The sequence below is a fragment of the Lytechinus pictus genome, chromosome 2, assembly GCF_037042905.1.
Source record: "Lytechinus pictus isolate F3 Inbred chromosome 2, Lp3.0, whole genome shotgun sequence".
NCBI lineage: Eukaryota > Metazoa > Echinodermata > Echinoidea > Temnopleuroida > Toxopneustidae > Lytechinus > Lytechinus pictus.
The window spans coordinates 29,451,561-29,595,739 of record NC_087246.1 but is presented as its reverse complement, the minus strand read 5'-3'; the positions used below and the strand labels follow the sequence as shown (position 1 = coordinate 29,595,739).

The window sequence follows — 144,179 nt, the reverse complement described above, 5'->3', positions numbered from 1 at the left end:
GCTGGGGGAAGCTGGATGCCTGTAAGTTGGATGAAGCGGCAATTATTGATAGGACAGGTGCAGTACTGCATTGGAAAATATATATGGAGATGCACATGTAATCCGTTAATGAAGTCCAATGATTAAAAAAATTGTATTAAAAGGATATGCAGTGACTTATTCGTTGTGGAACTTTAGAACATCACAGTCTGGCTTTTAAAACACGGAAAACGGTCTAATTGATAGGCAAAATGAGAAATTAGATGGATTATGTGGGTTCAGTTCTGATAATTTTTGTTCAATATTATTTGACGAGCGTAATGGAGTAAAACACAGGACATCTCATTTTCAGCAGACGGTTTTCACTTCATTTTGCTGAAGAAAAACACACTAAATATATATACATATATTTATATATATATGTATGTGTGATCAGATTCTGCTGGTCGGGAACATAACTACTCCAAAGGATATTAAATGCAACTGATTGACTATTAGGAGTTGAGAATTACAGTACTGTTATGATTCAAATTTAATAATTCATCATCTAAAATTGTAAATATGAATGAATTGATTGATATCATAATTCAAGATACCATTTTATAATAAAAATATAAGCAATTAATAGTGACATTCGCTTGAATACAGATCGATAGGTTCATGAAATTCGTTGGATCTCCACCAGTGTGCTTTTAAATGGGAAGGCCCTCGATCCGTGCAGGAGTTTACCTTTGTATGCAGATGTGGGTGTGGGAGTGGGTGCATCTGTTTATGCCCATGGATATATGCGAATAAAAAAGTGATCACATAATTAAATCATTGAAGCTAATTATTTTCTGCCATTGATAATCAATAATTTGACAGATCCCATAACAAAACATGTACAAAACAAAAGGTACAAAATACAAAGAAATTCAAAAACAATAAAATACATTATTATTCACTGTGATATTATATTCTAAGGGCCGTACAATTATTTATAATGATGTAAATGCTATTTGTACCAAAAATATAAACATTTGAGCTGAAATTATCAAATTATAGCATAATGATCCAAAATATGCATAAATTTGCATAATTAATTAGCCGCAAACAAAAATAACAAGTTTTCCCGAAAGGTACACGTATGTATGCAGGATTTTGCAGTATTCATGTCTGTGAAAGCGAATATAATTAAAGAACATTGTCGAAATAATATTCTGAATTGTTAATTTGGCAGCCATTTTGTCTATGCAAATTAGGTGGTCAAAACATGAGAAATTAGCTTGGGAACCGATCTTATCAGATTCAGCATATTTGAATTGTGTGAAATAGTCCGGTTTCCAACTTTTACCCCAAAATGCTTCTTAAAGTTTATATAGGCCTCTTTTTCCAGAATGGGTCTAGTCTATAAAGTCGACCTTACTTTTTGTTCTCGATTTGGCCAATTGAGTGGACATTGACACGCTGATAGTATGGAGATTATAGCTGGGTACCATGTGGTCGAGTTAATATGGCCACCTTGGCCGTTTGCGCGCGAATAGTAATCTTGTAAATACAGACGATAGGGTGAATGAATGAGGTTAATCAGTTTGATTTCCTCGGAAATAAGCATGCGTTCTTCCCTTTCTTCACACTCCATTATTCCATAGGCGGATCCAGGGGGCCCGAGAGCCCCCCCCCCCCTATTGGCGGAGCAAAAAGAAAAAAGAAAAAAGGTAGAAAGAAAGAAAGAAAGAAAAAACGAAAGAAAGAAAAAAAGAAAGAAAGGAAAAAGAATGGGACGGAGAGGAAGAAAAAAAAACACGAAATTAAGAGGAGGAAAATGAGTGAATAAAACAAGGTGATGGGAAGACTTGGAAAATAAAGAAATCTTACATGTAGCTATGCAAACATTTTGATCGCGCTTCGCGCTCGCATTGTCTGTTCGATGAGATACATATCTTGCTCAATAGGCTGATACGGAGCTTAATATATCAAGTTTTTAAATCAATACACAAGCATATTTTAGCTCGGACATCGACATTTCATTATATCTTTATTTACAAATAGATATTTTTTAAAGCGCTCTATAAAAATGTCCGTTTTATGGACTGAATATCAACATTTTCAGCTCACGTTACGCGCTCGCATTATTTGATTTGCCAAGTACATATTGTCTTCCTGTATTCCATAAAGTTATCAAAATATCCCTTTTCAGGTCTGATTGTCAAAACGTATGAGCTAGCGCTAAGCGCTCCATTTTGATAGGTGGATTATGTATATTTCTATCTCAATTCTATAACAAACTAGATCTACTTATAATCATAAAGTTCATGACAGTTTCATGGCTAACTGCAAACATTCCTTAACATGTCCCTTTTCTATAAGCAGGCCAGAACGTATAATAAAAATTTCTGCTCGCGCTTCGCACTCGCAGTAATTATCTAGTTACATACGCATCTTTTTCAGGATCTCAAACATTGCCCAGAATGTTCAATTTTCAGGACTAAACACATGAAATTAAAAAAAAAATTAGCTCACGCTCGCACTATTTAAATATGGCTTTTGAGACTATTACATTATTGTTTTATAAGAATAAAGCTAAGACGTTGTTATAGGATTACCCCTTCAAAGAAACAAACAAAAGTCAACTTCAAACAATGATGCTGAGATTATATTCTAAAAACGGTCAATTATTCAAAAAGTTAATTACGAAATAACATACTAAACTGCTCCGATAGGTAGACTCAGATAAACTATTATCCGAATGTATATGATTGGTCTATACCAACCCCCATCCACTCCCCCCCCCCCCCTCCTTCCCTTCCGACCTTGCAAACATAGATCATATACTCCACCGCAAAAGAGGCCTTTATCACGACATATCATGCAACAGTCAATCAAAATCGAACGATAGTACGCTATTTGATACACAGTAAAAACGCTGTTTAAGATTTTATACAACGCTGTTTACTATATGAACCTTGCAGTATTTGTTTAACCGTTTAAACAATCATGTTTAATTTATTGAAAATTAGACATTGAAAATTAAACTTTGTTGTTTAAGATTTAAACACTTGTTTAAACTGTTTAAACATTAACTGTAAGGTTCATATAGTAAACAGCTATGTATAATTTGTTTTTTACTGTGTATAACCGTAACAGCTTTATCGAGTCTAGAGTCGGTTTCGCTGGTGTGACTCTCGCAGTAGATTTTTTTTAGATCCAAACATTGGTTTTGAACCGGTGAGATACATCCAAATATTGGCTTTGACATAGAAAATTAACATCACCAACGAAGCGACTAAATGAGAATGAATACGACACAGTGGGATCCATCGATCCATAGGCGCCCTTGTGATTTCATTAACCTTTTAGAAAGCTATTACATCGAATCAGAACGTAAAAACCATACCAGGATATGCGCATCACATGAATGATAAAGTAACTGTTATCCGCAGTGATACGAGCAGAGAAATTTATTTGCCAATTTTGATTTGCAAATTGGTGATAATTCATGAAAGTGTCATTCCAAGTTCGCTGCTGCGCGTGACTGATGATGTTACCCAACTGTTATGAAAACGGAGTATATAGTATCGCGAGTGGGAAAATCAAATGGTCACAAAAGCATTTTTCTTGAGCTGGGTTCACTTTGTCAAAAATTATTGGTTCTTGTCGACAAAATGGTTGACGATGCAATGGCTCGACGTTTGTCTTCTCGGGAATAAAAGTTTATCAACTCCAAAAAGGGTCGAAATTTTCCTCCTCGAGAATTTTACAAGCAAAATAAAAAAAATCCTTTTCTTTTGTATTATACATTTTGAAAGGTAGGCGGGTCTGTTAGTTTGTATGGCCTGGTTTCTGATTTGCTTCGATTAACTTTAGGGGCAGCGTCACCGCGAGGAGGAGGGGTGATCTCCCCTTCCTTGAACGAATTTTTAAGTAGTGAAAGAATGGGGGAGAGGAGAAAGGGAAATAAGAGGGAAGGAAGGTTAGGAAAAAAGAATATGACATAAAGAGTTATGTATACTTATTCAAATGAGAAAATAAATGACGTTACATTTGGGTCCACCCTGCCCCCCCCACCAATCAAAATACCATGGTGCATGCTCCTGTAGCATTCTCATTGTCATAACCTGCAAATGTAAATGATCGCGAGGGATATCCCAACTAGTTAAAAAAATCATGAAGATTATAATGCCATAATTTTTCTCAGAAAATTCAATGTGAAGAAATATGGATAAAAACTCAATTACAAATAGCTGCCTGTTCATTCTATCCTACAATTCTTTTCAACTGAATCAATAAACTCATGAATAACTATTTGCTCGACTGCTCCAAATTCGAAGAAAAAATACTGTGCCTTCTTTAGTATAGTTCAAACACAAAATTCAGGTGATTTTTACTCCGATGAGTGCCGGTCGAAAAGCTTCAGTATGTCCGTTTTTAAAGCTATTTTACGATTTTGCTGTACCAAACACTTACTTAAACACAAAATTGTTGATCATTTTTTTCTTCAAAATATAGGCATACACTTTGAAAAGGACAAAAAGTGAATTTATCTCCTAGCAAGTCACTCCTTATTTCAGATTGAGAAATATGTCCGGAGAAAAGATCTCGAGTCCTTCAGCTGGTGTAATGCATTTCAAGGCAACCTAGTCATTTAGATGGATATAGACGGGTGCCTATCTATCTATTTCCTCAGGCCCCACAACCATCTTTTCTTATAAATCATCCATAATTAGATCTTAACCAGATCAAGGGCTTAAAGGCGCAAACTACTTCACGGTTCTATGGTGAAGCTGAGTTGATGCTATAGTCCATCATCCATGCTTTACTTGTAGTAGAGTGTGAAAAGAAAGTTTGTAGAAAAAAAAGAGAGATACTCTATACATAATTACACAGAAATAATAATTGCTCGTTTTTTTATTTAATTAAAGTGTCATTTATTCCTTGTTCTGGTGGTCTACTTAGTTATTTAATCATATATTTTACCTAAGTAATTCTTTCCTTTTCTTATCACTTACATTTTTATCAATGATTCTTATTAAAACATTATTTTGAGGAAAAAAAATGACCACATTTTAGAATTATTGATTAATCATTCAATACTTAATTCGGTATGTAAAAATGTCTTGTCGGCCAATGAAAAGTATAATGTTAAAATAAAGGCACATCATTCTTTTTCAAATAACAATGTTGAGACTATGGGGGGGGGGGACCAGCAACCAATCGGACCCCCAACACACACACCCTCACCCACCCCCAGTAGAGTATGTCCTTATGTAGATTTACAAATTATGTTCAACAAGCATAACAAGTATTTCCGACGAAGAGTCGGTCAGTTTTAATGATAATATTATTAGTTCGCAAAATGATATTTCAAGTTTGAATGAGAATTTGCCACCCCGTCACCCCCAAAAAGCATACACATCGGCCATGATGCATCGCGTAGATTCAAAACTTAATTTTTCCCTTTACTGCTTAATAAGATTGATTGATTTTCATCATTCTTCGATTTTTTTCTGGTCGAAGGCTCTGAGAAAACAGTTTTAGAGTAGAAGATTTTATATCATTTCTTTTGTATTCTATAGATTACGATGAATAAAAAATGACCCTATTAAACTCAACAAAATGAATGAAAATTTTTATTTATCCTGTTTGAGAGAAGCTTATATTGGAACCAAAATTGATGGTTAGATTCAAATAATAATGTATCAGTTTAATCCCGCAAGACAGCAAACCTGATTTAATTTCAATATTTTTCCTGATGTCAAAATAAGAGATCATGGTAGACAGTCATAATCGAATTTCCTGGATGTTCCCCTTGTACAATAAATTGTGCTACAAAGTACCGTATGACATGATATAATTTCATATCCTGAATATCTTGATAGCGAAATTTGGAGATAGTATCTCAAAAACTAAGGATATAATATTTGAAGATAATAAAAACTGAATCAGTTCAAAAGTAAAAATAATAATAATAATACTAAAGAATGAAAACATCTACGTCATACTGCGATATGAAGTAATTAGTTTTGTTTCATTAATGTCAAAACCCAAGTTTGAATTAGTTACACTTATCATGCTCATGTAGAAATGATAACGGAACTTTCACAACATATTTTGGTTGTGCCAATTCAAAGTGTGATGCGATAATAAGATATGATATTCATATCTTTTACCTTAGATATATAATTCAGGAAAGTCTTATATTTAATAATATTGCGGAAATGATTTTCGCTGGAAGATACGTCAGTGTACCACTGATTCCGAAAGATGTAACGATTATGTGGCTTGTTGTAATCATTTGTAATATGTCTTTTTCCCCAAGTGGAAGTTGGATATTTTCCGAGATATTTTCTTTAACTTTTCTACCGTAGAATAGACGCAATTGATTCGGACAAGCCCAAATTTATAGAAAAAGAATGGACATGAAACTTGCATTAGGAGAAGTTGAGAGGCTATAATGGGTATAGTAAACTCCCCCATATAGCTCTATAGTTGACCGTTAAAGAGAAATCAGACAGATAAAATACTGTTGACGTTTCACGGTGCCTCTCCGACCGCATGATGTAAATCTCTCTTCAGCTGAAATATTAGCTTCCCAACTTCTTGCGTGTCTATTCTTCGTAGTCTTTATTTTTCCCTCACAACTTTAAAAAGCTTGAGAAGATTTCTTTCCTTGTATTTATCTATGATTTTTTCTTTCATAAATTTTACAAATCTATTATTGGTAGAATATGTTTCTTTTTTCATAAACGATGTTGGCAAACCATAAGATTAAATGTAATTTTATTGAAAAGAAGTTAACTGTTAGCTGAAGCCTATATTGATTCAAGTTTCTGTTTTCGTTTTCAATCAATCGTGTCTTTAAAGATATTCAGTTTCATGAAATAAACATGGATGCCATCGAATCAATATAATTGTCTCCAAATAAATGGAATTCAAATCCTAAATTGTATTCGTGGGCCTTTCACAAAGAGCATCGTAAGCATTTTTAAAAGAGAACGGATGCCGCTTGGCCGCAATGGGGTTTGGGGCACTGAACCCCAAAGGTGCACGACCAAGAAAAGAAAAAAAAAGAAGGCGAAAGGGTTATGAAAGGGGTTAAATATGATGTTATATTTTAATGTGTCAAAGTCAATCCCAAAATCAGATTTTCATTTCAAGACAAAAGTTTCTCTCATTTGCAACTTTTTAGAAATTTACCCCATACACCCTCAAATTTGTTTGCCTCATGACGCCATCATAGTACCAGCAGCCATCCGGAGGCTTTTGATAATCAGAGCGATGAGGATTTGGATTTTTGTCTCGCCTGCATTGCAAAGCAGAGCGAAACTATATAGGCGCTGCTTTTCCGACGGCGGCGGCGTCAATATTGAAATCCTAACCGAAGTTTAACTTTTTGAAATGTCATCATAACTCAGAAAGTATATAGACCTAGTTTATGAAACTTAGACACAAGAATAATCAAGTATTACTAAACTTCCTGCCTGACTTTCAGGTCACATGACGGGGCGCGGATCTTTTGAAATTGAAGACTTTTTTTTTTTTTGCTTGTCAAATTTTTTCGGGTACGAAATTTTTGGTTGAAAATCCTTTTTTATTTTGACGTGTCAAAATTTTCCTCCGGAAAATTTGCTCCCCCCCCCCCTTTGGAAAATCCTGGATCCGCCCCTGCACATGACTAAGGTCAAAAGTCATTTAGAAACAATGAGCTTAGACCATGCATGTTGGGGGAATCAACATCGAAATCTTAACAAGACGTTAAGTTTTTGAAATGTCATCATAACTTCGGAAGTATATGAACCTATATAGTTCATGAAACTTGGACATAAGGGTAATCGAGTATTCCTGCACATTCTACTTGAGTTTCAGGTCACATGACCAAAGTCAAAAGTTATTTAAGATCAATGAACTTAGACCAATTTGGGGGTATCTTTTGAATTACCATCGTAATTTTATAAGTTTATGGATGGATACAGCTCATGAAATATGTAAAATGGTAATTAAGCATCACTGATCATCTGGCACAAGTCTTAGGTCACGTAATCAAAGTCAAATGTCATTAAGGGTCAATGAACAGTATTTCATCATCATATGAATGGTGTTTATTGTGAATGATTATTCTATAGTCGTTTTCAAAGTCAGCACTACTCCTATATTAAATCGCGTAAGGCAGGCGAGACTGCCAGAGGCGCTCCACTTATGTTGTCTTACATCTCGTAAGCCGAAACCATAAAAGCTTACTGTGATCTTTCTATGAGCATGAATGATGTGAATGATGATGATCTATTGCACTTGTATTGAAGCTGATCCTGGCATTTTTAGACTGAATTCCCAAGCTCCCATGGATGATTTTCATAATTATCTGATTGGGTTCTCAATCACACCCTCAAGATACATGCCCTCACCGACTCCAATCAGAGAGGGTGATTTGGTAGGGAGGGGGCTCTTTTAAGGAGTCGCACGTCCAGCTCCATCAATACTTTAATATAAGACATTCATTTTGTAGTGTAGAAGTTATCCTATCGGCAAAGGGTCAATGAACTAAAATGTATCTGAGTATCATTCTTACATTCCAATCTTACAAAAGTGTTCAGGCAGTTTAATGTTTTTTCAACCGTTAATACTTTGTGAAAATATCAATTTGTTTTGTTATTCATCTACAGCAACCTCTCTTTGTGGTATTTTGTTCATTTTAATTTTCTTTTAAAAAGGACATTGAGAACATCTCCCAGCAATTTAGTGATTAGATTCCAGAAAATCCCAAACAGAGATTATATCCTCAAATGTTCAATCCATTCTATGCGTGAGAAGTTGGTTGATTTATGTCAAATTTGCAGTGAAAGAAAAAATCATTAACATGTCCTCAAGATTTCATAAAGAAGGCCGGGTTTAATATTTCACAACTTATTTTTATTTTCATTCTATATACGAAATGAAATTAAGATTTAATTATCGTCTTCATACTCTTTCTCAGAACTGTAACATAATGCCGTTACATCGGTTCCCTTTTTAGGTGCTCTCACGCAGAATGGATCCCTCAGTGCCCCCATCCGAAATCCTAATGATGTCACTGTATGAAGGGGGTGTCCCGAACGTTTCCCTTGTGATGTTAAGTGAGGTTAATGGTGTCCCTGCCTTCTACTCCTCAGTGAGCGTGATAAGATTTCTTCGCGCTCATTAGCAATCATTATACGGTATCTGATAATACCCATGTCTGATCTGAATAATGAGCCAGGCCAGACTCGGGGCGGCGCAAAAAAGGGGGTATGAAGTGCTACGGGTATAACATAATTTTTTTTTCTCTCTCTCTATTATTGAAAATATTTGGGGTATTTTAGAGCCAAAAGACCCAGACCGGTCCCCTACCTTCTTTTCCCCTTTTTTTTTCACTGTTTGAAAAATTATAGGGAGTGTGGTTGCCCGAGTCCTCCCTGTAGCACTGCCTTGCTTGACATTGTATTTCGTAGTATTGTTGCCCGATTTTATTACACTCTTTCTGAAGTAGAGTGGCCACAATGAAAAACGAATGAATGCAAGGTATGGGAAGTAGTTGCTAAAGAAAATAAAAGGACGTCACCGTTAGGTCACCCCCTCCCCCGGGAATACTGTTGATAATCCTTATAGTTCAAGTATTGGTTGTCATCTCGTTATAACCCGTTCTATATTGTTACCAAGACGACCAAGAATAGTTGGAGAATCAATAAACTACTTTCAATGGACATTTTGTAGGGTTTACATAACAAGGAGGACAATGGAATGAAAATATTGCTATAGTAACTGTTCTATTGGGTCAAGAGAAACAAGGAACATTCATCAAATTAAGAACGAGTCTTTGGGGGGGGGGGCGTCTTAGGGTGCGTGAGTGTATGAGTGCATACTTATTGGGTCCGAATATTCTACCTCCAAGCCTATCTTAAGTAGATGTTAACGTACCAGAATAGCCTCGAAAACTAGGTGTTTTAAGTTGATATATTCTTGTTAAGGATATTCCCCGACATATATTCAGGCTTTTCCTTCGTCTGTGCTCTTTATTCTAGAATAGGTTATTATAATATAGTAATACTCAGGATAAGGATATTACTTGTCACGTCTTTTCTCTACCGCATTTGCTTACTATATCTCATTCGAATTTTTAACTTGAATATTTACCTATACTATGGTCCACTACCAGAGTACCAGCCCCCGACCCGTCCCATGCACAAACAGGGAATACACGAAGAAGAAATAAAAGGTGCTCCGAATGATCTTGAATGAAGTATCGCCATATCTCGGAACACAAGCCACGGCAGCATCTTTCAAAGAAACGACAAGGGGGATGTTTCATAACGCCGTTCATGGCTTTACAAACGACTGATGATCTGATCGTGTGCTTACGAGGGACCCTGATATTTACCTTATTTTTCAACAAAGTGTGACTGGATGTTTTCTTACCCCCATCAACCTGACACTTATTCATTGATGAATTCGCATTGAGATGTTTGCATCGGTAAAAATGATATCAACAAACAGAGATGAAAATCGAGATGATTAAGAGTCTGATTTAGCACCTGTGAACAGATCACAGGTCGTGCGTATAAAGTCAAGCGTAACTTACGAACAGTTTTGTGAGACACCACCATTGCAGAATTCGGTAAATCGGGACAGCGATAGATACGATGAAGAAATTTTACCACAGTTCTTCATATTACATGCCCGTACAGGTGCAATTTCGAGCTGATGTATGGTGATGCTCCTCATTGCCAATATTTGCTCTCGTGACATGGAATACCACGAGCCCGTTCCGTCCAGCTTCTCCTTGACAGGGAAGACATTTAAAGCGTATACCCACTCCTTCGAGTAATACTCAGATCCAAGTGAAATGACCGTGTGTATATTGAAGAAATATTTGATATTTGCTTTAGTGGTATTAATGGCATAACAGTTCATGGAATATTAACAGGTTGTTTTTTTAATTCTTACTAGTATTTGGTTTCATCCAAATATACATGTATATCCCTCTTGAAGCTTTGGCCAAGGGTCAAATGTGAATCATAACATGCCATTTATCATTTAACATGCCATTTATTTGTGTATTTCAAGTGTCAATTCTTTGTGAAAATTTAAATATTGATTGCTTAGATAACCAGCACCCTCTTTTGGCAATGCTTTTCCTAAAAGACATTTTGACAAACTGGCGTAAAAAGAAACATAAATATATGTTGTCTGTATATATCCACATCATAAGCATGTGGGATTCATGGATTAACAATAAATTGTATCAATGTAATTATATTTGTATTTCTTTTTCTCTCGTTCAAATTCCAGATGCGAAGAATTGAGCCTGTGACACTTCCGAACCTGAGCAAACCTACCACCAGCAGCGGGGCAACGAGAAATGGAGCCAACGGAAAGGCAGCAAGGGAATCAGACGACACGAAAACCCGCGCGAGCGATCGAGAAGCAGAAGCAGCCGACACCGCTCGAAGGCGCCAGAAGCGATTCCAAGCCTACAAGAAAGACCTGCAGGCGGTCAAATCGGTGGCTGTCATTGTCCTGGTGTTCATGATGTGTTGGTTGCCTCTGAGCCTAAGCAATTCTGTATCAGCCCTCTTTGGATCGACCGTCTCACAACCCTACAAAGTGATCCAGACTTGCATCATCCTGTCCCACATGAACTCGGCGATCAACCCGTTCCTGTACGCGTACGGGAAGGAATTTCGCATGGGATACAAGCGCGCCTTCGCCAAGATGTTCCCTTGCATGTGCGCGTTGAAACCGCAGGATTCGGCGACAGGCACGAAGGCCGTGGTAAATGCCGTGTCGGGAGTTGCCAATGGGCTGAACTACTCCACGAATGACTCGTGAGATCGATGAACTATTTCACAGATGATTAATTGGCACTATTTAGACAAACTTTTTATACACATGGAACTGAAATTGCCTTATGTCCGGGCATCAAATTATTTTTGGACTAGCACGTACAGTTATCATGAATGTTCAGTGTTTTGTGAATGGTGTTTAACAATAATGTGTTCAACTTTTAGTAATCATAAAAAATAAGAATGAATCATATGCTTTAAATTGTATTTTGAAAATATGAAAAGAATTCGATAACACAATCCGTTCAATGAACCGTTCGGACGGCTCCACACTTTATTAAGAGATAGGCCTAAATGTAATTATGATTCTGTTCACTTCAACAATATCATTGGCGTGATTTGAAATACTAATTTTGTTAGTTTGGAGTAGGACCTATTTAGCGGCGATACTGCACTATGTTTATTGTCATATACTAATAATTTTATGCCAAAGTTTTTGAGAAAATCCGAAGAAGTTTGTTTTAATCAAAAGAAATCATGGAATGTGCAGAACAGATTCTCCTGGGCGAATTCATGTGATTCTGTGTGGAATGAATGATAATGATAAAATGTTAATATTTGGTGCTAAATACTTATTATGGGAGATAAGGTGGTGAGTGTCTGTCTATCGTTATACTGAGTAATGATCTGCCCCATAAAAATTTATCGTCAAAATGACTCTGACTGCTACTTATGCTGCAGCTGCTGCAGTTTACTCTACCTTCTTCTACAAAATACTTTCAGGACAACCTCCAGGTGGTTGTTTCATAAAGCTGTTCGTAAGTTAAGAACGACTGGTGAGCCTTTCTTATGCGCTAAACCATTGCCAATGAACATTTAATGGTGTATACCATTTACCGCAAGAAAGCTAGATCACCAGTCGTTCTTAAATTCACTTTTAAATTACGAACAGCTTTATGAAACGGTCCCCCGGTTCTGATTAATGTAGGTTACCTTTGATATTACTACCACAGTACTACGACTACTACTACTACTACTACTACTAATAATAATAATACTGCTACGACTACTACTACTACTAATAATAATAATAATACTGCTACTACTACTACTACTACTACTACTACTACTACTAGTAATAATAATAATAATAATAATAATAATAATAATGATACTACTACTACTACAGTACTATTACTACTACTACGACAACGACGACGACTACGACTATGACTACAACGACTACTAATACTAATACCCTTACTACTACTATACTTCTTCTTATACTACCTCTTCTTCTATTACTACTTTTACTAATATTACTACTACTACTAATACTACTACTGCTACTACAACTACAACTACTACTACGACCACTGCTACTGCTGCTGCTACTACTACTACTACTACTACTACTACTACTACTACTACTACTACTACTACTAGAAACGAAAAAGTTTTTCACTCCCGAATGAAGGAGATTTTGGTCAAATCCCTCCAAAAAAGTTTAACAAAGATTAAGATAAACATTCGAGCTTATCAACTACAATTCCAGGGGTTCTGAGAGGGGGGCTTCTGCACTCCAACATCCCGGCTTTTCAGGGCCATGTACTACTACTACTTCTACTACTACTACTACTACCACCACCACCACCACCACCACCACTACTACTACTAATACTACTACCAATGTTATACTAGTTTGACTTTTGTGAAACTTCAAAATGTCATAACTTTCCTTTTTTCTGTCAGATTTGGACGAGATTGTCATTATCACGCTTGTTTGATTTCGCTCTTTCTAATAAAATCATTTTTTGTGTATGGACTTGGCCTTTGTGATGAAATTGCTACTGACGGCAAGCGAATTACCGATAGATGGCGTTAAAATAAAAATGACTTCGGCGAGCTTAATGTATATAAGGGGATTTCACACCTGGATCTGCGTAAAGTCGCTTAGAGACTACGCAACACTACGCCACAATTCTGCCTACGCAAGTCTACGCAACTCTACACAAAATGGGTACGCGGGAGGAACGCAAAAAATAAACATGTATAATTTTTGCGATCTGTTGGCGTAGAGCAAGGTCTACGCAAGCCTATGCAACACTACGAAACTGTACGTCACTCCTACGCAACTGTACGCCGCTCCTACGCAACTGTACGCCGCTCCTGCGCAACACTACGCCAAAATGATGTTTCTCAAAACATTTTTTAAACTTGCTGATGAAATGTCCCCACTTTCTCTTTTCTTATCTCATTACATGACATCATAATTAGTTCATATTTTCTTACGTGTGTGTACGATACGTCTCTCTTATGATTAAGTAAGTTGCAGTAATGAACATCCAATGCATTCAATCGGTTACTAATCCTTTCTTTCTAAATTTTCGAAGGACAAAATTTGAATAAACATAATTTAAAAGAATATAATACAAAAGAACAAGTAGGGATACAATACCATCATTTCTCTGTTTTACCGTAATAACATAATGCAAATATTTGAAATGTCATGGCTTTGTTATTCCTTGGAAGATTTTATCAAAGTTTCTGTGTTTTGATTGATTTTTTAAAATCTTTTTATAATATTGTCACCCTGGAGTACCCCTTTAAATTTGGCGTACTCATGTTGGATCCTACTGTTTCTTATCAGTTTTTGTCTCGCCTGCATAGCAGAGCGCCACTTTTCCGACGGTGACGATGGTGGTCGCAGCGTCGTAAACATAGAAATCTGAAACAAGATTAAGTTTTGCGAAACGTCATCATAACTTAAAAAGAATATGGACATAGTTCATGGAACTTGGGCATAAGGGTAATCAAATATTACTAAATATATTGCCTGAGTTCCAGGTTACATGACAAGGGTCAAAGGTCACTGAACTTTGGCTCTTTTGGGGGAATCGACCTCGAAATGTTAACCAAGGTTAAGATTTTGAAATGTCATCATAACTTTGACAGTATCTGGACATAGTTTATGGAATTTGACCAAAAGGGTAATCAAATATTACTAAACATATTGCCTGAGTTTCAGGTTATATGACCAGGGTCAAAGTTCATTGAACTTTGGCCATGTTTAGGGAATCGATCTTGAAATCTTAACCAAGGTAAAGTTTTTGAAGTGTCATCATAACTTTGACAGTATATAAATCTAGTTCATAAAACTTAGACATAAGAGTAATCAAGTATTAGTCATTATCCTGTATGAGTTTTATGTCACATGATTAAGGTCAAAGGTCATTTAAGTTCAATGAATTCTGGTCATGTTGGGAGAATTTGTTGAATTGCCATCATAAATTTGACACTTCGAAACTTTATGGATATAGTTCATGAAATGTGGACATAAGGTAATCAGAACTGATCGTGTTGCACGAGTCATGGGTCACATGATCAAGGTCAAATGTCATTTAGGGTCAATGAACATAGTATTTCATTATCATATGAATTTTGTTTTGTGAATGATTATTGAGTATAGCTGTTTTCAAAGTCAGGAATGCTGCGATATTGAATCCATACGGACCGCTACGCAGACTTAAGGCATGATCTACGTTAGTGTACGTAGATCGAAGTTACGCAACCCTACGCAGGGACTACGCCGATCGGTTTGTTTTTTGCCATGAGTATGCAGCAAATTTTTCGCGCACTCCTTACGCAACTCTACGCATATTCCGGTGTGAATCCACATTAAGCTCTTTAAAATGACTATAGGCCTACTAATATTTCTTTTGAGCAGGACGATTTGCATCAATCGTCCTACCTTTTTAAAATTGTGCATGGTTTTTCAACAAAAACAATGTCAAGAAAAAATAGCATGATAATTAACTCCAATGTGATGAGCAATGATGTTTATCGAATGCACTATATTTGTCTTTATTTACTATGTTTGCATTTTAAAAGCACTATACATTAACTAGACGGCACTTAACATGAATTGAATTATGGTCGATTTCGTTTTGTATTTTACATGAAATCAATACAGAAATGTCACGTGAATTCCGCACACCATTTACGCCTGTCCTGTGGTCAGAAATGACGGTCTAGCATACAAATAAATTTCTTGCATGGTTACAAATTCAATTTATATCTATAGTAAGCACTAGCGTACCTATGGGGGGCAGGGGGGCAGACTGTCCCCCCTGACGAGTCACAACCCATGCAAGGGACGTATCCCTGCCCCCCCTGACGAGTCACAACTGATCCCTAACGAGCCATCAGCGGCCCCCTGAAGACCTTTGGCGGACGATTTTGCCCCCCCCCCCCCCTGTGGAAAATCCTAGGTACGCTACTGATAGTAAGCTTTATTAGATGAACAATTAGATATCACACATAACTGCACGAGTAATTTCCCAAAGTCATCCACGAGTTATAGCACTGATGTTTTGTTTGGTTTGTAGGCGGGTTTTGTGGAGGAGTTTTTTTTTATCTTTCTTCGATTTTGTTGCAGAAGTGTACGAAAATTCTTTCTTCTCTTTCACTTTTAATCCGTAAAATTCTCTTGATGCCGAAACGGGGTAAAAGTGGATTGAGATTATATTTTAAGAGATTTCATGAAAGAAATATTGATTCGATTTTAGAGCTGTTTGTAAAATTTGTTTCAGATACTTATTATTGAACTCTATAGGCCCGTATTCTGAAGTCAGGCTTAACTTAGGCCACGGTCTAACACCGTGCTAAAGTTATGGGAAGCCAAAAGTGTCAAAATTTTCATTACATTGTATATTTCTTATGTTTATTGTGCTTTTTCCTGATTCCTCAATGGTGGAGGCAATCATCTTATTCATACTTCCTAGAAAATTGAGAATGATTTAAGAGTCAAATGAGCTGAAATATGATATCTCTACTGTTAGTGATTTATGTAACAATTGGCTATCCATACTTAAACCACAACTTTAAACCTGAGTTTATGTTAAACCCGACTTCAGAATACGGGCCAATATGTTTTGGGGTTGTTGCAATCAAATGCATTTGTGTGAATCCATCACAGATTGAGTATAGGCATATTGTAGAATAAAATGTTTTTGAAATTGATTAATAACCATGTCCAGTTCAATTTTTTGTTTTGTAATGAATGTAGAATGGCAAGACTTTAAGATGTTTTTCAGCAATACATCAGACAGTAATCGAATTACCGTTTTGTCTTTCTCAAAATGCCATGGTAAGGGGGAAATTGTCCACTGTACCCTTTAAATGAAGGGGCGACGGCAAAGAATGGGTGCAGAGGTGACATCCCCTATCAACATCGAAATCTTAACCTAAGATTAAGTTTTTGAACTGTCATCAAAACTTAGAAAGTATATCGACCTAGCTCATGAAGCCTTTACGGAACATCCTTCGTGAGTTTAAGGTCACATGACAAAAGTCAATGGTCATTTAGGGTCAATGAACTTTGGCCATGTTGGGGGCTATTTGCTGAATTGCCATCATTACTTTGAAAGTTTATGGATCTAGTTCATAAAACTTGAACACAAGAGTAATCAAGTATCTCTAAAGATCCCGTGCGAGTTTCAGGTCACATGGCTAAGGTCGAAGATCAATGAACTTTGTCCGGAGGTATGAATTGCCATCACAACTTTAAAAGTTTATAGATCGAGTTCATGAAATGTGGACAGTATTAGGTCACATGATGATCAAGGTCAAATGCCATTTAGGGTCAATGAACGTAGTATTGTTATTATTATATGAATGGTGTTTTTTTTAATAATAAGTCAGCATTGCTGCTATGTTGAATCGTGTAGGCCTAATGCAGGCGAGACTGCCAGAGGTGTTCCACTTGTTCAATTAGGCCTTACAAAATGAAAGGAAGAAAATGGAAAAATGGTAGAAGGGAAAATATTTATTTTAAAAGAGGTATGGAATGTGTAACACTTTTAATATATACTATGGTGAGACTACCACATATCGACCACCTCTTTTGAAACCGACCACCTTGCGCGCGTTAAAATTATTGCGTATTACAAACGATACGCGCGGGAGAGTAGGCGCAGTGTCCATAGAAACGGTATGAATCGATTTTACGAGAAAAAAAAGAAGCAACAAAAAGTAAAAATTTAGTAGAATTAATCAAAATTGTATTGACCAAACCCAAACCCCGCTGAAAAAACAAGAAATCCGATAGGAAACGGCTTTAGAACAAATACCCGTCGTCAATCGTCGAATCATGTGCCGGAGCATGTTGACATCATAGAAATGATTTGGAAGAGTAAAAATATTTCGCCACCGCGACAAGAATCGGTCGTACACTTAGTGTATCGCGGGTGGTCGGTTTCAAAAGACGGGTGCAAATGAGCAAATGTAAAATCGTCGTATTCGTTTTTCGTCGATATATACGCGGATTGAATCGGAGTCGCCGAGCGAAACATGGGAATCTGATCTGCTCAATTTTCTGCACAAATGAGACGAAAACTGAGTAAAATTGATGAATATTTTCGCAGATACGATGCTTAGAAGATTAGGTGGTCGATAAGGGGTAGTTCCAACCATACCCCTTTTATCCATTTGAGGAAAAAAATGACGCCATAATTAGATCTCATGTGACGTCAAGATTATGAGACCAGACCCAGACAGTCCGGAACCTTACGTCATAAGGACAAGCGCGATTGCTTTTATTGCGCGCGTTGTTGCTGCGCGTGCAATAATCAAAACAAATGCACGTGACGTTGACATTGCATTGTTGTGTTACATTATTTACAAAATGCCGGGGACAATATGGATCCTGTGATTTCACAAATTCAATTTGAATTTTGCATATATTTCTGCCTGTTTTGTATCTTCGTCTTAGCTATTTCATTGCGCTCATTCTTTTTAGAGGGGGAAAAGTCACAGCCTACTCCAAATAAAAATCGTAGACAGCGGAACTTTCGGCAACATCGTCTTTAAAGAAGACATCAATCTTCAAAGTTCAACGAGTTTGCACTATACTATTCTTGAGTTCGACAACTTGCTTTTTTTCATGCAGCTGGTTCGGCATCCATGGCTGTTGATTAACTTGAAGCAGAAATGTCATTGTAGATAGGAGCCTACCACCCGGAAATCTCACTTTCCTAGAATCAGTCGGGTGAGTCCAAATTCAAGGGCAAATCACTCAATTCTTTCTAACAAGTAGAATGGGGGTCGGGTGTCCGGACCACTAGCGTACCTACGGGGGGGGGGGGGGCAGGGGGGGCACTCTGCCCCCCCTGACGAGTCACAACCCATGCAAAAACGTATCTTTGCCCCCCCTGACTGGCTTGAAAAACCTTTTTTGCCCCCCCTGACGAGCTTTAAAACCTCTAATGCCCCCCTGACGAGCCTGAAGACCTTTTTTTTTTGCTTGTCAATTTTTTTCTGGAACGAAATCCTTTATTTGTGATGGAAGACCTTTTTTTTTTTTTTTTTTTTTTTGCTTGTCAAATTTTTGGGCGGACGGTTTTGCCCCCCCTGTGGAAAATCTTAGGTACGCCACTGGTCCGGACACTTTATATTTTTGAAGCCTTCTTTTTTGCCTTTGGATTACACTATAAATATGAATTCAATACTTGTAATCATCTTCTATTTTGTTCTTTATAATATTTCCTAACATTTTGTACTAAAAATTTATGAAACTTCGCTTTCAAATTTTTCCAAATGGCTTTCTAAAATTGATCGTCCGGACACACAACCTGTCCGGACACACAACAACAGTACCGGTACACTACACTAGGGCCTAGGCCTACAGTTGGATCTCAAATAACGGTTAGTATTCGCCTTCAGTCGCCCCTTTTGATCGAAGATTTTAAATAATGGATCCGACATTAATATTATGAATCTGACTATGATAACCTATAGGCCTAGAGGGGCAGAATATATGGCACACGCGAGATAAACTCTGAAAATGCGAGCAAACAAGTGAAGTGAACGAGCCAAAAAATCCTTTTGTTTTATTTTTTCATAATCACCAGATCATAATTATGTCGTAAGGAGAAATTGTGTCCGACTAGTTGTCAGATTTGATTTGCTTTGATTACCTGAAAAGCACAATTAATTCCTATGGTAGACTAGGACCTATCGGATAAAACACAAGTCTTTTGAATTCCATGAAACAATCCTAGAGTTCCCATGATTTCTCAATATCGTTTCATACAATTTGATTGTAGGATGGGCGTCGGATGTCCGAACACTTTGAAAGTTAATAATTTTGAAGCCTTCTTTTTTGTCTTTGGATTACACTAAATAATTCTAGTTCTATATACCGGTAAATTCAATCAATAGTTGTAATCATCTGCTAGTCCTATTTTGTTCTTTATAAAATTGCCTAACACTTTGTGCTAAAAATTGATGAAACATCGCTTGTTATTTTGTTTTCCAAATGGCTGTTTGAAAATGATTGTCAGCACATACAACGTATAACTAGATCTACCATGGAAACCGTGATTTTTATCGCGATGGCTGCTAAGCACTGTTAAATTTGCTACCATAATGCAATACTGAATATGTCATTAATTATCTTTATTGTATCAATGTTTATCTCACTACCTCTTAATATGAAACGATGACCACAACTTGCGCACATTTCAAAAAATATCATGAAGTTGTTATTCAATGTAAAAATGCTCACAGTTCACACAAAACTTTATTGAAATCATAAAAACCAAACGGAAGACAAGACCCCAGAGTAAAAATCACTTGAGGGAATTATCAAGTAGATCAAGGGTTTCGCTGGTATCACGATCTCAAAAATCCATGGCGATAGACTGAAATGCACGCTCGGCTGAAAAAAAGTCAGAAAAAAAGTGTAACCTTAATTTGCGCACAATCGTTTTGCCAAGCTTTAGAAAAGAAATCAAGCAGACAAAAGTAAGAAAATTGTATCAGATGGAGGTTAAAATGCCATAATATTGGTTGGTACCGCATTTTACTTTTGTTTGGGGACCTCTAATCGAAAATTGCGTTTTCTGGATGCTTTTCGACAAGTTCGGATTTTCTCGGAACGGACGCTTAAAATTAACGAATTATTCAAACACCCCGTCAAACACCCTAACCCCCCTCTCGAGTTAAGGCTTAGTCCCACTGCACTAACGGATGCAGAGAGTATGTAAAACGGAAAAGAATCTTCCATCCGTTGGAAAACGTTATGTATCCGTTGTGTACCCTTTGCATACGTTTTCATTCGCTCTTTATCCATCGAGCATCCGTCCACTGATTTAATTGTTCGCCCATTTTGTCTATTGTCTGGAGCGGATGAAAACGGATGGAGCAACCCCGAAATTTTGCTTGTCCGCTGTATCCGTTATGAGTAGGATGGGGGGTCGGGTGACCGGACACTTTATATTTTTGAAGCCTTCTTTTTTGTCTTTGGATTACACTTAAAATATGAATTCAATACTTGTAATCATCTTCTATTTTGTTTTTTATAATATTTCCTAACATTTAGTACTAAAAATTTATGAAACTTCGCTTTCAGATTTTTCCAAATGACTTTCTAAAATTGATCGTCCGGACACACAACCTGTCCGGACACACAACAACTGGGTATACGTTTTGTGTCAATCGGCCAGTGGGACCTGGGCTTTGAAAAAATGCCAGGCTAATATTCAATTGTGTTTGAAATACTGTGACTGTGAATTTGTAATAAGTATTTTTCTCTCGCTTCATATTTGAGAACTTTTATGTAGACTATACAGTTTTTGTGTATTTCATGTCGTGTATGAATATCCTTTGATTGTTTTTAGGCATAGGGCCACTACTCATAGTAATGCCAGCATATTTATGAAAGGGTACCATCATAGAATAGTGTTCAGATAAAAATAAAGATATATTCACCATGTTCATGAGGTAATTTTATTGATGAAACCTTATTTTGTCAATATATACCAAAATACTAAAACCACTTAGAAATGAAAAAAAAATCTCAAATTTTCACCCCAAAAAAGGGGGTGACGGGAATAAACAAATTGCAATATTGGGTCTAGGAAAATATATGTATGTAGTACACCTATAAGAGCCCGTTGCATAAAACTTTTTACCTGAGAAAACTCAGGTTGTTTTTACCTGAGTTTTTGCCCTTTGTTAAAGTCAATGGCAGAAATCAGACTAACCTTAGTTTTCAGTTTTTACCAGAGTTTTCTTTACATCCTATCGATGCACCAACCCCACACCCTAGCTCCTTCTCGTGGTGCTTAATAAGTACTCAAGTGACGACCCCATTCTTTTCTATCTAAAGATTCTCCTTCACTCAATGCAGGTAATGGCAGAGTGTAGGCCTATGACATTTTGATTGAACATTCGATTACACGTACATAGTCTATAAATTGGAAATGGGCTGTGTGAACTCGACTCCAGTTCAGGAGCGGAACGTTGAGGATAAAGAACAGCTTTCCATAGCGCCCTCACAGCCTTTCAGCCTGTCAGGAATGACAGAAAGTGCTTCCTGGACGCCTGGGGAGAAGAACCGAGCCAAGATGCCTCCAATGCCAACACTGCCAGATTACAACCAGAAAGCCCCAATCATCAAGGACAACCCTACGCATCTTCCTCCTCACCCAAAGAAAGTTGATGTATCCAAGTTGGATGTGCCCGCTTTGTCGAAGCTCCTCAGTGATAACCGGAAGAACACTGAACAGGGTACAGCATCCGTTGCACCTCAGGTACCTTTCATGGCTCCTTCTTCTGAAGGGGACAAGCCCAACGACCCAAACATTTCCAGGAAGTCTAAGCACGCGAAGGTTATCATCACATCCCCTTTCGATTCGTCCGTGAGGTACTCCGTTGTAGACCCTTCTGACGTGGTTTTTGGCGCTGATGCATTTCCCCGAGGTGAAGAGAATCTCTCTGCAGATGACACAATTTGGTCTAAAAAGAGAGAGTTCATGCCAAGCTATAAATATGTGAAGTCCCTGGATAAGCGTGCTCTCAAGGTATCTTTTCCACTATCAATTTTGGTAACCAAGATGTTAATCATTATTATTATTTTTGTTTGTTTAATCAATTAGCCTATCTCGAATAAGTTTAACGCCATGAAGCTATTGACTTTAACCTTAAGGCCACCGCACACCTTACGACTGGTCCACGATCCGAATTTTTGAACAAATCGCATGTTACATAAGGTTCAGTTCTGGACGCAGGATCTTCTGTTCCTCTAAGTCCAGCTCCTGGTGATAAACAGTGACGTCTGAAGAATTGGCGCGGTCCGGGGGAGGAACCTTATAATCAAATTTAAATTCTGCATTACGCCACCAAAAATCAATCCTCTATTCAAATTGTAATACATCCTTAGACTCTACTACTTATTTTCTGAAAATGTGAATGAAAAGCATCATTTTATTTGAGGTTAAATTAACTTAAAGAATACTAATATAACAATTTTGGATGATTGCAAGCCATTATTTTGGAGTAAAGAGCAAATTAGTTTGAAATCGTACGATTGCTTTGACGTCATTACGACTAGATATTAAATTCGATTTTATTCTAATCAAAATGATAGAATAGTCACAGATTTGAACATAGGTATTAGTACGATGATTAAAAACATTACACAGTAAGATGTTCCGTGTCTTAATAATAGCGTCAAATTCTATTACGTTTTATTCCGAAATCGGGTCGCAGACCAATCATAAGGTGTGCGATGGCCTTTAGTAATAATAGCTTGGATCCCCTTAATATGTGAACAGAGTAGATGACAGGACTAATCTATGAGCATTGAAGACAAATTTGTCAAAGAAAAATATATCCCATCCCCTTCCAATGATGCTTAAATTTGTGCAACTGGGTCGAAATATTCACTTACTATGTCCTGTGAGTAATTTTTTTTTTAAGGGGGGAGGTGGACCTTGAAAATTGAGGGTGCTTCCATTACCCATTCTCAGTTTCTGTTTATAGTAACTCCCGTAGGAACTCGGCAGGACAGCATTTTGCTGGTAAACGCCAAGCTGGTATTTAACCAATTACCTAGGAAACATTTTACGTCTAGGTTAATCAGTCATAGTGGATGACGTTATAGACGACAGATATCACTCTCGGGCCTTTTTATCAAAGTGGAGACAATGGCAGAGTTGGGATTCGAACTCACAACCTTGCGATTATGAGTCCAATGCTCTAACCACTGGACCACACGACCTGTTCAGCAGAATATGATACTTCAAATGACGTTTATTAAATTTTATCACTCTATTTATCTCATGGTAGGCCCCTGAAGAGCTGAGGAGAGGTAAACCAGAAAAGATCGTCAGCTACCTAACCAAAGGAGCTAAGAACGACTTCCAGAGGTTCAGGGTGTTATTCCGCTGGGTGGCTCACGCTATATCTTACGAGGTCCACATTGGTCCCGAACATGAAGATCATGGTATTTCACCGCTGGATGTTCTTCAATCTGGGAAAGCAGATTCATGTGGCTACTCCAATCTTTTGCAGTACCTGTGCAGGTGAGTTGTTCCGGGGCCATGGCGTTGAGACTCTCATTGGTAAGACTAAATATGGCCTATATGTAATTAAATTGTGGAGTCAATCTCCGGGGTCAGTCTCGAATGTGCAAAGGCATATTTCATAGTTTAGTTGGAAAAAGGATGGAAGCTCGCATAGGCGTATAATTATTCAGAGTCGAGTCTTCGAGTCAACACATTGATGAAAGGACGTGTTAGAATTTGGTTTGAATTGTGGTCGTATTAGTCGGAATTGACTTGACTTGACTTGACGAAATCGAAAGACGATCTCGACAGTTGAAAACGGTGTCGACGGATTTATCCAGGGGCCGCGGAGGTGGAAGGGGTCCAAAACAATGTACAAACACTTAAGAATTACCATCTGATTGTGATTTGGGGCATAATCAGCCCCCCCCCCCCTCCACTTTCAAGACCATTCACATCAGCCAAAATGAACGTGACTTTTTTCCAATACAGATAAACTTTATCACACTCTACCTCGAAAGATGGCATATACTGGCATACGCCGTGTTTATTACAAATGATAAATCGAGATGTCCATACCTATCCTTTCGAATCCGTCAGAATGATCTCAAATTTGGGTTTTCCATATTATATAAACACGAAGTATGTCCCTTTTTATTTTCGAAGGTGCATATAAAAGCGTATTGACTTCTACTCTTTTTTTAAATCGCAAAATCATTTTCCTTCTGCAGTTTGGCAAGTCTCACATGTGAAGTGGTTGTGGGATACAGCAAAAACCTTCTACCTGGCAAGACACCCTTTGCGCATGCCTGGAATAGAATACGTCTCAATGGTCGCTGGTATCTTTCAGATTGCACGGCTGCATCTTACCCCTCAGGTAAAAGAAACATGTCGCTATTGACTCTTTAGCACGGAACGTACGAGTATTCTGAAGGTTGTTGTGCAAACAGTTAGGGGGATTCGAGGTATTTTTCAGGAAATATTATGTAAAGTTACTCATACGTATTTTCACGTTCCTAAAATATACGCTGATATAGTAAAGTTGCATCTCTTATGAGACAGATTATACAGATTTTTTAATGCACAGAATGTCTCTTTTTTTTTACCCACCAAATTATTTTTAATCATTATTTCCATCAGATTCGTCTTGCTGTCCAGACAAGTTCAGAGAGTACGAGTTTTTAGCTGATCCGCAATACTTCCACTCTCGACATCTACCTGCGCCACTGGACAGATACGGTGAGCCCGTCCCTTACACTTCACTGCAACATTTCAATATCCAACCCACGTTTGGAGCGTTGGCATCTCTCTGTAACTTGAAGGTCCAAAGTCATAACCTTGGAGTGATACGCGCAGATGACCAAAACCATGTCCGCATCACTATGACGAGTTCTGTTCCTATGATAACGTGGACGTCGTTGACGGCGTCGACAGACTTCATCGACCACCGGGATCATGCGGTACAGTGGTGGGATGGAAACGTTTTACATAGCGACCTCGATCTGCCACACAATGGCATCTGGGACTTCAAGGTCTTCGGGCAGTTGGTTTGTGACATTAGTAGGGATCGCGATCCAAATGCAGTGTTGCCTCCAACGGTTATAGACACGGGACATTGTCACTTGGTAGCCTTCACAATCATCGCCAAAGGAGGAGTTACGAATCCTCCTCTCATTTGCCCTGACTCAGGAATGTGCGGGTCGATGATTACCTGTGCTCAAGTTCGTCCCTTGACGCATGTTTCGCCGTTTTTGGATGCCGAGTACGGCAAGGCTGTTGTCGGGTTTATCACCGATGATTACAGAGTAAAACTAGTGTACAGGTTCTTCAATGTAGACAACTTCCATCGCTTCATTTCCAATCATGTGTATATGGAGAGGGTTGGAGATAGGGTGATGGTACACGTCTTTTGCCCCGCTCCGGGACGGTATGTCCTGCGTATGCTGATCAACACATCTGGCAAGGATTACAGTCGACAAGGGGAGTACCTGATCAAGGATACTGGAGAAAAAGAGACCCTATACTCCATGACTTTCTCGCAAACAATGGGATTCAATGTTTGGGGTCCGAACGAGAACTTTGCGGACTACGGTATGAAGGTGACGTCGGGGCACTCATCCTCCACGATCATAGCCACTGAAGGAGAAGTCCAATTGAAGATGAGCTGGCCGACGAGCAAGGACTTAGTTTTGTCTTGCTGTCTGCAGGACGTCAAGCAGGATGATCGCCTTCAAAGTCGCCGTGTCATCATCCACACTACTAGCGATTCATCGAAATCGATATCTGTCACGACATTCCACATCCGGATGAGAGAGACTGGCTACTTTGTCCTACAGGTGTACGCACGTCCGAAAGAATGTACCCAGAATAAACGTGTTGGCGGGTGGCTTCTCGTAGTGCGTACGATGTCTAACAAACCAAGATTCCCTGTGGAAGGTCTCATATGCGGACCCAATGATATCTTCTACAGACTTGGCATGAGGACCTCCGTTTCCAAGCTGGAAACGAGCGATGGGAAGGGCCACATCGATATCTCCTATGATTCTGATGTCGGACGGACATTCAGATATAATGTAACGTCAGCAACGCGTGACGGCTACGACGTCATCGCCGTGCAAACCAAGGCTATCAAACAGCATTCCGTCTTCTTAACTTTATTCCACTTCGTTTTCCCAGAGCCTAATGTATATGCCATTCGTATCATGACATTAGGAGAGGGGTATGAATGGAATACGATTGGGTCGTGGATCATTATCTATGATCCGTCAATCTCGTCTACATCGGATAGGCAACTTCGATGATCTTCATTTTCTTGAAACCCTGCCTAGATTGAGTAGCAGAAAGTTTGGAAAGGACATGCACATGAAGAAAGATCCTTGCTGGAAATATATCAGTGACCCATAGTGCATTAATGTGTGAAAATGTGATTCACGATGTGTACCACACTATGAATTAACATTTTCACAGTGTGTCCACTAGGAACACTCACACTGTGGGAGGTGTCCACTGTATGAATGTATCTTAACATTGTCAAGTTTGAACAGTGTGAAACACGTCTACACAAAGTCGAGTATGTGAATGAAAACAGTGTGTGACACTGTGTTCTTTGCAAAAGGGATGTTCATTTTCTTGAATCGATGATGACGGACGCCACAACTAAAAAGGTTACGATTAGACTGCCATGTATTTGGTAACTTGAAAATCATGTATTGATGACTATTTCCTGCTGTATTGATTCAGATTTGAAATATGTATTCCAATATTGACAGCGGAAAACTTACAACAGCTTCAACACCATTCATCGAAAGGCCAGAGGGTCAGACCGATGCCTATGACGGTCGGTCTCGGGTTGCGATTGATCAGCCTAAATGGCCCAATCCATCTCGGAGACCACAGGCCAGTATTCTGAAGTTTGTTTTAACTTAAACTATGGCCTAAATCTGTGCTAAAATTATGGGCGCTAAAAGTGTCAAAACTTTGTTTACAGTGTTTATTTATGATTTTAGACTCTTTTCCCCATGCTTTTTTGGTGAGAGAAGGGAAGAGATTTGTTAATCATCATTCCCAGAAAGCTATTAGTATTTTGCGTTACAGACACGTACATGTATGTTCCAAAGTTAGTGGACTTCTGCAATTATGCTTCACATTTGGCAACCATATTTAAAACACAACTTTGGATTATATATTAAAGGAGAGGTCGACTGGGCTTGAAAGATCTGATGTGGATTAAAAACAAACTTAAACAAGCATTACACACAAATTTTCATCAAAATTTGATGTAAAATAAGTATGTCTTGACATTTCAAAGGTTCGCTTATTCTCACAAAATATATAGTTATGTCGACGACACGGACGATAATGCGAATGAGAGAGCAGATGTCACAGTTTCACTGTTCTTTTGTATATTAAACTGAAATGAATTGACTTAATTGAACTTTATTGATACACAGTCAATATTATGTTTACATAATATACATGAAAATAGTTACGATAGCAAAAAAACCCCGATAATTTGTAAACAAAACAGAAAAGAATAAGGAATCACATACACCTAAATGATGTCACAGTTTAATATAAAGGGAAATGTGCCATAAGTGAATATTCATGGAATATTTCATTTCTAACGATTTAACAATAAGGACTCTCTTGATTGAATCAGGATAGCTTACAATAAAAATGACAATCACGGGCGCATAGATGGGGGCTTGGGAGCACTGGACCCCAAACTTTCCTGTCTTAGAAATAAAATAAAGAAAGAGAGATGGAAAGGGAGAAAGTGAGTGTCGTATTATTTTTTTTTTGTCATATACTACGTCAGACTCACAAACATATATTTTCATTTTAAAAATAAACAAAATGCTCGTTCGCTTCGCTCGCTCGCTAATTTTGAGAAAGTTTGCCCCATACGCCATCCTGCGCCCTCGATATGTCCAGAAAGAGAGAGAGAGAGAATTCAAACCTTGTTCGACAATCTGATATGGATACAATGAAAATATTCCAGATTTCATATAGTAAAATACATAAGAGTGTGAAACTGTGATGTTGCCGGCTTCCTTATACGTGCTGCGCATATTGGTTTACTGCTTTGTGAAAAAAATAAGCGAAACTTAAATTTCATAACTTTCTTACTTTACGTCGGATTTTTATTGTATTTTCAGCATTATGCTTACTTGAGTTTTCTCTTTTTATCCAAATTAACTTTGTTTTAAAGTTTCAAGTAAATTTTAGTTCGGAAAAATTATGGTTGGGGTCGAGAGGACAGGTAGCCATTATAATTACGTTTAATTACGTTTAATATGCTCGAATTCGGTCATCCATGTATGTATATACGGTACACAGTATGAAATGTAGAAAAAGGAAATGCAACCATCAATTTTGGAGTACAGGCTGGGATATTTAGCCCGAAATTTAAACATGTCTTATCATTATGATTTACCCGAGCACATTTCTTTTTCGTCTGGGTTTCCTAGTGACATTTGACAGAAAAGTGTTATCGGTGGCACTTTCAATATCTCTCGAATACTTTATTTATTCACATGTGATTGTGAGCATCCCCCCCCCCCCCCCAGAATATTTGATTGATTCATAATTCCATTGATTCTGTTTAAAAGTGGGAATAGCCAAATGTACTGCAGTCATTTTAATGAATGTATGTCATGAATGAATCTCTTGAATTTAGTTCATTGTACCACAAACTGACATTTTTTATCTGTATATATCAGCATATTTATGATGTTCATTGCAATGATATTTGAAGGTGATTGTATAATTAAATACAGGTTACGATGATGATCATAACCATGATGACGAAAGATTGGTATGATGATAAAAGGTTTACTGTATGTTAACTGTTACTTCGATGATGATGATAATGATGATGATGATTATTATGATGATGATGATGATTATGATGATGATGATGACGACGACGATGATGATGACGACGACGACGACGACTATTATGATGAAAATGATGATGAGGAATATGGTGATGATTATGATGATGACGACGATGACGACGACGATGATGATGATAATGATGATGATGTTGATGGTGGTGGTGGTGGTGATGATTTACAGAGATGATGACGATGAAGACAATCATGATGGTAGGAAAAAGCTGCCGCTACTGACGATAGTGGCAACCGATTTTTTTTTTCCTCTTGTTTTGTTGTTATTGCAATAAAAATTGTGAAATTTTGATGATTCCATGAAGATGAAGACAATTATGATACTGATGATCATTCAAAAAAGTGGATAGAGGTAGAAGTGAAATAGATAGGAAATTAGAAAGTTGAAAAGTGGAGCATTCATTTCTGAGTGTCGAAAAGTTGAGAGGCTAGAGTAGTTGGAGAGATGAAAGAAGGCTCGCTTGAGTAGGCGAGTGGAGTTGTAGACATGAGAGAAGACTTGACATTTCGACAGGTTGACTGTCCCTCATTAGGAGGGAAGACTGACAACCTTCCACTTCTTCGGCTCTCCATTTCACTTCTACCTCTATCCGCTATTCTTAGTCCTTCCAGGACTCACCAAATGGTGCGCCGTAAACCTCTCCCACGATTATCCGGGGGGATCCATGCAGCTTTCGCCAATGGGGGCGGAAAAAATAGTTTCACCCACATTCTCTCCGATCGGCCGCTAAAGGCTAATTTTTGTCGTTTCTTCTTTTTCAAGGGAATAGTCATAGTAGACAGGACAGAAGACTTTGTTTCGACAGGTTGACTGTCCCTCATTAAGGGGGAAGACTAACAACCTTCCACTTCTTCGGCTCTCCATTTCACTTCTACCTCTATCCACTTTTCTTAGTCCTTCTAGGACTCACCATATGGTGCACCGTAAACCTCTCCCACGATATATCCAGGGGGTCCATGCAGCTTTCGCCAATGGGGGGGGGGGGGCGGAAAAAATAGTTTCACCCACATTCCCTCTGATCGGCCGCTAAAGGCTAATTTTTGACGTTTCTTCTTTTTTTCAAGGGAATAGTCATAGCAGACAAGAAAGAAGACTTGACGTTTCGACAGGTTGACTGTCCCTCATCAGGAGGGAAGACTAACAACCTTCCACTTCTTCGGCTCTCCATTTCACGTCCACCTCTATCCGCTATTCTTAGTCCTTCCAGGACTCACCAAATGGTGCGCCGTAAACCTCTCCCACGATTATCCGAGGGGATCCATGCAGCTTTCGCCAATGGGGGGCGGAAAAAAAATAGTTTCACCCACATTCTCTCTGATCGGCCGCTAAAGGCAAATTTTTTACGTTTCTTCTTTTTTAAGGGAATAGTCATAACATAACATGATGAATGTTGTTTTATGTTTTGTTATATGTTATCTTGAATTGTATATTTTTTATCTGCACGGCCCTGCGGAAGAACAGTTTGCTGGCTGAGGTAGGCATCGTGCTTAAATAAATGAAATGAAAAGAAATAACAAAAGACTGAAGTTTTAAGTACATCTTAACTTTATTCTTAAAACAAGATAAAGCCTGTGAAGCGAGCGTGAAGTGCAAGCTCAAATTTTAGGAATATTTCATGGATTCAAACCTGAAAATTGATCGTTCCACGAAAATTTATAGTCATAATCAATATGCGAATATAACTTAACGATCAATGTGAGCGCGAAGCGCAAGCTGAAAGTTTTTATATATTGACCTAGAAAGGGATCTGTTTATGATTGTTTGCAGTGACTCATGAAGAGGATACATATCTCACCAGTCGAATAATATGCGCGCGAATCGCGATCTGAAAATTTTAGACATTCCGACTTTAAGTTCTACGTACCTTTTGTATCCATGAACAGGACGGGTATGTAACTAAACAATATTATTAATGTGAGCCCGAAGTGCGGGCTGAAATTTTTTGATATTCCGGAAACTAAAATTTACAGCACTATGTTAAATAAAAAAATGAGTAAAAGAGCGCAAAGCGCAAGCTGAATTGTTTTCTGGCGATTTAGACCTAAAACGGGACATTGTAAGCACATTTTATTATCTTAAATAGGATGTAAAACAATCGATGCCAGCGCGAAGCGCGAGCTGAAATTATTTTATATTCTGACCTGAAAACAGTTTAAGCTCGTATTTAGATCAAGATATGTTTTTCAATAAGCAATTATTAAGAGCACAAAACGCGGGCTGAATTTTATTTGGGACCTAGACCAAAAACGGGACATTCTTTACACTTTTCTTAATTATAAAAATAATGAGTATATCCCACATAAATGATGCGAGTGCGAAGCGAGAGCTGAAATTTTTGCGATTTAGACCCCCAACAGGACATTCTAGTCACCTTTTGTAATGACCAGTATGAAATTATTTTTTTGCGCCGCCAATAGTGGGGGCCGCGGCCCCTTCGGTCCCACTGGATCCGCCTATGATTATCCATACCACCTGGCAAATTCAAACATCATCCGAATACTGATGATGATTATGATGATGATGATGTTAATTGTGATGATGATGATGATGATGATGATGGAATTCAATTTAACTAATTTTGAACTATTTTGCCGTATACTTTTTTAGTGAGTAATGAAGTGTGGAAGAGGAGAAAAGGGGGCGAAAGTGCATGAATAAAAACGACAGAAGAGTATAAAACAGAGCGGTCTGGTTGTATTTTGTTTAATCTCCCAATTATTTAATTGGGAAGAATTAATTAACATTGAGGTCGTTATGCCCCCATCAAAATATCCTGACGATGCCCCTGTTCTTACTTATATAAATAAGTGATGACGAGCAAAAAAAACTACTGAGTTTGAAGAATTTCGTTTTTTCGATGCAAGGCTTAACAAGTCAAGTGTACCCCGTGAGTTAAATAAACAAGAAAATTCAAGCAAGCATAACAGTGAACATTTCATTAAAACCTGGTATTAAAGTTATGACATTTTCAATTATCACTTACTATAGGCCTCTTTAGAAAGGCAATCAATATTTTTTAACTGTTTGTATAACTTTGTGGGGGCGTAGCTTGTTACGACCCTCGTCTTTCAATCAGAGGATCGTGGGTTCGAATCCAAGCCATGGCGTGTTTTTCTTCAGCAAGAAATTCACCCACAATGACCTGCACTCAACCCAAGTGAGGTAAATGGGTACCTGGCAGGATTAATTCCTTCCACCAAGCACCTTTAACAGCTGGAGCTAATGCTGGGTTGATATAGTGCTCCATTATTAGGCAACTAGACAATCGGCGCCTCATAAATGCTATAATTATGTTATTTATTATCATTAACTTTAAGACTACTTAATAATTGCACACAGTTTAATTCATTGTGAGCGCTTTGGCCTCAATGCTTTGGGGGAAAAAATAGTGATATATTTTCACAAAACATTGGTATGCAGAACATCGCGGGACTGGCGTAAATGGGGGCTTGGGGCAGGGGCGGCGATCGGGGGGCGGGGGCACAGTGCCCCCCCCCCCCCACTTTTTGAAGTACTGAAAAGTGCCCTTTTTACGCAAGAAAAATGCCCCCTCACGAACGTGTACATCGGAAGAGGACCCGTTTTAGATGTTTTCAAGTGCCCTTTCTCGTTTAAGTGCCATTTCCCCCAAAAAATAACCCCTCATGGACGTGTTCTGTGCCCTTTTTAACTGAGAAGGACCCGTTGTATGTGTTAGCATATGCCATATCTCGTATCAGTGCCAAATTTTACCAAAAAATTCCCCTCGCGGCCGTGTTCTGTGCCCCTTTCACCTGAGAAGGACCAGTTTTATGTCTGAGCAAGTGCCCTTTTGCCATCTTATAGGTGCCCTTTCTCGTATCCGTGTCCCTTTCTCGTATCCGTGTCCCTTTTTACCCAAGAAAAGTGCTCCTCACGAACATGTCCTGTGCCCCTTTCACCTGAAAAGGATCCGTTTTATGCCATTAGCAAGTGCCCCTTTGCCTTCTTATAGGTGCCCTTTCTCGTATCAGTAACCCTTTTAACCTAAGAAAAGTGCCCCCGCGAACGTGTTCTGTGCCCCTTTCACCTGAGAATGACCTTTTTTATGTGTTAACGAGTGCCCCTTTGCCTTGTCGTAGGGGCATTTTCTTCATATAAATTAAGTTGTCATGAAAAAACACTATTTTCGTGCCCGATGAGCGCCCGACTTCTATATTTAGCGCCGTTCTTCTTCCTTCTGCAAGTGCATAATGACAATGAAAATTTAAAATAATCCTACGTGCCTTAAGTGAGTGGGGTAGAGAAGTCTTTTTTTTTCTTTGTTTTAAGATCATAGCCGTACGCTTCGGAGGGGGGGCATTTTAAAAACTCGCATTTTCTTACTGCAGATTTTCACAAAATTCACCAAAAATATGCACAAAATCCAACAATATCACTTTAAAAAATGCAAAAGCGCCTCAATGACAAGCTCGGTCGCTTCGCTCCCTCGTTTTTCGATTTTTTTTCCCAAAAAGTTTACGCTTGCCGCCCTCCCCCCCCCCAGCGAAAAATGTCCCCAAACGGCCATGCTTAAGATAGTGCCCTTTTCGAAAGAAAATGTGCCTTTTTTCCCTGTGCCCCCCCCCCCCCACTTTCAACTTCGCTCAGCCGCCCCCTGGCTTGGGGACACTGAACCCCATGGACCTGGCCACGCAGGATTATCTATTGTTACTGGGGGTGCTGTGACAATGCTCAGCACCCCCAGTAACAATAGACTAATCCTCCGTGGATAGTTCCCTGCTGAACTCCCAATGTTAAACGTCCAACAAGATATTTGCTTTAAAAAAATGCTTGCTATCGACGGACATAACTAATTTTTGCTAACTTTGTGGGTATTCAAGAATCGATAGGTCTACATTCGCATGGGCTTATCAGACTTTGGGAAATCACAAGACTGGTCCGATTCCTGGAATATGTACTCCTATATAACAAGCAGACGAAGCGTCAGGTTTCATTTGTATTTTACAAACATGGCAAAATGCCAAACAAACAGCATTACTGACAAGATACATGTATGAATAACAAATTTGTATTAATGCTTGCTTTCCTTATCTATTTGTTTTGTTTTTATATTTTAAAAAATATTTGTATACACATATATTGTTTGCCGAGGGTGGAAGTGACCTCCAAGTCCTCTATCTATACGCCGGTGTGTAAACTATAAAGATATTTATTATGACAACGATAATGACAATAATGATACATGTAATTATGATAACTAGTTTACATCATATAAAGAATTTCAGTCAAATCCCCCCCCCCCTTGAAACCTGGGGATATGATTATACACAACATCCCCCAACGTGCAAAGTTATCTATGCCTATGGGTGTTCAAGGAAATTGTTATCAGTCTTTTCAAGTTTGATTTTACTTCTGATTTTGTAAGTTCCTGATAAATATGAGAATAATTACCCGAAAACCACAACTAGAATTATCATGGAAATAAAAAGGACAGAAAATGACGTAAGCTTTATAATTAGATGAATTTCTTGACCTATACTGTTCGAGAATTATCTATTGACTTTGGCTATTGTGGAGAGTGGACTTGACTATCCAACCGTGTATTTGATTGAGGATGAGGAACAACCCCACCCTCGCCAAAGTATTGATGCTCGGGCCAATATCCGCACGGGATTATCGAGAAACAAAGGTAAATGTATCGAGTTTTCCGTGAAGTAAGCCCTTACTAATTCCAACAGTAATGCCGTATTAGACAACCATTGTTGTTGTTGTTGTTGTTGTTATTGTTATTGTTGTTTTGACTTTTTACGGCGCGTATCATTCAGCAGTGAATAATTGCTTAAAGAAGATTCAGATAGCTGTAGAAGAAAATAATAAAGCAGTCGCCCAGAAATCACGGGTAAGAACATTTACCACTTTTATTCGGACAATGATATGTATAGTCGTGAAATTGATTACTTGTAATCTGCTTGTTGTTGTTTTTGTTTTGGAGAGGTCGCTTAATTTGCTCAGGTTTCACTGCAAATGTACTGATAAATAGAACCAGAGACGGCGGATAACGCTGTACGATACAAGGAAATAAAAACGAGTCCATGGATTGGCGATAATGCTTGGCCAAACGCTGGGGCGAAAGATAATTGCGACTGGACTGGGGAGCGAATGAACGGTATTCATATATAATTGGGAATTAATGAAAAGGATTTCCTCCAGCCCATTTCTCCGTGAGTGAGTTATCGATCTCGATGCATTTACTAAACTGATGAAGCTAAGTATATGACACAGGGTGGTGTCCGATCGTTGGGGATCATCTATGACGTCATCAGAAGTCATTTAGTCAATGCTGAAATACGTAAATTGATATGTTGTGGATATCAACCGTGCAAGGATTATTGCTGCAATTTACAGAATTTTATTATAAAATGACTGAGTTTAATCGTCTCCTCTATTCGCTCCACAGAAACTTCTGAATGCGCATGACGTGGACTGCATGATGTACGTTGTCGACATTTACCCGTCTTATTCTTCATTGTGATATACAGGCAAATACACCTATAGACCGTTGTTATTGAAGTTATATATCCCGAAATGAAGTGGCTGAGAAATAAGAACTCTCTATGAACCAGCTTTAAAGAAAATTCAGATAGCTTAGAAGAAATGAAGCAGTCGCCGAGGAAACCGGATATCGAAATGTATTAAGTCACGGGTAAGAACATTTACCATTATAATCAGACAATATTATGGATGGTCGTGATAATTATTACTTGTTGGTAAACCGATTACAGCCCTAGATATAATTCTGTCATAGATTGTTATTTTTTCTATTTTGAATTGTACTAATGTTTTTCTGTTTTAACTTTTTCCATTTTCTAAATGATTTTTTTTTCTCTCTCTCTTTCTCTCTTTCGACTCCATGTGCCTTTCCGGCTTTCCCCTTTTCAATTCATTGCTCTCAAATTCGTCATACTAATATCTTTGCTCGATATGTTTCATATCTGGTGGGTGTTTCATAAAGCGGTTCGTAAGTTACGAATGACTTTCGCACGACTGGTGATCCTTTCTTGTGCTATGTGATATCCCTATGCAATTGATTTATGACCTAAGAACATGTTCCAGTCGTGCGTGAAGTATAACTTCAAGAACAGCTTTATGAAACACCCACCTGAAATGAATGGATTTATTTTCCTGGTACATATAATATTGTATAGAGTAATACCCGTCGTATTTGATAAGGGATATACCGAACAATAATGGAATATAACATTCAAGTTGGATTGCTGAGTAATATTCTTAAGTGATCTTAAACGTGCATCAGTGGTCATTATTCACTGTTAATGTCATAAAATGCACTAGCCCACCCCCCCCCCCCAAAAAAAAAGAGAGAGGGGGAGAGAAAAGAAACAAATTAAGGAATATTGAATAAATCGACGAGGACTTTTGCGGGAATTTTCATATTCATTTTCATTTACTTAATTTTGAATATATAAATTTCTGTTTTCAACTGATTTTTTTTCTGAATTCAGTGATACCGTCACGTGATCAACTGAGGAAGGAGCGGTCTTACCTTTCTTGTTATGTGAAAATATGGTTAATTTCACTCTACCTGGTTAACTTAAATGATAAATTGTATGTCACTCTATGATGTGGTAAAGGAGACAGGGGATTAAAGAGAAAGGAAAAGAGACAGGAATGTTTCTGGAAAAAAAAAGATACAATTGTTTTGGATCATATCTTATGTCATGAAGGGCCGGGCAAATTTTTACAATAATTAATTGCCAATCCATTAAAATTAAACGAAGCGCCATGATGGTTCACCGCTTGATAACTTCCTCATCAGCACTTTGGTGCGATGTTATTCAGTTCAAGCTTTTAACCAGACTTTGACAACGCTGCTTATCCTATTCTCTTGAAATTATTAATAGATGCTGTTGTTGGTCAAGAACTTCCCCTATAAAAATACTGTAACAAGTAATGTAGGCCTAGTTAAAAAAAATCATCATGCTATGGTCGCCATTATAATTGAAGCGTTGTCCACATTCGAAAGAGGAAGTAAAACCTTAAAAATAACATCGAGAATAATTTCATATACGGAGGCTTTTGATAATGACGTCAGCGGAGTGGAAAATATTGCATGTCCCTATTGAAAATGAAAACCTTGGCATCGCGGGAGACCTCCACAACTGTTAAAAGATATCGAAATACAATCATAAAAGTTTTTCTCCATTGTGCACATTTCTAAGTATAATTCAGAGGGGGTACTACAAAATGTGCTATTTTCATACGTCACTATTCTGGCACACAAACTAGTGGGATGCAAGCTTCATTTCCGAATAATTATTTGCGATTTCGAAATCAGTGGATAGTATGAATTTCATTGCTGGGCGAAGAATAATTGACTATATACCTCTTCAATCGGAAAAGTGTCTTCTCACATACACCTATGCTGTTCTCTTTCCTAAAAGAAAACAAAAGTTTGGTAAAAATCGTCCAGTATTCGATAAAATAATGTCCATGTTTTGGGGGTAGCATGTAAGGTAAAGGTATGTATGATTATAAAGCCCTCTTTTTTACATAAAAAATGATTGCCTTAAATTTCGTACCCAGTATTTGATTTTTTTTTAATTATTAAATAGAGCTGCATGTTAACGTCATCTTTAAACAATATATAACATGTTTCAGAATGTGTAAGCCGTTGACATCGAATATTCTTTAAATTGTGTTTGATATTTAATTTCTTATTCCTGTTATTGTTTTAACAGGTCAATATTCAGATGATCTACAGTATGAAGAACTCGCGAGAGAGGAGTGGTTTTACTCATAGCGTTCTTGAATAACCTCACTTCGTGAACTTTAAACTACAGATCCGATGCTTCGTATTTCGACAACTACGAACATGATGTCGACGTCAAATCTAGCGGAGAATGAGACACTTGCAACGACGACAGCGACGGTTGTTCCCAATCCTGCAGATCATGGCGTAGTTCTCAGTTGTTCCTGGGCGGAAAATGGACCAAACAGAACCCGGGTAGAAGAAACACTCAGTCTCTGGTTCGACGCCCATGTCTACATGTTCGCATCAAGCAACGTGATCATAATTGTCTATGCAATTTACGCCATCATTCAAGTCTTCAGGCAACATCGTACTCGCAAGCGTCTCTCGGTAGCATTGCATGCTATGATTGCAATGACATCATTAACGAGATCGTGTTCGCTGTTGATTGACCCGTATAGCTTACGAGGGGTCATACCGTGTCCTTTGAACGTCATCATCTGGTCGTTGGGTTGGCCGGGAGTCGTGTCTTCGTACAGCATCTTTTTCCTCGTTGCGCTTGAAACGACGAATTTGGCGCCAGCATCGCGACGATTTCAACGATTCTTAGTTCTCCTCGTCATCATCACTGTCAGCATCGGGTACGTTCTGTTTGCGGATCTCCTTGTCTCTTTTATACCGAGCTCCAGCGTCGCCTTTATCGTCTGCGAGATCATTTTCATTGTCTGGGGTTTTGTCCTCACCATCGGGTTTGTCTACGTCTGGTGGAAAATACGGAAGAACCTCTCGGCGTCGTGTCCGAGGAACACCCGTGAACGACGTCGATCATCACTCAATGGTTCATTGGTCGCCGTCGCTAAAAACGAAGCTCGTCGACTTACATGTCTCGTCACTATTCTCATCACCAGTGCTGTGATTTGTCTTATTTTAACACTGTCCCACGTTGGACTACTCATCGGTACATTGTATAGAAGCTTCTTGGATTTTGAAGCAAACACATTTCAATGGATTTTATTTCAAACAGGTCAGAGGATACTCGAGATTGTTTTGTGTGTTCTTATAGCAATAGCCATGTTAAATTCATCACACAATCATCAACAAAACAAGAATAATCTTAACAGAGACACAAATTTTAGAACATCCGTTGCAAATGGATTGGATAACAGGGCGATTGATTGTTGATGACCAAATAAGATTCAGCGATGACGAAATGGAATATTGTTATTCGCCAAACTTTTCTTGGACGATACAGTGTAGCTTCTGTAGGTGCTTGGTATCATGAAGCATATACCCGGGGCTGTGATTTTATGTTATGAATGGGGAGTGTTGGGGCACTAGTACAGCCCCTAAAGGCCATCGCACATCTTACGATTGGTCTGCGACCCGACTTTGGTGGAATAAAACATCTTAGAATTTGACGCTATCATTGAGCCATGGAATATCTTACTGTGTAAAGCCCCTTTCACAATTGACGTACGACCACTTGCGACCTTTTGGTCGTGCGACAGGCTGCAACAGGCATCAATCGCCAGTCATCTCATAATATCGCACAGAGGCTTTCACAGTTGCAACAGCTGTCGTACAACAAAAACAACCAGTAAAACCCGTTGCACGAGTAAGTCGCTTATGATCCTATTGTGCTCGTGCGATCACATGCGAGTGTTGCACGAGGGATTGCGAGGGGAACGGTCGCACACAACGGTAGTGCAATGTTGTAAGCCGTTGCGATCGGTCTTGCAACAGTCTTATGGCACATCGTATTATCGCACCCAGTCGCAAGACAGGTCTCTGTACATGTAGGTCGCTAGCACATGTGCAAGTGTTGTACGACCTCCAGTCGAGTAAATGCGACTACTTAGTTGTGCCACCTCTCGCACCAAGTCGTGCAACGTTGAACAACACTCCCACGATGATCGCCCGACCGATGGTACGACCCCGGATACGAGCTGATGCGAGTGAATCGGTCGTATTTGATCGCGTTCGGATTTTGAACATGTTCAAAGTTCAGATGTGACCAGTCACGACCACCTCGAGTTCGTGCGACCGTCTACAACGACTGCGAGTGCTCGCAAGTCACCAAGAGATCGATCGTGCAACAGCAGAAAAAAACTGTTGCAGGCGGTCGTAAACTGGTCGGATGTCAATTGTGAAAGGGGCTGTACGGTCGCATACATGCGAATGCAACGGTAGTGGAATGTTGTAAGCCGTAATTTCGATCGGTCTTGCAACAGTCTTATATTATCGCAACCAGTCGCAAGACTGGTCTCTGTAGGTATCTAGCGCATGTGCAAGTGTTGTACGACCTCCAGTCGACTAAATGCGACTATACGTAGTTGTGTCACCTCTCGCACCAAGTCGTACAACGTTGAACAACACTCACACGATGATCGCCCGACCGATGGTACGACCTGATGCGAGTAAATCAATCGTATTTGATCGCGTTTGGATTTTGAACATGTTCAGATTCAGATGCGACCAGTCACGACCACCTCCGACCACCTCAAATTCGTGCGTTCGTCTACAACCACTGCGAGTGCTCGCAAGACACCAAGAGATCGATCGTGCAACAACAAGAAAAAACTGTTGCAGGCGGTCGTAAACAGGTCGTACGTCAATTGTGAAAGGGGCTTTAATAATGTTTTAAATCATCGTACGAATACCTAAGTTCAAATCTGTGACTTTTCTATCATTCTGATTATAAAAAAAGCGAATTTTATATCAAGTCGTTTTGACGTCATAGCAATCGTACGATTGGCTACGATTTGAAACTAATTTGCTCTTTACTCCAAAATGATGGCTTGCAATCATCCCAAATTTTTGTATTTGTATTCTTTTAGTTAATCTAACCTCAAATAAGATGATACTTTTCATTCACATTTTCAGAAAAATAAGCAAAATGCGATTTGTTCCAAAAATCGGATCGTGGACCAGTCGATCGTAATGTGTGCGATGGCCTTAAAGTGCTTCCAAAGGCCAAAGACGAGTAATTACAAAAATTGCGGGGGTTTAAAAAAGTTCCATTTTGCTATCGAAACACGCTCTTGCTTTATATGTATATAATTATTTGCATATGTTGGTTTCATTTGGTCATTCAAATTTTAGAACAAAACCTTGAAATTAAAGGGCGATACCCCAGGAAACTAAATTCGAGGGACGTGCCCCCATTCCTAGGGAATGCAGACTATATATGGTATCTGTAACCCATATAAAATGATAATGTTGATGTAATCCTAGCTTATGCTGAATTATGTCAGGCCACATCCGTTGCCTCATCGATTACAATATATCTAAATCCAATAGTATAATTAATGAGCATACGAAGTACAAAATCTGAAAAATATTGAATTGGAAAGATCCTCGTAACATAATTTTATTGGTATGATAGAAAGGAACTTTAGTGACTTATCAAAAGTAGTTTAATGAATGCATGTTAAACACGGATGTTTTCAGTCTTACATTCGACGTTTTCGTTTTTTGTTTGTTTCTTATGAAGTGTTGTTAATATACAATCTAACTTTCGATTAAAAAGAAATAGAAATGAAAAATTATCCATCCTTCGATATTTTTTTGGACATTTCCCATTGCCATTTGATAAACGATGATACTGTTGCTATATGGTCGTGCTGATGACAGTGACCATGGTGATGTTTCTTTAGTAAATGATGGTGATGACGATGGTGGTGGTGGTGGTGGTGGTATGATGATGATGTCAAGGCCAACGCACACGTAACGATTGGTATGCAACCCGATTTTGGAATAAAACGTTGTAGAATTTGATGCGAATATCGAGACATGGAATATCTTACAGTGTAATGTTATAAATCATCGTGCGAATAACTTGTTCAATCTGTGACCTTGCTATCATTCTGAGATAATAGCGAATTTAATATCTAGTCGTAATGGCGTCATACCAATCGTATGATCGGCAACGATTTGAAACTAATTTGGACTTTACTCCAAAATAAAGAATTATTCTTTCAGTTGATTTAAACCTAGATAAAAAGATACTTATCATTAACATGTTCAGAAAATGAGCAAAATGCGATTTGTTCCAAAAGCGGATCGTGGACCAGTCGTACAGAGGCCTTTAATAATAAAGATAGTCATAGGCGGCGGAAGCGGGGGGGGGGGACGGGGGGACGTGTCCCCCCTAAATTTGAGGTGGGGAACGATCCCCCCCCCCTAAATTTTTTGTTGATGACCTTTTCTTTTTTTCTTTTTTTTTGCTTGTCAAAATATTTTGGTAGTCCCTCCCTGAAATTTTTGTTGATAACCTTTTTTTTTTTTTTTTTTTGCTTGTCAATTTTGTTTACTTCGTCCCCGCTAAAATTGTTGGCTTCCGCCGCCAATGAAGATAGTGCATGGTGGGATGATAGGTTGATGACGGTGATGATGGGGATTGTTGTGGTGATGAAGATAGTGTGATAATGAGCGTGATGGTGACATGACAGTAATGATGACGGCGAGACAATGTAAGGGGCAAGTGATCATGACTCTCGTCTTTCAATCTGAGGGACGTGGGTTCGATTTCCAGCCATGGCTTTTTTTCTTAAGCAAGAAATTTACCCACATTGTGCTGCACTCACTCCAGGTTAGGTAAATGGTACCCGGTAGGAAGAAATTACTTGAATGTTTCAGCGCCTACATGACAGCACCGTTAAAGCCGGGGTAGCGGCGCTTTGTATCCTATGGCAAAAAGTGCTTGATAAATCCAGCTATTGTTTTTATTATCATGTTATGCTGCTGTCGATGATGATGATGACGACGATGATGATGGTAATGACAATGGTGATGGTGGTGATAACTGATAATGACAAGCATTGGTCATGATGATGGGATGCTGTTGCTGATTGAGATGCTGATACTGGAGATTATGAATATGTGATCAGTTGAAGAAAAAGAGTGTCGTGGAAATTGGAGAAAGGGGTGGATAGGAATAATAATAATAACACTTATTTACCCAGGGTAGCCACTCTCAGCTGTTCTTCCAGCGGGCCCTGCATAACATAATATGTTACCCTTCTCCATTCTCATACGTCGAGCGCCTGACAAGAAGGCAGAAGGTCCCATTTTAAAAGTCTTTGGTATGACTCGGCCGGGGATCAAACCCACGACCTCCCGTCCACGAGGCGGACGCTCTACCACAGAGCCACCATGTCCGGAATGAATTGGAGTGGACCGGGAAAGTGGGGGGGGGGGGGGGGGACCTCCGGGGAGATAAAGACAGAGAGAGGGGGAGAGAGAGGGGGGGGAGATAGGGATTATACAAATGGTATTCAAATGGTATGCATGGACCAGTATTTACAGGAAAATATTATGTAAGGTAATATCTATATACAGTTTCCCACAAAAAAATCTAAACCTAGAATAAGTAATCTTTGACATAATCACACATATTACGATAGACAAAAAGACTTATTTCTGTAAAGCATGGAGTCTCTTGCATCTGATATTACTAAAGTGATATTTTTTCCCGCATGAGTGAGTAAAAACATTTTAAAAATAAAGGATTCCAAAAAGTCACTTGGCTGGGGGTAATTGAATTTCAAAAAGAAAATCACCCGTTTAAAACGTCCACAGTTATGTTTGTGCGCATTATGATCTGCGCATATTTAACACTCTGCACGCTGACGTCACAATGGATGAACAGGTGATTAATTAGCTGTGGGTATGAGCTGATTTTTCTCATCATCTGCACCCTAACTGCAGATCCGATGCGTTATTTTATGAAGCTAAAAAACTGGAATTATTCCACGGATCATTAAAAAAAATATATCTACAATTTCAAAATACTTTACTCTGCAGTACTGCCAAGAATCACAAATATGACCCCGAGTTTGAATAAATGGTAGAGTGGTTTGGATTTTTCTTCACATAGATAAAAAGCATTTGGCGCATTTTTGGTGTTTTAAAAAGCACATTTGCTCTAATAAAAATGCTGATAGTTTGAAAACAAGCACATGAACCCCTATTTTTTAATGTTTGTACCTCTTAGGTATAGCTTCCTCTACAACCTTGCAAATTTTGGTGAAAATGACATGGATTTTGAATAAAGTGCTGCATTTATTGTACTTTTGTAGTCTGTTATTGAAATTTCACATTTTTGAGATTGGGTTTTTGTTATCTTTTACGCCATTTTTAAGAACTGACAGTGCTGTTAGACTTAAAGTTGCAAACATATAGCACCATAAATAGATTCTCCATTCTAACGATACAATTATTAACTCTCTTGTGAAATTTCATGACTTTTTCATGTATTTTGACTAAGTAATAGAGGTTTAAACTCATTGTAGTATTCTTGCGAGGTCTAAAAATGCCAAAATTCTTTTGAAAGCGCAATTCTTAAGAACATCAATTTGGGTGAACTTTGAAGCTCTACAGCAAAAAATCAAGCACATGGACCTATGTTAATTTTTGCATATTTCGAATATTAAGGTTCTAAAGTATCTATGTGCAAAGTTTGGTGAAAATGACATGGATTTCACTTTAACTTTGGAACGTCCTTAAAATGGTCTAGAAAAATGTCAGTATCTTTGAAATAATGCTTGCATTTCAAGAAATGATCATTAAACAAATGTGTTTTCATGGAATCACGGATTCCCTACCCACGAGGTTAAAAGACTTTATGACAATACAACGTGTTAAGAAACTAACAACTCACGAAAACTAGCCTGTAACATGCCATTTGTAGTCAATCACTGTTCTAAATAAACAGAACTTTGTTATTTCGTGACCACTTTCACCGATTGAGGTATTAAGAGCTGACGATCAACTTTTAAAGAATAAGTGGGATAAGTGGACTCTGATGCAATCGAGGCAGATCTAATGTAATTTTAACAGCGCCACCTTGTGATTTCATGATCAGACTTTCGGGGAATGACATATGGCGATTAGAAGCTTCATGCGATTCTATTTTTTGAAATTCATATACCGCCCACCAAGTGACTTTTTGGTTCTTCAAATTCACTCCCTCATACGTAAATAACGAAACTTCCGAATAATACAAGTGAAAAGGGAGTAAGCTTTAAACTGATAGGTCATTTTTCTATTGTATTCGTGAAAGGTTGTATGATAAATCATCCCTAATTTACGGTCTGGTTTGTGGTTGGACACACTGTATACTCTTATATCTTCAAGATTTAAGCAATCAAATCAACTTTCTTATCTTCCCTCGATCTGCCTCTCACTTCCCCCTTCCTCCCCCCCCCCCCCCTCCTCTCTCTCTACCACTTTCTCATTAATCTAATACACATTCACTCTCACTCTCATCTTCATTTTCACTTGGTCCTCTTTCGGGAATAGATTATTCAATTTGGCCCATGTAAGGTACTCCAGGCTGAAAATACGATTTGAAAATATTAAAAAAAAAAAAAAAAAAAAAATTTGATAAAAATCGGACAAGGGATAACGAAGTTACGGCATTTTATAGATATGCATTATTCCGGTGAAACATTTCTAGGCATGAATATCGAATGAGGAAACTGATGTCATATCCCCACTTGTACTTTTCAATTTTATTACCGGGGTATATGAAATTAGGTTTATTCAATTTTTTTCCTCCAAGAAATAGAAATAATTGGATTGACAACTGATTTAGTGCATGATATATTCATTGCCGTAACTTATTTCATTATACGGCAGGCATATCATTCTCATATGTATGAAAAAATGAAAAAATTATGATTTCATGTAATAACATAAGAAAATGGAAAGTGGGGATGTATCATCATCAGCCCATCTAATAAATATGCATTATGACGTTCATATGACTGTTTTCACAATATATTGCTAAACTGTAAAATTTAATAACTTCGCTATTTGTTATCCAATTCTGATGAAATTTTCAGCATTTCAGTCTGTGAGTTTTACTCTATTTATTAAGCTATTAATATTTTCAGCACGGAACACCCCTTTAGGTACTGCAAAGCAACATCAACACTCTTGCAGCTTATTGCAAAAAGGGTTGTGTTTATACGACACAAGTCCACATTACAGAAATTCAAAATTTGCACTTCCCAGTGGTAGAAAATCTAATTGCTTTCTTCTTTTTTTTTGTAATCGACTCTTTCTGCAAAAGACCCAAATTAATAAATTGCAATTCATTTCATTTCAATGGCTGTCTGTAATCCAATGCTATATTTTGCAGACTGAAAATTCAAATATTCACATATTTTACAATTTATACAGCAAAAAGAAAATACAGATAAAATATACAAGCAAGTAACATGGGGGGTTAAACTATATTTTCCCCCTTTTTATATGACCTATCTACCCAATTGCAGATTGTATCTTCAAACCGGCTTATCAATGCATTTCTACAAATTGGGCGTACACTAGATTTTCATAGAAAAAAGTGTTGATACCAATCACAATATTTTGTTAATTCATTCCTGTTCGATAACTGCTCAACACAGCAAGAGTGACAGAACATAATACTGTTATAATGTTACTGATTTTAAGCAAATCTGTCTGAAACATAGCTGTCCTCATTGAATTGGCATGATACACAGTGCAAAAAGCAGAATCAACAATAATCAGATGCATGGTGAGCACACATATTGCATTATTCACCTCAACAGAATCACATTAGATGTCACGTACTGCTAATAAATCTAATGTTGTTTGAGCCACTGGTAAAATCATGAGTTTGTGCGAGACATATTGTTTCTTCTAAGGCTAAACTCATCAGAAAGTAATAATATTCATGCTACCTAAACATCTAGCACGGTAAATAGTACGGTACTATCTGGCCCTGCAAAAAAGCAGGGTTAGCCAGCTTATTGTGGTGCTAGCACCACAATTGCGGTGCTAAGAGATGCAGTGTAAAACGAAACTGGGCTAAGGAAAAGTGGGGCTAAGCTATAGCCAATCACAGAAGTCGAAATTGCATGTTAATCACGCTCTGTATGGTAAAATCATTAATATTCATGAGCTGTGGGAAAGTCCGGGGTTAAGGCGTTAACCCCGGCTAAGCAGATAGTATGGGGTTAAGAAAGACAGTGTGAATCCAAAAAAAAGATAGTATGGGGTTAAGGATAGTCCGGGATTAAGGATAGTATGGGGTTAAGGAAATGCAATGTGAAAAGCATATAAGTGTTTCATTATTACACTATTCGAAGGTACGTTTTCTCTTTTCCTGTGAGACACAAAAAAATGTATTGCGTGGTAAGAACTGTGAATTATTATGATAGCTATATCTGTTGCAAAAAGATCATGATTATACTAATCCGCTTTGGAATAGTACTTATCACATCAGAAACGTCTCTAAGCAGTTTACAGAAATAATATTACCCCGGTCATTGCATTATGGCTTGCCCACAAATGATGTATGCACAATCTCCACTCCCTGGGGAGCAATGAACAATAAATATGCTTCTAACTGCTAAGCCAACAACACTGCAAAAACTCCGGTGTTGATTTAACACTAGCCCGGAATCTATATATGTCCACACCAGATAAGTGTTAAAAAACACCAGTTTCGTTTGGTCTAACACCACAAAGGTGTTTATACAACACCAATTAGTATTAAAACAGCATCGGTTTGATTCCAAACTGTTGTTGTTTCAACCCTTCTCTGGTGTGGACATATATAGATTCTGGGCTGGTGTTAAATCAACACCGGAGTTTTTGCAGAGAACAATGGCAATAGCATCCTACCAGGTAACCATTTAACACCTGGGGAAAATGGCAAAGTGGTAATTGATGCCTTGCCAGAGGACGCTTGTGCCACAGTAGGATTCAAACACACGACCTTCTGATCATTACAAGGTGATACAGTCAAAACCTTAACACAAGAAAAACAAAATCAAATGCAAGTTGCAACTACTTCTGATTGGTTCTAATTAAATTGTGCTTGATTTTTGGAGATGTGTCTAACTACTTATTCTGCATGAGCTCTTAGAAGCATTTCAAACCATTGATATTTAAATACACAACTGCATACCACAATGTATCTAAAGGGGAATCCAACCCAAATAAAAACTTGTTTTTAGAGGAAAAATCAGACAAGTTGATAAGTGAAAGTTTGAACATCGGACAAACAATAAGAAAGTCATGAATTTATAAAAGCTGTAAATATTGGTTATCACTCTACTCGAGACTTCAAATTGGCCGCATATGTGATGTCATAGTAATGTTAGGCAAGTTCTGCTCTTACATGTACTCTAATACAAGAAATGGCTAAAATGTAATTTTTCCGAAAGTTTTACTTCAAATTATATTTTTCTTTCATGAGGACATTCAAAAATATACTACCCAAGTTATATGTAGATTACTGCCCCGGGGGAATGGGTACTTAGGAGACAACCACAAATCCCTGATAAGTACATGGCCTATGGGAAAGATGTCCTTGCCCCTTGTCATGATTTACCTACCCAGTTGCCAATTTGAAATCTACATAGTCTAATAGGGATATCAATTTTAAAGCAGCCATAACTTTCTTATTACTTGTCTGATTTATAAAATACTTTCACCATTCTGTCTTATTTATTTTCTCCTTTCCAAAACCACATTTTATGACCAAGGCTTGATTCCCCTTTAATTATTTAAGTTTAACGTAATGAGGGGGTACTTGCTGGATCTATCTTTTAATTGGAAATGTCTTTGCAAATGACTGGAACGTGTTCTTGGGTGTTGAAAAGGAAACTAGTTCCAACAAATTTTGTAAATTGCCAATTCGTCCACTCACATGGTCTACCTTCATTTAGTCTAATGCCATTTGATCCATCAACGTTTCGACTAATAACCATTTGGTCCAATAACCATTTGGTCCAATCATCACTTCGTCTAATCACCAGTCCGTCTATTACCATTTCGTCTAATAACCAGTTGGTATAATACTCATTTTCTTTTCCTTCATTTTGCACAATTAACACTAGTTTAAGTAGACCAAATGGTATATGGACTAAATGGCTATTGGACCAACTGGATATTATATGGAATGGCATCAGATTGGACAATTGTAATTTAAGTCCTAAGATTGAAAACCATGTAAAAGAAATATAACTAATTTTGCATTGTACCTTGCTACTCTACAGGGTCAATTAAATTAAATTTGTTTAAAAATCTGTTACACTGTATGATCCTTGTGTTCTTTTTCTCATGCTTCACTGGTGAAGAATATTATTGAACATGTAGAACATTACAAGACAGTTGTTAATGATTTCAGACAGTGCCAAAGGAGATACCAATTTGATCTACAGATAAATGTGCCTTTAGACTTCTGAAGTGTGACATCACGATGTCATGACAATGAACCGACTGGTTCTTAACCGAGTCGCAGCTGCACGATCATCTATACACGTTTGTATTTACAAAAATGGTGATGTGTTTTGTCCCTGGTTGTTACCATCACTTCTGAGAGTCATAACAGGGCACCGTTTCATAAAGCTGTTTGTAAGTTAAGAGCAACTTTAAGAATGACCGGTGATCCTTTCTTGTGGTAAATGGTATAATAAATTGGTATAGCACGGAAGAAAGGATCACCAGTCGTTCTTAAAGTTGCTCCTAACCTATGAGCAGCTTTATGAAACGGCCCCCTGGTTCATTTGTTTAGAACCAGGCTGCCATGACACCATAGCAACTGACGTCATCGCTTCGGTACTCTATAGTGGCTACTCAAGTGAAACACAAGATGTGGCCTTTATAGACAGGTGACTGCTATAGACAGGCTCCTATACACACAATCTGCCTTCATGGGAAGCAGTTTTAGTGGTCACTATACTATAGGCAGGTGGCCGCTAACACAGGTTTGACTGTATAGAGATTTGTGTCACATTTGTCTACCTATAGTTAACCAAGTTAACCGTGAGTTCAGATTACAGGTCATCATGTTTATAACAATAACAATCACAACAGCATACCGTAGATAGTGTCAACATAATCACCCTGACTTTAGAAGAGCAGGGTCCCATTGTACAAAGAGATGCAATCAAACGTAACTCTAAAAATCATGCGCAACTTGATATTCAGCCAATCAAAAACATGCAATCGAGACTTGCGCTTGATAACTTGAGTTGTTTAACTCTTTCTGCAACGGGGCCCCAGATGGGTGCAATGTGTTTTAAGAAATAAATTCTTGTCAGGTCCCAATTTGCCTCACCAGGGGGGGGGGGGCGTTTCATAAAGTTGTTTGTAAGTTAAAAGCAACTTTAAGAACGACTGGTGAAACTTTCTTACGCATTGAATAATCACCAATGAACATTTAATGGTGAATATCCTTTACCACAAGTCGTTCTTAAAGTCATTCTTAACTTACGAACAGCTTTATGAAATGGCGCCCTGGAATGGGATTTGAACCCATGACCCTCTGATCAAGAGACTGGAGCCAGAGCCACTTCACCATGGTGCTCTAGTGATTGACAGTAACTTATACTCATTACTAAGTACTGTAAAATTGACCCATCATTCAACATTTCTACAGTAATATGCTCTAATGATTGAAAGTAAATCATGCTCAGTGTGGCATGGACCCATCCAGCATTTATAGAGTGATGAGCTCTAGTGATTGAAAGTAACTCATGCTCAGTGTGACATGGACCCATCATTCAACATTTCTACAGTAATATGCTCTAATGATTGAAAGTAAATCATGCTCAGTGTGGCATGGACCCATCCAACATTTATAGAGTGATGAGCTCTAGTGATTGAAAGTAACTCATGCTCAGTGTGACATGGACCCATCATTCAACATTTATAGAGTGATAACCTCTAGAGATTGAAACTCATGATCAGTGTGACATGGACCCATCATTCAACATTTATAGTGACAAGCTCTAGTGATTGAAAGTAACTCATGCTCAGTGTGACATAAACCCATCATTCAACAATTATAGAGTGATAAGCTCTAGTGATTGAAAGTACATGTAACTCATGCTTAGTTTGACATGGACCCATCATTCAACATTTATAGAGTGATAAGCTCTAGTGATTGAAAGTAACTCATGCTTAGTTTGACATGGACCCATCATCCAACATTTATAGAGTGATAACCTCTAGAGATTGAAACTCATGCTCAGTGTGACATGACCCATCATCCAACATTTATAGAGTGATAACCTCTAGAGATTGAAACTCATGCTCAGTGTGGCATGGACCCATCCAACATTTATAGAGTGATAAGTTCTAGTGATTGAAAGTAACTCATGCTTAGTTTGACATGGACCCATCATTCAACATTTATAGTGACAAGCTCTAGTGATTGAAAGTAACTCATGCTCAGTGTGGCATGGACCCATCCAACATTTATAGAGTGATAAGTTCTAGTGATTGAAAGTAACTCATGCTTAGTTTGACATGGACCCATCATTCAACATTTATAGAGTGATAACCTCTAGAGATTGAAACTCATGCTCAGTGTGACATGACCCATCATTCAACATTTATAGTGACAAGCTCTAGTGATTGAAAGTAACTCATGCTCAGTGTGACATAAACCCATCATTCAACATTTGAAGAGTTTAGTTGCAAAAGGGGTTAGGTCCACTTTGGACCATTCCGAGAATTCTGACTTACTGCAATATTCTTATGAGAAAATAAATTGTCATGATGTACTACCCTATCATGTGAACATAAAATTGGGTATAAGAGAAATCTACCTGTCTTCAGTTTTTTTCTATGTATTCTTTTAAAAATTATCATTGTGGACCTAACCCCTTTTGCAAATAAACTGAAATGAATCCAATCTATTTTGATTAAAAAGGGAATTTTCTTTGCCACTTTTATTCACATTTTCATGTGAATTTTTCTTTGTTTTCATCAGAACGACCAAAAATCTAGAGGTTTTGAGACAGAAAACAATAAAATTTATGAACAATGGACCTAACCCCTTTTGACAAATGAGCTCTTCAGAAGAGTTTCTTTGCAAAAGGGGTTAGGTCCACTCCAAGAAAATCATTTTTTTAAATTCTCCCATATTGCAATATTCTTATGCGAAACTAAATTTTCATGATACCCTACCATGAGAATATAAAATTGGGTATAAAAGAAATCTACCTGTCTTCATATTTTTTTAAATATTCTTTTCCAAAAAAAATTATGTGTGGACCTAACCCCTTTTGCAACAAATCTGAAATGGACCTAACCTCTTTTGAAAAAAAAAAGTGATTTTTCTTTGCCATTTTAGATAACATTTTAATGGGAATTTCAACTTTTCTTTGGTATCATCTTATAGAGCTACTAAAAATCTATACATTGAGACAAAAAATCAAATTTAACGAAAAATGGACCTAACCCCTTTTGCAAGTGAGCCCTTCATTTATACAGTGACAAGCTCCAGTGATTGAAAGTAACTCATGCTCAATGTGACATTTCATTTAACATTTATAGAGTGATAAGCTCTAGTGACTGAAAGTAACTCATGCTCAGTGCGACATTTCATTTAACATTTATAGAGTGACAAGCTCTAGTGATTGAAAGTAACTCATGCTCAGTGTGACATTTCATTTAACATTTATAGAGTAATAAGCTCTAGTGATTGAAAGTCACCTATGCTCTGTGTAACAGGAACTGTGACTTGATTTGACTGATCTGTAACTTGAATCATTACAGGAATGATAGCTGCATCGGATGAGGCTTCAGTAGTTGACACAACATTGGTAACATGGGAAGGCACAACACTGTTCTCTCCTTGCTGGTGTATTGGAATTTGTCCATCATTAGCCTTAGCATCAATCACCAAATCTCCACTTCCCATAGGAACTTGTACAGCGTTACTCATATCGGCGAGCTGTTGAGAAATTTCAATCAATGCGTCTGTTGCAATGGTATATGCTTGGGTCTCCTCTGCATCTGCACTTAAACCCCCTGGGAGCGGGACCAGTGGGTCGTCCTGCTTTTTCTTCCGTCGGGTAGATGGAAGATCTCCATCAGGGCGTCCAGGACCTTTAGTGAGTATCCTGTCAACTTGGATCTGGTGAGCCTGTGACATGTGCTTCTTGAGCTGGGAGGAGTCAACACAACCTCGGCCACACTTCTGACAGACGTACGGACGCTCTCCAGTGTGGACGCGCATGTGTTTGGTGAGGTTGCCTTTTACAAGGAAGGTCTTTCCACAGACGTCACAAGCAAATGGGTGGATACCCAAATGCCAGTTGACATGCACTCTGAGTTTAAACTTGTCTCGGAAACCTTTACCACAGTACTCACATGGATAGGGATTCAGCCCTGAATGGACCTTCTCGTGCTGGTTGCGCAGGGATGAGCGGGAAAATGGCTTACCGCACTGTCTGCAAGGGAATTTCTTGATGTCTGTATGAACGGTTAGATGATGCTGTTTTAAGATTCCCTTGGCTTTGAAGCTAGACCCACATAGGTCACAGAGGTATGGCTTCCCTTCTACATGGACTGTTTTCTTGTGTATCTTCAGTTGGCCAGGTAGGAAGAACTTCAAATCACACATATCACAAGCGATGTCCTTCTTACCAGAATGTGTCACCATGTGGTCTTTGAGTCGATTTTTCGTAAAGAAAACCCTGTCACAAAGTGTACATGGGTAGGACACCTCTTTGGTGTGAACATTGTTTTTATGCCTCTTGTAATGGTACATCTCTGAAAATACCTTGTCACAGAATTCACAGGGAAAAGTTCTTTTCTGATGTGATTTTCTGTCTGCCTTGGGCAATACATCGCTCTCAAACTTGGAGTTTGCGGCTTTGTTGCGATGCATGATAAGATGCGCTCTAAAGGAAGCAACTTGCCTGAAGCTTTTGCCACACGTCCTGCATGAAAATATCTTCTCTACACTTTTATCTGAATCATCGTCGTCTCCATGCATTTCCTGTACGTCATCGTCATTCATATGTTCCTTCAAATTACCAGAAGGAACATTTTGGACTTCAGATTCCATTTCATTCTCTTCTGAAGGATGACCAGCTTCCTCTTCACCTAGCCCTTCCTTGATTTCTTGATCATCGTTCAAAACATCACCTTTTACTGGGTCATCATCCCTTGCTGGGGCATCATTCTTTGCTTGGTCTTCCTCTCCTTGACCATCCTTCTTTTGGCCATCTTTGATGTCATCTACCTTCTTTTCATCTTCCTCGACTGGGTCCTCCCCTGATTCCTCATCCTTCTCAGGAGCATATTCTTCTGGACTAACATCTTCGGTGCCAGTCTCTTCTGGATCAGCCACTTCTAGATCAGCATCATCAGGTTCTACAACTGATCTAACTTCCTTCTCTGGCATTTCCTCTTCCCCAAGTACCTCCCTAAGCTTCTGAGGCAGTCTCCTTTTTCGCTTGCTTCTGGTTTCTTGCAGCTTATTCAGGCGTAGGTGAAGGGTATGCAACTTAGGCTTTGGCAGTTGGATGGTGTGTGGTTTTTCTAGTTTCGACAGACTCTCCTCATGATGTTTGTTTGCTAATACATCTTTTTTACTGGATTCCTGTTTTTGATCTATGGAGTCCTTCTTGGATGGCCGTCCTCTCCTCTTTTTCACCACGCTTTCTTCCTCTGTGACAAAAGTGTCGCTTTTTCTAGGACGGCCCCTCTTTCTCTTGGCACTTCCTTGTACATCCTGTGGAGGTATAACTTCAGCAGTGGGGGAAACGACATTCTTTCGAGGTCTTCCGCGTTTCTTTTTTTCTGGCACAGGAGATTTCGCCGGAGATTTCAAATCAGGATCTTGCTCATCAGAAGACACACTGGTTATTTCAGGCTCCTTCTGTTTCTTTGCAGGTCTTCCAGGAGGAGGAGTTTCACTGCTGCATCGGTTCAGTTCATGTAGGTCAAGTTCCCATAAGCTGGTCAGAACAGCATGGCAAATGCTGCACTCATGCTCCTCTGGTGGTGGTGGTGGTGGTGGTACCAAGGGTTCCTCTTCATTTTCCACAGGTGGAGGATCTCCATCCCACAAGGCCAGGTTGTCTTTCTCTTTCTCTCCTATATCAGGACATTCCTTGTCTTTGTTATGATTGGGATCTTCTGCCGTGTCCTGTGTATCAACCTTTTCCTCTGCCTTGCCCTCATTGGTGTCTGGTTTTTGAAGAATGACTGGACAGGGGTAAAACAAAGAAATCCCTAGCTATTAATTACCTTTCGATGACATAAAGAAACATGTTCCCATTCATTATTAATACATTAAAGGGGTACTCCAGGCAAAAAATACTAATATAAAAAAATGAATTAAAATTCAATGAGTAAAATGGTGAAAATTTCATCAAAATCTGATTTAAAAAAAAACGATTCATTGAATTTCAAAGTTTGGCAATATTTTGTGAAATCAATTATATGCATGATGGCATGAACATGCAATAGGGGCTGATGTCATGCACCCACTTTCCTTTTTTCTTATTATGTTATTAGTGAGATGAAATCATAATTGTTTCATATTTTTAAACATGCATGTATATGAATTTGAGTAAAATCATAACTTCACCTTACTCAGTGATTCAGCATCAATTCTTATTCTCGGAAATCAAAATTTGAATAAACACAATTTGATATTATAAAAAAACAAAAGAATAAGTGGAGACATGACATAATCAACTCACTCAATGCATATTCATCAGAACACACATCGAGCTGTTTCACTGAAATAATGCAATAGATTTGTTATTCCATGTTAAATTTTGAGATTTTAGTTTTTTCTTGTCTTGTATTATTGATCTGTTCAAATCACATAATTTGCAGTCTGGAGTACCCCTACAAGATTTCTTTTTCAAACACAAAACTCAACAACATCCGAGAGACAGACGCCACTGCTAAAATGTTCAAAATCTGTTTAAATCTTCTAGCTACGTAAAGGTTCAACTGTGGGAAATATCATTCTCATATTCGCAGCTTATGAAGTATTGAGGGCTGCTCTCTCTCTCTCTTGTTGTTTTTTCCCCCTCTGAATAAAGACCCTTCTTCAGCATTTTTTCTGATTGGAAATCACCCCATAAAGCTACGGTGTCCAAAGGACTATAATATCTAGTTTTGCCAACCCATTGGCCCGTATTCTCAAAAGAGATTTTGATTGTACCGTGGTACAAAACAATGGACTATGCAGATTTTTAAACATTAATTTAGCATTAATGCACTTATTTCATCACGTACACAAAGTTAAATCCAATTAAATGCGTGCTTTTAGCAAAGTGTGCTTAAAATGAAGCGTGTTAATGAAATAAATCTGCATAGTCCATGGTTTTGTACCATGGTAAAATTGAAACCTCTTTTGAGAATACGGACCATTTAGTCTAACCCAACTCTGAGTACAGTAATTTTCACTTTGACAATGAAGACAAAATGGTAATTGGTGAAAGTGATAATTAGACCAAGTGATATTTAGCCCAAGTGACAGTTAGCCAAATTGCTCACAATAGACCTTCTGTCAATTAGAGTTTTTAAAAATGAAACATGGACCAGAGTGAAAAAATATTTAGCCTACATTATGATGGTCCATCTCAACCAGGGGGAATTACACAGGGGCTCAGGGCAATTTCATGCCCAAGATGCTCCAAAAAAATTAATAAAAAAAGAGCCTTGAAAACTCCCTATCCACTGCAAGAATAATGCACTTAAATACAATGTTGCAGAATTAATTCAATTAGGCAGCAGGTTGTCAAAAGTAGCCCCCAACCCCTACATGTTTTTTGGGGGGGGTGCCTGGCAGGCAGTTTTTATGGATTATTTAAGGGAAATGAAACTTGAGGTCTGAATAGACAGACCTGTGGTCCGTCTATTACAGGCAGTCACTGAAGCAGGTTTGACCTTATTATACTTACTGATGGTCTGCAATTCATTCTCATCTTCTGGATTCTTCTGAACACGGAACTGGAGTGCCCCAATCTGCAACAAGAAATTGGCCACTGCAAATTGCTCTGTAGGTATAAGAGAGGCAGAACAAATTAAGCAATATGAAAATTACATGTAGCTCTTGGTCCCGTTGGAGAAAAAGTTGCATTGCCACTCAATAATTCAAGCGCAAGTCTTTAATACATGGTCTGATTGGCTCACACACAATCACGTTGTGTTCGATTTTTGGAGTTGCGTTTGACTGCATCTCTTTCAGAAATAATTGATTCTCTCAAATTTGCAAAGATACATATATGATAAGAAAAAGATATGTCATCAATATCATAAACCACATCAATCCCAAAGTCAACCTGAACGTTAAAATGATTTAAATTCATTAGTGTCAAAGGTGATTTTAATTTACCTTTAATTATTCTAACATTTGGGGAAAAAAATTAGGATGTTCAAATAAAGCAATTCAAGGAAATAGAAACATAAATGAAAAAGCTTGTAACAAATTTTTTCCCCAATTGGATTCTGTAGATCTATAAAGGAATCCATAAAATACATTTTCTGCGTGAGCATACAAAGAAGAAAAGACTGAACTTGAAGTCACCCATCGTGATTAACAAGTTGGATTCAGACTTACCTCCCACGGAAGCAGACTGTTGATAGAGCTTCTCAATCACCTGCTTACTCTCAGATTCAAAGGTGGTACAGACATCACTGATGCGGTCTCCAGTTGACACATGCTCCCAAAAATCATGGATATCTGTTCAAAACAAAACAAACTTTCTAAAATAAAATGTAATAACTAAATTCACAAAAGAAATCATCCATCATGATAAACAAGTTGGATTCAGATGAGAAGAGATGCAGAAGTTATGCATCTGGCCCGTATTCTGAAGTCAGGTTTAACTTTATAGACCATGTTTTAACTCTGTGCTAAAAAAAAATTATGGGAAGCCAAAAGTGTCAAAATTGTTATTACGTTGTATGTTTCTTATGTTTACCGTGGCAACAGTGCTCTTTCCTGATTCATTGATGGTGAAGACAATCATCTATTTATACTTCCTAGACAATTATGAATGATTTGAGAGCCAAATGAGCCAACATATGGTATCTCTACTGTTACTGATTTATGTAACCACAACTTTAAACCCAAGTTTAAGTTAAACCCGACTTCAGAATACGGGAAAATATGTCAAAAGTTATTGCCTAGAAAAAGTAGAGAGCAAAGTCATGGATCTAGAATCTAGGCTCCAGTCTATATGCATTAGATACATGTATTAATGTGTAATTCCCTTCTTCTTTTTCTTCAAAATGAATGTGGTAAATGTGGATTTTCAAGAGAAATCCATCACTGTTTACCACATTCCATACACGAGTCTACAGTGCATCTCAAAAGAAAACTATACACTTTTGACATGGCTGCCAAATAAAAAATTAATCAATTTGGGGGTTAAGAATTACAATTATAAAGTCAACTTTCAAATGACACCAAACGCTGGATAACTATTCATGCTTGAGTGAGCACTGCCCACTTAAATAAAGGATATGGAAATTAGACTGGGCAGGAAAAAGCCTTCCAATTTCTCTCAGCTTTTTAGAGGCGAGTCCTTTGAGCAAATGTTATTAATTATTTAATTGAACATGAATAGCAATTTTTAGTGCAGCATTTTAACTCTATCTTGTGGATCTCAGCAGTGTGTTCATGAGTCAGGAGAATAGGGGGTGAGATAGGACTTAGGTAGGTGAAGTAGGTTGATGGGATAAGGGTCACAGAACATTTAGCCACCCCCCCCCCTGTCTTCCCTCTTGTTGAGGGACTGATTGTTATTACACAAACACATGAAGTCCAAGAGAACGGACTTTTAATTTAATAATGAATTCTGAAAATTAGAGCATCATCTTTAATCTTATCAGTCATTTAATCAACAATCAATCTGATCAATCAAGCATTCACTCATCTGTCAGCTTTTTCAATAAATTATTGGATAAATCATCATAATCCATAAATTTCTTAGTAATCATTCAATAAAAATAACTGACCCACCAACCATCGGTCACTTAGCAGTTTAGTTTTGAATACCAGCCAGGAAGTGAGACAGAGAGAAAGAGAGAGAGGAGTACCGTACATATACGACTTGTAATTTGTAAAAGAACACGAAAAAGAATGTCCTTTTCAAATTCCTATCTCTCCCCCCCCCCCCCTTTATGCAACAAGTACGGTACCATCACACTAACCCGACTCTCACCAACACACTGTTGAAATCCACATGATAAAGTTAAAATCCTACACTAAAATTGCATGTCATGTTCACTCCTGAATTAAATTTCAATTCAATAATTCACGAAATTTGCTAAGGAAACCAAAATTGATTTCAAAATTTGCTAAGGAAGCCAAAACTGATCTCAAAATTTGCTAAGGAAACCAAAACTGATCTCAATAATTTATCACAACTCCCTTAGCTTTGAAACTTTCAATTAAAGGACTCGCCTCTCAAAAACTAAAAGAAATTGGAAGGCTAATTCCTGCCCAGCCTAATTTTCACACCCTTTATTTAAGTGGGCAGTGCTCACTCAGGTATGAAAAGTTTTCCAACTTTCTGGTGTCACTTGAAAGCCAACTTTATTGGCTTTCCATATACATATAGAACCCCCCCCCCCCCCCGAGTGATATATTTTTAATTAGGCAGCCATTTCAAAGGTGTATAGTTTTTTTTATTTTTTAGATACACTGTAAAGGCCCCGTGTCTAGGCTCTGTGATAACAAGACAAAGACAAATATGATCAAAAATATTATCACGGAGTCCTCTAGGGCTAGCAATGTCAAGCCTAGGCCTACTGTATGAAGGGGGGCCCCATGCATGTTTGCGCACCTACATAACTATTTAAACAAGTCAAGATTTGACATGAATTTATTTTCATTTCACAAAATTTTTCAGTTGATGTTTCTTATAAGTTATATTCTTATGAGTAAGGTGTGGCAAAAATCTCATATTTAAAAGACATACTAGTAGGTCTATTATTTTCTTGGAAAAAACCTTGGCCAATCATTTACAAATTGAACAAAAAAAAATCAAATTAAAAATATTTTGATGGGGGTGTGCCTCACAAACCATGAAATGGGGGTCTAAGAAACTGACCAAAAGGGTAAAATACAGGGTCTTGGGAACTAAATATATACCCAGAGGTTTGAAAAACAGGGTCTACGGAACGGGATCACAGTACAGTAGGTACGGTGCACGCTAGCGCTGTGCATGTAAATGTGGGCGCATGGAGCTGCTAGCGGAGGGAGTTGTGAAGCCGTCTGTGCAGCTCTTTTTGGCAGGGATAGGGAACTGAGATGTTTCTCAACAGGGGTCAGCTACTTAATAATGGACATGATGGAACTTAATGTCATTCGTATTATCTAGAGAATTGAAAATCAGGTCTGAAAAAGGGCGTCATCAAAGCAGCACATCCTGTACCACCAATATACATGTGAGTGCCCCCCCCCCACCCCCCGTGGCCATGTCTGCGCACCCATTCACTTTAAACAGTCACAATTCAGGGATTTTTTTTAACTAAAGGCTGCATTGAGGCCGTCACATGAACATGATGAAATACACAAAAATTCATATATTTCTACCATTTCGAGTCAGATTTTTTAAATGAATATCTGCATGTGTAAAGTTTGTGGTTGTGGCATATCTTCTTTTTTTTAATACTAAGTTAGAGTGGCACAGAGAAAGGGGGAATGCGTAGACTTGTTGAGGGACCTGGCTTGATTTTGAAATTGAATCATCAAATTTTGCTGGGATTTTTTTTTCTGCATAATTATGTCATGATATTGTAACACCAACAGTTAGACTTTTTGCTTGCATCATGCATTACTCATTACTGCATATCCTGCGCTTTGATTTATTACGGATTTAGAGTTTTATTACATGTAAGTTAATCATGTTTATTATGGAATACTGTAGTTTAAACTGCATTAAAATTTCTGCAGGCAGTGCACTGCGCGCCTGGCCACCCATACATTCATCACACACGTTTTACATAGAAAACTATGCCACGCCAGTTGTTGAATTCGTCTAGCCGTTTATAGGCCTACAATTTGATTAGTTACCCTTCTGGCTAACGATATGCACTTGCGAAGCATCCACCGACTCATTCCCTAGGTCTCCTGGAATATTTTCAACATCTTCCATGCTGTTTGAGCTCCTCCAAAACCTTAAATAATTTGGCGCTTTTTTCACGTAGAACCGATACAAACTGCACACTGTGAACTGACGATTCCGACATTGTCCACAATTTTTATTATGTCGAGCGCCACCTCGCGTGTTAGCGCAGTACAGTGGATCTATCAAATTAGAAATATTTTTTTTAGGCGTACGTGTATATTTTGTTTTCAATCTCTTTATAATAATGGGTTATTTTCAGAGTTACTTTAATATCTCAGTTTAAAATAATACAGCGACTAGGCAGAACATTCAACATTCAAATAAAATACAGAAAATCATAGCCTTACCACCATTCTATTGGAAAGTGCTAGGGCCTAATATAATCCTAAATAAAAAATAAAAAATTTAAAAAACTGTCAGATGATCCTTTTTTTTCTAAATAGAATATTGATAAATAAATGATATTCTTCCATTCTGTTCATCATTTATGACTATAAAGGGACTCAGTATTACATAAGGGGTGTTTTTTATGATGGGGGAGGGGCACAATATTTCATATTGTTTTTTTTTTCTCTTTAACATATTCCTTTTTTCCTCAGTGGCATTTCTTAAAGTCATTTTCATGATAACTTGAAAACAGAAGGGAGAGGGGAAACTGCCCACTTTCCATAAAAAAATCACTACACTCCTACGATGCATTATTCCCTACACAAGTCAATTATCTCAAATAGCACATGCATATATTCAATTTTTGTTTATATTGAATAATATGCATGATTGGAACTTTAAACTTATAGCACATATTGTCAAAATATTCATCTAAATGATTTCTATGTTGGCTGTATTATATACAACCTGTATTTGTGTTTTATGTAAGGTATTCATGTTTCTGTGTAATATTGAATCGTGATTTACAATATTTTCTTTTCATCTATTTTCTTCGTATCTCTCTCTTCATCCTCCTTCGCCATTCTCTCTCTCTCTCTCACTTACACAATATCTATTTATATCTGTCTCCTTCTCCCCTGCATGCTTATCATTCTTTTCTATTATTCATGCCATGAGATATTTACTAAAAGTAGACATAAGTTTTGATGAAATACTGTTATTGTATTTGTTTATTTGCTTATGTTCCTCCAATTGTATATTTGTTTTGTACTACTCTGTATTTTTTATTCAAACAAGTATATTGGCAGATGCCATTGATGTTCTAGTAAATAAATTCAATAAATCCAAATAAAAACATTATTGCAACTAATGCAACATGAAAAATTCTTTGAATACAGACTTTATTCACAAAAGAAACATTACCTTTTTTTTTACAATGAAATATAAGGCAGATTGGTATTTTAATACTGGTGAAATATACAACCTATTATGAATTCAGATATAACTTATCCCATGTAACTTTTAGCAATGAGTTTCAGAGTTTAATAGGATATGAGATTGCAACTATAAGACACATTGAATTTGAACCTTGTAAACAATGTTGAAGTGAACATGATATGTTGATGAAATCTTATCAATTGAATAAAAGTTATAAAAATACGGAGGATCCTTACTGCAGATTTAAAATTTAAACAATATAAGAACTGAAACACAATCTAGTTTTATATATTTTTTACTGATCCTAAATGATCCCATGTGGATGAATTAATTGTCCAAAAAGAATAGAAACTCAATTGCCAGCTAATGTACATGTATATATGTCGGGATATATGTAAACTTATTGAATTATTCCATATCTAATTTTTTTAATATTTAGAAGAAAAAATATCACATACATTTTCACACCTATCTTATTATGTTTATGAAATATCATTAATTTGTATAAAAGTTATGAAAAGCGTAACATATGTACAATAAAAGGAACCTTAGTGAAGATTTATAAAACACAGAGTTTATATGATGCACTACATAATATTAGTCATCAGTCCCCAATATACAAACTTGGTGATTAAAATCAAATATTCCCTTTTTTCACCTTAGCACCATATGCTGTTCAATTGACCACAATTTTTGTTTCTTTGATTGAAACAAAAGATAACAATCATTTTCATACAAAATCAAAACGTTTAACATGATAAATATCTTAGTATGTTCTATGAAATCTTTTTAATTTGTATAAACAGTTTCAAAAACGAGTCATATATGTACAATGGAGGGAGCTTTATTGCAGATTTATAATAAACACGAAATGCATGACATAGAATGAGTCTCTAATTAAAATACAAAACCAGTGATTGATTTCATATATTCCATTTCTTTACCTTCTCACCATACGCTGTTTAATTGAATGCGATCAAGCTAAGCTACATAAGAAACATTTTTACTTTATAGATGAATATACTTCTACCATTCTATAATAAACGCTCTGACACATAGGCTTTGCACTAATATAATACATTGTTTGTTTTTAAGTGCACTAATTTTATTCTTTTTTTATGCACGTACATTGTCAACAAAGTGTTCCCGGTGTAGTGACTTTTTACAAGTCTCTGGTATGTTATTTAACAAAATGGAAATTAAATAATAATTAAAAAAAAAATTTACTCTTTGTGTGTATCGTTTCGCATCAATGCACACCCGTAGACGTGTTTTGCAAAACCACATATATCCCTATTGATGCCCTTCGATTTTGTTTAGGAGACATTCTCTTTCAAAACCACTTAAATGGAGTAAAATGTACCTTCTTTACAGGTAAAAAAAAACATTAATACATCCTCCATGAAATCCAGGAAGCTCATTGAAAAAAAGAGAGGAGAAAATCAATAAATCACTCTTCACAAATGACACCATGGTCAAGTTCATTGTTAGGGGGTTATGACTCATGACACCTATGTCAAAGAGTTGCTTTTGCGACAGCCTTGTGTAATGAACTGTCCAAGTGAATACAAACAAATTGTGCCACTGATATGAGAAGCAAATCCTTGCACATCCTAAACGGTATGCAAATGAGGGGACTGATATCATCCACTCACTATTTCTTTTGTATTATATTGTATGAAATATTCAAATTTTCTCCACCCTGTCATGTGAAATCGAGTTTTTTTCCTCCCTGAACATTTGGAATTAACCTTGTTTAACATTTTATGGTTCAGTCAAGTTGCTCCTTACTGTCAAATCTGTAAAAATTGAAATATTGTATATAATTTAAACAATAAAAAACAAAGGAAATAGTGACTGATGGACATCATCAACCCACTCATTTGCATATCACTGAGTTGTGCATATAACTTTTTTGAGAAAATAAGTTAAACTTTAAAATGTCATAACTTTCTTATTTCATTCTTATTCTTTCTTATCTGATTTTGATTTTTTTTATTCAAAGCAACATTTTTTCTGGGGTGGAATTGACCTTAAGTAAAAAAAAAAAAAATTAATAAGAACAGATGTCAAAATCCAGTCTGCAAGTCTTGCATCAATATACTCTAAGATACAGAGAATTTTATTACAACAAGAAATAAAATTTTTAATTTACTATGCATACACCATTAAATATGATATGTACCGTAAGGGCACTAGTATTCAACCCGTTTGGAGAGTTTCCTCAAATATATAGAAATATAAAATTTACCTGAATTTCAGACCCGTCTTATTTTCAAGAGCAAATGCTGGTTATTCTTTTTCCGTTATTTTTTTCTTCAACCCGTCGACTGTGTGCGCGGGCGATCGAATTATACGGCGATGGTTTTTGGCACTAGTATTCAACCCGTCGGCACTAGTATTCAACCTAGCAATGAAAGATGGCTCTGTCTCTCAATCTGCCCTTGTCCCATCCGACATGGACTAGACCATTTGAGATGAGACCAAACAGGGAATTAATCAAAGCCAGAGACTTACATAGATCTAGATCTAATTTAGCGATCTAAACCATTTTAAGATTCGCTATCTATCCTCACTAGGTTGAATACTAGTGCCATTCAGTGCAAAAGGCCATCGCAACATAATTCGATCCTCCGCGCGCTGAGTCGACAGATTGATAAAGAAAGTACCGACAACAGGTTACCCTGGAAATAACAAAGGTATGAAATTAAGATAAATTCCCTATTTCTAAATATTTGGGGGAATATGTCAAAATCTTTGAATTATGCTAGGTTGAATACTGGTGCCCATACGGTATGTCATGTAACATGTAAAGCAAATATTTTTTTTAATGAGAAACTACACAATTATTAGCAGCAAATACTGTAACCTACAAAAAGAAAGAAATACTATTGCTTGATATGCTGATAAAAAACTGCTCAAAAGCACTAAAAATGAACATTCATAAATTTTTGTTTGGAAGAAACAAAAAACACCAACCTAATCATCATCACCATTATCACCATCATCACCATCATCAACACCATCATCATCATCACCATCACCAACATCATCAATATCATCATTATCAAAATCATTAATATCACGATCATCATCATCAACATCATCATCATCATTACCATCATCATCATTACCATCATTACCATCATTACCATCATCATCATTATCATCATCTTCATCATCATCATCACTCACCATCAACATCATCATCATCATCAAGAACATCAAGAACATCATCATCGTCATCATCATCATCAACACCATCATCAACATCATCATCACCATTACCACCACCTTCACAATCATCACCATTACCAACACCATCATCAATATCATCACCACTAACACCACCATCACCATAATCATCATCATCATTCCCATCAACATAATCGTAAAATAATGAGTGACAAAAAGAATGCATCAGCAACAAGATGAATGGTAGAAAGAAGAAATTAAATACCGGTATATGAACACCTAGTACAATAATGCATTATCTATAGACATTCCCATTACCAATAGGCAGTATCTACAAGGGTTCAATTAAACTTGACAAGAGACAACTTTTTAATCAAAATCTTGACTTAGCCTTCCAGTGAGCACTCTGAATAGACTTCCAGGGAGGTCAACCTTGAACATGATATTGCAGTAATCTGAGTGTTAAATGGACATTTGGGGGTAGTATAATGAGTGCATTACCAAAACAGCAGGGAGCAATATGATTAAAAATAGTTTGAAAGTCAAAAAGGGGCCTAAGCTTTCGATCCTAACAGAATCTTCGTCGGAGGCAAAATGACAAACATATAAAGTGGAACAACCATAATATAGACCACAAACAAGCTGTAAAATAGTTTGAGAGATAAATTTTTGGGCTCACCAGGCAAAATCTGCTACATTGTATTACAATTTATATTGGACCCTATGGGAATTACCAGGGTTCTATTTTAGTTTTTGAGGGCTTTGGGGGGGGGGGGGCATTTTAGGCTCCCCATGTACTAGTAATTGTTTTCCCTGCTTAACTGCTCTATATATATACCTTCTGTGATATGGGAAAAGCTGTACCATGTAAGCTGCAATATTTTTGACTAAAAGGTTCCCAATACCTCTCAAAGGTAGCTGTTGAAATCTCTGGATTTTAGAGAGGTCTGCTTATGACAACAAAGTTCATAAAGAATTGTTGTCCTAGGAAGCATTTAATAAATGGTCTTCTCCATGATTTTCACTGATCAATTTACTCTCGACCAATCAGATCAAAGGATTTAGGTAGCTTATGATAGTTATAAGTGAAACGCAACGATGAAGATCGCTTTGTGAAACACCTCTAGTGAGCTGCTGCCCATCATGGGGTGAAATCGGATGGACTCCCAAACCCGCTGCTGGACAGACTGTTGGGACTTCCATAACGGCTTGGACTGTGAGCGTTCTTGAATTTCTCGAGGATCTTCTGGTTGAAGGAGTCAATAGTGATATCTCCCATCTTGCCCATCCTGGATGGCTTAGCAGGGGCTTTGTTCTTTGGGATACGTCCTGGTGACCTTGACAGAGAGGGCAAGAAGAGAAGAACTGATGTCATTGCCCGGTTGCGAGAAAAAGCCTTTTGATAGAAAAAGCTCCATGGCAGAAGTACAAGTCTCCAAATACCGCAATAATACAAGCTTTATCAACCTACAATGATGTATGTTTTACCAGTCACCTGTCTAGGCCTGGGATGAATACCCTTTTTGCCATTCGATTTTTCGCTACGGTAAACGATAAAATAGTTTGAACAATCAAGATTCCTGGATTATAGAAAATCACAAATTTATTGACCTAGTTACATGACCTAACAGTGGTTACACATGAGTGAACACAAAAGGTACCATTTCCAAAATGTTACACAGGTAAAGAGGGGTGCAATCATAGCTGATATCGTCAACAGGACAATGATCTCAGCGAACAATTTATTCCTTTATTTTCTGTAGGTATCAGAGCATTTACCATGGAAGTTTTTTTATCCAGAAAATATTGTATTTTATACATATGACTGAATTTAAGAAAAGTGTTCAATAACAGGATAAACTTCCGTAACAAAATGTTTATGTCTTAGGCACGCAAGGGCATGGATGGTGTATGTAAGCATATATAACATCGATTTGACTAACGCATGATTAACTGTCGATCTAATTACCTGGCCTTGACAGATTTGAGTTTTCCCTTATCAAATCCAATCAGCTCATCATGAATACTAGATATTGAATTCAGTGAGGTCGTTGACCTAGAGAGGGGAACACAAAAAAAAACATACACTGATAACAGCTATAGCATTTGATCATACTACAAAAAGTGATTTCACCAAGATGATATTCAGTTCAAATGACTCTTGTGACTTCTGAAAAGCGACATTCTTGCTCCAGTCTTTAATGTATACTCACCCAGGGATGGCTCAATGGATGAATTTCATTGTAATACAAAATTTGATCACTAAGTGTAGGAACAATCTAAATTTCCAACCAAGCTTTAGTGCTAAAAAAAAATTTATTCTAAAGCAATGTTATCATTGTTTAATTTTACTTTTTGTGTTACATTCATTACCAAAGAGCAATCAACTGAACACAAAATCCCAGCATCGTACTACATAATATTGTACTATGAAAAAGTGACTACTATGACAATCTTATACATTTGATTTTGTCTGGCAATGTTGAATGCTGTTCAAGATTCTGCTATACTCTATATGTTTTGCACTGATACCTGCAACAACTAACAACCTTCAGGTAATTCATTTTGTAACTCTCAGGGTCATGTAGTTCCATAGGACTGGAAGAATTTGATGAAACATCTTAACCCCACATAACCCTAGTCTGCAGCTGCTGCTGTGCAAACCCTTCACTTGAGTTAAGGGTCTGAATGTGCAGCCTGCTCATGCCTTGTGTACTGAAGGCCCTCTCGCTCAGGGTCTGCTTCATCTTTGAGGTTTGGGCATGGATTATGCCCTGTCAATCATTGTTACCATGACAATCCCTCTCTGAACAAACCTCTGACAGGCTGGTCATTTGGGCGGTCACTTGCCGAGCAGAAAATCAACCGGTGTTTGTTTTAATTACATGCTGCACCGCAATTCCACTCCTCTTTGAAATTCCAGTCTAGCATTAGGCAATGGTATAATGCGCATTCTCATCTCCCAGAAATGAAACAGCAAGTTTTGTATGTGTTGTTGATCAAAGTTTCAATCAGGGTCTGTGCCTGCAGACTAACATATCCCAGGCCATTATGAAATTGCATGGGGGAGGTTTCCCGCATTCCCCTGAAGTTATGTTCGCCATACTTTGCTTTCATAATCTTAGAAATCATATTTCACAACATACCCAGTCTTCTGGAGCTGCTTCAACCTTGGTTCGGATTTAAGAATGGCTTTCTTGGCTGGACTCTGCGTCCGACCAGTCGGGGTGGTGATCTAGATTCAACAACAGGACAAAAGTTGTGTGATTAATCTTCTAATTTAAATTAAGAATGGATACAATTTTCCTTTACCTCTGCTATGTTTGCTGTGATTTTCATGCTTTAATTCAGCAGTGAGAATGTTGTAAACGTACTATTAAATAGAGTACATACACTAACACACAGGACAAACCCCACCATAAACACTAGACTATGACGAGACGGATTCTCAACTGCCATTGCCAGATCAAGACTATATTACACACTTTACTTCTTAAAGGGGGATGCAACCCTAATAAAAAATTGTTTTATAAGGAAAAGAAAAGTCAGACAAGTTGATAGGTGAAAGTTTGAACAATATTGGACAAACAACAAGAAAGTTATGAATTTTTAAAAGTTGTAAATATTGGTAATCACTATACCCATGGAGACTTCAAATTGGCCGCATATAGGATGTCATAGTGATGTAAGGCAAGGACTACTCTTCCATGTACTCTTATACATATTGTGGCTAAAATGTCATTTTTCCCAAAAGTTTTATTTCAAATTATATTTTTCTTTCATGAGGACATAAAACAATATACTACCTGGGTTATATTTAGATTACTGCCCCAGGGGAATGGGTACTTAGGAGAAAACCACAAATCCCTGATAATAAAGTACATGGCCTATGGGAAAGTTGTCCTTGCCCCTTGTCATAATTTACTTACCCAGTTGCCAATTTGAAATCTACATAGTATTAGTGATCCCAATTTTAAAGCAGCTATAACTTTCTTATCGCTTGTCCTATTTCTTTCAAACTTTCACCATTCTGTTTGATTTATTTTTATCCTTCCCAACACAACATTTTATGGCCAAGGCTGGATTCCCCTTTAATATTTTCAAACAATCACCTTTGACCACTTGATCCCCATTCTAATCAGCTCATCCTCAGTCGCATTTGCATAAATGAGCAAAGTAATAGTTTCATTCAAATAATGATCTCTTGTGACCTTTGCCCCCAAATCTAATCGGATCACTGTCCTTCCCATATGTATTCATCAGCTAGATTGAAAATGGAGCCCTCAAACTGTTGAGTTTCCAAACTACAACTTTACCATGGCAGCACATTTTCTGACACGTTCAATAAATGTACTTTACATGACTGTATTCACCCCAAGATTACCTCGAGCATTGGGCAAAAATTGAGGCAGCAGTTTGCTCCACGGGATTTTCCCTTGATTTATTGTAATAATGTGCTATTACCATGGCAAGGATATTGTAATGAATTAAAAATATACATATTGCTCTTTTTCACTCCGAGACGAATGTGGGTGCCATGTCTCATTAGCGTCGAATAAACCCTGAGGAATAGGGTGAACCCTAAAACCCCCCCTCAACATTTTTTGTGATAAATCCGCTGCGCAAAATTTTTTGACCGCATCGCTTGCTGACTTTTTATTTTCAAGTTTCGAGCAACTTATTTGAGACCAAAATTGCGACCCCCCGGTAAGGCGTTTACGATATTACGCAACATTTCGTAAGTGCATGCAGGCCCAAAATTGCTAAAAAACATGCATTTTGTGTACAAATCCAATGCAAATAGCGTTTTTAGCCAAAATTCATAAATGTATCGTTAATTTTCCTTTTACTGATTAAAATCAATTAATTCCATCTTGTTTATGGTACAAATAAAGTCCCCAACAATTTCCATTAAAAAAACAATAAAAAACAAAAAGTAAAAAACATAGAAATACATAAGAAATTTAGAAAACAATAAAATACATAAGAAAATAAATGCGATGATGAAATTTTTTAAAAGTATATTTGATCAGATCTTTATAAAGAGTCTGTGTACCAACAATTAGCATTTTAGGGGCATTATTTAATTAATTAGAGCAAACTTTTGATTTTATGCATAAATTAGCATAATTAATTAGCAATGAGATTTTTCGCAGAATTTAACCTTATAGTTTTGTAGATTATGCCATGGGTAACGTGTGTGCCAATTTTCGTTGCGATCACGCAATCAGCCCCCCCCCCCCCCCCTTAGGTGTCAAAACAGCCCAGTCTATTTAGGGTGAATATTGGGGACCAAGTATCTATCTTATGACATGGCTCTAAATACCTTAAATTTGACATCACTTGAAAGTCGAAGAGTAAAACTTACCACAGATTTCGCTTTAAAGTTAGAAATTAATCAATTGTACAAAAACTGGTTACCTCCACTGAAAACAAACACTTTCAATTTACGACATATGAATAAATATAAGGAGATTCCATGTAAAACAAAAAGATTTCAGAACAGTGCTCTTCCAAGTCTGACAAGATTATTAAATAAGTACCATGATAAACAAGTTTGAAATTTGTGTAATGAATGTGCAATATTGTATTATCTATCATTTTATTTTTTTTAATCCATTTTAACTCAATTTTTTAGCTGCACATATGTAATTTTAATTTGTATATTCATTGTTTATCTAAGTAATTTTGATTATTGTTGTATATTGGCATTGTGTAAACATGTACAATTCAGTCTGTGACTGCCAATCATGTTTTTTGCAATAAACCTGAATTGAATTGAATGAATTGAAATCCGCAAGATTTTTTGACAGACCTATTTAGGGTTAATCCGCAAGATTTTTTGACAGACCGACCGCTGCACGCCCGTCCACACACTGGCATACCCAACTCTATCGATTCTGAAATCCGTATCAACTTCAAACTATGGCTTAGGTATAAACATGTCCATGATGCCCATACTCATAAATTACAACACATAAGGAAAATATACATAATCAAGGAGAGTGAATGCAAAATATTGGCGTGCACATAATACATATTCATTCTTATACAGAAGTCGATGAAAAAGAGTATAATGAGATCATTGTTAAAATAAGAACAACAAGTAGGCATATTCAGTATAATTATCATTATCATCCTTTCAGAACTGTTCAATGAATAAAAGTAACAGGTCATTTAATTTCTTTTAATTACTTGAAGCATAATTCAAAGCTCTACATTAACTATGTTGTTGATATTAATATTATTGTAATCATTGTAGTTGCTGTTATTATTATTATTATCTTTACTATTACTATTATGATTATTACTACTTTAACGGCGGACTTACATAGACAGTGTTTGTCCTCTCTTGAAGGGGTTTCTTCATTGCACTCTTAGGGGTGGTTCCTGGTAGAGGGGGTGGGGGAGGAGGTGGGGCTGCAGGCGGACATACCGGTGCAACATCCGCTACTACCCTCATAGGCTTCTCGGGTTTGTTTCCATCCAACGGTGAACCGTGACGGAGTGGCTTCCTAGGTGATGGCACGACACTGAGAACGGAACCAGTGGGGGTTGATCTCTGCCCCTCAGGACCTTCCTTGGGTCTGTTAGATCCTGGAGGGGGGTACGGGGGTGGTGGTGGGGCAGGTCCCTTTGGCCTCTTAGAAGCCGTCTTCCCTGAGGTGTTGCGTTTGCTCCTCTTAGCCGCAAGGCGCTTTGAGAAACGCTTTGTAACTGGGCTGGACTTTGTTTCTAATATAGAAGAAAAGAGATATCTCTCTTGCATGACCAGATTACAAACTATAAACAGAGTATATTACGACAAAGATTTCAATCATAAAAGCATGTCTCAGAACTTGACCAGAAAAAATCCCTTCGTCTAGGCTACACAATATTGCATCCACTGGTATTCAATCATCCCCAGCTGTAAAACCATTGGATAGTAATGTATTGTCCTGAATAAATAACTATCAGACAATGTAAAGCAATGTTTACATTGCTAAAAGTCTCGAACAAGTATTTCAAAAGTAAAATATATATTCTCTTATTAGATTTAAATGCTTAACCCTACATCTATTTCAACATACTTGTTTTAAATCCTAAGGAGATTCTCTTTCAGAAAATGTATACTTTGGCACAGATAGGGCACATATTTTTAAAGTTATCACCATTTTGACACTATCATTAGATTTGGATGACTTAACACAAATGGGAGGGTTCAAAAGTTATGTATGTCCATAGAATGAAATATGTGGAGCATTGTGGCCCAGTGGATTAGTCTTCTGACTTTGAAACACAGGGTCGTGGGTTCGAATCCCAGCCATGGCATAATTTCCTTTGGCAAGAATTTCATCCACATTGTGCTGCACTCAACCCAGGTGAGGTAAATTGGTACCTGGCAGGAATTTATTCCTTGAAACGCTACCGCACTGTATAAGGCTGCAGAGCTAAAGCCAGGGTAATAATAATATCCAACTGAGCGCATAGGAATACATTTGGCAGTTATATGCATGTTGGTAATATTATTACATGTATTATTAGAATACTTGCATCCCTATTTAAGCAACATTCATTGTCATGTTGATCATGGATACAAACCTTGCACATAGTTGAAAACCTCGCACATCTCTTTCTGCATTTGTTCTTGTTTCTCACTGCTTTCATTTTCTGTGATGTCTGCCATCATGAAATTTGGTCCTTTCACCTTTTCCCATAACTTGCACTATGACAAGGAAGAGAAATACAGAGATAAGAACTTTGGAAAAATAAATGAAAATAATGGCTTTGATGTATTCTTACAACAACAACAAAAATAATATTTTAAAACTTAAATCTACTTAGAGAAATAATTCCTCTTATACAATAAAAAGGGGAATCATATCTTTGTAATAAAATCATTTGTATAAAAAGATGAAATTTAGAAATTTCAGAATGGTGAACATTCGAAACAAATTGGACCAGGAATATGAAATACTATCGCAGTTTCAAAAATAGGATCATTTCAACTATGAAAGTTTTAAGTTGGTAAATTAATGAATTAATTGAAATGTGGTACAATAGGGTAACTTTGTAAATTGTCCTTTAATGTACATGTAGATTTTTGTCTGAGTCACATTGTTGGTGAAAAATGTTTTTAGTCATCTTTAGTACAAATTTTGTTTCATTGACTTTCTTTTTGACTTCAATAACAATCTTGCTTAATGTTTACAAATCTCACTTTCATTTTAAAACATTTAAGTATGACTCTGATTTTCCCCATACAATGTACACAATCTCTGGAAAATAAGCAGCTTTTATAAAGAACTCTATTACCTTTAAGAAAGAAAATATTCCTGCACTCTCTAATTCTTCCTGCTTTTTCTTAGCCAAAATTCTTGTGAAAACATTTGAATTGCTATCCATGTACTCCAGCAAATTCTAGGGATATAGAAATAGAGTGGGGAAAAAGAAAATATACACAAATAATATGAAGTGTCAGTATAATGTATTAATTTCTCAGTCTTTCTTCTAAAACTTATCTCATATTTCTTAACCGAAGTACGGGGGAGGGGGGGCATAATGCCCCTTCCCCACTGAAAAGACTCTAAATGCCCCAGGACTATGTCCACCCCAACAAATATTTGGCTTGAACAAGAGAAATTTTAAATATGCTTAATGCCTGAAAATAATGAAAAATATGACATTTGAAATTTTCGTTTAAAAATGTTAGAAAACAGTTTGCAAATGAGGGAAATGATGTCACCACTGACCACAAGCTATTTGTTTTGAATTAACATTACAAAAAACTATATATGGAATATCATTTTTGAATATATTGTTTCGTTTCATTTCTCTTCAATGTAGAATCTGCAAAAATTGAAATATTTTACATTATCTTTACTTATAAAATATAAGTGAGTGGGTGAGTGACAAAATCGGTACATTGCTGATTGGTCCAACACCAACCAATCCCATTAATGCCCACAATCCTACATCTTAACATTGTTTGGTGTATGAAAATTTTGTTAACGATTTTGTCCAGCTGGTGACCAAATGGTCCAAATCAGGTTGTCCATTGCCCATTTTGTCCACTGACCAATTAGTCTATAATCATTCGGTCCAAAAACCACTTGGTCTACAGTATCATCCACCTCATCCCTTATTGTTCGGTCCAATAACCAGTCCGATTAAGACCAGTCAATTCAATACCCACATGGTCATGATAATCACTTTGTCAAATATTCATTACGTCAAATCCCATTTGGTTAATTAATCATTTAGTCTCATATTCATCTAATCTAATGTTCAATTGGTCCAATAAGCAATTAGTCCATTTGCAATTTTGTCCAATAACAATATGGTATAACAATTATATTTAAAAATTTGAAAATCGACATTGAACGCACCCTAAATATAAGTACATGAAAGTTACAGAATTGCAGTGTAGACCAAATGATCATTATCTTATTAAATGGCAATAAGACCTTTATGATTTGTGGTAATTGGACCATTTTGTTATTAGAAAAAATGGGTTTTATTTATCAGACCAATTGCTTTTAGAAATGACTGATTGACCAAAATCGTCACTGGACCAATGGGTAATGATCTAAATAATAGATCATAAATGAAATAGTATGGTGGTATTAAAGCAGATGTCTACCGAAGTGATGACATCACAAAACACTTTTTTGCATTTCATCATTGTTTATACCATATTTTGGTAGAGCATGATGAAAAACCCCGACTACCAAAATATGGTGGGAATCGGTCCATGGGGCCCCAAGATATGACCACATGAATACATAATACATTGACTTTAATGGGGCTAATTATGTATTCAAGAGGTCTTATCTTAGGGCACGACAGAATGATTCCCACCAAATTTTGGGAGTGGGGGTTTTTCATCATGCTCTACCAAAATATGGTATCAAAAATGCTGAAATGGAAATAGGGAAAATTGATGACATCACACTTTAGTATTAATTAGCAGAAATGGTCACTGGCATAATGTTTACTGGACTGTGAGTGGACAACATGGTCAATAGACTATGGATACAGGACAAACTGTTAGTACATATAACAAATTGTGTAAGATGATTTGGGCATTGGTGTGGATGGCCAAGAACCAAACAGCAGCAAACCAAATCATTGTCTCTCTCAATTTGCATACATTTAGCATCCATGCCACTGTACTGTTTTGTGAAATTTTAAATAAGAAAAAATTATAATTTAATATATCATATCCGATTTTGATGAATTTGTCATGCTTGTTTGATTTGTTCTACAATATAATTCAAGCTTTAGATTTGCATTTGACGGCTTATCCATACATCGTATACTATATCCATACAGGTAAAGTCATACAGGAGAATAAATGTCTACCTGTAAGGCAGCATATGTTTCTGTTGATCCCTGGAGTTCATACTCCTGTGAGCTTATCCTGCTGCAGTATCTCTGACTGAGAGGTGTTGCAGGGTCATATTCACCAAACGTCTCCATGTCGTCCTGGTGTCCAAGTTGATGACCACAGATAGTAATGAGCTAGATTCTTCTTGAATTCTGGTAACAAGAGAAAAAAAAGATGCATTTCCTTCCTGAAACCAATCACACAGTATAAATCTAGAACTACATGTAGCAGTAGGATTGGGGGGGGGGTCTGATGTCTGGATATCTGAGCAGATAACATCATATTTTGCTCTGAGTCTTCTTAACACAAAATCTCATAGTAAAATGATTGTGATGGTTTGTGCTTTATAATATTGTTTATATTTTACTTTCAAACAATAAACATGTTAATACTAATAGCTAGATTTATAAAGCGCTTTTTGCCTGAGGATGCCAAAGCGCTGCCATTATTACCCTGGCTTTAGCTATGCTGCCATATACATGTAATTGCTTGCAAAGTTCTTTAAATTGTCGTTTGGACAAGGACTCTGTATTACATGTAGGACACCTGGGTGAAACAGCACTTTAAACATCGGATGTAGGCCTACTGAATTATAGCGTTAAGGGAAAAACATATCACTTGTGGAAAGAAAGAAAGAAAGAAAGAAAGAAAGTAAGAACAAGAGAAAGAACAAAATCGAAAGAAAGAAAAGAATGAGAGGAATTTCAATTTAAATATTCAAATCTTTATTGCAAACAGATTGCATAAGATGGTTGACAAATACATGTAGGCCTATACATTTCACATATTTCCAAAATTGATAACTACTTTGGCCCATGTTTTACAATAGAGACTCTAGGAGCAGTGAACGAGAACGACGTAGCAGTCGTCTGATCGTTCGAGTCAACGTCGTCGTCTGCCCTTGTTCACTACAGATGCAAATACTTTAGATTTCACTCGAGTTGTACGTGTACATACGTCCACGTAAAACAGCGTGATAACCAGCGGGTCATGACACGCTGCCCGACCCGGAAGATCTGGCGTACCATCGCCTGGCGACCCCGTCGGGTGATGCGAAGGTGCAACTTGTGCACACTTGCCCTTTCACTTGCTTTGATTCCTTTTTACGTGAGTTAGGATATATATCGATATATATTTTGGAGATCAGAAAGCAATTTCAAATATGATAAACATAATGCATCGTACAACTTACATTAATTTTGTGGAGTCACTGAAAACTGTGAATTTTAAAAGGGAAAGGTTGATCTTCATACTGGGCTTGAACGGTTAAAATGACATCACTCATGTGCACGTCGACTATGATTTTGGAGAACCGCAAAATGGATGTGGCGAGGTTCTCGATTCTGATAGTGGACGTTTGTGAGGACCTGAGGCATATAGAACGCCAAAAAATGACGTCATTTCGTATCAGTGGTCTATGTCGACGTGCATTTCTAAAAGTGCTCAATGACAAAGCATGAACTTAAATAGCTAAAACTTCTTTAAAAAACATCTGAAGAATGGTAATCCAGATCCAGTGGCTCCTGTTATACTTGGAACTCTGTCAAAGCAAATCTACACTCCAGAAAAGTATAAATTTTGAAGGACTTTTAAAAGCAAAATAATGCTGGCATCCAATGATGGCGCACAGGAGATTAAAAAAAAGAAGAAAGGGAATGAAGGAAGAAAAAAGGTAAAGAAATAAAGAAGGATATTAAGAAAGAAGTAAAGAAAAGGAAGGAAAAGAGAGAAAGAAAGAAATAAGTAAAACAAGGGAAGAATCAGAAAGAAAAATGACAAAGAAAAAAGATAGGAAATAAAGAATTAAGGATCGAAAGAAAGATAAAAGAAGGAAATAGACAAAAAGAGAAGAAAGTAAGAAAAGAGAAAGGAGGGAAAAAGGGGGGAAAAGGGAGGTCAGTGAAAGAAAAAAATAAAGAATTTGTTTAAATGAAAAAGGAAAAAGAAAGGAAAAAAAGAATGATTGAGAGAAAGAAAAATGAAGGAAATAAAAAAGAGAAAAGGGAAAGAAGGTGAGAAAAAGAAAGAAACAGAAAGGAAGAAGAAAAGAGAGAAATAAAGAATGAAGGAACAAGAGAAAGGAAAAAAAGGAAAGGGTGAGAAAAAGAAAACAGAAGGTAAGAGCTAAGAGAAAGAAAATTATAAGGAAACAAGGAAATTAAAAGAAAAGCAACAAAGAAAGAGTGAAGGATCGAGAGAAAGAACAAAATAAAAAAAGAATGGAAAGAAAAATGAAGAAAAAAAAGTGGGACACAGATTGAGAATAAAAGTGAGACACAGACACAGAATGAGAAAGTTAATACCCTAGATAGGAAAACAACATACAGCTGACCTGGAAACTTGGCTGCAGAAACAACTATTTTTCCAGTAGAGATCTAAAGGCCCGTATTCTGAAGTCAGGTTTAACTTAGACCATGGTCTAACTCTGTGCTAAAATTATGGGAAGCCAAAAGTGTCAAAATTTTTAAAAGTTGTAAGTTTCTTATGTTTACTGTCCTCTTTCCTGATTCATCGATGGAGAGGCCAATCATCTATTTATACTTCATAGACAATTATGAATGATTTGAGAGCCAAATGAGCTGAAATATATCTCTTCCATTAGTGATTTTATGTCACAATTGGCTAACCATACTTAAACCACAACTTTAAACCTGAGTTTAAGTTTAAACCCGACTTAAGAATATGGGCCAAAGGGTAGATCTATAAAAAAAGGTCTAAAGAAAGTACTTAATTACATGAATTAGCAAGGAAGAATGAAAATGACAAAGAAAACAGAGAAACTTAAAAAGAATGAATTGAATGATTGAGAAAAAGAAATAAAAAAAGGAAAGTAAGAAAAAGGAAATAATTAAACTTAAAGGTGAGGAAAAGAAAGAAAAAAGGACGAATAAAAGAGAGAAAGAACGAAAAAAAGGAGACGAAATATAATTTTCAAAAAAATCAAATAGGGCCTAGATTTAACTTAAGACTAAGAGTTAGATATAACTTTATTTTAAGCCTATCTTATTCTTAGTCCCCGTAGTGGTGTAGGGCATTTAAATTTTACTCTATTTAGGCAAATTCATGAAATTAGGGAAGGGAAAAAAAGAAAGACAGAGATGAGAGAGGAAAAGAAAGCTAGGAAAACATGAAAAGAGAATCAGAAAGATTATAGAAAATTAAAAAATAACAGGAAGGAACGATCAAAAAAGGAATATATATTATAGATTCTAACTTTTAGACGATTACGGTTACGGATTAGATTTGAAATCATTTGAATTGACTTGAGAATGAAATGAGTCTTAAAATTAAAAGTTAAATGACAATACGCAGGTCTTGAGGTAGACAGGAATAACCGTCGTTTCTGGGGATTTATTCAACAATTTCTGACATTTTACTGTATGTATGGTGAGTGGAGCCAACGTAGTTCAGCGGAACAACCAAAATACAGAGACTGAAGCTTTTGGTCTAGTCTTGAGGACGCAATGATGATGACTTTTTAAATACTGTCATATATGGTTGGAACTACCCCTTATCGACCACCTAATCTTCTAAGCATCGTATCTGCGAAAATATTCATCAATTTTACCCAGTTTTCGTCTCATTTGTGCAGAAAATTGAGCAGATCAGAATCCCATGTTTCGCTCGGCGACTCCGATTCAATCCGCGTATATATCGACGAACAACGAATACGACGATTTTACATTTGCTCATTTGCACCCGTCTTTTGAAACCGACCACCCGCGATACACTATGTTTACGGTCGATTCTTGTCGCGGTGGCGAAATATTTTTATTCATCCAAATCAGTTTTATGATGTCAACATGCTAAATGATCGTCTCACTACTTCCACTGCGAGCTCCGGCACATGATTCGACGATTGACGACGGATATTTGTTCTAAAGCCGTTTACTATCGGATTTCTTGGTTTTTCAGCGGGGTTTGGGTCTGGTCAATACAATTTTGATTAATTCTACTAAATTTTTACTTTTTCTTGCTTCTTTTTTTCTCGTAAAATCGATTCTTACCGTTTCTATGGACACTGCGCCTACTCTCCCGCGCGTATCGTTTGTAATACGCTATAATTTTAACACGCGCAAGGTGGTCGGTTTCAAAAGAGGTGGTCGATATGTGGTAGTCTCACCCACTCCTAGTACCAATGAGGTCCAAACATTAACATGTATGGACCTCATAGGCGACAATGCGTTAAAAACAGGTTAGAAGTCCTGCACCCAAGTATTTTTATGATATTAGTGATTATTACTCGAAAAATGCAAGCTTTGTCCTCATTTGTTTAGCATTTATTAAAAAATTACCCATTAACTATAATCCTACTCATACTATAAATGTTATAAAATAAAGGGAAACTTACATTTGAGTCCTTTTTCGATCTTTTCTTGGCAGTCTGTCCGGTCCCGTCGAGTGCGATCAAAGCGGTACGAAGCTGATTTTCAGATCACGTGATACGAGTAGTCATCACCTGATCGATCGACTATCCTTTTTTAAAGACCGCAACAATTATAAATTTTATTATAAAATATATATAGAATAAATAATTGCATGATATTATATATATTTCTACAATTAAAAATATTTTGTGATATGAATTTAATATTTGACGTAAAAATCGCTATTTAACAAAATATTTATTAAAAAATAAAAAATAAAACAAAATAAAAACGCCTTGGACACAGTGCAAAAAACCTAACAATTTGGCCGCGTTCTTAACAACTATCGTAAGGGGCGCTCTATTTATAAATAAAGTTGCATATGTAGCTGTCTACCGCGACAGGAACAGCCGCAGAATTGAAGCCAGAAGCGTGGGAAATTGCCAGAAAATTCAAGAAAAGAACCGGTGAGTACCGATTTAACAGTACTAATTTATTAAGTAACATTTATTGAATCATTACAAGATTTATTTTTTAGTAAAACAAAGCTTAGTTCTAAGCTAGGGCGGCCCAAATGCGCGTGAGTGGAGTCCCAGTTTATTAGCACGGGTAAGTATTGGGGTGTCGCCTAGAGTGGTCTCACCTAGACCAAAAGCTTTGGTCCCTGTTATGTTGGTTGTTCAGCTGAACTCCGTTGGCTTCACTCACCAAATACAGAGACCGAAGTTCTAGCGCGATCTGTACAGGGGACTCAATGGCCATGTGTTTATGTACTTAAGATCGGATAAAACGGGGAAGTGAATTTGCGCGACAGCCGAGGTAAGTCACTGTTTTTGTTCCTTTTAACTTGATTTTTCTCCATTTTTGGGCAATTAATGCCAAGAGGGAATATTAATTTGCATTTTGGTCGCGTTAATTTTAAAAATTTTTATTCATTAAAGACAAAAATTGAAGAGCCCCGACGGGGGGATTTTGCATTGCAAGTCCCCTAATGGTGGGTGCACGCTAGCGAGCCGTCTGTGTACGAGGAGAAATTAAAAAAAAAAAAAAGTTAAAAAACTCCTCGAAACAGACGGCTGCCAGCTGTCTAGGTCTCACCATACTATATATAGCCTAGGCCTACTTCTTCATCATTGACGAAGAAGTATATGACAGTATTTAAAAAGTCATCATCATTGCGTCCTCAAGGCTCAAGTCAAGACTAGGTCGCAGCCCGGTCATGACCAGACTCATTAACTCAACTTTTGCAGTGATACCTGCCGATCTCCGAACAGCGGAGGAACTGAAACGAGAGAGAGGTACACGTTTTAGAATGTATGGGACTAGGCCCTAAGCTGGAGTGGAGAGGCAGAGTCCTTTCGACGAGCTGGGAAAGCGAGGTATTTTCGGAAAACACAACACAGCAGAAAGCCAGCAACATATCGTCCGAATTGTACATATATCATAACATACATATAACATTCCCTTTACTCACAAACATAACGTAACACACAACTTTAAGTTTAAGAATATTCATTAACTCACCAATTTTTCGTTGAATGCCAATTTTTAAAACAACCGCTTTTTCTCGTATAATGCGTAGAGGGCGCCAACACTTTTTGTTTGAGTTAATCATAGTGGTGGATTATAGCAAAATTAATAGTAAAGCAAAAAATAAAAAATAAAATAAAAATTCGCAAGTCGGTTGATGCTGTTCTTATTGGGAGCTTTATTGACATAGCATTGCATCTGGCTCATATAGCCCAATGAAAGTGCTTTTATTCTTCTTCGGAAGCCCTCAGTTATGGGCGCCATCACTAGACTGCCCCCCTGACGAGTCACAACTCATGCAGGAGGGGACCTATCCCTGCCCCCCTGACGAGTCACAACCACTGAACTAGAAATATTTCTAGTTCAGTGGTCACAACTGATACAAGGGACCTGCCCCCCGCCCTTTTGAACCTGAAGACCTTTTTTTTTTTTTTTTTTTTTTGGTAAGAAATTTTTCTTTTTTGGTTGAAGACCTTTTGTTTTTTTGCTTGTCAAATTTGTTTTGTGGTAAGAAATCCTTTATTTGTGGTGGAAGGCCTTTTTTTTTTTGCTTGTCAAACTTTTTCGCGGACGAAATATCCTCCAAAAAATTTGCCCCCCTCCTGGAAAATCCTAGGTACGCCAGTGGGCGCCATAAGCTTGGGCTTTCTTAGGTTTACCTAAAATAAATCAACATTATTACATAATTATTTACAAGATTGGAAAGATTAAAAATAGTACAAAAAATAATGATGATAAACTAAGAAAAAATGGAATAAACCACGTATCTCTATATATACAAAAGGAGCTATGGGATACCCACGGAAATTAAAGGACAAGTCCACCCCAACAAAAAGTTGATTGGAATAAAAAGATAAAAATCCAACAAGTATAATGCTGAAATTTCATCAAAATCGGATGTAAAATAAGAAAGTTATGACATTTTAAAGTTTCGCTTAATTTCACAAAACAGTTCTTTGCACATCCCGGTCGGTATGCAAATGAGGAAACTGATGACATCACTCACTCACTATTTCTTTTGTATTTTATTATAGGAAATATGTAATATTCTAATTTTTTCCACATTGCCCTGTGAAACAAAGTTTTATTTCTCCCTGAACATGTGGAATTACCATTGTTTAACATTCTATGGGTCAATCAAGTTTGTCCTAAGTTATTGTCAAATCTGTAAAAATTGAAATAATGTATAATTCAAACAATAAAAAACAAAAGAAATAGTGAGTGAGGGACATCATCGATTCTCTCATTTGCATGTGAATAAATTGTGCGTATAACTATTTTGTGAAAAATAAGCGAAACTTTAAAATGTCATAACTTTTTTATTTCATATCCGATTTTGATGAAATTTTCAGCATATTGCTTGTCTGATTTTTCTCAATTGATTAAAATCAACATTTTTCTGAGGTGGTCTTGACCTTTAAATTCAGCGGGGATACCCCGGGGCACAGCCCCGCTAGACTAGTTCCAACCTACAGATAGAGAAAGGGGGGTTACAATTAAGAGCTGACTCGGATTGAAATCATGCACAACCAAAAACGCAGACACAGATCGAAAATCAGAAATCACTCCCTAATGAAATAACGAATGCACTGTGCAACGATGATGTACGTCTTTCGGTATAATGAACGATCGATTACAATATCTCAATTAATTAAGTCATCAACGTATTATTTGCCAAAATTTCCAGCAAAACTAACATGTAATGACCGTCAATTTAGGGGGGATTTTCAACAGAGGCTTAATCCCGTTTTTGGAGTGTAATCTAAAAAAATGAACAGTTAAAATCAACATTTGCCAATTTTAAGTTGGAGGAATGATAACCTGTTCCCTATTCCAATTGTTTTATTTATTAGAAAAAGTGAATCACTCCTAAGACAATAATGTTAAACCTCTTGACCATAAGCTGAACTGAACAATGGAATCACTCATGTATGCATTGCACTCCCCAAAATGCAATAGGCATAACAATAGCTGTGTGACCATTGCACGAAAATGTGTTCATGGCACGTTAAGGGTTAAAAGGGTCTATATCCTAAGTAAAAATGTACCCACATTCCAGATAAAGTGGTTTCATTTGCCAAATCACAATCGTAGTATGGTCATTTTGTCCATAATTATTTTGACCCCAAATCACCATTTTCATGATTTATTTATTCATCTAAAGACTTCGCAATCATAATTTTGATCGACATTTTTATCATATTTTCGACCAATAACTCATGAAAACTGTGGAAAAAGGGAGGCAATAAAAATTTTGAAAGCGTTTATCCAACTGAAAAATGCAATTTCAATTTCAGAAGTGCATTTTTTTCATTTTTTTTCTCTCCTTTCTATTTGCTTAAAACGTTAGGGGGCAATTTATTTGTTAATCTAAACAGGTTTTCATTTATCTTTAAAAATAAAATAAAAATCGATCGAAACAGTGAATAGTTATTAGTACTCTGTTTTGAGGTATTTGAAGCTTTTTTGCGGATGTATAATCGTGATATTGTGTTATTAATTTTTTTTAACAATTTGATTAATCTGATTGATGGTGCAATAATCGAGATGAGGATGAATAATTATTTTGAAAAGCAGTCTTACTGTCTTATGACCTCTTTTTTATGTAATAGGGTCTTAACAATAAATTCTGAGTGCCTTTGAGAGAGCGGACATTTTCAATGTGCTGTTACCTTGAAAATCGATGGATTGGTAACTATCAAAATGTTTCGAAAAGTATGTATATAAAATAATTTAGCCAAAGATGGGCGGCATATTCAGCGATAAAGGATGATATATGAATTTCATGTAAAGAGTTGTACTCTACTAAACCCGCCATTTTCATCAGCATTGTCAACTTCAAAATCGCCATAGATCGTAAATTGAGATTTTGCAAACTGTTATTAGCCGATGGAACCTTATAAGACTCGATTCCATATATACCCCATATTAAATTTGATATTTTCGCAGGGTTCCATTTAATTCCAAGCATTATCCTCAATTAAATGCGATAATTTCTAGATTATCTAGAAGGAAAATATTGAATATATTATATTGTCTTTGTAAACACCACAATTAAATTTCAATTTCAATATATCATGAGATTCATTTAGCTAGTTGTGAAAGTGTACGCTAAATCTAGCTCTATGTGAATCTTTCTTTTTTTCATACTGGAGATGCGAAATTTCTGCAGAAAGTGTTAAAGAAGTGACTACCATTAGTATACTTCATATTTCATCACATATTGTGAGACTCTAATATGAAGACATGTGGATGTATTTTGTAGATCTCGTTTTTTTTTATTGCTGTAGAACTAGAATGTGAAGGTGCACACGCGGATGTAGTTTATTCACCGTGAGCTGATATCAATCTTTTACGGGAAAAGTGAACTCTAAATTGGAAGGCTCGAATTGTTACATTTTATTTTATCTTGTTTTTGGCGCCTCAAGTGAAAAATTAGACTAAATCGATAAACAAAGGGAAGGGAAATACAAAAAAAAAAAAAATGCTTTATGTAATCAACTTCCTGATTGCTGCAATTCACTATATGAGTGAGTTTAGGGACACCTCATTGCTTTGTCCCCGGATAATATCAACTGTGCCTATATGGCGGTTTACTGGACCGTACCTTTATACATGTTTCTTGCTATCTCGGTGGCCATGTGACGTGACGGGGTGTTCCATTGTTATTAATCGGTGAATAAACTCATCACGTTGTCCATGTATTACCCGTTGCCAGGTCAGGGCAGTTTTTATAATAATCATTTGATCGTCCAGACATTTATTGACAATAGTAGCAAATCTATTGGACATTGTGAAATTTTCCCTTTCTTACATCCACCAGCTTTTGCTGAATCAACCTGTATGCAGCCATCATGTGTATAGGCCCTATGCAACCATGCATTATGTGATTATACCAGCACGCATGCAATATATCCATTATGGCACCACCCTTTGGTTGTACATGACATTATGTGCTAATTTATCATCCTTTTCACGAACCATCCTTATGTTTTCAGAGGTCATGAACTAATTTTGAGAAACTTGTGTTTAATTTCTAGCTTTTAGAATTTAATTTTTATTTTGAATCAACACAAGTGATCGATCAAGAAAAATAAAAGACAGAAATTTTACGAGATATTCAACAATTGACATCTCATTAGAAATTAACAAATTAAAATTATTCTTTGATTCTGTATTGACTCTGACCTCTGAGACACTTCGTGATGTCGATGACCAATTATATCAATATATATACAAATGTATATTTTTATTCGATAGGATCGAAACCTTTATTTTGTATCTTTATTATTTCAGTGCCACTGATACTTTGTGTTTAAAAGGTTCCTTCGCATACAAATCATGGCTGAGACACTCAGAAATAAGAGTGTTCATTACATTTCGATTATGAATATTCATTATCAGGTTCAGGTTGTAGGATTTCAATTCTACAATCATCACCTCCATCATCATTGTCATCATTGTCATCTTTTTCATCATCATCATCATCATCATAATCACCAACAGCAAATTCGATTTCACATTCATCCTTTATTAGTTTTTTTTAACTTCATCCTCTCTTCATCTCATCACCATTACTACCACCATCTTGCTGTTATGACACAGAAAATTTACACACAAATCACATATCATACCAATAATCTTAAGTTTTTGGTAATATCAAATTATCCTCCTGAGTAATGACATGGACATTTTTTCTATTTTCAATACAAACAATATATCGTCTGATAATAACTATTACTCAACCGAAGATTTTACTTCTAGATTTAGAGACATGGAACATAAATTCAGTTTGCTTCATATTAATGCTCGTAGTTTGAACAAAAATTTTGAGTCATTGGAATCATTACTTTTCACTTTAAACAATTTCAAATTTTCCATTATTGGTGTCACGGAAACATGGCTTCACAATACTTCACCTAACATATTCAGTTTGGAAAACTATAATCTCATTAGGCGTGACCGGGAAGATCAAAGAGGAGGAGGTGTAGCATTTTACATCAGTGAACATTTACAATTCAAAGTAAGGAAAGAAATATCATTAAAACAGAGTGAAACTTTATTCATAGAAATCACGAAGCCAAAAAGCAAAAATATAATTATTGGATTGATTTACAGACCCCCTCATGATAAAGTAAATTTATTTTGTGAAGACCTTGAAACGTGCCTTCATACTATTAGAAAAGAAGAAAAACAAATATATTTAATGGGTGATTTTAACATCAACCTGTTATCCCAAAATAATGAACATGATTTATTCCTACACACAATGCATTCATTTGGCTATTATCCCCATATAGATAAACCGACCAGAATTGATAGCCATTCATCAACACTTATCGACAACGTTTTTTCAAATATATTAAACAGAGATATTACCAGCGGATTGTTAATATCTGATATATCGGATCATTTGCCGGTTTTTTCATTTTGCGATAATGATATTCCAAAAGAAAATATACTCAAATCGACAATGTATAGAAAAGAATCTCAAAATAACATTGAATCGTTTAAAAGGGATCTTGCTATTGAAGAATGGTTGGATGTATTTAATGAGTCTAATTCAAACATTGCATACACAAATTTTAACAATAAATTGCAAACATTTTACGAGAAAAATTTTCCTCTGATACCACTGGTAAAAAAAAAGAAGGCAAAAATGCCATGGATTTCTAAAGCAATTTTAAGATCCATACGTACCCGAAATAAACTTTACAAGGCATTTTTAAAGAACCCTTCTATTCAAAACAAAAATAAATACAAAACTTATAGAAATAGACTAACCAATACAATTCGAGCTTCTCGCAAATTGTTTTATTCTGAGAAGCTTTACAAAGTCAAATCAAACATGAAAGCAACATGGGAGATTATAAATGATTTGATTGGCAAGAAACCCAAAATATTACCCAAAGATAATTTCACAGCTCATGATGTTGCGATAAATTCAGAAGATGTAGCTGATACCTTTAATTCCTTTTTTGTTAACTTAGGACCCTCATTGGCAAACAAACTTGACAGAACTGATGAACATTTTGGAAAATTTCTTCCCACACCCATTAACACTTCTTTATTCTTTAACCCAACAAATGTTCAGGAATTAATTGAAATAACAAAAAATCTCAAATCAAGCAAATCACAGGGAATTGATAGAATTAGTACTTTCCTTCTTAAGCAGATCATACACTATATTGCCTCTCCTTTGTGTCATATTTTTAATCTGTCGATTAGCACCGGAATATGTCCTGATTCCCTAAAAATTGCAAAGGTAAATCCTGTTTTAAAAAAAGACAATCCGCATGAAATAACAAATTACAGGCCTATTTCTATTCTTCCCAGCATTTCCAAAATATTAGAGAAGATTATTTACAATAGACTTTATAAGTTTCTAGATACTTTTCATTTTCTAAATTCTAACCAATATGGATTCAGGAAAGGACATTCGACTGATCAGGCGTTAATACAAATATACGATAAAATTACAAATGCAATGGCAAAAAAAGAACATATAATAGGCGTATTCATGGACTTAAGCAAAGCCTTTGACACTCTTGACCACCAGATATTACTTAAAAAACTTGAAAATTGTGGAATTCGCGGAATTACACTATCTTGGTTTAAGAGTTATTTGTCCAATAGAAAACAATATGTAATTCACAATAATATTCCTTCTGATTTTCAGTTAATACAATGCGGAGTTCCACAAGGATCAATCCTAGGCCCCTTGCTTTTTTTAATATATATCAATGATTTGACTTCTGTAACACCTTTATTATCATATGTATTATTTGCAGATGACACCAACATTTTTTGTTCACATAATAGCTTAGAAACTTTAGTAGATATAATTAACCGTGAATTACCAAAACTATCTTTGTGGTTTAAGTGTAATAAGCTTTCACTCAATATAGATAAAACAAACTTTATATATTTCAAGCATACACACTCACATGATAACGAATTTCCTTACAATATAAACATAGACAATACTCCTCTCAAAAGGAAAAGAGAAACAAAGTTTTTAGGTGTCACAATAGATGAAAATTTAAATTGGAATGAACATGTACGTTGTATAACTACTAGTATTTCTAGAAACGTTGGTATACTTTACAAAATGAAAAACATTATTCCACATACAACTCTTGTCATACTCTACAATTCATTAATATTGCCTTATATATCATATTGCAACATAGTTTGGGCAACATGTGCAAAAACTAAAATTAATACAATATACTTATTACAGAAAAAAGCAATTCGAATCTGTATACTGATTCCCAATATTTATCACACACAAATCCATTATTCCATAAACTAAAGACTCTAACAGTATTTGACATAAATACTCTTCAAAGTTTACTTCTTATGTTTAAGTACGTACATAACATGCTCCCACCTTCATTCCACAATTTTTATACTCTGAATACATCTATTCATTCTTACCCTACCCGTAACTCTTCAAATTTCCATTTAATCAACCCTAAATTGCTTATTGCGCAGAGATCCATAAGACACCATGGTCCAGATTTGTGGAACTCTCTACCAGAGCCTGTAAAACAATCTTCGTCTCTTCACTCATTTAAGGCAAACGTTAAATCTATGTTATTATCAGAATATTTGAAGTAAAATTTCTGTGTCATATACTTTTTATCGTGAATTTATTCCTCCTTCGATTTAGTCATTACCAATATCTTCATCATGACCACCATCATCTCCATGGCCTTCATCATCATCATCATCATCATCATATCACCGTCACCCTCAGCTTTATCATCTTCATACTATAATATTGCATGAATTCATGTTTCGTATTTGAAAATGTATGCCCATTCTGCTTTATAAATGTATTAATTAATTCAATTAGTATAAGTTTGGGATTGTCATTTTTTCAAGCAATCTGCTTATGATGACAATCCTTCTCCTGCAAATTGTGAATATCATATAGTTAATCATTTTTGTCTGAAATTATCTTTTTAATACTCTTTATTTATGATTCATGCCAAAAATGCTAGCATATTATGTTTATTATGTTATGAAAAATGTATTATACGAATGTTATGGATGCAGAAGAAAACAATAAATCAAATCAAATCAAATGTTAACAGGGGAAAAAAAAAAAAAAAAAAAAAAAAAATTTATCTGGAGAAAATTCTCGACATGCAATCATTCAAGGCTTGGTGAAACAATAATGATGTGATTTTTTTTTCAGTTTATTCTAATTTTTAGAATAATATGCACTCTTAAAACAAATCAGTCAAATTGACTAGACCAGTAGTCAGCTGGGTGCACTGTTGTGGCAATCACTGATAGTCAATATTTCTGACACATATTCTAGTCAGAAATAACTCTGTTCTAGTAAAATACGACTATAATAGTCAAATATGACTAGAATAACAGTTGCACCCAGCTGACCCTATTAACTTTTTGTTGACTGATTTGTATTTTAGAGTGCATATTTACACAATAAAAACGATGTTCGATTAACTTAACACTGCGTAATAATTGATACAACACTATTTGATATATTTAGTACAGTTTAAAGAAGTGTTTAAAATCTTAAATAAAATTTTTGTAACATATTCAATCAAGAAGCTGTACTTTTCTATGATTTTACCTTACATTGATTACTGTATTACATTGATTACATTGATTACTGTATCTTGGGGAAGCAGTGCAAAATACATTTAGATAAGATACAAAAACTTCAAAATAAATATGCCAGAATGCTTTTGAAAAAAAGATTATAATACATCACAAATTTCTTTGTTGCAGTCACTGAAGTGGCAATCAGTAGATCAGCGTATAAAATATCAGTATTGTGTTCTTGTATAAAATAATGAATGATTTAGTTCCAAATTATTTAAAACCTTTAGTATGTAAACGGCCCGTGAAATACAGGACACGGTATTCTTTACGATGCCCCCTTCAGCTTCCCAAAGCTAGAATTGAACATAAAAGAAAATCTTTCGCATATGTCGGACCCAAATTATTTAATGCACTTCCTTCAAATTTACAAGTTTGTACCTCCTTGTTAGTTTTTAAAAAATTATGCAAAGCCTTTCATACGAATTGATAAAGAGCGAAATGATATTCCATTGATTTACAATGCTATGTATGTTTAAATTGTCACTTCCCACTCTATATTTTGGTGTTAATTGTTTCTGATGTTAGATATTTTGTATTTTGTATTTTGTATTTTTGATGTTGTTTGCTGTTGTTGTTCATAGTTATCTTGACATGTATTTTAAACTGCAGGGCGCCTTTGTAAAGCAGTTTTAAGAACTGAACAGGCCTACCCTGCAGTATAAAATAAATAAAACAAAATAAATAAATAAATAAATAATAAATAAGCATGGTTGTTTAACATGTAAAATGCAAACAGGGGTGTATATATAAAATATCAAACAACATATTTATCTGTGTTTGTTTTTAAAATTGCATTGAATCCAAACCAAATTCTAACTTTTAATTGTTAAATTGGGAAAGATGAATTTTGTTCGTTTAGTTGGGTTAGAAAAAAAAATCAATGGGTTATTGCATTCAAATTCGTTTAGTGTTATTATTTAAATCTACTGATTTGGTTTGTAAAATGCGTACAGGTCCGTTGTGGGCATATATGCATAGGTGTCGATTTCTTGTGATGATTGGAGTATGAGTCCTGGCGAAGAAAAGAACAACTCAAAACATCGCCTCAAGTTAGGGACATTTTTTTTCTAACTGCATGTAGGGCAAATATAAATATTGATTATGCTCCTTTCTCACCCCCCCCCCCAAAAGAAATCCTTATAGCCGGCCAGCGCCATCCTACGAAAAATAGCAAATGCGATATGACAGTCAGGGGCGGATCCAGCCTTCGCCAATAGGGGGGGGGGGCGGAATTTGTTCAGCCATATTTTCCCCGATCGGCCGATCGGAAATGATTTTTGGTTTCTTTGAAGGGGTAGTCCCAATAGTCACTTTTTAGCTTTATTCTTATAAATCAACATAAAAATTTATGATATCATAATCCTTATTTATATAATGCGAGCGCGAAGCGCGAGCTAATTTTTTTTGGAAATCTTATGTATTTTTCCTAAAATTTGAACATTCTGGGCAATGTTTGTTATCCTGAAAACGATGTTTATGCAACTAAATATTTACTACGAACGCAAAGCGCGAGCAGAAATGAACTGATGGAAAAGGTACCTGTAAAAACTGCATGCAATTAGCCATGAAAACGTTACATATTTTAAAAATCAAATAATGAGAGCGCGAAGCGCGAGCTGAAATTTTTTGACATTTTTTCCTAAAGAATGGAAATTCTAAGCACTTTTTGTAACTTGAACAGAATAGGTATAATAACTAAACAATTAACTGATGCGAGCGCGAAGCGCGAGCGGAAATTTTCGTGATTTAGACCTACTGAACGAGACTCTATTCATGTTTTGTAAATGAAAAGGATGAGTAATTGGGATGGGGATCTTCCTTACATTAATAATGCGACCGCAAAGCGCAAGCAGAAAATATACCTTTTTAACTGATCGAAAAGGTACCTGTAAGCAGGGGCGTCGATCCTTTTTTAAGATTGGGGGGGGGGCAAAATCATGAATCAACTTTCCAAAGGCGCTCGATCACACAAAACAAACAAACTCACACACACAAACACGAACACCCACATATCAGGCGCGGATCCAGGAGGGGGCCGAGCCGGCCCCGGCCCCCCTATTTTTTTGTCAACCTGCAGAAAAAAGTGTACTCTTTAACTTGATAGAAACTACGAAAAACAGAAAGAAAAGTAAGAAAGAGGTATTATACCCATGATGTGTAATTTACAGCCTCGTAACGGCCGACCCGACCCCGAAAGGAAACAAGAAATAGGTGAGGGGAAGAATTAGAAAATAGACTTTATATAATAATTTTTGCTCGCGTTTCGCGCTCGCATTGCCTGTGTAATGAATCCCATTCAAGAGGATTAAATGACACTTAATATAACCAGTTCTGAAATCAATTTGCACACAATATTTTAGCTAGCTCGCACATCAAGCTTTCATTATTATGTTTGATGTACACAAATTGTTAATGCATATCAAAATTTTCAGCTCGCGCTGCGCGCTCGCATTTTTTGATTTGTGAGATACCTATCCTCTTTGAAAATTTTTACCAAAATTTGTCAAAATGCTCCTTTATCATGTCAGTATATCAAAAAATTAAGCTCGTGCTTCGCGCTCGCATTTAATTGTTTGAGACACACAGCCTGTTCTTTATTTAAATAAAAACGCGCTTAGACTGTTCAATTTTCAGGTCGGAATATCAAAAATTTTGAGCTCGCGCTTCGCACTCTCATTATTAAATTGGTGATACTTGTATCCTCTTCATTAATCACTAAAAATCACTAATCACTAATTGAGTCCCTTTTCACGTTACTATGATAAAATTTCGGCTCGCGCTTCGCGCTCGCATTGTTTAGTTGTTCATGAATATAAAAACTGCTCAGAATCTTCAGTTCTAACTTCTAAGGACATAAAATATCAAAGAATTTTCGCTCGCGCTTCGCGCTCGCATTATATATCAAGACCACATGAGATACCTTAACTTGTTTATAACAATAAAAACTAACATATACTAAAAACTTCAGTCTTTAGTTAGGACTACCCCTGAAAAGCCAACAAAAAATCAGATTATAGCGGCCAATCGAGAAAAATGTTGATGAAAATATTTTTCGGCCCCCCCTATTGGAGAAATCTGGATCCGCCCCTGCATATGCATATATATATATATATATATATGTTTATTTATATGACTCATGAGATAGAGACACATATCTCACCAACAAATTAATGCGAGCGCGAAGCGCGAGCTGAAATTTTTTAGTATACTGACCTGAAAACAGGAAAAAAGGTGCCTGTTTAGGACTGTTTGTAGTAACTCATGAGGAGGATACATATCTCACTACACAGATAATGCGAGTGCCAAGGGTGAGCTGAAATTTCTTTATATTCTGACCAGAAAGCTTGTTATTCTAAGCATTTTTGGTACCAATGATTAAGATGGGTATCTAAAAAACAATAGATGCGACCGCGAAGCACGAGCTTAAAATTTTGATATTTCGATCTGAAAAAATGACAATTTAATGGACGTTTTTAATAAAGAACAAGATTATATCCAACAAAAGATTATTGCCAATCGAAGCGGGAGTTCTTTTGAGGTTTAGAACTGAAAACGGGACATTCTATTCACCTATTTAATCATGAAATTATGGGGTTTTGCTACAGAAATTATGCGAGCGCGAAGCCCGAGCTGAAAATTTTCATATTCCAATCTGAAAAGCGGACAATTTGAGCACGATTTTAAATAAAGAATGAGTTGTGTAGCTCAATCTCGCTTGCTGATTTCTCTGTAACATTACCATCTTATTTTCTTTTTGCACATGCGGAATTATTGGGGGGGGGGCAAAACAATATGTTTGCCCCCCCCCCCAATATTTTCATTGGTGGGGCGATCGCCCCCTGCCCCCCCCCCCCGGCCCCCCAGGATCGACGCCTCTGCCTGTAAGGACTGCTTGCACTTAGCCATGAAGACGTTACATATTTCAACAATCAAATAATGCGAGCGCGAAGCGCGAGCTGAAAATTTTTGACATTTCTACATAAAGAACGGAAAATTGTAATCAATTTTTGTATTCGTGAATAGGATAGCTATAACTAAACAATTGATGCCAGCTAGCGCGAAGCTCGAGCGGAAAAAATCGAGATTTAGACCTAAAAGACGGGACACTCTTTTCATGTTTTGTAAATCATGAAAAGAATGAGTAATAGGGGATCTTCCTGTATACATTTATAATGCGAGCACAAAGCGCGAACAGAAACTGTGTAATGATTTAAATATTAATTGTTTCTGATGTTAGATATTTTGTATTTTGTATTTTTGATGTTGTTTGTTGTTGTTGTTGTTGTTCATGGTTATCTTGACATGTATTTTAAACTGCAGGGCGCCTTAATTTGTAAAGCAGTTTTAAGAACTGAACAGGCCTACCCTGCAGTATAAAATAAATAAAACAAAATAAATAAATAAATAAATAAATAGAGAACACGTTGAGTATCTTAATAAACATGCGCGCGTGTTTCATATTTAGATCTAGAATCGAGGCATTGTAAGTACATCTTAATTTTATCACGAAAATCAAAGCGATTGCGAAGCACGAGCTTAAACTATTTGATATTCCGATCTGAAAAAAAGAGTCAATTTCAACGCTATATTTCAAGCACTTTGTAGGAAAATTGTGAGGTGGATATGGATCGCACTTAATAAAGAGCTAATATTTTTCATTATTATCACATGTCTATGAAAATGATGTCTATCTTCCTATTCCTCTTGCTAAGCGCGAGATTAAACAAAAGGGAAATTTTAATTATTAAATCAATATCTTATTCATTAATATCTATGATCGAGGGCGCAAAATCTGATGATATATAATTTTTTATAGTATGGCCTGAAAACTGGACATTTCAAGTGACTTTTGTAATTATAAATAGGATGCATCAGTTGATTTATTTTTAACCATTAATGCGAGCGCAAATTGAGATCCAAATTTTTTTTAAAGCTGTAATTTAAAAAAAAAGGGGATTTTAAGTAGTTTGTTGTATAATCAATATTGAGACATACATAACTCGCTAATCAAAATCGATCCAATGCGAGCGTGCAGCGCTAGCTGATGACGTTGATATTTGATTGATATTTTGACAACTTTATGGAATACACGAAAATAAAAGGTACCTGATAAATCAAAATTTGAGAGCGCGCAGCGCGAGCAGAAAGTTTTAATATTCAAGACAGAGCCAGAAGACTGACATTTTTACAGAGCGCTTTTTAAAAATCAATTTGTAAATCACACAAAATAATGAAAGTTCGATTCCGCGGTTGAATATATTTTGTATATTGACTTCCAAACTTGATATTTAAACTCCATATTGAACAAGATATGAAAATCACGTAACAGGCAATGCGAGTGCGAAGCGCGGTCGAGCAAAAATTTTATATAGTGACATGAAATAGGCCTATTATTTTCATTTTTTTTATTCCAAGTCTTCCAGTCATCTTATTTTATTCACTCCTCTTCTTTTTTTCTCCTCGATCTCTTTTCCCTCCTTTTTTTCCTTCTTTCCTTTTATTTATTTATTTTCTCCGCCAACAGGGGGGGGGGGGCGGGCCCCTCGGGCCCCCCTGGATCCGCCTAGGACAGTACATTAGATAGAGAATCGGCAAATAAAACTGGGGGGGGGGTAATGTTAGGAGGTATGACACGGGGCAGCAGGGCCAGCCCAGGGCCAGGAGAGGTGGTCTTGCACGATTTCCTGAGAACTTTTCTTTCCTTTCACTTTTTCTAACTGATATTTAAACTCACAGTTTCAACAAAAAAATATTATGTTTTGTTAAAAAAAGCAAAGCAAGGCAACAATATGTCAATAGTAAAAACTGACAGACGAGTTTGCCTTTTCAAAATAACAACAACAACTTAACTCAATGCATGCGCTATGCAGATCATGTGATGAGAATGCTGCCTTTGGTTTGCTGTTGAACATGGATGCTGGTCAAAAAGTCTCATAAAGTTTACCACAGCTGAAAAAGAGCATAGTCTACATGGTTACACTTACAGCCTTGGTAAGTTGATAAGGACTTCTCAATGACCACTTTTAGAATGGAAATCATTCCTAGTCACAAATCGGTTTGAAAAACAATGGTTTTAGGCTTTTTACATTTGTCGTAGTCTTACCGTACGGTATTTTGCTCGGCTAGCGGCGCGGCACCGGCTTCGTACGTTGCGCTGCCCGGGCCTGACCCGGCCATGCCGGCGGCCTGGAGTAGAGTTGTTCCGGCTATATATTGCCTATATAAGCTTTTTAGTTTAGCTTAACTTAGCTTAGCATAGCCATATATTATGATTATGAGCTAGCACTTTTGATACTTGAGGTAATCATATTAAGTGTCCTATGATCGGATTCTGGTTGAGATTTAATTTTAGACCAAAACTCAAAAGCTTCGATCAGTCTCTGTTTTTGGTTGTTCCGCTGAACTGCGTTGGCTCACTCACCAGTAAAATGTCAGAAATTGTTGAATAAATCCCCAGAAAGGAAGGTTATTCCTGTCTAGTTGAGATTAGTCTTGAGGACTCCAGGCATGTTTTTAAAAATACTTCTTCATCATTCATGGAGTCTTGACACTCTTCCCAAAGACTTTTTAAGAGACTGACCAAAGTCCAAAACAAAGATGGATTTCCCTAGGAAGTAGGAAATCCATCTTTCCAGATAAAAATCACGTAAATGGTGGTGATTTTATTTATTTTTACACCTTCCTAAGCCTCATGCGTATGAAGGTTTAAAAAATTGGTTGATAAAAATGTGCGCCGATACCTTATGTTGCTTCTAAAAATGAAAATGAAAATATAGTTACTAAAAATAAGTTAGGACTGACCCCTTAAAAAAATAAAAAGAAAATTAGATTTGGCGGCTGTGACTGGAAAATGTTAATGAAAATATTCCCCCCCCCCCTCAGGTCAATGTAGAACGCTTCCAAGATTCATGGTTGCCAGACGTCTGTAATCACTATCGATATTTGTCTGTAATCAGGGCCTCCACACCTTCCTACTGGAAAGGCCTAGCAACGCTTTTGATTGGCATAATTGGGTTGACTGATATTAAGCAAGCAGGATGTTGAATTCAGATCACATGAATGACTGGAAAGCCCATTTTTCTTTGTAAGTACTGTAGTATAGCATAGGTCTAAATTCATCACCAATACACAATTAATATAAATTAAGATTGTTTTGACATGTTAGGATATGCCATCAAAATACATTTTGAAGGAAAACAATGAAATTTCCTCTTGATAATCTTTCTCATGCCTGCTTTAATGTTAGCATCAAATGCTATTCTCTATTTCTGCAGATGAACTGTAATTGAGAAAATCCCATCAAACTCTTGGTAGACAGATAGGAAAGCCTGGGTCGAGGTGACAAGGACCAGTGAAAGAAAGTTATACTCGGTAAACCTTATTACATCTGGCTTTTTGGATGTCATTTCTTCAACAAACATCATCCACTTAAAAAGTGACTATGGAATACGAGCCTGAAGAAAGGCGCCCTCTCATAAGGACCATCTCGGAAGATGGAGTATTTGACTCCCCTCAGACTCCTGTCTACTACGAAATCTCTAGTAAAAAGCGAAGGGTGGCGTGTTTCATCATCTTGCTCACGGAAATGCTCGAGAGACTTGCCTACTATGGCATCACTTCAAACCTCATCCTCTTCCTCAATCTAGAACCCTATAACTGGTTGTCTTACAATGCAATGCACGTCTTTTTTGCCTTCACGTCCGTTTCGTACATATTTTCAGTCATTGGGGGATTGATTGCGGACACCTACCTGGGTCGCTTCAAGACAATTTTTATCAGCCTTGTCATCTATGTCATCGGTGGTGTATTTTTCGTGCTCATGGGCTATGCCACACTCGATCAAGATTTTATGTGTGATTTTTGTGATGAACATGATGTAGTAAATGCTTCGAGGACTGACCCCACAGGACACAAAATTGAACCTGCACCTGCCAAATCTCCAGTGACTTGTCTTGGACCGTTGTTGGTAGCCACTCTCTTGACGGCGATTGGAGGCGGGTCGGTTCGAGCGAACCTCTCACCGTTTGGGGCAGAACAGGCAAGTACAAACCCACATTAATTCTCAATGTACTGGAGAAAGTATGTTATTAGAATTTACAGTGTACCCAATGATCCAAAAATGCAAGGGGCAAAGGGGGAGGTTGATCCGGTATAACGTACAAATTAACCAAAATAAATGCTTTCTAAAAACATGTAGTTGGGAATAAGGAAACAGTGTTATTTTTGTAGTACAGTACATGGTGAAGTGTACACCATGTTCATGTAAACATTAGTGTTTACACATTTTACATGTGTGTCAATAGCCAGGTAGCTATGTAGTATTGGGTCAATGACAGCTAAAGTACTTAAAGGAGAATGAAACTCTTGGAGCAAGTTAGCTTTTGTGAAAGCAGAAAAATCAAAGAATAAGATCAACAAAACTTTGAGAAAAATAGGACTAGCAATAAAAAAGTTATGAGCATTTGAATGTCGAGATCACTATAGCTATGGAGATCCTCCCATTGGCAATGCGACCAAGATCTGTGATGTCACACACGTACAACTCTCCCATTTGGACACTGAAAATATACCCCAAAACATCTCTTTTTGCTCATATTCTAATCATATGACAAACGATTCATCAATGATATAATGTTGTGAAACCTCTGTACTTGTCATCTCATAAAGAGAACACCTCACCTTGTGACAGACTCTATAAAAGTGAGAATATAAGTGAAATAATTAAGTACTAAAGTAATGAGGGAGTTGTACGTGTGTGATATCACAGATCTTGGTCGCATTGCCGTTGGGAGGATCTACATGGCACTAGTGATCTCAATATTCGAATGCTCATAACTTTCTTATTATTCATTCAATCTTCCTCAAACTTTCAACAATATGTTTCTTTGATTTTTCTCTTTGATATGGATTCAGCTGGTTTCAAGGGTTTCATTCTCCTTTAAAGGGGAATCCAGCCTTGGCCATAAAATGTTGTGTTGGGAAGGAGAAAAATAAATTAAACAGAATGGTGAAAGTTTGAAAGAAATCGGATAAGCAATATTAAAGAAAGTTATAGCTGCTTTAAAATTGATATCACTAATACTATGTAGATTTCAAATTGGCAACTGGGTAAGTAAATTATGACAAGAGGCAAGGACAACTTTCCCATGGGCCATGTACTTTATTATCAGGGATTTGTGGTTTTCTCCTAAGTACCCATTCCCCTGAGGCAGTAATCTAAATATAACCCAGGTACATGTAGTATATTGTTTTATGTCCTCATGAAAGAAAAATATAATTTGAAATAGAACTTTTGGGAAAAATGAAATTTTAGCCATGATATGTATTGGAGTACATGGAAGAGTAGTCCTTGCCTTACATCACTATGACATCCCATATGCGACCAATTTGAAGTTTCTTGTTGTTTGTCCAATATTGTTCAAACTTTCACCTATCAACTTGTCTGATTTTTCTTTTCCTTATAAAAACAAGTTTTTATTTTCCTTATAAAAACAAGTTTTTATTTAGGTTGGATTCCCCTTTAATAATTTTGCATGTACATGTACATGTAGGTCATAGCATGTATGGATGAATAACATAAATTCCAGAATATATTACTGCCTGTGCAAAGGTTGATGACAAAGTACACATAAAATATAGGTCTACTGTTTGTAAATCTGAAGTACCTTTAGAACAGACTATACATGTAGGTACATTATTGTTTTTGTGGATAATAATTTTATGTTCACTTGCCAAGATCTGTAAACTGTCTTTATCAGACATGTACGTTTTCTCAAAAGGTATTAAAACAGGAATATGGCCTTATTTTGTTTGTACTTCCACGTACTCTTTCTTCAAATATAAAAGTTGATTAAAAAAAAAACATACAGTCATTTATATTGTACATGTAGACCATTTTAACAGGGAATCCCTAACATATCAGTGATTTTCCACTGACCACTGTTGTAAAGTACTGAAATCAATAGCAGGGTGCTACATAAGCACTTGCCCGATTGCCTGGGGCAAGTAAGAGTTAGAGTCGGGCAAGTGTTTTGAAGTAATAGTGCTGTTGTCGATAGGCCTCATATCGACATTGATGTCGACATACAAAGGATTTTCAATGTTTCCGACATGTCGACACACACGCACCCACATCGATATGTAAACATAAAATAAAAAGGGGTCTAGCCTAAAGTCACGAGTGTAAAGCTTAGCTGAAAAGTTGGAAGCATTTATCCACAGTAATTGGCGTGATTAAAAGGTTTATTCAGCTTAGCAGCGCATTAAATGAAAAAAGAATACCTGCGAGCTGCGCGGCAGCAGAAATACGTCAGTGCGGGGCCGGCCTGCCCGATCGAGCCACCCTTGATCCCGACGATCGCTCTAGATCTATATCTAGCGCTATAGCGAGCGTAGCGTAGTAGCATTACCATACCCATCCACGGAAATATGTACCCATCGCTATTCTCCGTGCTTGATAATACGTTGCTCCTCAATGCATTACTTTTCACATAAACGTGAGTAGCAGCGAACATGTGACCGCCGCAATTGAGCGCTTACTTCATATCACGAAGTCACAGAAAACTTCCCTTCCTTCGTTTGGAAATCGTTGCACGGATCGCCGCGGAAGTGATACTGAAATTATCGGTCGATTCTCATTATTTTTTTTGTCAATTGGAGGAGCTTGCGTTTGCAGCACATGTGTACCAGCGTATAATACGCAATGATCACTGTTGTAATTGGTGATTCTCAAATTGGCTCCGAGTGTTATTGCGCTATGCTTTCGAGACCGGATCGTGGTACAAAAACTACAAAAAATGTGGATTAATCTGTGATTTTGGAAGTGAATTCACTATAGCTTAGTGAAAATGTTTCCCGAACTGAGCCTGTATTATATAGATCTAGATCTAGTGTGGGGATATCAGTTATCACTCGTGTCAAGGTGAATACATTTGATTGAGAGTGTTATGTTCCACGCTCGAATTATTTATTTTTTATGTTAGGGAGCCTAGGCTAAATTACAGTCCCTTTTTCATGTCGACATTGTCGATGTCGGGATTAATTTTTAAGCGACATGTCGACATGGATTTTTGTTCCCGACAACAGCACTATGAAGTAAAGACCAAAACTATTTGCCCAAATTGGGCAAGCAAAATTCTCACAGTAGAATGACCAAAATTAGGGTCAATATGATATATTGACGGTAATTGACCCTAATTTTGGCAAGATAAGATCACTTTGGATAAAGAAATGCAATAACAATGTAGATCAGTTCATGTCAAAAGAGAGAAAAAGGTCAATGGTTTATAAAACCGCAAAACTTTCTTTTGGAGAGGTAAAACTTTTTCTTTCAAAGATTTTTTCGGGCAAGTGAAATAGATTTTTGGGCAAGTATATTCCACCTATACCCGACCAGGCAAGTGCTTCTAAAAACTTATGTAGCGCACCCTGCAATAGGTTGGCAGTTGGCTTGGGGTGTAAAATTTGTCAATGGAAATCACTATGTTGTTTGTTTCTCTGTGTGATTCCTTCCTCATCTGATCTATGAACAGAAAATATTGTGACTGGTACATGTAGTAGAACCACAACTTCCTGATGAATCCAGTTTTGCCTGTTATGATACTATTAAATGAACAATGAAAAAAAAATGAATAGCACATGTGACTATCAACCAGGAAGATTACTCTGATTTTGATGATTGTTATCACATGTGATTTTTTTACTGTAAAATTCACTTTCAATGTACTGTACATAATGATATACATGTTCATCTTCTGGAACAATGATGTAGCAGTATGTTGACCCAGAAAATCAAATAATTTTTTTTTTTTTACATCCTTTGATCAACATTTCCTCCACAGATTGGCACTAAAATGTACTACTGACAGCAGCACTTGAATATCAACTTTTTGGCAATTTGAATGAATTGATTTGAAATTTCCATTGCATTGGAACTTGTTTTCCTTTCAAAACAATTTTCATTGTTTTATATACAGGCAGAGGTACAACTGTATGATAGACCAAGTTAATTTGAAAATAGACTGCTGTTCATCAAGTGTTTACGTGTGTTTTCTTTTTCAATTGGGTATGCTGATACATGTAAAAACTCTGTTTATCTGCATGAAAAAAATAATAAAGGGCCAAAGCATATTAGATGTTGCACAGCAGACTGACTCTCCATGATGTTATCAAAATAGAAGACATTTAATTTTGCCTTTATGTCATTATTTCCTTAAAGGGGAATCCAGCCCTGTTTATAATATGTTGTGTTTAAAAGGAGAAAAATAAATAAAACAGAATGGTGAAAGTTTGAAAGAAATCGGACAAGCAATAAGAAAGTTATGGCTGTTTTAGAATTGAGATCTCTAAGACTATGTAGATTTCAAATTGGCAATTGGGTAAGTATATCATGACAAGAGGCAAGGACAACTTTCCCATAGGCCATGTACTTTATTATCAGTGTTTTGTGGTTTTCACCCAAGTACCCATTCTCCTGGGGCTGTAATCTAAATATGGAAGAGTAGTCCTTGCCTTACATCACTTTGACATCCCATATGCGGCCAATTTGAAATCTCCATAGGTGTAGTGATTACCAATATTCACAACTTTTAAAAATTCATAACTTTCTTATTGTTTGTCCGATATTGTTCAAACTTTCACCTATCAACTTGTCTGATTTTCCATTTTCCTCTAAATGCAAGTTTTTATTTGGGTTGGATTCCCCTTTAAATTGCTGGATCATTGTCATATGGGCATCTGTAATGCTAGTGAGTCAATTATCAAAGTCCACAATTAGTATAATCAACTTTAGTAGGCCTACTACTCATTCATTGCGCAAACCACTGGAGGCTTGCAAATGATTCATTGTAACTAATTATGCAAGATGAATTGATTCATTGTTCTGGATACAAGTCGGGGGGGGGGCAAATTTTATTTTGACGGGGATGTGCCTCACAAAGTTTAACCTTAAAATGGGGGTCTGAGGAACTGTGTTGTCTCCCTGGTACATGTAGTTTGAAAATTAGGGACTAAGTCTTATCTCTGATTTAGACCAAATGTTTAATAGGTCTACCATATTTTTGACTTGTAGATTGAAAAGTGTTATAATTTCATGATTTGTATATTTTTTATTTAACTTTTGTTCAGGTAAAGCATGAGGGCCCAGATATGATCAGGACCTTCTTTAACTGGTTTTACTGGTCCATCAATATTGGTTCTTGCATAGCATTTGGAGCTGTGGCCTTTGTGCAACAAAATATAAGTTTCTTTTACGGTGAGTTACACTGTACTTGTAATCCATGTTTTGAATCTGAGTGTAAAGTCCCCAATTACATTGGTTGCTGGATTTACCTTTTCTTCACATAAATATTGAAATTAAGATATTAAGGTATGATATAAGGAGATTCGATCATTTTGAGATACCGGTAGCAGAAGAGTCTAGTATATACATCATAACTGAGTATTTTGAGCTGCACAGCTCCCCAGGATCCGTACAAGAACTGTTCATTTCTTTTTTGTTTTTGCATAGAAAATCATTGCTTTGAAAATAAATTCTTTGAATCAGGTCAGGATGAAAATTAACCCTTCATCTTTCACATGGTATGGTAATCATTGAACTTGATTTTTGTCTCACCTGCATAGCAGAGTGAGACTATAGGCGCCGCTTTTCCGACGGCGGCGGCGGCGTCAACACCAAATCTTAACCTGAGGTTAAGTTTTTGAAATGACAGCATAACTTAGAAAGTATATGGACCTAGTTCATGAAACTTGGCCATAAGGTTAATCAAGTATTACTGAACATCCTGCCTGAGTTTCATGTCACATGACCAAGGTCAAAGGTCATTTAGGGTCAATGAACTTAGACCATGTTGGGGGAATCAACATCAAAATCTTAACCTAAGGTTAAGTTTTTGAAATGTCATCATAACTTAGAAAAATATGGACCTAGTTCATGAAACTTATACATAAGGTTAATCAAGTATCACTGAACATCCTGCATGAGTTTCACGTCACATGACCAAGGTCAAAGGTCATTTAGGGTCAATGAACTTTGGCCGAATTGGGGGTATCTGTTGAATTACCATCATAACTTTGAAAGTTTATGGATCTGATTCATGAAACTTGGACATAATAGTAATCAAGTATTACTGAACATCCTGTGCAAGTTTCAGGTCACATGATCAAGGTCAAAGGTCATTTAGGGTCAATGAACTTTGGCCAAATTGGGGTATTTGTTGAATTACAGCCATAAATTTGAAAGTGTGTTGGTCTAGTTCATAAAACTTGGACATAATAGTAATCAAGTATCACTGAACATCCTGTGCGAGTTTCAGGTCACATGATCAAGGTCAAAGGTCATGTAAGGTCAAAGAACTTTGGCCACGTTGGGGGTATTTGTTGAATTGCCATCATATCTCTATAAGTGTATTGGTCTAGTTCATAAAACGTGGAAATAAGAGTAACCAAGTATCACTGAACATCTTGTGCGAGTTATAGTAGTTTTCAAAATCAGCACTGCTGCTATATTGAATCGCGTGATGCAGGTGAGACGGCCAGAGGCATTCCACTTGTTAAGATTACCGGGTACCTCTGGAAGAGTATAATAAAAGGCAATAGTAGCAAGCCTGTCAACTCTAGAAAATATGAATTCCAACCGTTTCTTCTTACTTCAGGATACATCATAGTGTGTGTGGCCGTGGTTCTCTCATTGATGGTCTTCACCTGCGGACGATGTATGTTCCTGACCAAAGAACCTACCGGCAGTGTGCTCCCAAACACCTTCAAGATCATCACCCAGGCGTTCAGGAGACGCAAGATGAGGAAAGAACTGAGTATCACAAGAACAAGGTACATTTCAGTATTTTGGGTGTTTGGGTGTTAGTGTTAGGTTGTGAAGAAGTACAGTTTGGTTTAATAGGGTTGGGATCATCATTAGGGGAATTGTTTTTCCTCCAGTGTTGAAGCAGGCATCGTATATATAATGTACAGTAGTTTAGCACTTGTACTCTCCCTCATGGTCTTAAAGCGGAAGTTCACCCTGACAAAAACTTTATTGTAAAAATAGTTGAAAAAAATATTAAAAGATATTGCCAAAGGTTTGAGATAAATCCATCAAAGAATTAAAAAGTATTTAGAATTTTAATTATTTGATTTGTGACTTCATTATGCGAGCAGCATTCCTACGTAGCAAATGGTAAAAAATCTATGAATTTGAAATGTCATTTTCTCCGAAAATTTACCTACCTTTTGTATATCAATAAACAAAATCATTTCATACCCGATCATGAAAGAAAACAAAAATAAGTCATCAGGAACCATAAAAAAAATTAAATTCATGCATTTTATATTACATAACATATGGGGCACCTGCTAGTTTATAATTTCACAAATCCAAAACTTAAAATTCTAATAACTTTCTTTATCTTTAACAGATTTTTCTCAAACCTTCACCAATATTTGTTATTATTTTTCTGCTATTTTTACAACAAAGTTTTCTTCGGGGTGAACTTCCCCTTTAACCTGTGGTTGTAGACAGTTTATACCTTATGAAAGACACAGACATTATGGAGAGACATGTACATGATGAGGAAAGAGTTGAATATCACATTCTGTATCATCAAGAGATGACTTTTGATCAAGTGTAGAACTACCATACACCTTATAACTGGTTGGTCATATGATTTTGTAATAAATTGCATTTTTCCTAAACATATTCAATTATGTTTGGTTCAGAAAATACAATATTAGCAACAACAACAAAAAATTTGTCAATTGCAAGTCTTAGAGTTTTGCTGATATTTGAAAAGGCCAACCTAGTCCTGAGTTTCATTATTATAATTGTGGTATAGCATTCGAAAGGTTTGTTATCACAAAGGAAACAGCAATGAATGAAAGCAACAATATGAAACCATGATATCTACAATTAACCATGATGATGGATATGAGTTCATTGACATGTGACTGACAATAGAAGGAAAACTTGATTATGTTTATAAATAAAGAACAATGATATGTTTAGAAGTATTATGTTTCACTTCCTCCTGAGTATGTTATTTGTTGTTTTCCCTGTAGTATTATTACCTCATTTTAATGGTAAATTAGTTTTGTTGTACATAGCAAACATTGATTTCATGATGTCTATAATGCTTTGTTGTATAGTGCGAACAATTATTAGATTTTGGGGTCATGGTGTCAAAGGTCACAGAAATCATCATTTTGGCCTCCCTGAAAATATCTTGTTCTTCTGTTAACTGAAGAACCATTTAATGTCCACTTCAAACTTGGTTAAATATTAAAAGGATTAGATTTTGGAGTCATGAGGTCAAAAGATAAAGATTACAGAAGTTATTTTGTGTACTTGAAAATGCCATGTAGAATCATTTGCAGATTCTGTCCAAAACTCGGCTGAGTTGTCTCATGTATTCATATTTGATCTGATAAGATTTTGTAGTCACAAAGTCAATGGTCACATAAGTTATGTGTGCATGTATTATTTTAGCAAAGACTATTTTCTGTATTTTCTGTATTGCTAAAAACTGGATACTTCAGGCTAGTACATGTATATTATTGTGGTTTAATTGACTGTCATTAGTGTTGATAATCAATTTGAATTCCCCATCGTTTTGTTTCTTTGTCTGTTCTTCTCTCTAATAGTCACATGCTGTCATCCTGTCCCAAGGTGACTTTCCTTGACATGGCTAAGAAGCGATATGGAGGAAGTTTCCATGATTCAATGGTAGAGGATGTTAAGAGTCTCAAGAAAGTCATCGGCGTCTTCCTTGTTCTTGTTCCGTACTGGATGGTTTACTTTCAGGTTTGTATAATGATCCCTCATTGGAAGACTCAAGCTGAAATATGTGACTATTGAAATTCTACCACTGATTTTGACTTTATTTTCAAGGTATTAATTTTAATTAAGATTTGATCATGTCCACGTATCTGCTGATAAACACAATACAGCATGCATTTATAGTACAAAATTACAAAGATGACATCTGGAAAGAAATGGAAATCTTGAGTGAAATTTGGTGTCAAATATGCAAATAAAATTTTCACGAAAAACATTGTGCATATATATTTTAGTCATGGTAATTAAAAAAATTGTGTATGAATTTCTTTTTTATACTGGCTTGTAGTTTATGTTTTAAAGAATGTGTGTGCTGAATCGTGGCACGATTGCACAAATGGTGGCTGAGATCTGAAGGGGGCCATCATGGTGCCCCCACTCCCTCCCCCAGTCCTCGATACATGTACATCTGAAATAGCCCTGTCCTGAATAGGGTCTGAATATGTTTGATTTTGTTAGTTTTTTTTTGTTTCATCTTGTAGATGCAGAGTACATTTGTACTCCAAGGTCTGCATATGAGGTTTATGATACCAAAACACAACAGTACAGAGCCCTCTCCATTCAATGTAAGTACATAATTATACAATGGCTTTAATACCAGTCTCATGCACCTTTAATTATAACAAGCCAGGCGTAAAAAAGTATTCCTTCTACCTACCTCATTCCCAAGAATAGTAAATTGATGTGGCTGATTCACAAAATTTATGTGTTGATTCACCATCTTTTACCAGTCCTAGGAAAGGAAATCACCGAACTTTATTTGTTGCCTATATGGGGGAGAAATATCTCTTTAAAATTTGTATTAACTATTGGCGAAAAGTTGGGACTACTTTACTGTATCAGAAGATGAATGAGATCTCGTCATAGGTATGTTTCCATACATGTTCATGTATTTTTTAATTAAAGCAGTCAACATACCCCTTGGTCTTTGGGTGGTCAGATATAAAATACAGATATATAAAATATCTGTCTCCTAGAAGTAAACATTAGTTCTCATAAATGGTCTCCAAAATCCTTTTCTCCAATCCATCTTATTTTATATCATATAAGTTTTAGTTTACTGACCCTAATAACAATGGCCTTTATGGCAATTCAAGACGTACATTTATGGATAGGTTTTAACACCCATCTAAACTCCCTACTGAATGATTGCGCTGAAAAATGGTATGCATTTCATTATTGTCACCCTCCACCTCAAAGCCCCAACAATAAGTCGCCAGGCAAGGTTTTCTCTAATTAGCCAAAATAGTCATGTATGGTCTCCAAAATCTTTTTCTCCATTCCATGAAATTTGTAGTTAAACCAGAAAGTAGGTACAAGAGTTTCTTTGATACCATTTTTTTTCTAGATTTCTGGACATAGCTTGCACAGTTTGTTAACCCTAAAAGGCCCTCGACATTTTTTGCGATTAATCCGCCGCGCGAAAATTTTTGACCGCGCCGCTCGCTGACTTTTTACTTTCAAGTCTCGCGCAAATTTGCGATGCCCTGGTACGCGGTTGCAAAATTACGCAACATTATGTAAGTGCATGTCAGACCCAAAATTGCTCAAAAACATGAATTCATGTACAAATCCAATGCAAATTATGTATTTAGCCAAAATTCATAAATGTATCATTATTTCTACTTTTACTGATTAAATTAATTAATTTTGTCTTGTTTATGAGCAGAATTAAGTCTGCAACAATTTCCATCAAAAAACAATAAAAAACAAAAAGTCAAAAACAAGGAAATGCATAAGAAATTAAAAAAACAATAAAATTTGCAATACCAATTTTTTTTTTTATGTACATTTGATCAGAATCCTACAAAGAGTCTGAAAAAAAAAATAGCAATTTTGGGGCCATAATGAGTTAATAAGAGCAATCGTTTTATTCCATGCATATATTATCATAATTAATTCATTAATTTTTTTTTTTTTTCAGAAAAATTAATCATACAGCCTTGTAGATTTTATCGCACACTACCACTGTGCAAATCTTCGCGGCGATCGACGGCCGAGATCTCTGTGAGATGGGTCCAAATAATCCGGCTCTTTTAGGGTTAAAGCGACTTTACATTGACAAATCATGGGGAAATCAAGGCTAATCTAAAAAAACAGAGAAGGGATTCAAGTCTTTCACTCGGCTGCATGCCTGGGGTGTTACGTAATAGACGCCGGCGTGTCTGGGAGGTCTAATCTGAGGAGAGCAATATTTAGTAGACTAACCAACCAGAAGTAAACTGCATGTTTTTACTTTGAAACATGTTACTCCACAGAGGTTATTTATTTTGCTTTAGCAATCAAGAGACCTACTATGAGTCTAGGAATTGGGATTGTTGGAAGCTGGAACTGCGACGACCCAAAGTAAAATAACCATCGGTCAAATTCGTGTGCTGTCCGAATTTTATCGCATTAGTCCGACGGGCGCTCATGACGGACGGATTATATCATGCAAGTCAATTGGCCTTTTGCAAATTTCCCCATGATTTGTCAGTTGCCAGGCCCTTTAAAGGGATGCTCCAGGCTAAAAATATTAATATCTAAATAAATAGAATAAAATTCATAGAGCAAAATGCTGAAAATTTCATCAAAATCTGATAACAAATGGCAAATTTATTGAATTCAAAGTTTAGCAATATATTTTGAAAACAGTTAATGCACGTCATAAATTTTCATTAGATGGGCTGATGATGTCACATCCCCACTTTCCCATTTATTACATGTACATGAAGTCATATTTTTTTTAATTTTTTCATACACATGTGAATGATATGTCTCCTTGTAATGAAATAAGTTGCAGCAATGAATATCTAATGCTCGTAATCAGTTGCTATTCCAATATTTTTGGTTCTTGAAGGAATAAACCTCATATCATATAATAAAATACAAAAGAACAAGTGGGGATATGACATCATCAGTTTGCTCATTGAATATTCATGAATACATCCCGAGAACTGTTTGACTGAAATAATGCAAATTTTAAAAATGCCATAACTTTGTTATTCCTTATCCGATTTTGATCAAAATTTCAGTGTTTTGTTTTGTCTGATTTTTCTTAATGTGTTCAAGTTCAAATCAAATTATTTCCAGACTGGAGTACTCCTTTAACCCAAACTTCAAACCTTTTTTGTTGAAGCTCTTACTGTTATTCTTCTTAATAATTCATGTACTTGTGTGAGTTATTTCTTTTGACAAAGCTCTATACAATTTTGCAGCATAGGATTTTTTTTTGTTACACTGAAAATATCTCCAATGTATTTTGGGCAACTTGTGGGTTTGAGGTGGAAGGTCATAAATGTGAAGATAAGTCCTTTATAATAAAATATTTATGATACATAACATTTATGTAATTTGAAATGGTACAATAATTGTATTCACCTTTCTTATAACTTTTCTCTCCTTTTAATGTCAATAAATTCTGAAAAAAGAGTCAGATTGTGACTTTTGAAAAATGACAGTAGTTGCCTTTATAAGTATGTTGTCATTCATGCATGACATAGCTGATCACTTTTATTTCCATGCATACATATATCAGAGCTGCGAAGTAGTACTGGTTTTCAGTAAGTTGAAAAATGAGAAAGATTACTGGTGGTTTCATGCAAATTACTGATTTCTAAAGTTTCAGTTTATGTGTTGTCCAATGGTATTTCTGTGAAAATGCTGATTTTCTTACCAAAATACTGATTTTCAGCCTTTAAAATACTGAAATTTCTTGATCAGGTTGGCATCTCTGATGTATGCAAGTCCGTAGGTGTGGGAATACTTCTACCAAGGTGTCTTGCTGGAATCCTTTTCATAAGTAAGTTAAGCTATCTTGACTTGGGGAGTACTTATTTTTGTCCTACGTGTCAATTTTGTAAAACAGTTTCCTGTAGCGTGGCTCAGCCTCTTTGACGTTGTGGTGGTGATCCTCCTCCTGCCCATCCTTGATCGATGCATCTACCCTCGCCTGATCCGGAGGGGATACAACATCTCCCTCTTCTATCGCATCCTCTTCGGAATGATCTTCAGCATGCTGTCCGTGCTGACTGCCGGAGGGTTGGAGCTGGCACGGAAGCACTGTGTGAACGACGTGCCGAACTGCACCTTGAACGAGACGATGCCGAACACTCAGGACAGCTACAATGCAGCAGACATGTGGATCTTCTACCAGATTCCTCAGTATATACTCATTGGGATTAGTGAAGTACTGGCCAGTGTAGCAGGTGAGTTCAACTCATAGATGGAGCGTTGTGGCCCATTGGATTAGTCTTCGGACTTTGAAACAGAGGGTCGTGGGTTCGAATCCCAGCCATGGCGTAATTTCATTCGGCAAGAAATTTATCCACATTGTGCTGCACTCGACCCAGGTGAGGTAAATGGGTACCTGGCAGGAATTTATTCCTTGAAATGCCAACGCGCTGTAAAAGGCTGCGAGGCTAAAGCCAGGGTAATAATATCCAATTAAGCGCAGTGATATGCGCTATATAAGCATGTTGGTATTATTATTATTATAGATAATATCTAGGAAGTCTCATCGTCCATGGGAATTGTAATTTCAAAAAGTTAGATGTTCAGGAGCTTGAAAAAAAAAACTATTCACTGAGATACTCTTCCCTTTGACACAAATGGCCTCATTTATTTTAGATAGAGCGATTGGGTCTGAATAGGACATTATTTAGATAGATTGTCTAATAATTGAAATTTAAATTAAAAAAAACTAAAAAAAGATTTTCCCATAATTAAAGAAATAAAGTCTTTTCACACCAGCAAAATTTCACATGATGATGATGAAATACATGCCATGTTAGTAAAAGGATATTTCATCGGATCAATCTTTAACCAGTCTTCATTGTTTCCTACTCAGTTGGATTGTCAAATACTGGCTACTGTGACTAGAAAATAAATATAGAGCAAAACTTGCAGTGAGCAAGAATTATGAGATAAAAATCTTTAACAACAACCTTAATCGTTACCTGGGCCGAGTTGCATAAAAGTTACCATTATGGTAACTTTACCATCCAATGGTTACTTGCATGGAATCCTTGATTTTGATTGGCTGTTGAGCATTGTACCATGGTAGTTACAATTCGATGGCAAAGTTACCATGCAACGGGCCCCTGGTCATGTTGATGATAATTTTGAAATGGTGAAATCTCTCTTTTAAAAAATACAACTTCTGAAGATCACCAATTAAATATCAAGCACTTTGTCCTGTAATTTGTTATTGCTTGGTTAAGATCTGTCTCAATTTGCTGATTATTCAACAACTGCTTACTCATTTTGTATCAGAATCGTTTGACTTTTTCTTCCTTTTTTTTCATAGAAACTAATTGGATATTTGTTGGATTAAATCCCCATCTTTTAATGTTTACTGTGATAAAAGAATATTCTCCTAGAAGCATGTATGAAAAGATGTGTCTGAAGATATAATGCAGAGATGATCATGAAACCCTTGTCAAATTTTCTGAGGAAATCATATTTTGTGGAGCTACTCAGGACAAAACTAAAACTTTGAAACTCAAGAAACTCTCTGTTTATTCTTTGGATTTTTTTTAACCAATTCATTATTCATGTATGTTTCTTCTGTTTTGTTTTTTTAATAATATAATTATCATTAAAACCAACTTTACATCATGGTGACCTTCCCCTTTAGATATCTACCGGTATCCTGTTTTTCAATTGCACTTCTTTTTTTTTTCTTGTAGGTTTGGAATTTGCCTATTCCCATGCACCTAAATCCATGCAAGGTCTTATCATGGGTCTGTTCTGCCTGTCCAACGGTATCGGATCCCTGTGTGGCAGCGCTCTGGTGGCTCTACTGTCTATTCCCAAAATAGGATGGTTCAACCCAGAGGACCGTGGCAACATCAACGATGGGGACCTTGCCTACTATTTCTTCATGCTTGCCGGAATTCAGCTCATAGCCACGGTGATCTTCTTCATTTACAACCACGGTAAGGTCTTGAATAGCCACCCCGGCCAGCAGTCAGGACCCAACAGCCTGAAATCATCGGCTAGAACAATCCATGTGCAGCGGAAAAATTCCACATCTGGATCGGGGGAATGACGAAAGTTGTTGGAAGGGAGAGAAACCTTTGCGCGTGAATGGCCGCAAGTGACCATGTGATCAGTGGTTAGTGTTTTGTGACCCATTGTGATACAGTCAAACTTGCTTTTAGTGACCACATATAGGGAATGACCACAAGACCGCAAGTTGGTGTCCCTTGAATTGTAACTCCCAGTGTGCAAGAGGACGACCTACTCTTGAAGACCGCTTTTCTTGTCTGTCTAGGGCAGTATTTATACATACAGGTATGCTTCCACAGGAGATTTTGATGAGAAGTTAAAGCAATATTCATGTTGATATGATGGAGAGAGCTTGAAGTTCTTCAGGCCGAGCACATGATAACAGATCTTGAGATGACCATTGTGCGTGTCCCTACTGGACTATCGTTTCTTCTTCAGGATAAGACCACTTGTAGGGGTTCTTGAAGGTGATTGAATTCATTCTTGAGAGCTAAGTGTCTACAAAGCTGCAGACTTTGTTGTGGAAATTGCATTTCATGTGGCTCTGCTAATTGGATTTAAGACATTTTGAGATGTGAAAAATGAAGAAGAGAGAGGAAGAGAGGGAGAGAGAAAGGGGGAAGGGCTGGAGAAGGAGAGAGAGATGCGTGAGATGGGTTTATAATACACCGAGAAGTGACATAATTATGTAACAACTATGAAGATAGATATTATAAATAAGCATGATATATAAAATAAAAAGAGGGTATGAATTTTAATTCCCCTTATATATTTGATAAATCATTTACATTCCAGAATGATTATGCAAGAGTAATATGCATGGCACACAATGCACATTGTACAAAAATCTAAGTAGTGTTTTACATTATCTTTAAATATGTTTTTGTACATGTTTGTTGCATGTGTGATATATTTGATGGAACGTGATCCTTTCACAAATGTCTGTAAAGTGAGTGATTCCTGACTTGACGCATGGATGGTGACCTTTTCTATACTAAATAATACATCCCTACAGTATGTACTTAATTGAGCACTATGTCAGGCATAAAGTTAGGCGTAACTTTAGGAACAACTTTATGAAACGCCACCCATGTTAAGTCCACCTCGCCACAAGAGGCATAAAATCTTAAGCAATGTTTTATAATAATTAAGCAAGAATTGCCTCTTCAATAAACTCTTCCATGGAACTACTTCTTACTTACTTTAATACCTACTTACTTACTTACTTACTTTTTTTTTTCTTTCTTTCCCACTTACCAATTACTTACTCACTCACTCAATACTTATTGGTTGTTGAGACTTGAAGCATAAAGCTTATGAGCCCATCTTGACAATTACTATGCTATTTTTATAGATAATGGGAATATTTTGAGACGATGGTGATGGTGCCAATGCTTTTCAACTGAAACCATGAACCAAAGCAATTTCTTATTCTTGTACATGAAAATCATATACAAACTTATATGTAAATTGGTGCCTAATATTACTGTTGAGCTATTATATGCAGATAATTGCATTATAGATTTTATACTTTTATTCTATCCTTTTCGGTGCACTTATAAATTCCTTAGTTATAATACATGTATGTTTTGTATATTGTTACAAGCATTATCTTTGTTCATTGAATCTACATTTTCTTCCTTCATGTATCTACGCATATGGTTTTCTTCGTTATTTCTCACTAGATTTTGGGAAATAAAGTGTAAAATCCTACAAAATCAATTTTGTTACAGCAGATATACATATATATCTTTATTTTATTTGAATTATTAGAACTTAAGAGAAAGAAGGCTGATGAGGCACTTGGTTTTACACATTGCAGGGGCATGTCTCAACCAATGTCAAGAATAGTGACCTCATTATGTTGTTGTATAGTTTTCATTTTGTTTTTTCTTCATTCATCTTTTATGAGCTGCTTATCTATTTCTAACATTTTGGTTATTACAATATATTTCCATTAAGTTTAGTTTCTCTTTTATCATGGATGATGTTAACTAGGTTGAGCTAACAAGTCTTCCTCATTACCCTGTAGGGCTCCAAGAACTTTTAATAATTCTTCAAGAAAAAAACATGTTTTGTCAAGAACTCTCTAAATAATATTACTTTTTTTATTGTTCATATTGTTCATAATGGAGGACGATAATACAAAACACTTCCAAAACACAGTGTTGAAACTGCAACATCAGTGTTTACAGAGGACCTTATTATGCAGTTTACACGAGTGTTGGGTTCATGGTGTTTATTCAACACCCACTTGTGTTATTATACACATTTTTTTTTGTACACTATTTGGTGTTATGTTCAAACTCCATGTTTTTTTAAAAACCGGGTGGGTGTTTCATAAAGCTGTTCGTAAGTTAAGAGCGACTTTAAGAATGACTTGTGAACCTTCCTTCCGCGCTGAATAATCACCAGTGAACATTTAATGGTGAATATCATTTACCACTAGAAAGGATCACCAGTCGTTCTTAAAGTCACTCTTAAACAGCTTTATAAAAAGGCCCCCTGGAGCTTCACCTAAGAAAGCAGACCGATGGTGTTCTGAGCACCTGTCACACCTTAACAGGATAATGTCTGCAGGTGAACAAGGATTTCTATGCAATTTTTGTATGAGTCCTATCTGCTAGACTTCTATTCTAATTGCATTGTATTCCATGTGACCTGCATGTCAGAAGTATGGGTAGCATGTGAGAGGTTCAGGTCTGCTAGTTTAAAGATAAATACCAGTTGTGGTAACAATCTCAAAATGAGTTCGAACAGAATCCAATAAAATTACCACCAAAGTGTTTGTATGTATAAATAAAAAAATATATGCCATATAACCAAAAGAAAATGAGTAATTGCTGATAAATGAGCAAAACCAGCTTGGAAGTCCATCACATGTCTGGTATTTTTCGAAGCAATATTAATACACTGTCCCACATATGCCTTTCTGTGTTAGTGATCATTAGAATTATCGATTTTGAGCCAAGATTTCATGATTTTACAAAGATAATAGTGTAGTAGGTTTCACGGTACACCATGTATCTTTCTTGGGCATATGTTGGTCCTGAAAAGGACCACCCAATCTCTACTACTACACTATTCTTCTTCGCCATGGAAACCTTCAGAAGTTATATTACAAAGATAAGTTTACATTAATGTACCAGATTTCGAGTTATGATATTTTGACAATTAATCTTGATTTTAAAGACTTTCTCACGAAATAATTGTTTGCTGCAACTACTGTCTTTTTACCTTGAAGGTGTTACGAGGTACCTCCGTCTTGACTTTGTGTTACCTAAGTGAGAGCTGCTTGGGGGGTATAGCAGAGGTTCTCACCGAATGTCATCATCTTGACCAGGAGAACTGACCCTCAACCTACTCGCAAATTGCTCTGACATACATAGCTTGCTCAATGCCTGCATAATTGACCTTTTACATGTATGTGTTTGTTGTCAGTTGTATACCATTCTTTGCCAGTAAAACACTTGTTTATCTACTCCTGGAATACCAATAAGTGATGTGTCTTGGCTGCGGGTAAGCCAGACTGGCTCGCTCACCTCTCAGCAACCATGGGTGAGATACGTGCTAGGTACTCTTATATACTTTTCACACTGCACTTTTTGTCCTTGACCCCGGAAAATTGGTGGGGCTGAGGGGGGTCTTTTCCTGGGGTTAAACATAGCCCACTTCGTTTTCACACTGGGTTTTAGCAAAGTGGGCTAGCATGGTAAATAGTACAGTACTATCTGGCCCTGCAAAAAAGCAGGATTAGCCGGCATATTGCGGTGCTAAGAGATGCAGTGTGAAATGAAACTGGGCTAAGGAAAAGTGGTGCTAAGCATTGGCCAAAAACAGAAGTCAAAATTGCACGTTAATCACGCTCTGTATGGTAAAATCATCAATTTTCATAAGCTGTGCGATAGTCTGGGGTTAAGGCGTTAACCCTGGCTAAGCAAATAGTATGGGGTTAAGAAAGACAGTGTGAAACCAAAAAAAGATAGTATGGGGTTAAGAATAGTCTGGGGTTAAGGATAGTATGGGGTTAAGGAAATGCCATGTGAAAAGCATATTAGATGTAGAGCATCTGCAGAGACCGTCGGGTAACTCAAGTCACACGCAATGCTTGCCCAGAAAGATGCCACGGGGCTTTTCAACACTAGTTTCTACAGCTTGTTGAAGATTTCTCTGAAGTTTATCATTGACAGATGTTGAACTTGACAAGGTTTATTTCTTGATGTTTATAAGCATTTCCACTTTATACATGTATAGAAAAATCTTTTAACCACCCCCCATCCCCTTCTCCCCTGCTGGTCCCTGGGGCCATATAAAAACCTTGTTGAGTTTCTTTCAGCCCTTTGACATTTGATAAAATCAAATGAATAAGCTGAATTTAGGCCATTTTTTGTTTTTACTTTAGGTTTTGGCTCTTCTATGCATAATTTTTTTTTTTCAAGTTCAATGTTTTGAAGAGTTTGTCTACACTGACAGGTTGTCATTTTCTTACATTCACCATAGTAGCATTAAAAAAATAAAAGAACCTTTTCTGAAATATGTATTTAAAAGCTGATGTTATACTCAGTGCAGAGAACATTCATGAATTGATACCAGGGTCCCCATAACTTAAAACTAAGCAAAGTGATCATACAACACATTTTGATTGTTGAATCCACTGACCATAATAATGTAAAATCAACTGTTAAGATTCATCATGCAATGGGGTCTGTGTATTCTCCAGGCTTAGTTGATCAGTTCAAAGGAATATCTATCACTCAGGGATTGATTGAATCATATTTAAGTTTGTAATTGTGAAGAATTTAATTAGAGTTAAATATAATGTCTTTCTGATGACTTAAATCTCTCTTTTTTTGCATTATTATTTTTGGGGGGTTATTTTAGGACATAATACAGAAATATCAGTCTTTGAAGTCATAATTATACAAGTTCACATACTTTGGGGACACTGTTCTTATGTTGAGAACACAAAACTTTACACTGCATATCTACATGTAGTTCAATGGGTAGTTCTTATAGTTTGCTGCATATATTGACTCAGAATAAAATGTTTAACCTTGATATTTCATATTCCTTGTAAATTTAGCAAGAGATTATAAACCCCATGATGAATGGGATATATTTTCATAATTTCAAAGTTTTTATAATCTCACATGACAAACCATGCTTTTCTTATGACATTATTGAATGATAATGTACTGATAGTATCAATGAAAACTAAAAAAAAGCTATGGTCCATATTCTGAAGTCAGGTTTAACTTGGACCATGGTCTAACTCTGTGCTAAAATTATAGGAAGCCAAAAGTTAAAAATTCTGTATATATTTTATATTTCTTATGTTCACTATTTTATTTCTTTTTGCTTTCATAATGAAGAAAAAATACTGCAGTTCTTATTCCTAGATAATTTTGAACAATTTGGGTGTCATATGAGTTGATAAATTGGATGTGTACTGTTAGGGATTTGTGCCCCAATTGGCTCTCCATAGTTAAACCACAACTTTAAACCAGGGTTTAATTTAAACCCGAGTTCAGAATGCGGGCCCATGTGTCTTACATACAACCTTCCAGGACAAAACAAAATAAGTCTCTGAATTTTCTAAATGGATTCTTTAGGTAAACATAAATGTGAAAATCGAAAATCTGTTCTGGCGGGTACCGAAGATACATTTTCCCTGTCTTGCCATCTCACAATGCAATAGTATGTTCCAATCAGAGAGTAATGTATCATGTTTCTATTTCACGTTACTCATACTGATGTAGGAATGATTAAAAAGTGTCATTATTACGGTTCTTGACATCACAACTTTATTTTTCTTTCTTTTCTAAATATTCCCACCAGCAAAAATAAACTTGCTAGGCTTAAATCATTAACAGTACAATATTTGTGTTTGTGAATTGAAGATTTATTACTATGGAAATTGGTTTCATGTCATGTGTGTCACTGTTCCTTATCTTGCATTTTGCATTCAATTTATTTGTTTGGAGATATTACTACTGTAATTGCAATATCTTGATTAATTTGCAATTTTTTATGAAACTAAAAGATTTCATTTGTGTGAACAGAAGTGTATTGAATCATGATGAAGATATTTTTATTTTATTTTCAGTAATAATAAAGACAAAGATTTATAAACATCGTTTTGTGCGGAGTATTTTTCTCATTATATCAGAGTGTATTCGAATAATCTGTTATTGATCGAATTATTGTTTGGTTGGCCGATTGATATTTTGATAGATTGATTTGTTATTTTATTGATTGATTGATTGATTGATATTTTAATTGATTGATTGATAGTTTTATTGATTGATTAATCATATTAATTGGTTGGTTGGTCAGTTGATTGGTTGATTAACAGATGTTGAAGGCTTAGCTGGTGATTGGTTGTTTGGTTGGCTAATGGTTGATTGATTGAATGGTCGGTTGAGTGACTGGTTGGTTGATTGATCGAGCGATCAATTTATTCATTTATGTATTTATTTATCTATGTATTTATTTATTCATCCATCCATCCAGAATAGTTTTGTGAATGGTTGTTTGGACGGTTGATCGATCGGTCGATTTTTTTTATTATTGATAGATTGATTGAGATTGCATACCTATTTTCTTGCCGCTGAACAAATACATTTTTGTCTCGCCTGCATAGCAGAGCGAGACTATAGGCGCCGCTTTTCCGACGGCGGCGCACAGTGGGCCGGGGCGAAACGAAAGTGCGCCAAAAGTCATTTTGGGCAATTTCAGATTTTTAATTTTTGTCATGCTCAGCTGAAAGACAACACTTTGAAGAATACTTCAGCAAAATATTTCTTTCCGGAATTTGCATAAAGGTTGTTAATTTCCTACCTCAAATCGTAAATGTGACATTTTGCGAAATGCCGCGTAAATGATAACCTAGTTGAAAAACAGGCCATTTCACAGGTAATTTTTCATAAAGGAATCTGAAATGGCTCCCACATAATCCTGATATATTCTTTTTTTCGTGTGAAATGGTTCAAAGTAGATAAAAGACACCTTTCAGGAGGTTTATAGGATAATTATTCCTCGAAATAGGCTGATAATCCATGTTTTTTGCATTTACATGAGAAACGTTTTTATTTCCGTGGATTTCCGTCTAAATTCTATCAGCATCATTTTTCCCGACGTCTAAGCTTTAAGTCGATACCAAATTTAGCTGCCCGTTTTTGCCCGTTTTTATGTTAGAGCCAATTTTACTTGACAAATCACCCCCAAAACGGTCATTTTTATACCGCGCAGTCATCGCAGCGCACCGTACGGGGTGAACATTGCCGTTCATTTTTGCAAGGCGAGCCGGGACGGCGAGGACGATTCCCCTTCCATTCCATGAAAATGACATGAATTCCGGGTATAATGTAAACAAAATGAAGGTTGATAACGCATATAAAGGCTACCCATCCCTCTTCCACAGATAAAAGTTACTCGTATAATAATTTCAGCCAAAAACCCTCCTCATAGTAATACATTCGTGGTGTAATACTCTGCGTTTTACCCAAGTCTACACAGTTTTATAAAGCACGGTTAATATTTTTCAAATTTTAAAGTATTTTTTGCAAATCTAATGATCATTTTGATGCCATAAAATTATTTTCAGGATCTCATACACACTTTTTAGGCATGTGAGAAGCATAAACCAACATTCACTCTGGTCAATCTTAAAGTAACACATAACACAAAGTTTATATACTACACATTGTTTAGCGTAATTTGTCTTTTCACAGATAGGTTTTTAGTAGCCAATCAAAATTTGGTATCAAGGTGATGTCATATCGGCTTTAAATTATGTTCAGTCGATTCTACGCCCAAAATTACCCTTAATCAACATGTTAAAGTAAAAATTTAACACGGAATATAATTTTGGCGCACTTTCAACTCATTCTGGCCCACTGTGCGGCGGCGCACAGTGGGCCAGAATGAACCCAAAGTGCGCCAAAACCCATTTATCACACATTTGTACTATTAAATTTGGTAGATAGGGGTAATTTTACCCGTAGAATTCAATAAAAGTATTTTCAAATATTGATGATGTCGTCAAAATACTGTTTTCTGATTGGCTGTTAACATTTGAGAAGAAATTACATGTTCCTAATTCTACAATAAGTTTCAAATTTTCAGAAACTACCTTTAGAGAAATTTCAGCAATAATTAAGCATATTAGCAAACGGCAAACACACAAACAAACAAAAAAAGTCTGTGCTCGGGGTACAAGTCATTCAATTGGTGACTTGAGTATCGCTTAAAGAGGGCGCCCTACCATGAATCCGGAATTGTAAAATTCAAAGTGAAATTGTAAAAAAAAAATGAAAAGGAGTATTTTTATTCCCTGGGTACAATGATTAACCACACCTATACATGAATTAAAATGGATTGATACCAGAAGTGGACAGTGAAATCTTTAAAATAATGATTCCAGTGATAAATAATAGAGGCCGGGTCCTCTGCAGGTTAATCAGTACAAGGTCCTACAAGGCCTACCTATTTCACCAAGAACGGCGTATATAAAGTTATTCCGAATCAGAGTCTCTCTCTACTATCTCATCAACTATTATGTCTTTGGTGAGAGGATCTTTTAGCATACTTTGAACATCAGGGGGAAGAGCTAGGCTGTGATTGTTGTACTCTTAAAAACTTACTACTAATCACAATGTCACCTGTTACCATTAGTCTGTGGAATACATATAAAGTCAATGAGAGTCATAAACCAAACAATCCTTGAAATGATAATAATACACTTCCTTCTTGATCGATACTAACAATTATAGCAAATTTAGAATGAGCCAAGAGATAAACGAATACGTGTATGTAAAGTTACAAACCCTTTTGGGGGGGGGGGATAAATACCAATAATGATAACGCAACTTATACATGTAATAAGCCCACATATATCCCATCTCTGTCCTATACACATTTTCATATTTTGTCAGAAAACTGCGTGAGACCTATCACATCCCTAGTCATGTGTGTATAGCGATATACAGTAGCCCCTACTTGGTTTATGAACAACAAAACAAATATATAATCTTACCCGGAAATCTTACCTTAAGAATTAATCTTCTCAGGATGACAGCATATCAGATATGGAACACGAGATGGAACAGTTTGGCATCAAAATGAGTTGTGTTACATGTATTATTATAAAGTTAGTGGAATTGGAAATGAAAGCTTGCCTTTACGTATGTTTAACGAAAATATTTTAAAGGCAGACACCAGTCACAAGAGCCAGACACTTGAGCCAGACATCCCCCCTCTCTCTCTCTCTCCCAGCACGCGACGGGGAGTTTGTTTAATGTCACCCGCAACGTTCGGCACGCGCATATGGGACACTAACTTGGAACGATTTTTGTGATAAATACGGCGAACATGTGGCTGGAAAATTGGTCATATCTCCAGAAAATGCACGTATGTGCAGCTAAATTTGGTATCAATGTAAAGCATAAACTATAACAAAGACCGTCATGGTATTTACAGCGCAGCAATCGGCAGCAATTTGTAAAAGAAATGCTTATGAAAAAAAAAATTGCTAAAACCCCCCATTGTCAAATGGTTTCGTCCAAAATTGCCTCTGAAGGGATTATCATTTTATCTTGAAAATCTTTGATCACTTAAAACAATTATTCATCAAGAAGCACCGTGAATTAGAAATAATTTAAGCATTCCGTTTTGTTAAAACAGTGAAATATCTAAAACGTGTCATGTACACATGCGGTAGCCGTAAAGAGTCATTTTCCGGTAATATTGAATAAAAATGTGCAACTAATAATCAATTTAATGGAGAAATATTGTATGGAGGCATTCTACAGGTTCTTATCTTTGCTTAGAACATGAAAAAAACTAAATTTGTCTCATGACCAAAAACCAGTTTTGGCGCACTTTTGCTCTCTCCTGGCCCACTGTGCGGCGGCGGCGGCGTCAACATCAAATCTTAACCTAAGGTTAAGTTTTTGAAATCACATCATAACTTAGAAAGTATATGGACCTAGTTCATGAAACTTGGACATAAGGTTAATTAAGTATTACTGAACATCCTGCCTGAGTTTCAGGTCACATGACCAAGGTCAAAGGTCATTTAGGGTCAATGAACTTGGACCATGTTGGGAAAATTATTTTCAAAATCTTAAACGAAGGTTAAGTTTTTGAAATGACATCATAACTTAGAAAGTATATGGACCTAGTTCATGAAACTTGGACATAAGGTTAATCAAGTATTAGTGAACATCCTGCTCGAGTTTCAGGTCACGTGACCAAGGTCAAAGGTCATTTAGGGTCAATGAACTTTGGTCAAGTTGGGGGTATTTGTTGAATTACTATCATAACTTTGAAAATTTATGGATCTAGTCCATGAAACTTGGACATAAGGTTAATCAAGTATTAGTGAACATCCTGCCTGAGTTTCAGGTCACATGACCAAGGTCAAAGGTCATTTAGGGTCAATGAACTTTGGCCAAGTTGGGGGTATTTGTTGAATTACCATCATAACTGAACATTTATGGATTTAGTTCATGAAACTTGGACATTAGGTTAATCAAGTACCACTGAATATCCTGTGCGAGTTTCAGGTCACATGACCATGGTCAATGGTCATTTAAGGTCAATGAACTTTGGCCGTGTTGGGGGTATATGTTAAATTACCATCCTAACTCTGAATGTTTATGGATCTAGTTCATAAAACTTGGACATAAGAGTAATCAAGTATCACTGAACATCCTGTACGAGTTTCAGGTCACATGACCATGGTCAAAGGTCATTAAAGGTCAATGAACTTTGGCCGTGTTGGGGGTATTTGTTGAATTACCATCCTAACTCTAAAAGTTTATGGATCTAGTTCATAAAACTTGGGATATAAGAGTAATCAAGCATCACTGAACATCCCCTGTGAGTTTCAGGTCACAAAACCAAGTCAAAGGTCAGTTAAGGTCAATAAACTTAGGCCATGTTGGGGTAATTGTTGAAGTGCCATCATAACTTTGAAAGTTTATGGATAGAGTGAATAAAATGTGGACATGGGTGTAGTTGACAGTCTTAAGTCTCCGTTCAAATGTCATTTATGGTCAATGAACGTGGTATTATGTCATGATATGAATGATGTTTTTGTGAATGATTATTTTATAGTAGTTTTCAAAGTTAGCACTGCTGCTATATTAAATTGCGTAATGCAGGCGAGACTGCCAGAGGCGTTCCACTTGTTGTGAATACTAGTCATCAAATAATCACACTTTGACCGCCATCCTCACACAATCTTAATTGTTATAATCGGTGGATAATCTAGGGCTTTGTGGTATTTACTTGAAGTCGGATTAAAAAGAGCCCCCGCTAGTTGCAGTTAAACCCTGTCTTAATTACCCCCCCCCCCCCTCTCTGTTGGTCACTATGCCAGCTTAATATTACATTATAGGGACGTGTAGACCCAAATTCTAAACTGTTTTTTACTATGGCCAAGAATGGATTTGTTCTATTTAAAAGTCTATAGCACATCCGGCATCGCTCATGAGTGGCGCACAACACGATAAGGCGCCCCATCTCATTTGATACGTAGAATCATTGATTTTGAAATATTTATAGTGCCTGGGTTATGACGTGTATTGAGTGAAATAAGTACACACGAAGTTATTTATACACGCGATGCCATGGCCCTTGGGGGCCAGCCATTGTCACCCCACCCCCTCAAAATTGAAATTTGAATTTAAATGAACAGAAAGGAATCAGCATAAGGATGGAACAGAGATATGTTCAGATACCGTAATAAGAATAGGATGAGAGCAGGCACGGATTCGAAGAGGGAGGGGGTCACGTGCCTTCCTTTTGAGGATTTTTTTTTGTCAAAATACTTTTTTTTCTTCAGGAAAGTGATTCCTATTGGGGTGAGTTATGACCTCATTTTGGCTTCCAGTTTTATTTATCTATTTTTATTACTTGTCCGATATCCCTATAATTATTTTGAGGAGAAAGGTGTATTTCGGTATCTCGTTATTAAATCAATGTCCATTTTCCTTTAATACGCAGAGTGCGATTTTCTATCGTGATTCCGATTTCGACCAATGATCTGTTTATTTAGGTCATTTTAATAGCGATTTAAGCTGTCTAGTGATCCATATTTATCTGTGCCTGTCAGGGTAGGATAATAATGTCCCTTATCTATTAAGGTCATTAACGATTTAATTGCAGGGGATTAAAGGGGAAGTACCAACAAAAAGTCGATATAATAAAAAGACAAATACAAAACAAATGATATATAATAATGCTGAAAACTTCATCAAAATCAGATTTATGAACATAATGGTTTATCAAATTTCCCCTATATTTTCACGGAAAATTACAAGCACAATGTCTGTTTATCATGTAACCTATAGTGGCTTAATTTGTTTAGGAGCGGGTGGAAACGTATCAGGTACATTCAGTATTGTCTAACAATTTGGCTGGAGATAATAATTATCAAGCACCTCTCCGTGGCAATGAGTTGATATTATTTTGAGAGAATCGGTTAAATTTTGAACGGTTTTTGAACGCCCCCTTCTATCGTAATCAATAAAAAGTTCATTGAAAGCTAGATTTATGCTTGACTTTTCACATTTGGTGAACTCCAAAAGTGATAAAATAGCATTTGATATGTTCCTTCTTATTTGCCCTGCATTTGAGACCCACCCCCCCCCCCATCGCATATGGTCTAAGTGAAAACACCTTCATTTTATGTCGTTAAAGATCAGATTTTTTTGGTCAGCTTTCTAGTCTTATTGGTGAAAAATGATAATAACTAGGGGTGGAGATTTCAATGGCCCAAGGGTCCCGATGAAATAAAAGGAGTGTCTTAACATCTGAACCCCTCATTCGATCTCGACTGGTAGAATTCTGTTAAAACTAAAATACTAATAAAGATAAATAAAATTTGGTACAAAAAATATCAAACGTAATTATCTATCGTATTTGCATTACTATCATCATTGTCATGGGTGTCATCCCGGGGGGAAGGGATGGGTGGATTTCTCCCCCCCCCCCCTTATTTTAGGTATGGGATGGCCTGTATTATCATCACCTAATAATTTACGGTAAAACATAATGTTGATATGGCAAGAATGATCACGATTATGATGAATGAGTAGAAGATAATGATGTCCATGGTGATGGTATACCGGTCTAAAACTTAAAAAAAAAAACACCTTCTTCACTGAGAACAATAAGTGTGGTGAATTGCCAATGTATCTATTATCTCCTCGTCCACTCATCACATGGTCTAGCTTCATTTAGTCTAATGCCATTCCGTCCATCAACAGTTCGTCTAACAACCGTTGGTCCAATTTTCATTAATTGGTCCAATCATCACTTCGTCTAATAACAAGTTCGTATGTGACCATTGCCGTCTCATAACCAGTTGGTCTAATATGCATCATATTCTAATTCATTCGCTTAATTAAAGGACAAGTCCACCCCAACAAAAAGTTGGCTTTGATAAAAAGAGAAAGTCCAACGAGCATAAATCTGAAAATTTCATCAAAATTGGATGTAAAATAAGAAAGTTATGATAGTTTAAAGTCTCGCTTAATTTCACAAAATAAGGTATAATATATTCTGATCGGTATGCAAACGAGAAGATTGATGACATCCACTCATGCACTATTTCTTTTGTATTTTATTATATGAAATATGAAATATTCTAATTTTCTCCTCATTGTCAAATGAAACAAAGAAGTTCCTCCCTGAACACGTGGAATTAGCATTATTTTAACACTGTATGATCCAGTCAAATTGGCCCTTGTTGTCAAATGTGTAAAAATAAAATGATGTATAATTCAGACAATTCAAAACAAAAGAAATAAAGAGTGAGGGACATCATCGACTCTGTCTCAGTTGCATAGTCACTATTCAAAGTTGTGAATATAACTGTTTTGTGACAAATAAGTGAAAATTTACAATGTCATAACTTTCTTATTTCTCATCCGATTTTGATTAAATTTTCAGCATTATGCTAATTTGATTTTCCTCTATTCATTCAAATCAATATATTTCTGGGGTGGACTTGACCTTTAACACTTAGTCCAATTAGACCAAATGGTATATATGGATTAAATTGATATTTGACCAACTGGTTATCAGCCGAACTGGCAATTATACCATGTGGATACTGGAAGAACTGATGGTAGACCAAATGATAATAGACGAGTTGATAATTGAATTGAATTAATTGAATTGAATTAAATTTATTCAAACCAGCCAAAAGACAGAAGTGCAAAGTAAAAACAAAATAAATGGTTACATAATAAAGAACTGAAAATGACAGGTTTCGGACCCCCAAAGAAGCACAGCTTGTAATCAGGGGCCCCTGCATACGGTATTTTACTCAAACATGGAATAACTATGAGAAAAAAACAACTATTTACAAGGTATTTAAATATAATTGGACGAATTGGCATTAGACCAATAAAGAAAAAGAAACCATCAATATTGTGTCAGTCACCCCGACCATGAATACCGATCGGCATCCATGATCATTGTGGTTTGTAATTCGTCATCCCTTTCTCTTTGATTCATCATTGTTGAACATCTCCCAATCTTCTTTTGTTGTCTTCATTCGCCTTATATGGTTTCCCTTCCCCTCGTTTTGGAGACTTTACTATCGTACGCGGTTCTTTAATCATTTTTTGTGAAAATTACGATGTTCAAAATACAGTTGACCTACAAGTTTTAATAAAATACCGCTCCTCTGAAAACTCTATTGGGGGCAGCTTTGAGCAGGCACCTATAGCTCCCCTCAAGTATTTTCTCTAGTCCTTATACTATGGATTAGTGGATTATATCTATACTCTTTCCACCAAGTTCTCGCATTGTGTGATTTCATTTCAAAGCAAATCACCAGTATCCGGTGAACATTCGATCGGAGTTTTCCTTATGCACGTTTGGATATGTTATAGGGACTATGGTTTCGAATTTGTTGTTATTTGCTGACCTAAATGATCATACAATCAAATCAATCAATTATGAGCGAAATTAAGCCATAGTCCTCAATTTGTAAAACCATAATCATCAGTTCTCCATCGTTCCCCAAAGCCGATGTCCACGGGGATCTCCATCTCTAGGATTCCAACGGTGTTATATAATACAGTTTCCAAGAACCAATTTATATAGAAGCTGACAAAGAGAGAGTCAGAACACGTTCGCCGATATTAATAAGACGGATTGACAAGCAAGAAAGGATTGGGCCCTTATTCATGTTATTGACACAAGTACATCGTCGCCACTGGATGAGCACGCGCGCGTGCGCTCACACCATGCTCACACACTTTGATGACAGGAGACAGCATCTCCTCTCTTTCTTCTGCAACAGGTTGGATGCCTATTCTGAACAAGCGCAGGATAGTATGCGAGACGTTATAAGAGTAGTGTAAGCGAAGGGCTTGAATTTCTTGCATTTTTTCTAAGAGATTAAATAAGGAGAGATTTGGAAGGCGTTGGAATCGGCAGACTCAAAGTGCTTAAGGTAAATTATATGTCGTGTTTGGCGTGTTTATTCATTTTTTGTAATTTAATATTGTTTGGTGTTATTTTTATCCTTCTTAATTTGTTGTTGTGTTCAAACCCCAACTTAATTGCTCCATTTATCTATGTAGGATGTAGCTGGTCCTCCTAATATTCAAGAAGATAGGGCCATCCCTGTTAAAGATCGAATATTAACTCTTAACTTAAAACAAATAATTTGTGTCAGTATATAACCCCTTATAACTATGCCTAACGGGTATCTGGGTGAGGTGCATTCGTATATATATTACTATACAAATTTCCTTCAATCCCTGATTAAGCTTTCTCTCTTATTGCCGTCATCAGGGCAATGAGGCAAAATATTTGAAAGGATTATGGGTTTTGATAAACTTGCGTTTTTTAAGAAGGGGAATATATAGCGAAAGGGTAACATGAACAAAAAAGACATAATTTTAGAAGTACTAACCTTTGGAATATAGATCATAAACACTAGATTCGAACAGAGGTTAAAGGAAATTCCTTGAAAAATATGGTATCGAAATGATAGGCCTACAATGATTTAGCCAGAAATACATATGTCAAACTTGGGAGGGGTGAAACCAAGCACCCCGATATCCTTTTGAAAATAAGATTGTGAATGCATTTTATTACTAAAATGATCGAGTCTTTGAATGATCTTCTATTTTTATTATTATGATCAAATTTGGAGCTTATGCCTATATACATGTCTAAAGACGCAAGACCTAAATACGCTAGGTACATTCCTCCAAATGAAATTTTAACCTATGAAGTCGTGTTTGCACGCTGTCCTCTAAATGACATTACGTAATAATTATCGTATATTTCGATAAGAAAACAAATTATGTGATCGAGGGGGGGGGGGGCTGAACTGTTATCAATTAGGCCTATATGCGATTGCATAACCTAACCCTAAAACATGTATGATTTTTGCGTGCTTTTTTGAAAATGTTACACTGTAAATATATTTATTTGCCCCTGTTTTAATGGTAAAAAGTCTTTTAAAAACAACTTAAAAACATATGCCTATATCATAACGAGGGAACTCGTGAGAAAACATGAATGATAAAAACATCGATTTTTTTAAATAGACTGCCAGTTTAATGTAAAAACAAATTTCAAACACCTTCTTTTTACTGTAAACAGTTAAGAAAGCAGACCACATACCATCGACCTTTGCTATGACAACTTCCAATGATTTCCGTGTGTGGGGCAAGGAGATGGTGGACTACATCTCACGTTACATGGACGGTATCGAGGAGAGGCCTGCCCTTGCCCAGGTTGCTCCCGGATACTTGCTCGACCAGATACCTTCTGATGCCCCCAAGAAGCCAGATGAATGGGAAGATGTGTTAGCTGACATGGAGAGGCTCATTATGCCAGGGGTAAGTATGTACCGCCCCCCCCGAAACAAAATCACATAACCAACCAGGGGCCGCGGAAACCGGGTACAAAAAACGTAAAAATTACCATGTGATTGTTATTGTTTGCATGGTCAGCCCCCCCCCCCCCCCCACTTTGAAAACCGTTACGCGGGCCCTGCCAACGACACATAAAACAACCGGCCCCCCCCCAAAAAAAAAAAAAAAAAAAAAAAAAAAAAAGAACGGAAAGAAATGAAACCTTTGTAAAATCTCATTTACACAAAGACCATTCTATCATAATTAAGTGTGCGTTTTGATTTCTTGCCTTTTCGTATTGTAATTCTGTTTATTAATTTCATATGTTATGTAAAAGCATTTGTCAATTTAGATCTTGCGAGCTGTGATCATGTATTTTAAGAATTCTTGAATGTTGAATTTGAATACAATTTTTTTAAAGACACAAAGTTAATACAAACCCACACGACGTCATATGAAAACCTGAACCAATGAAAACATCTGAACGTTTCTATGAATAATCAGATAAAGATGTAATTGATAATCTCTTATTTAGGATGAGGATTTCCAAGGATATTAATTTATATTTGAATTACAATTATAATTATTTAAAATCAATCCATATTTATTTTAATATAAACACATTCACACATTGCAAATATAAAATCGTACAGCGCGTTTGAAATATGAGTACATTTTGGAAAAGTCACTACCAAAGATAGCTTGCGCCAAGTAATTTGATGTTTCCAATTCACTCATACGATTTGTAAGTTTGTATGTAATGCCAAAACCAGAGGGGCATGTCTCGTCTAAAAAAAATCTAAAACATTCTATGGAGATGCGCATGACGTCATGTTTTATGTCCACATCGTTCGCGCGCCAATTTCCGGTCGGCTGATGGGACGCTGTCATAAACTTTGTTTGAAGGCTCTTCTCCACGAAAAGAGAGATTTAACAAATATTTGGTTAGGAGCCTGGGACAACTGGCGGAGAAAAATACTAATATAACTTATTCTGCCCCCCCCCCTCGAAATATGATGTGATAAATCTATCTCTTAAATAATTTATCACAACAACACTTTCTTCTATTATGCTTCCGTCGCCCCTCTCTCCTGATTTACAGAGCTAATTTATTTCTTGTTTTTCTTGTATATTTCAAGTTTCCTTTTTTCTTGTGCACTCTCTTATACCTTTGTAAGATCAAGAACAAAGTGATAACGTATTTTCATTATACAAGATATATAATGCTTACCCATGTTCTTCACATTAGTTCATAATGTTATACAAAAATGTAATGGGTACAAATTATCCACGTATCCATATGCATTACTTTTAAGTCGATATCAGTCTATAAGAGTTTTGATTATTTGTGCGGATAAGAGTTTTGTATATTGACATGCTACACTCTAAAAACAGTTTTAAAAAATAAGACTAGTTAATAGGGTCAGCTGGGTGCAACTGTTATTCTAGTCATATTTGACTATTTTCTAGTCGTATTTTACTCGAACAGAGTTATTTCTGACTAGAATATTATGTCAGAAATGTGCACCAAGCTGAGTATACTGGTCTAGTCAATTTGACTGATTTGTTTTAAGAGTGCATGGGAAATAAAAATCATTATGTAAATCGATAAAATACTGCATCCTATCACGCTCATCATGCTCTTGTTATAAAGGTAAAACACACGATTTGAACGATATCCATGGTAAGTGTCACATCAAGTTCACAAAAGATAATTTGAATTAGTGGCATGGTGATCCAAAATATCTGAAGGGGTACCAAAAAAATCTATGGAGCAAGCAAAGAGAGCTATTAAAAGGTTTGACCTTTTTAAAATGATAATCTTAATTTGTGATAGATTTTGACGTAATATTCAGAATATTGGATCGTAATTTCTCTTTCCTTTTCTTTCGTTTTTCCTTTTTTTTTTCTTGCTCGTTAATTTTTTTAGGGGGGAGGTCCAGTGCCCCAAGCACACCCCCTTGTTGGCCAGTAATAAGAATTATCATGTGTGGTGAATCACCTTGAGACAGACTTTCGACTTTCAAAATATTTATCCCCACTACTTCTATATCGATGACAAAAACATTGACCTTCATAGGTGCACAACGTTTAACGCGCATCAATTCGTTTTAGGCCTATAAAGATGATAAAGAAATTGATTAGAATAACAGTGGGTCTTTGATAACAAATACAAAAAAGTTACTGCATTTTGTTTTTACCAATATTTCGTGAAAACAGTTACATGCACGCCACCCTGAATATGCAATAAGTCGGCTGATGATGTCATACCCACTCTTTCACTTTGTTTTGTTATTTTTTTAATTGATTAAATTATGATTATTTCATATTTTCATGCATGTCTCCCTTATAATGAAATAAGTTGTAGCAATGATTCTATACATTGAATCAGTCGTAAATCCCTTTTTTCATTCTTGGATAAAATCTTAATTATATGACATTATCAGCTTGCTCATTGAATATTCATGAGTACATGCATAGAATATGTATTATTGAAATAATGCAAAACTTTAAAATGTCATTACTTTGTTGTTCCTTGTCCGATTCTGATGAATTTGTCAGTGTTTTGTCTGTGGGAGTTTACAACATGTATGTAAATCATATCATTTTCAGCCTTGATTTCGATTTAGCACTGAATTTTTGTTAGAGTCTTGTAGAGTTTTGTGAAAATGGAAATAAGAAAAGAGAAGATGTTCACGGAAAACGCCTATTGTGATCAAAGTGTTAGAAAAAAAACACACACACAGTAGACTATTATAATCTTTACTGGAAATCGAACTATATTCAAAATACAATAATGAATACACAACAGACTTGTTATTTCAAACAAATGAAGAAAATCGGTTAATAGATATAATCGCTGTAACGGATCGTTAAATTGTTACATTTCGGAATCACAAAGAAGTTATTTGCCTGGATTATTGTATAATAAATTCTGATGAGCTAATACTGATCAACATGGGACTTCATGCGTAACAAGCTGACATTCATCCTAACTTGGATTAATCATTCACCCGATCATTCATTATACTGAAGCGCCGGGTTAACTGCATGTCAAGGGACAGCGAAATGAAAGAAAGAGTTTCAATTATACGTAATTGTTCGGAGATAAGCGTTCCAACATGCTCGTCAAATCCATGCTTCGCTCGGAGAAGAAGACGATTACTAATAATTTGACCGAAACACGAGCCCTTATTCGGGGTCTTGATCGATAATTTGGCCTCCAGGGGGCTATTAATAGTCGAAAGGTGTCGGTTCTTAATTCAGCGCGCGCTGAAATCAGGCTCGTCTGCATGCTCACGTTCACACTAATACACAGAATTACTGAATAATGTAGAAAAACAATGACATTATAGCTTATAATATCCGTTATTCTTTCAACAAAACAACCAATGACTTTATCTTTTTCAACGCTCTGTTTAAAAACTCTGAAGCAGGCGGTATATAGGCTGAGGCCTTATAAATTTAGTATTCGTTTCATACAGAATTTTATAAGTGATTCCCGTGCTCATTCTTTGCCAGTAGGCCTACCGGCGTGATACAGATTGGCTGTCAATCATCATAGTCAGGGGCCTTATCAAAATTTTGGGGACAGAATTAACAAAAGCGCCTTTTTTTGCATATGGGTCCCTGGTATCAAAAGCATTAATTCTAGATAGGGTGCCCCGAAATCGGTGAAGGGCACCCTATTTTAAAATACTAATTTATGCAAATTTTATGCAAAAACCTCATAATTCACCATATCTCACGAAAAATAATTTTCAAATGCCCAATTTTTGTGTACTTGGGTCTTCTTTTGCTAAATATTCAACTGCAGATCGATTTTTATAAAATTGGTGAGTATGAATCCATTCTTAAGGTTAATTTATGCAAATTTTATGCAAATTATATGCAAAAACACATATTTTATCATATCTCGACATATAGAGTTGTCAAAATCACAATTATTTTTCCACATGTGTCACTGGTATCAAAAGCATTAATTTTTGATAGGATGCCTCGATATCAATGACTGGAAACCTATTTCATAATGCTAATTTATGCAAAATTATGCAAAATCACACTATTCACCGTAAATTACTGTATAATGTATAGTACAGACCTAAACTTTTCTAGAAGCCTTTTTTTTTGGGGGGGGGGGTATTTGGGATTTATTTTGATGGGGCATCAAATCCAGATTGATTTGTGTACAGTTCCCAAATAAGATCCAATTTTCAATGTTAATTAAAGGTCAAGTCCACCCCAGAAAATGCTAATTTGAATAAAAAGAGAAAAATCTAACTAGCAAAACGCTGAAAATTTCATCAAAATCGGATGTAAAACAAGAAAGTTATGACACTTTAGAGTTTTGCTTATTTTTCACAAAACAGTGATATGAAAAACTCAAATGTGAAAGTCGATGATGTCCCTCACTCACTATTTTTTTTGTTTTTTATTGTTTGAATAATACAATATTTCATTTTTTTTTTTTAGAATTGACAATAAGGACCAACTTGACTGAATCATATAGTATAAAACAATGCTCATTCCATATGTTCAGGGAGGAATTAATCGTTGATTCACTTGACAATGAGGATAAAAATAGAATATTCCCTATTTCATACAATAGTGAGTGGATGACGTCATCAGTCTCCTCATTTGCATACCAGCCAGAATGTTCATATAACTGTTTTGTGAAATTAAGCAAAACTTTAAAATGTCATAACTTTTTTATTTTTTAACCGATTTTGATGAAATCTTCAGTGTTATGCTTGTTGGATTTTTCTCTTTTTATTCACATCAACTTTTTGTTGGGGTGGACTTGTCTTTAATGCAGGTTTATGCAAAATTTCTGCAAATATGTGTAAAACACATCAACTATCATATTTCGAGGTTTTAAACCGAGGGACGAGCACAACACTATACATATAAAACACTGTTACACAATTCATTCATTATGGTGACTTTCCATGCGACCAGAGGAGGGTATCATGTTTCAAATGCAAATTTATGCAAATTATAAATCTTGTGCATACCCCTTTCACTATTAAAAAAACAAATCATTTGGAAAAGATAAACCTGTATTTTATCCCTTTTTTTTCAAAGCAATTCAAGAGGTCAGATTTCTTTCCCAAGTAGTTTCCCCCCTGTCAGAAAGAGGAGGGTATATGGATGGTTCTCATGTCAGAAAAGCTGTCCATGTTTGCCTCTCTGACAACTATGTACATTTTTTAGAACAGGGACACAGCAGATTTGAGCAAAGAAACCTGATCCTCTTTTTCTGTCGTCCCTTTGTTGACGGTGACCTGAATAATTTCAGAGATTTTTCTTTATTGGCTTATGAATTGATCTCTATCACTAAAACTAGGTTAACACCAAAACCAAATTCTCCCAATCAATTTCAGACCAAATCAGAGTCAAATCGGTCTGGAATAGGCCCCGAATCAGAGCATTATTGACTTCCCAAAATAATTGTCCACATGCCTCCCCAAATTCAGCCGAATTCCATCCGAATACATCCCGAATGTGGCTCGAATGAAATTTGTCGTGGCCACATTCGGGAGTATTTTGGAGGATATTCGGCTGGTTTTAAACATTTCAAGACAAGCAGAATCCCTCCACGAATGTTCCCGAATGTTCTCGTCCGGGGTTCTCGTATGGGGGGAAGGAGAACAGAATAGTCCCGGATCCTTCCGAATTGATTCCGGGAGCTCCCCGAATCGGTTCGGGAGAATTTGGTTTTGCTGAAAACTATAGGGTTAGAACGGAACTGAATCAGCTGCGAATCCATTCATATACACGTACTCGGGTGGTTTCAGGAATATTCTGTTTTGCCTTTGTAAATGCGAGAAAATTTGGGAACATTCGCTGAGGAATTCAGCTCATTTTGAAATGTTCAAAACCAGCCGAATACCCTCCAGAATACTCCCGAATGTGACAACAGATTTCATTCGGGCCACATTTGGGATGTATTCGGGTGACATTCGGTTGGATTAGGGGAGGCATTTGGAGTTTTCTGGGCAGATTCGGACCTATTTGTATCATTCTGGGCATAACTGTCCCGAACCGTCCGAGCTCGGCACATTCGTTCTGATTCGGGTCCGCATTCAGGGGCATTCAGGCCATCGTTCGGCTGTAATCAGAGATATCGGGTCGGCTGGATTCTGGACATGCTTGGGTTGATTCTTGCCACTATTCGTGTTGGCATTCTGCTTTTTGGGGGGTGGCCAAAATTGATTTGGCCAATTCTTGGCGATTCTGCGCTGAATCGGGACATATTCTGGACCCATTCTTCTCTGTTTGGGGGAACTCCCCTAATCCATCTGAATCAGGCCATATTGGGCAGAATCAGTCCGAATTTATTCGGGAGAATTTGGTTTTGGTGTAAACCTAGCTTAAACCAGGACTGACGTGATGTATTCTTGCTACTGTACTTTGGTTATCCTCTGAATGTTTTGCAGAGAGTTTACCACAGTTGCATCCTATTCTGGTTTGTCGTCTAGAAACGGATTGCCTACTTAAAACATGGGTTACACCGGAACCAAATCAGCTGCAAATCCATTTGAATACACATAAGGATGGATTCTGGAGCATTCTGTTCTCCCCCCCCCCCCCGAATACAGGAAAATTCAGGAGGGATTAGGGAACATTCTTGGAGGAATTTGGCTCGTTATGAAAATGTTCAAAACCAGCCGAATACCTCCAAAATACTACCGAATGTGGCTACGACAAATTTCATTCGGGCCACATTCGGGATTTATTCCGATGGAATTCGGTTGGATTTTGGGAGGCATTTGGGGGTATTCTGGGAAGATTAAGAGCTATTCGTATCAGTCGTAGAGTAAAGGTCCGACTCTTGCCTCCCCCTATCGTACGAATCATTACTCGAATACAGAGAAGAATATAGACGAGTGAGACGAATTGGCCAGAACATAGAAACATGGCATCCGAATAGCTGCCGAATTGGTCAATATTTTATTATAGCCCATTTCGAAAGAATCTGTCGTATTTTCGGGAAATTCGGTGGCGTACTTGGCGAATTTGACTTAATCGTTCCAATTCGGGTCGTTATTCAGGTCGTCATTTGGCGATAATCAGAGGATTCGGGCTAAATTTGGCTCGATTCTGGCCACCTTTGGCTCGATTGTCGCCACTGTTCGGGTTGGCATACGGCTCTATGCGGGACGGTCAATATTGATTCGGGTAAATTCTCGGGGATTCTGCTCTGATACGGCACGTATTCCGGATCTTATCGTCTCTTATTCAGTCAGCACCCCAAATCAGAGACGAATAGGTTGCGCATCCATCGAATTCATCCGAATCAGGCCATATTCGGGAAAAATCAGTCCAAATTTATGAGGAAGAATTCCGTTCTCGTGTAACCCTGGTTCAATCCAATGTTTATTTCTATTTGTCGTTGTTTTTTTGTGTGAATATGATATGATACTTTGTATATGTATGTTTTTGTAAGGATTTTTATTAGCAAATAAATTGAAATTGAATTGAAATTGAAGCATAGTCTCGATTAGACTCGTTGCTTGCTGTTTGAATTATACCTTGGTCTACAATCCCCACTGGCGTAAATCCGTGTTGATGGGGGGGGGGGGGGGGAGATGATTGATATATTTTGGCATTTTTTTTTGCAATCATGTTTTTAGATATGCAGGGAATTGTCATTGATATGTCCATATGGCAAATACCGCTCCAATATTATTATCTTTTTTACCCCATGGTGGTTTAATGGTACATTTAAAATGAATTCATGAATAAATCATTCACAGCTAACGGATATCCACACACCCATCATGCATATTTCTCTCTCTCTCTCTCACACACACTCTGTCACACACACACACACACACACACACACACACACACACTCTCTCTCTCTCTCACGCACATATACACATGTCATCAACATTTACAAATCACTAAGTTTATTCAAATGATGCATCATTCTACACTATTAATCAAAGGAGAGTCATGAACACGAAATATAAAACAAGATATAGCTTCCTACTTTCAGACAGCGGTGCTTTAATAATAGGTCTATCTGTACATTCTTTGGCAAAAATCAAAACACGTCATGATAATCACCATGATAATACTGCTGGATAATCTAATTGATAAAGTAATAATAGTAAAATAACAACAGTGAAAGAACAAAAGGACAATAAACAAAACAAGGAGATAATACTTTTCCCTATTCATAATAATGATAATACTAATAATAATAATAATTATATAATGATGATAACATTAATAATAATAATAATAATAATGATAATAATATGATAATAATAATAATGATAATAATAATAATAAGTAGGGCCTATGATAATAATAACAAAAATAATAATTATGATAGTTAAAAGGAATAATAGTGATAGAGAGTAATAATAATGCTATAAACAATAACAACGATAAGATGCAAGACATTCACAATCACAGGTTTGTTGACACTTTGTTGGTCTTGCTGGTCACGTTGGTCGCTGCTAGGTTCGGAGGTTGAGGCTTCTTCTTTACTGGCATTTGTAGACTCATTTGAGACATTTCCTGCCACATCTTCCTGTGGATCCTCTTCATCTCTTCTCCTGAAGACGTTATTTTGCTCAATTTACGTCGTTTTGAACCGGACTGGGACATGATGCCAAAACTATATTCCTATTACGAGTTGTCAAGTTTAATGAAGTCAAACTAACTTAAGACCCCTGTTACATCTGAGAGATTCCCTACCTCGGGCCGGCCCGGGGCCTACCTCGGGTCGGAAAGAAATCAGATGTAAACATCCCAAACCTACCTCGGGCCACCTTTTAGCGAACCTACCCGAGACCACATCCAGAGGTAGTCTCGGGTAGGTATCGGGCCGGCCCCGGTCCACCGATTCGTAGATGTAAACGCACACAAGCTTTCGAACCTATCTCGGTCCGTTCGCCAGCTGTCAAATTACGTCATAGCGAGCGCTATCCCCTCCCCAGCCCCTTCGTTCTTCGAATGTTTTGCGGCATGCGACATGTGTATTGTGATTGATAGTCTTTGAGTGGAAAGAAGGAAGCATTTTAAACGTATCCCGCTTTTTAAGTCGATCATATCTTCAACGACTGCTGGGATCATCAGCATTCTTCCAGAATCTCGGCTAAAGGTAAAGGAAAGAGTCGTTTCGACTCTCTCTGGAAATGATCGGCACATGTAAACAACTTCAATTAGGGCGCAAATTATTCAGAGCCTAGATCGGGAGTGTCCTTTGGTGTCAGCAATCGGATACCGCTCGAAACCGTACCGATAGGGGAGGGAATGAACGCTGTGATGTAAACAGACCACATTTCGGACTCGGTCCGTTCGCGAAGCTAATCCACCAATAATCCAGTCAAGGTTGCAAGCGGACTCGGTCGGGTCTCGGGTAGGAAACTTTCAGATGTAACAGGGGTCACATGCATTACATCAAACTCATTACAACAGCCTCGCGCGGTAAAACGCATGATCGGAATGCGAATACGTGCGTAAACTCCTTTTTTGACATTCCATCTTAATCCCTTCCCAAAGACCCCAACATTGTTGAATTGGAAGAAACGGGGTTTCTCTTCAATGTTCGTTTGGAAATGGTGAACAGGCTCTTTTTTGCATTTTATGATTCAATAATATTGTTTTTTTTTGTTAAGCGGTATTTTAGGAAGAATTTTCACCAATAAAACAATGATCTCTTGTGATTTTTTTTCTTCATTTCTTTCGTAAAAAGTGGGGGGATGTTTGTGAAGGCCATCCCCCTCCTCGAAAAGTGGGGGGGGGGGGTATATCCCCAATCCCCCGGGATTTACGCCAGTGACAATCCCTCTTCACGGTGAAGCTGCAGATTTGGATATTTACTGAAAATCGTTACTTTATACATCCCAACAAATTAATTACAATATAGGACAGGTCTCTAACCGAAAGGAGATAGTAATAATGTACAGATTTATAAAATATGCCTACGTATACATTGCCCATGATGTGATTATTACACAACTTGAAAGAGATTTTTGGACACCATTTTGTTTCCCAACGACTGAAAATTTGCTTAACTGTGATCCATATATAGTTTATAGCTATTGAGAAAATCAGACTTTAACTGAAAGATAGTACATGGCTATATATACCTCCGTATACAAAGCCTTTGGTGTGGGGTGTCTCCAAAGTTTTGAAGTTTTGAAAATCTGACAGGATTTATGCCAGTGTGTAGGGAGTGAGAATGGGGACAGGATTTAAAATGGACACCCGTTCAAAGAGGGTTCTGTTTCCCGTAAGATGAATTTGCATCAAATTTACTTCAATAAGCAACACTTACTATTTATGCAGAATTATTTCCATTAGCAGAAATGATTAGCATATCATAATTAGCAAAATAGCATATGTTTTTAAATGAATTTGTTATCAATAGCATACATATTTTGTGGGAAAGATTAAGGTTTTCTTCCATATTTCGGCCTCTTTTCTATGAGGCGCCGAATGTACCAATATTATATAGAACAATTATTTGTTATATAATCATTATTTATTAAATAATAACTATTATTTATATATAATTTACATTTTATTTGTAAATAACTACTATTATATAAAATATCATTTCTAATTATTTATATATAATTCCAAGTAATACTTCATTATTTGTAAATAATAATAGTTCGACATTCCATTATTTATAAATAATGATTATTTGTTTTTCATTATTTATAAATAATGATTATTTGTTTTTCATTATTTATAAATAATGATTATTTGTTTTTCATTATTTATAAATAATGATTATTTGTTTTTCATTATTTATAAATAATGATTATTTGTTTTTCATTATTTATAAATAATGATTATTTGTTTTTCATTATTTACAAATAATGATTATTTGTTTTTCATTATTTATAAATAATGATTATTTGTTTTTCATTATTTATAAATAATTTGTTGAGTTTTCCATTATTTATAAATAATGATTATTTGTTAAATAATGAAAACGTCTACTTCATTATTTATAAATAATTTTTTCGAGTGCACCATTATTCTCATTATTTATAAATAATCATTATTTAATGTTCGAGTTTTCCATTATTTATAAATAAAGATTATTTGTTAAATAATGAAATATCTACTTCATTATTTATAAATAATAATTTTGTTTCAATATCCCATTATTTATAAATAATCATTATTTATAAACAATTTTTACAGTTTGCCATTATATACAAATAATCATTATTTATATACAAATAACCATTATTTATTAAATAATGCCATTATTTATTAAATAATGCCATTATTTATTAAATAATGGAAAACTCGCTATAACATGCAAATGTGGGACCGCCCATGATATGAATATTCATGATGCGATTTCCTTTTTCGTGATTTTTCTTCACAAATTTTTGTCCATTTCCTCTTCATAATGACATTTCTTGAAGCAATTTTCTAGGGATATGGTCTGATTGTAATATTCTTCATTTTCTATATAACTTCGTCTTCGTAGAAATATCAAAAAGTGTAATTTTATACGATTTTTCCTACAGTTCACAATCCCCATAGGCGCGCGTGTACGGTAGGGACAACCGGTGAATCGACGGAGTGCTCTTCATCGAAATACTACGTTGGTTGGTCCCCGGAAGTGGCGGGCGGAATTTAGCCCGAATCCTCGATGGAAGTCGATCAAGTGCATATGAGCTGAGAGAGTGAAATATCAGTGTACTTGTACAGGCCCTTCTACTTTTTATAAATATTTCTTGTTGCTTTTTTTGTTAAGTTAATTTTTCCTGGTGTAGAGATAAGTTTCAGTTCTAATAATGCACTTCAAATACATTTTGGAGTGTCTGTTTGAGGCGTTTGGGGCGATTTCACCCTGGCCCCAAAATGCTCGCAACGACAATACGGGGGCATGATGACCCCTAAATTTTTAAAAACTTATTTTTCTATTGAAAATTATCACAAAATTCACCAAAAGTGTGCACGAAAGCCTTCGTATTTCACTTTAAAACTCCGAAAAGTACCCAAATGACAAGCTTGGTCGCTTCGCTGTGTCGCTTTCAACTTGAGAACGTTTACGCGTCTGCTCCCCCCCCCCCCCTCCTCCGAAAGAAATTCTGTATACGGCCATGCTCTAAAGAGCCTGGCACATTGATTTATGTATACTTTCATTTTCATTATTTTTATCTCATTATCAACATGGCCTTACGCAGAATTTTTTCCAGGGGGGCCGGGGCCGGAGCATGACGCGCGTAAACTTTCTCAAAAAAATCTTGAAAGCGAGACAGCCACGGGACCAAGCCCAAATGACAAGCTTTGTCGCTTCGCTGTCTCGCTTTCAACTTGAGAACGTTTACACGCGTCTGCCCCCACCCCCCGAAAGAAATTCTGTGAACAGCCATGCTCAAAAGAGCATATGGCACATTGATTTATATGTACTTTTCATTTTCATTAGGTATCACATTATCATCATGGCCTAGCTTACACAGAATTTTTACCGGGGGGGGGGGGGGGGGGCAGCTAGGACGCGCGTAAAGTTTCTCAAAAAAATCTTGAAAGCGAGACAGCGACGCGACCAAGCTCAAATGACAAGCTTGGTCGCTTCGCTTTCTCAAGATTTTTATGAGAAAGTTTACGCGCGTCCTGCTCCCCCCACCCCCCCCCCCCCCCCGGAAAAAATTATGCGTAAGGCCATGATGATAATGAGATAAAAATAATGAAAATGAAGTATACATAAATCAATGTGCCAGGCTCTTTAGAGCATGGCCGTATACAGAATTTCTTTCGGAGGAGGGGGGGGGGGGGGGGGGGAAGCAGACGCGTAAACGTTCTCAAGTTGAAAGCGACACAGCGAAGCGACCAAGCTTGTCATTTGGGCACTTTTTGGAGTTTTAAAAGTGAAATACGAAGGCTTTCGTGCACACTTTTGGTGAATTTTGTGATAATTTTCAATAGAAAAATAAGTTTTTAAAAAATTAGGGGTCATCATGCCCCCGTATTGTCGTTGCGAGCATTTTGGGGCCAGGGTGAAATCGCCCCAAACGCCTCAAACAGACACTCCAAAATGTATTTGAAGTGCATTATTAGAACTGAAACTTATTTCTACACCAGGAAAAATTAACTTAACAAAAAAAGCAACAAGAAATATTTATAAAAAGTAGACGGGCCTGTACAAGTACACTGATATTTCACTCTCTCAGCTCATATGCACTTGATCGACTTCCATCGAGGATTCGGGCTAAATTCCGCCCGCCACTTCCGGGGACCAACCAACGTAGTATTTCGATGAAGAGCACTCCGTCGATTCACCGGTTGTCCCTACCGTACACGCGCGCCTATGGGGATTGTGAACTGTAGGAAAAATCGTATAAAATTACACTTTTTGATATTTCTACGAAGACGAAGTTATATAGAAAATGAAGAATATTAGGCTTACCTTTAGAATCCAATGTCATGAATCGATTACAAAAATCTCTAGATTTTAAAACGAGAAAACAACGGATACGACGTACCGGTACTTGTTAACTTTTTTAGAAATTACGTTTTTGAGATAAAAGCGGATACATGGATACTAAGATACGTGGATACACATGGATACGAGGATACGTGGATACTGGGATACGTGGATACTACTACCGTACAGGGGCCGATTGCACGAAAGGGTCTTTCCAAGGACCGTCTTTCGTGTCGCCCATCTTTTATGATACGCCATGTGAAACGCATTTCAAATAAATTATCTGCAAATATATTTTATTTGTCCGTTAAAATAAACAAAATATTTGTTTATAAAATGATGTGATATCTCATGAAATTGTATAAAATTTGATTTAAAAGCAAGCTTACGAATTTTATTTGTTTATCATAAATTTCAGAAACACCCCGCTTATAGCGCATCATAAAAGATGGGCGACACGAAAGACGGTCCTTGGAAAGACCCTTTCGTGCA

At 36.7% G+C, this 144,179-nt stretch overlaps 4 protein-coding genes across 11 annotated transcripts; 2 read left to right on the top strand and 2 right to left on the bottom strand.

Annotated features, from left to right (window-relative positions):
- The first annotated feature begins 35,149 nt into the window (after positions 1 to 35,149).
- Positions 35,150 to 41,589, top strand: LOC129254430 (uncharacterized). Of its 4 annotated transcripts, none has more exons than XM_064115203.1 (3): positions 35,150 to 35,165; positions 35,934 to 36,179; positions 38,233 to 41,589. In XM_064115203.1, exon 3 carries the CDS (start codon positions 38,340 to 38,342, stop codon positions 39,423 to 39,425), a length of 1,086 nt encoding a protein of 361 aa, XP_063971273.1. In that variant the 5' UTR covers positions 35,150 to 35,165; positions 35,934 to 36,179; positions 38,233 to 38,339; the 3' UTR covers positions 39,426 to 41,589. The 4 variants fall into 4 exon arrangements, 3 of the variants coding, with proteins under 3 accessions (XP_063971273.1, XP_054748870.2, XP_063971268.1); XM_054892895.2 differs by lacking the exon at positions 35,150 to 35,165 and adding an exon at positions 35,284 to 35,375; XR_010296840.1 differs by lacking the exon at positions 35,150 to 35,165 and having other exon boundaries at positions 35,390 to 36,179; positions 38,233 to 39,595; positions 41,205 to 41,589.
- A 10,148-nt stretch (positions 41,590 to 51,737) lies between these two features.
- Positions 51,738 to 61,315, bottom strand: LOC129254431 (zinc finger protein 37-like). Of its 4 annotated transcripts, none has more exons than XR_010296824.1 (5): positions 61,072 to 61,270; positions 57,607 to 57,729; positions 56,948 to 57,043; positions 52,469 to 55,232; positions 51,738 to 51,888 (listed from the first exon to the last, which is right to left on the bottom strand). XR_010296824.1 is itself a non-coding variant. In XM_054892896.2 (4 exons), the coding sequence occupies exons 1-4, from the start codon at positions 61,151 to 61,153 to the stop codon at positions 52,693 to 52,695; spliced, it is 2,841 nt and encodes a 946-aa protein (XP_054748871.2). In that variant the 5' UTR covers positions 61,154 to 61,270; the 3' UTR covers positions 52,260 to 52,692. The 4 variants fall into 4 exon arrangements, 1 of the variants encoding a protein (XP_054748871.2); XR_010296820.1 differs by having other exon boundaries at positions 51,870 to 52,061; positions 52,288 to 55,232; positions 61,072 to 61,315; XR_010296821.1 differs by having other exon boundaries at positions 51,870 to 52,061.
- A 1,083-nt stretch (positions 61,316 to 62,398) lies between these two features.
- LOC129254428 (actin nucleation-promoting factor WASL-like) lies at positions 62,399 to 81,990 on the bottom strand. 2 transcript variants are annotated; one of them, XM_064115172.1, is made up of 8 exons: positions 81,908 to 81,990; positions 75,992 to 76,168; positions 73,943 to 74,047; positions 73,229 to 73,352; positions 71,979 to 72,382; positions 68,794 to 68,882; positions 67,617 to 67,703; positions 62,399 to 66,984 (listed from the first exon to the last, which is right to left on the bottom strand). In XM_064115172.1, exons 2-8 carry the CDS (start codon positions 76,106 to 76,108, stop codon positions 66,789 to 66,791), a joined length of 1,122 nt encoding a protein of 373 aa, XP_063971242.1. In that variant the 5' UTR covers positions 76,109 to 76,168; positions 81,908 to 81,990; the 3' UTR covers positions 62,399 to 66,788. The 2 variants fall into 2 exon arrangements, with proteins under 2 accessions (XP_063971242.1, XP_063971251.1); XM_064115181.1 differs by lacking the exon at positions 81,908 to 81,990 and adding an exon at positions 78,349 to 78,369.
- Positions 81,991 to 96,419: 14,429 nt separating this feature from the next.
- Positions 96,420 to 119,504, top strand: LOC135157955 (solute carrier family 15 member 4-like). The gene is made up of 8 exons (XM_064115164.1): positions 96,420 to 96,547; positions 97,831 to 98,594; positions 103,682 to 103,808; positions 105,208 to 105,382; positions 107,189 to 107,348; positions 107,864 to 107,947; positions 111,229 to 111,568; positions 113,051 to 119,504. The coding sequence occupies exons 2-8, from the start codon at positions 97,998 to 98,000 to the stop codon at positions 113,410 to 113,412; spliced, it is 1,845 nt and encodes a 614-aa protein (XP_063971234.1). The 5' UTR covers positions 96,420 to 96,547; positions 97,831 to 97,997; the 3' UTR covers positions 113,413 to 119,504.
- The last annotated feature ends 24,675 nt before the right edge of the window (positions 119,505 to 144,179 follow it).

Bases quoted from the DNA above. Each gene is read 5' to 3' on its own strand.
- LOC129254430 (XM_064115203.1), top strand. From the start codon at position 38,340: ATGCTTCGTATTTCGACAACTACGAACATGATGTCGACGTCAAATCTA.
- LOC129254431 (XM_054892896.2), bottom strand. From the start codon at position 61,153: ATGGAAGATGTTGAAAATATTCCAGGAGACCTAGGGAATGAGTCGGTG. The intron at 57,044-57,606 runs GTAAGTCTGAAT...TTATACCTACAG, and splicing joins ACAGTCTGCTTCCGTGGGAG to AGCAATTTGCAGTGGCCAAT. The intron at 55,233-56,947 runs GTAAGTATAATA...ACCCCTGTCCAG, and splicing joins GAATGAATTGCAGACCATCA to TCATTCTTCAAAAACCAGAC.
- LOC129254428 (XM_064115172.1), bottom strand. From the start codon at position 76,108: ATGGAGACGTTTGGTGAATATGACCCTGCAACACCTCTCAGTCAGAGA. The intron at 73,353-73,942 runs GTAATAGAGTTC...TCCTTGTCATAG, and splicing joins GAATATTTTCTTTCTTAAAG to TGCAAGTTATGGGAAAAGGT. The intron at 68,883-71,978 runs GTAAGTCCGCCG...TGTTGAATCTAG, and splicing joins AGAGGACAAACACTGTCTAT to ATCACCACCCCGACTGGTCG.
- LOC135157955 (XM_064115164.1), top strand. From the start codon at position 97,998: ATGGAATACGAGCCTGAAGAAAGGCGCCCTCTCATAAGGACCATCTCG. The intron at 103,809-105,207 runs GTGAGTTACACT...TTCTTACTTCAG, and splicing joins AAATATAAGTTTCTTTTACG to GATACATCATAGTGTGTGTG. The intron at 107,948-111,228 runs GTAAGTACATAA...TTTGTAAAACAG, and splicing joins CAGAGCCCTCTCCATTCAAT to TTTCCTGTAGCGTGGCTCAG.